At 41.9% G+C, this 115,937-nt stretch overlaps 3 protein-coding genes across 10 annotated transcripts; 2 read left to right on the top strand and 1 right to left on the bottom strand.

Annotated features, from left to right (window-relative positions):
- Positions 1-1,152: 1,152 nt before the first annotated feature.
- On the top strand, positions 1,153-24,661 carry RAB5A (RAB5A, member RAS oncogene family). Its single transcript, XM_039525153.1, has 6 exons — positions 1,153-1,485; positions 11,341-11,593; positions 14,538-14,689; positions 16,389-16,511; positions 19,252-19,345; positions 23,186-24,661. Exons 2-6 carry the CDS (start codon positions 11,431-11,433, stop codon positions 23,299-23,301), a joined length of 648 nt encoding a protein of 215 aa, XP_039381087.1. The 5' UTR covers positions 1,153-1,485; positions 11,341-11,430; the 3' UTR covers positions 23,302-24,661.
- A 96-nt stretch (positions 24,662-24,757) lies between these two features.
- PP2D1 (protein phosphatase 2C like domain containing 1) lies at positions 24,758-50,067 on the bottom strand. Of its 4 annotated transcripts, none has more exons than XM_039525152.1 (3): positions 49,901-50,067; positions 30,533-31,554; positions 24,758-25,850 (listed from the first exon to the last, which is right to left on the bottom strand). In XM_039525152.1, exons 2-3 carry the CDS (start codon positions 31,551-31,553, stop codon positions 24,874-24,876), a joined length of 1,998 nt encoding a protein of 665 aa, XP_039381086.1. In that variant the 5' UTR covers position 31,554; positions 49,901-50,067; the 3' UTR covers positions 24,758-24,873. The 4 variants fall into 4 exon arrangements, with proteins under 4 accessions (XP_039381086.1, XP_039381084.1, XP_039381083.1 ...); XM_039525150.1 differs by lacking the exon at positions 49,901-50,067 and adding an exon at positions 42,664-42,680; XM_039525149.1 differs by lacking the exon at positions 49,901-50,067 and adding an exon at positions 42,470-42,657.
- Positions 50,068-52,708: 2,641 nt separating this feature from the next.
- On the top strand, positions 52,709-114,926 carry KAT2B (lysine acetyltransferase 2B). 5 transcript variants are annotated; one of them, XM_039522113.1, is made up of 18 exons: positions 52,709-52,730; positions 64,839-64,965; positions 74,090-74,235; positions 74,823-74,912; positions 78,459-78,640; positions 80,012-80,203; positions 85,518-85,624; positions 87,501-87,626; positions 91,815-91,951; positions 93,608-93,816; positions 94,667-94,793; positions 98,745-98,855; positions 100,551-100,694; positions 104,037-104,151; positions 104,874-104,910; positions 105,161-105,224; positions 105,322-105,406; positions 112,570-114,925. In XM_039522113.1, exons 3-18 carry the CDS (start codon positions 74,131-74,133, stop codon positions 112,761-112,763), a joined length of 2,025 nt encoding a protein of 674 aa, XP_039378047.1. In that variant the 5' UTR covers positions 52,709-52,730; positions 64,839-64,965; positions 74,090-74,130; the 3' UTR covers positions 112,764-114,925. The 5 variants fall into 5 exon arrangements, with proteins under 5 accessions (XP_039378047.1, XP_039378044.1, XP_039378046.1 ...); XM_039522110.1 differs by lacking the exon at positions 52,709-52,730 and adding an exon at positions 64,441-64,512; XM_039522112.1 differs by lacking the exon at positions 52,709-52,730 and adding an exon at positions 64,441-64,512 and having other exon boundaries at positions 105,166-105,224; positions 112,570-112,666.
- Positions 114,927-115,937: the final 1,011 nt, after the last annotated feature.

Consider the following 115,937-nt stretch of genomic DNA (forward strand, 5'->3'; position numbering starts at 1 on the left):
TTAACACCCCGTGCGCCCCCTTCTCCCCCCCCTCCATTTCCACCCAGGCTGGTGGGGGTGGTAAAACTCTGCAGATAAACTTTTGAACTCTGGGGCTGCACTGACCAGGGACAGAGACTTTGGGGTGATTTTTGGGTTGCTGGACTCTAGAGACTTTTGGGGTATTGGACTTTTGGGACTTTGGGTGATCTTTTGGGTTGCTGGACTTAAGACCCTGAGAGGAAAAGGATACTGCCAAACTTACTTGGGGGTGGGTCTTTTGCTCATGGTTTGTGTTATGAATCCTGTTTGTGGTGTTTCCCCAACATAATACCACATTGTTTCCCTCCTTTATTAAAAGGATTTTGCTACACTCAGACTCCGTGCTTGCGAGAGGGGAAGTATTGATTCTTAGAGGCACCAGGGGGGTGGTATGAAATTGTCCCAGGTCACTGGATGGGGGCTCAAGCTGGTTTTGCATTGCATCATTGAAACGGAACTTCTAGACACTGAAGTGTTGCCAGCTTTGGTGATTGGATCACACGTCCTATGACATTTGAAGATTTCCATAAAGCTCCAGCTCCTGGACTCGGAATTATGGAGAATGTCCACTGTCACATCACATTTTGTTTTGAAGGTACATTTCTAGCCCTCATGGGTTTGGAGAAAAGCTTGAAAACATGACCCTTACAGATGCTAAAACCCAGGCGGTGAATGAAAGCAACCTAAAATCTATTGGTTTGTTGGCTTAAATATTGTGACTTTTTTTTAATCTTGTGATTTTCAGGGATAATGGGAATGTCCATTCATGATTTTTGAGTGTTTGAGGGTGGCAATACCTGTGGCTGCCTCTCAGATGCTGCACCCTATACTGCAGCTCACCAGCCTACAACAGGTCTGGGTCACGTAAGCCTCTCAGCACGCAGGAAAGCACCCCAGTCAAAATCACAACGCTGGCCCTTTAAGAGGCCTTGGGCGTAGTCGGGTTGGTTCGCCTGCATCATTCCAGAGACCGAGGCTGTAGCAGATCACGTGAACGTTTAGCAGCGACCGCCATGCCAGTTACCGAGGCGGAAGCGCCTACAGCAGAGGGGCCACCAGACAAAAAGCGCCTCGCGCCCCGCTATGTATCCCATAATCCTTTGCGCGCGGTGCCGTAAGTGACTTCTTCCACTGGGGCTGCTCGGCTGTCCCTGGGTTGCCTCGGACACAGTGTCGGGAGGGGGAACCACGTGAGGTGCCACCACCAACACAGCGCCGGGCCGCTCCCGGAACTGAATGGAAGATGGGGGCCGTGACGTGGCGGAGGCGGCGGAAGTGCGTGTGTGTGTTTTGGTCCGGCCGGAGGAGGCGGAAGTTGGCGGCGGCCCGGGTGAGATACGGCAGCGCCCCCGCCCCTCACCCCTGCACCCGGCGGAGGAGCCGCCTCCCCTCACAGCCGCGGGAGCTAGAGAAGCCGCTGCGCCTCCCGCACCGCCCGCGCGCCCGGCTGCTCGGCACCGCCAGGTGAGGAGACAGCGGCGGGCGGCACTGGCCGAGCCCCGCCAGCGGGGGGCAGGGGGGTTATAGAGCCGCCCCGGGGAACCCTCACCCGAAGGCGGCTTCTCCTGGCGCCGCCGGGCCCTGGCGCCGAACCCCGGGGCGGGGACCGTGGAACGGCTGGTCTGTGTCTCCCCCGCCTCAAAATGGCGCCCCCGAGTCTCCCACTTCCCCATATTCTGTCTGTGGCTGCGGGGGGATGGAAGGAGGCGGGGGCGGGCCCGTCTCCCCGCGGTCCCTCGCTTTGCTCCCCCGTGTGGGGAGCGGCTGCTCCCCATCCTGCTGTGTGACGCGGCCCGCGGGGGTGCTGCGTCCCCTTCCCCCACAGCTGCTGTTGGGACAGCGAGGGTGCCCTGGAGGGGCGTGGGAACGGGGAAGGGAAACTATCATAGCAGAGCGCACAACCCTCCCCCTGCAGTTGCTCCCCGACCTCGGTCGGGGTGAAAGGGTGGAGAGGGGGTCGTTACACGCTTAACAGCGTGGACACAGCACCTTGGGTTGATGCTATAAAATAGCCCGTCTTCAGGAGGGGAAGTAGACTGGTAAAAAGTTAACATGAAACTTCCGTACGAGAAGGCTGGGCCTAGGAGAGAGAGTTAAAACACACAGCCAGGTTCTGCCATGGTCATCTTGTGCTCTCTCTTCCCTCTCAAAATCTGGACGGAGGAGAGATTGAACGATCACTCGATTAAAATTTAACTATGCCCTCCCGAGTGACATTTGAAGCAGCTCAGAAACATCTTAGACTGTGGGCCCTTTCAGATTTAATGGGTGGGGATAGGTGAACCTTCAAGGAGATTAACAAATGTTTGAACTGCTTCTGTTCTAAATCTCTTGAGTAATGAGTCCCCTTTCTGGATAACTCAAATTTGTTGTTGTCGAATTAAGTGATTGGAGATTTTGGTAATAGGTGACCCTTTACCTATATTGGCGCATCAATCACACAGGAAATAGATATCAAAACAGTCAATAAGTCACATACATCATACATATGTAGTCACACCAGGCTTATTATCTTTAATTGGAAGGATGTAAATTTCATAGACTACCTGTGTGATTTACTTGGTTGGTATGTTTGCTCAATACTTTTCAGTATAAATTGGTTGATGTATGATATGGAAAACTAACACAAACACTGTGGTGAGGAAATTCCATATTAAAGTATACTAATTCTATTAAAGTTGTTAAGATTTTTATTTAAGGTGGATAGGAACAACAAGAAAATAAAGCTGGCAATAATACCTAGAATGATGGGTTGTTAAAAATATTAACATAACCATGTATAATAGGTTTGTAAACCAGAATTAAAGCAGGTGATGGTCATTATCTCAAGGGGTCTATACTCGTATTGTAAATAATGTCATGTTAAGTTATAAGCACTCAGTGAGCGGTAGTTATTCACTCTTGAGCGCTAACTCACTAATACAGATAAACCGTGATCATCTAAATTTCAGATTGTCTGCATTTTGTCCCCAAATCCAGAATTTGTCTAGAAGCATCTTTCTTTATGCAAAATGCTAATTAACAATAAATGTGGTGATCCTTGTGATGTCTGGCTAATCAGTATTGATCCATAATTAATTTTTAAAGAACCATGTAATTTATATAATTAAAATTTTGTGTAATATGAAATATCAGAATATTGTATATGTAAAATGAGAACTTCTTAAATTTATAAATCCATTCTGCATCTACCCCAATTTACATAAATGTGTCCCACTACTATACTAGAGGTGGGAGTATTAGTTTTCTTTAATCTCCTTACTACTTTGTGTTTACTACTTTAGATTGTCATTGTTACTTTGATACATGATCTTTTGTATTGATGGTACTTTTTAGAATAGTAAGTCCTATTCTTGCCAACATTTCAGCTATGCTGGTGAGTAGTCCTGGAGAATTTAGACTACAGGCAAGCATGAAATTAAGGATAAGTGTAAGTGTTGGCAAAACTGATTTAAATGGAATTATTTCAAGTACTGTAACATCCTTTTAAGACCTTTTAGAAAACTTGTTTTCATGTGAAATTGTTATAGTAATTGGTGTCACAGCATAAGTTATTTAAACAATTATCAGAAGCCTTATTCATGTAATGGACTAACTTGACTCAATATTTTATAATACAAGATAAAGCAGCATGTGTGTTTATAGACTGTTTTGGTATTTAAGGAGAATGAGAGCAAACTAAAACCAGGAGTTGGCAAATTACCTGATGGGATTTACAGACGTCCTTTCCTAATATATATCTGATCTTTGTTCCTCTGCTGACATACTGACCTGGAGCTGCTATGGCTTAGTGTGCCCGTAAAAAAACAATCAGACGCTAGAGATGGAAAAGACCTATTAAAGCCTCATGTGTACCTACCATAATTCATGATGGCTCTTTCACAGTATTTTCTCACTGCCTTTTTCTTAAACTATTGGAGTAAGAAAATACAAGATGCTTCATAACCTTTCCCAGGTGGATAACTATATCATGGGTGAAGTGGGGGAACTAAAGAAAATGTTTAGGAAACATTTACTTTCTCTTCTTGTATAGCCCATATATTTCCTTAATGTCTTTTTATTTAAAAGCTTGATTTGAGGTCAAAACATTAAACTTGAGTTTCAGTGTAGACCAAATTTTACAACTCATTTATGATCATCCTCAAAAATCAAGTCTCTGATGGTTAAGTTGAAACAAGATTTGTGAATTTCCAATTCTCCAACTATCTTTACTTCACGTATTTGCCATCCTAAAATGCATCTGCACAATGAAAAGTTTAGTCAGAATACAAATAAATAGCTGATTTTTTTTTTAAACTGTGTATTTATTTGCATTGCTTTTTTGCCTAGTAGCTGTACATCATGTTAACCAATCTGGGACATCATTATCAAGACTGCAGGGTTAGGAATAGCTACAGCTGCTAAAATGAGTGTCTGGAATTGATGGGAAATCATCCTGCAAATTTTTGAATGTGTTCTGTGTGTACTTAAACACGGATTCTTGCCTCTTCCGGTTATCTTCTTCTATCACGCTTTCTCTGGTTCCCAAAACTAGTATTGTACATATGAATTAAGAAAGTGGTGTACAAATGTGGCCTGAATCTCGGGAGAGATCTTGAGGCCATTTTTTAAATCCCTGTTAGGTGCTGATATGGAAATATAGCTCTTTAAAGAGATTTGGTGATGTTTTTCGTTGAGCATATCAAGGAGTTTGATTTTTTTAACCATTCTGAAAAATATTAATAGTTCATAATTGAGTTTGAAAGCGAGCCTGTGAAAAGAATACTGAGTATTTGAACCATCTACTAGAAGAAATGAGGAAATACAAAAACTTAAGGCTTGACCCTTCTGCTTCAGAAAATGTGAGGGTTTCTACCTATGTTTAGGGAGGGTGTCAAGTATCAGAGGGGTAGCCATGTTAGTCTGGATCTGTAAAAGCAGCAAAGAATCTTGTGGCACCTTATAGACTAACAGACCTTTTGGAGCATGAGCTTTCGTGGGTGAATACCCACTTCGTTGGATGCAAGTAGTCTACTTGCATCCGACGAAGTGGCTATTCACCCAAGAAAGCTCATGCTCCAAAACGTCTGTTAGTCTATAAGGTGCCACAAGATTCTTTGCTGCTCTTAGGGAGGTTGGTGATGCTGCTGCTCTGCAATCTGAAAAACAACCAGATATGCATTAAAATTTCTGGCTTTTCAGGCTGAAAGAAGCCTTACAGTCCCCATGGGCTGGTAATAAGTGGGTGGCATGGTTGTAGTGGGTTTTCTTATATGACATTATTAAATGTGTTTGGCATAAGCTGGCAGCTTGGGGAAGTTTTCTTTCTGTCTTCTGGAAAATAATTACTAAATGCTAGAAACATGACAAATGTAACAGCTGAAACCCAATCTGCAATATTAGAAAACATCACTGTTACAGAGATAATTAGGACAAGCCTCCAAGGCTACAGCAACACCTCACATTGCCAGATATTTTCTTTCATGCTCTCTGAAGACTTGTTTTGAAGTTGCAGGGGTTCCTCATGACTTGTAGTAGCATTTTGAGTCTCTTTCAAAGACGTTTATTTGGTGATCCATCTAGCTGACAAAATATTTTTCTCCTATATGAGTGCCCTCCATCCATAGTGTCTGAGCACGTTGGGGGTGGCCTGTCATGAATGAGGGCCACAAAAACCTATTGATTTTAAAATACGTCCAACAGTTCTGCATTTTTTTCAATAGGGTGGACATTCTTCCCAACTCTGATCTGGGGTATTGTCTTGACAGCCTGTTTCAACTAGTACTGAAAAACTGTTGGGAGTCTGACAGGACCTCTGTAAAGAGCAATTATATGTGTAAATGGCCAGTTTGAGTGAAGTAACTACAGGTGGAATAACATCTGAAGCCTTGCCACACCTACAGTTGTGGATCACATCCTTTTCCTGATACACAGGATGTAGCAGAGGGATAGTGAGCAAGTCCTGAGTGATGAAGTAAAGAATGTGGAATAGTTCCATTGAGTAGCAGACTTCCTTTCAGGGATTTTGAGCAAATGACTTGATCCTGAAGAGTAACCTCATGCCTATGGTACAGGATTTGGCTTTTACTTGAGCCTAAAATAATGCTACAGAGTGCAGAATAGCTGGCAGAATTGAGATGTACCGTGTGTGTGTCAGAAGTTTAAAAAAAAATAAATAAAAATTGTACTCTAATTGCCTGACATACTTACTGAATCACAGAATATCAGGGTTGGAAGGGACCCCAGGAAGTCATCTAGTCCAACCCCCTGCTCAAAGCAGGACCAATCCCCAACTAAATCCCCAAATGGCCCCCCTAAAGGATTGAGCTCACAACCCTGGGTTTAGCAGGCCAATACTCAAACCACTGAGCTCCCCCCGCCCCCATGCAAACTAGAGTAATATATTCAAAAGAAAGGTCTTAAAAACTTACTATCTCAATTATTTAAACTTTTCTAAATCAGGAGTAAGAAGCTGATATCTGACACTTTTTAACTTAAGATCAGAAATTAAGATCATGTGTATGCTGACCCCACCCTGTGATTTAACTTGTTTCATAGATAATTTGTCACTTTTTTGCAATATAACTAGGGAGTGATTAAATATGTTAAGTTCATCCATTGTTATGAGTTGCTTTGTAGTCTGTCCAGATACATTACTTGTACATCATTCTGTTGAAACAAAGCAATAGCTATCTATAGCTGATACACAATTCATTTACAATTTTTTAAATTGACTTTAAGGCGAAGAAGAATCCCTAAATTGCTTTTACATTACTAGATCCATTTCTATATCATAAGTAAGACCAAAAGTGCATTTTAGGCTAACAGAACAGCTCATTTTCAGGAAGATTCACTCAAATTAATAATGTGATGCAACATTCTTGATCTGAATGTGTGTTTAATTGTGGTATGCAGTTTATGGTGGTTCTGATATTACTGTGATAGCTTTTTTTTGTTTTTTGCCTAGTGGCGGAAATTGGGTTTCAGTGTGGGTAGGTTCTTTCCCTCCTGAGTTGTTTGTAAGTACACCTCTATCCCGATATAACATGAATTCGGATATAACGTGGTAAAGCAGTGCTCTGGGGGGCGGGGCTGCGCACTCCGGCAGATCAAAGCAAGATCAATATAACGCAGTTTCACCTATAACACAGTAAGATTTTTTGGCTCCCAAGGACAGCTTTATATTGGGGTAGAGGTGTAGTATGTCTATACTGCCTGCTGGAGCAAGCATCCCTGCCCAAATCAACAGCTTCGGGCTTGTGGGGCTAATGCTCCAAAAATAGCTGTGTAGACAATGCACTGAAGTTGTGGCTTAGGCTCTGAAGCCCACCCATTTTTGTAGGCTTCAAAGCCTGTGCTCCAGCCCGAGCCACAACTTCAAAGTGCTGTCTACACAACTATTTTTAGAGTGCTAGCACAAACCCCACTAACATGAGTCTATTGACCTGCAGTGGGAGGCTCACTTCTGCGGGATGCGTAGACATACCTTGTAAGAACACAAGAGGCAATATATTTAATTCTGGGTGGGTTGTGGTATCATAATTTGAAACCCTTTTTGATTCATCATGTGTGACTATGAGTAAGGCTGCCTATGTGTCACGGAAGCCCCTGGGCCAGTACCAGCAGCTTGGGTGTGGGGGAGAGGGTTGGGGTGCAGAGCGGTGTTTATCGGGGGGGGGGGGCTCTCTAGCCTCCACCAACATGTCCCTGCCCCTCTTCCTAGGAGCTGCAGGGATATGCTCATCGGAGCCGGGTAGGGAGCCTGCCAGCCCCTCCAACCTTTCCCCCTTCCAGCACCCACGGCACCTCTTGCCCACAGCTCACCACCCAAGTTTTAGTTAGGGGTATATAATAAAAGTCATGGACAGGTCATGGGTCGTGAATTTTTGTTTACTGCCTGTGACCTGTCCATGACTTTTACTAAAAGTACCCGTGACTAAAACGTATCCTCGACTATGAGAATTGACAGAATATGACAGTTACTACTGTGCAGGCCTATGTATGAAGAATTGGGATGTTCTGGCAGCAGGACCTTTGGTGTGCTATGTTAGGTAGGTGCAGCCCTCTGGGAGGGGGGCAACTTTATGGGAAATGACAACTTCATTATAAAAGGATTCAGATATTGATCTGTAGTACTATATAAAGGACCAGAATCCACATTCTGCTCACAGTCTCACTCTCTGGTCTGGAATCACTGGGGAAGGGATGCTGATGTTCATCAATTGTTGTGTTGGTCAAGGCGCATTGTTATGGAGTCTTGTGTGGTTTCATGGATGTAAGACAGGTGGGATGGTAAAACTAGTGGTGTAGGATTCAGAAGGCATCTGCCAGCAGACTGGGGAAGGGAGATTATTGTTTTAGGTGCTTTTAGCTGCAGTGTGAATTTAAATTCACGAAACAGAAGTTATAAAGTTAGGTGAAGGCTAAACGTGTGTTAGGCATGCTGTGGATTGGTAGTGAACTGGACAGCTCAGAAATGGTAATGAATGTAGAACTTGGCCATTGGTTTGAATCTGGACCAGGTTGGTAATGACTGAAAATGTTGCTGGATTCAAATGTACTTGCTTTACTTTAAAGTAGGGGTTCTCAAACTTCATTGCATCATGACCCCCTTCTGACAACAAAAATTACTACACGACTCTGGGCAGGGGGGCCGAAGCCTGAGGCCCACATGAGGGTCGGGCATTGGCCTCAGCCCTGGGACCAGCAAGTTTAACACCAGCCTTGGTGACACCATAAAAACAGGGTTGCAACCCACTTTGGGGTCCTTACCCACAGTTTGAGAACCACTCCATTAGACAAGTACAGTCTTATTGTCAGACAGTTCAGTGCTGTTTCTTATTATGTTTCCCGTGCATACACTAAGGTTATATCTACACTAAAAAATAAATGCATTTTTAACAGGTTAAATAACATGCCCCACAAGCCTGAGTCTGTTGATTTGGGCTGGGATGCTCACTCTGGCAGGCTGTGTAGACTTATTACTCACAAACAACTCAGGAGGAAAAGAACCTAGGTAGATATGGCAAGCTGTAATATTGTGAATTGACAATAAACACAGGAGTACTGTCCTTTACCTGATGAGAGAATGGAATGGCCAGTGTAGACATCTCTCCCCCATGTGGTCTTCTGACATTCATTTTTAGAATGTAATTGGGAAGGACTAGACCAGGGGTCCCAAACACGCGGCCTGTGGGCCGCATGCAGCCCGCAGGGCTCTTGCATGTGGCCCACCAAGCTCTCCGCGCCACCCCCGTCCCTCTGCCTACCCGCGGGATTGCCCCCTGTGGCGTCGTGAGCTCCGCGCCACTGTTTGAAGCAGCTGGCAGCATGCCCCTTTGGGCTGGGGGGGAGGGGGAGGGGGAAGGAGGCAGAGGGCTCCTGCATTGCCTCCTTCCAGGCACCACCCCCCGCAGCTCCCATTGGCTGGGAACAGGGAACTGCGGCCAATGGGAGCTTCATGGGAGGTACCTAGAGGAGCGGCAAGAGCAGCGCATGCACAGAACCCTGAGCCCCTCCCCCTGGGGCTGCAGGGACATGGTTCTAGCTACTTCCTGGAACGGAGCAGCGCGGGGCCAGGGCAGGCAGGCAGGGAGCACGCCGCTGCCACCCCGGAGCCACTCTAAGTAAGCGGCACCGGGCTGGAGCTCGCACCCTGAACCCCTCCTGCACCCCAACTCCCTGCCCTGAGCTCCCTGCCACATCCCACACCCCTCCTGCACCCCAACTCCCTACCCTGAACCACCTGCCGCACCCCTCACCCTCTTGCACCCCACCCACCAATGCCCTGCCCTGAGCCCCCTGCCGTACCCTGCACACCACCTGCACCCCCTGGGGGCAGCCTTGGGGTGGAGACTTCTGGGAAGGGGTTGGATTGTGGCAGGGAAGAGGTGGGGAAGGCGTGGGGCCTAATGGAAGGGGTGGAGTGTGGGCGGGGTCAGAGGCAGCGAGGGGGGGGTGTCTGTGATGCGGCCCTCGCTTCAATGCACTAGTCCTCATGTGGCCCTCGTGGTCATTTGAGTTTGAGACCCCTGAGCTAGACTTAAGTGTTGCACCACTCTTCCTGCGGGCACTGTTTTCCTGGAAAAACGCTGCTTAATCTAAACTATTAAAGTAGTTAAGAAAAACAGATTTCTGTTCTCAAACTTCCCTATGTTTGTTTTTTTGTTTTGTTTGCTAATAAAAACTTTGAAAGTGAAGCTAGTTATTAAAAAATCTCTGGAGACTAAAGTGTTCTATCAGGAGATCAAATGAAGCATGAGCAGAGGCTGTGCAAGCTACCTCACACTGCTGAACCAGTGTGTTTTAACTTTTGTCTGAAAAGACAGCTTCCAAATTGATTGCGGCTAGTCTAGTCTCTGATCTTTGACCTATCTGTAGATACTACTAACAAAGGGTTCCAGTTGTGGTTTGTGTTATGTGAACACCTGTATGCTACATCCTGGATTAAGACTAACAATTCATTTTACATAAGACACCAGACATTCATCAAATGGTGATGATTTGGGGTTCCGATTGACTTAAAAGTGAAAGGCTCCACCATATCAGATTACCAGTCCCTTAGCTCCTCCAGACATGTATGTTAAATCAGAGAAGCTGTTCAAATCAGGGGTCACATTCACTTTTGAATGTATGCTTTTTCTGTTTGAAGAAATTGCAGTTCATATGCAATATAGGGATAAACTGTAGAAAACTACTGTAAATTGATTAAATTTGAAATGCTGGTGTAATTGAGTTTTCCAGTAATTCTTCATCCTAATTAAGCCCTTCCATTTGTTTTTACTAATTCTGACTTGAGTAGCCAAGAATTGCTTGGCATCAGCTAAATCATGAAAGAGGAACTTTTGATTATTAAGATGTTCTTAACATGACAGAAAATGGAATGGAAATATGCAGGTCTGGATCTGTTGCATTCTTAAATATTAGCCTGAGATACACAATGTGAACTGAAGTCTCATAGGGAACACAGAAAATGCAGGGTAATAGGTCAAGTGACTAGCATTTTTGGTATCCAGTTTGAGACTTTACAGGGGAAGGGGCCTGATTTCAGAAAACCCTGAGTACCCCTTTGCTGCAAATTGGCCTTTTAAGGTTACTCAGGTGTACATCCAAAATCTCTAGTACTTTTTAATATCAATGGCAAAGACTTTCACAATAGTATATAATAACAATGGCTTAGAGATGCGCTGGTAGAATTCACTGGCTTATTTCACCTAAAACAATGAAAATAACTGTGTTCTCAGAAAGCCCTGGGCCCTTAATTGGATGATTACTAGAACTAGTTTCATATAATTATGGTACAGTTGCGACTCTAATAGCATATACCTTTTTGATAAACAGGTTGCTACAAGCAGTAAGAACATCTCGGTTCACGTCCTGAATTCTTTCCTCTCAAGAATTTGAAACAAAGGACTTCTTTCTAAATTGGACATGGCTAATCGAGGAGCAACAAGACCCAATGGGCCAAATGCTGGGAATAAAATATGCCAGTTCAAACTAGTACTTCTGGGAGAGTCTGCAGTTGGCAAATCAAGTTTGGTGCTTCGTTTTGTAAAGGGCCAGTTTCATGAGTTTCAAGAGAGCACCATTGGAGGTGAGAAATAGTGTTACATTTTCTCTTGCTTTGTATTGAGTATATACCCTCTTTGCCAATGACTGTCTTCATAAATGTAATGTGATACCCTATGGTAAGCTATCTGCAGTAGTGATCAAATCCGGGACCTCTATGAGCCTCTACTGCCTGAGCTAAAAGATTAGTGCTGTTACTTCAAGGCTGTTGCAGACTTGTAAACCTACATGTGCTGTTTGATAGGGATAGAGTGGCACAATGTAAGTTTGGGTAGTCAGTTTTTAAAACTGGAGTTGGTGTCTGGTAATTCGTTAAGGCAATATATAGCTATTCTAACAATTCACATATTTAATGCATACAGTTAAGCTGCTTAGCAAAAACAACCTTGGTTGCTGTACAGCAAAACATACAACTTTTTGCAAACTTCTCACCATTCAAACAGCCTGGCTTTGATTGTAAAGGAAGACACTTGCTGTATTTGTATTTTTCACTTTTCTTTAGGATTGTATGTGCTTTCTTCTCCATCCCCACCTGACTTCAATCAAAGCTGACTCTTGGGTACTATGTGGGGAAACAAGGATTTTATAATAGTCTGAGTGGATTTTACTTTTCCCCATGAAACAGTTTTTTCTGCACCACCTACAATGAAGCAGCTGCTTATGCTCTCTGAACTGTACTCTTCCTTTGGCTAAATCTGAACAACTTCTTTCAAGACTGAAGCGATTCTCCACAATCACTTATTTGCACATAGACTGATGTAAGCTGTGCCCTCAGATCCATAACATCTCTGTAGTACACCCTGCCCCTGCTGCTCCACTGTGTGAATCTAATCTACATTTTGATGCTTCTATAGATGAGTTGGGTTTCACACACACATTAAAGACTGACAGAGCTGACAAAAGTAAGACAATTCCAAATTAAATCTTACTACATCCGTTTATTGCTCTGTATTTAGTTATTGTAGGTTCTGTGGGTCTGAGACTGCTTCTTCTGATCTCTTTAAGAGTCCGACATAAGTGGGTTTCTGTTTTCTGTTCCAGAAGTCTGGTATGTTTTTTTTTATTGATGTGTATGTCTGGCATCTAGAATTGCTGATGTGAAAGACATTGTATGTTAAACAATTATCTTAGCTGTTTGCTTTTGATAGTGTAACACAGGTCCCAAGGCCAGTTCTACAGAACCAAATTCCTAGTTCATGTACACAAACACACACCTCCCTCCACCCCCACCCTGTTACACATGAAGAGTTCACTGGTCTTTGAATCTTATAATTGCACTTTTACATTTACCCAGGTTGGTTTCGGTTTTACTCACCTAACAAGAATGAAAGAATATTTGAAAACAGCATTGAAATTAGGAACAAGAAGCCACAGAAGTGCGAATTGAAACATAAACTATACTAAATAGAGGATATTAACATATGCCTCTTTACTGTATTAAGTAGAGGGAGAAAAATATATACTTTACATAGCTCAGCTGGGAATGTTACTGGATGCCAGTTACAGGATTCAAAACCCCATTTTTCTTTGGGGGAAAATAGCCTGTTACTGTGTAGTCTTTGTATGTTTAAATTATAGTTTTGTTGTTGTTGTTTGTGTACAGAAAGGCCTTTAAACAAAGGGGAGCTTATGTGCACTACGAAGCTGAATAATGGCACTCGTAAAAGAAAATGCAGTTAGATGGAGTAGGCACATTGACAGTGTAGTGCTGTTGTGTGGAAGACCTACGTTCAAAAATAACCTTAGAGCTTTCTCTCCACAGTCTACTGAAACAAGTCTACTGTGAGTTAGGAGGAAGTATGACTTCTAAGAAGAATGATAATCTTTAGATAATTAACGTAGTTGTATTAACATTGGACTTATGAGGCAGCAAATTTCATTCACCTGGCTATAGAAGATGCAAGAAGCTTGCCTTTTCATAATGGCTTTGGGTACATCAATGCCACAATAAAAGATGTGCAGCATAGCCACTACTGGCCTGGATCAGTTGACTTGGGCTGGTGGAGCCTGGGCTGCAGGGCTATAAAATTGCAGTGTGGGCTCTGGCTAGAGCCTGAGCTCTGAGATGCTGCAAGGGGGTTGGTCTTAGAGCCCGGGCTCTAGCCTGACTCCAAATGTCTATGCTGCAGTCTTACAGCTCCACGAGCCAGAGTCAGCTACTGTGGGTTTTTTATCATATTGTGGCTCTGCATCCATTCTGACCCCAGCAACAAGACTACTCAATCAGTTCACTTCAGCTTTACAGCCTTTCATGATGGTGACAAACCTGCTTTTTGGCATACCAGTGTCTTCAGTCGCAGTTGAAGTTGATATAGCTCCTCCTGAGAGTGGAAATGATGAAAAGTGATGCTATGGCGGTTCAGAGGTGTTCAGTCATTTACGAAGTGAAAAATTTGTCTAATGCACTTCTTACAAGGGGCTATTTATTTATGAACTGTTCTGTTTGTTTCTAGTTCCCAGGTGCCTAAGACTGAACCATGTTGTATCATACAGTGGTTTCAGAATCAGCTACAGCTGTTTGCTGGAATGTAGAGAATAGTACAAAACTGTATATAGGAATGAACTAATGATGTATAGTGTGATAGAATATATCATTAATGTTGGTCTGTCGTGCCTTCTAGTGCATCAGAGTGAAACACTTTTGGAAGACTGAGTGGTGATGGTTTTGTAAGAACTCCATTTCAGTATTATAAAACTGAAGTTAACTTAATGGATTTTCTTCCTATACCAATTGTCCTTTCATGCCTTAATTACTACAAGGGGATGCAGGTTGTCTTAAGTAATTTCATTTTGTGCTGTTGAAGCAGTATAAGACTGCTCCTAATATCCTCTTCAAACCTATTGTGTTTTGCTAACTGATGATGCATTCTGCTAAGGAAACTCAGATGTGGTATAGCTGTGTGTACATATATGAATGTGTAAAACCAGAACTATAGACCTTTGATTTCAGCTTTTTTATCTTTTTGTAGCTGCTTTTCTAACCCAGACTGTGTGTCTTGATGACACAACAGTAAAATTTGAAATTTGGGATACAGCTGGTCAAGAACGATACCACAGTTTAGCACCAATGTACTACAGAGGAGCACAAGCAGCTATAGTTGTATACGACATTACAAATGAGGTAAGTACAATATATACAGAAGGGGGGAATCTGTGGGCTAATGGATTGAGCATGGGAGTTGAGACCTGATTCCTTTTCCTCATTCTTCCATTAATTGATGTGAATTTGAGCAGGTAATTTAATGTTTTATTTACTATTATTATTACAAGTAACTGAAAACTTCTAACTGAAAAGTTAGCAAAAAACACACTTTTTCTGTTGTGCATTTGACAACACTTTATCATTTTCACTGGTCTGTAAATGGTAAGTCAGTTACTCCAGTTTGTCACTTTCATACGAATAGGAAAATGTGATTTTTTTTTTTTAATTTTTTTTTTAACCACAAATTGACAAGAGGACTTGGCAGGTTTAGCACTTAAAACTGCTTTTATCTTTTACTGAAGAAAAGTGAGGCTTTATAATACTCTCCAGACACCCTCTTTAGAGATGCAATGAGCTCATATCATAATCTCTTCACTTCTGTGTAACCATTGCCAGTTATAGGATGCACAAAGTGTGTTGTGGCCACCCAGGAGCTAGACCAATCACAAATGGAGGAATTAAAGGAGAATATTTTCCCTTCCACTGAATGTTTAAATAAAAATAATTCAGAATGCTATTACCTACAGCAAAAATTACTCGTCTAAGTATGGAAGTGTACCCAATCACAATAGGTTGGACTATATCATATGTACTAATATAACAAAAATCCTCAATACATTAGTAGACTATTGGTGCCTGTTTCTGCAGTGTGAGGTCAGAGGCAAAGTACTTCACATCACCCAAGAAATGAAGCAGTAGGCAACACATTTCACTTTGAGTTGGCTTTACTGTTAGAGTATGGCTCCTAATTTTTACATTTCATTAGCTTAAGAATTCTTTAAAAGAGGTTTTCAAGTTTTTAAGCAATATATCATTTCACTGTGAAAATTAATAGCTACTGAGAGGATAGAATAAATTAATGTAGAAGAGTACTCTTTTGGAGATTTTTGATTTTTTTTTAATTAACTTTTAAAAAAAATTAAAAATAATCATTTGGGTTTTTCTCCTTTCCATTTCCAGGGGCCTCTGATTCCATTTATTCAGAAGCTTTTGGCCTAATGGCCTTGGCTTACTTTCCAACAGAAAGGGCACATTGGAAAACATAAATGTAATGACTTAGATGTTGCTTGTAGCTATAAATAAGAAAATAACTGAAAAATTTGCAAAAAGAAATTTAAGATCTAATCCTGAGGTCTTCACTCAGTTTTTATCCAGTCCTTAGGCAAACTACCCATTATCATCGGTGGGATTTTTCTTGATGACGACTGGGAGAAAATGGGTAAGGACTTCAGGACTTTGGTCCACTGTGGTTGAGTGGCTTGAGACCGTTTCAGCACTTTTAGGGGAGAGAATAGTTTAAAATTGTCACTCTTTCTCTCCCAGTGCTTGCTCTGTTTTCACTCAATCCAAGAGAGTCATTTTTGTCACTTTTTTTCATCCATTTAACATAATTGACAAAGGGGATCTTACTTTTTCAGTAATGTGGTCCCAACTATGCATCTTTGGGAATTAAAGAGGGGAGGGTTCATTAAAAAGGCCTAGTCAGCCAGTTGGAATGTAGCTTTGGAGAATGAATACACCGATAGGTTTCTTGCTCACAGGACAGATAAGATAAATTTGGGTAATAGGGATAAAAGGACAATAGAACTGAGTTTCTTTATTTTTCAATCATTAACAGGAGTCCTTTGCAAGAGCAAAAAATTGGGTCAAAGAACTTCAGCGGCAAGCAAGTCCTAATATTGTAATAGCTTTAGCAGGAAACAAAGCTGATCTAGCTAATAAAAGAGCTGTGGATTTCCAGGTAAGTCATACATATTTTTTTTATTCACAAGAAATAGTGTGTTTTTGTTGGAATGCTAGTCTGTAGCATAAATAGCCTTCTCAAAAGGGATCATACTATCCTCAGAAGGGATCATACTATTTTCTGATGATTAATCCTTCATTGTAGGATTGCACATGTAATAGAATTCTGTTGATAATTGCAAACATGAATTTATAGTATATCTGAAAATATGATATTCTAGTGAGAATTTTTTTGGGGGGAGGGGTATAAATGTGATACAAAGTGACAGCTGTCCAAAAAGAGAGCTTTTCTAATTACATTTTACTTTGAGGTACAGCTAACTTTTTTTCCCCCCAGATATGTCAGATCTATCAGTAAATTAAATTTGTATTCTGAGAAACTGCTTTTTCCTGTATGCCTCCCTAACAGTTATTAGGGACGACTTCACTAACAATAGTTAATCAATCTTAGGGGTAGGTGTGGTTCTGAACACAGGCCATTCTCAGTGAGAGGTTTGGAATTCACTTGTTGACATTCAGGATATGATGCACAGCTGATTTGGCTACTTTATGGCCTGGTCTGAGCAATGTAAGTTGAGTGAGTTAAGTTTTAGCTGACATTTTGACTGTGTTCTTGCTATTTTTTTTTTAACTGATGTACCTGTGCCCAGAGGCTTTTGGTGGCTCACTTAATAAAAAAAAATCTTAATAAAATCAAATCAAAGTACAGAAAAAGCCCCAAAGCCAATCAGTGGCAAACTATGATTGTAGGCTTGCTTATGACCCAATAGAACTCAGGCTTCTATGTTTGTTTTCATATTCTGTAATCTTAGGATCATCTTTGGTCATTAGCTTTCCTTTTTCTCTAACATCATCTTTGCCTGCAAATGTGTTTTGACTTATCTAGAATATTGCTGTGTATGCCAGTACCTTAGTTCCATCTGAGTTCCTTTCCCATGTCTTAATCTCCATATATTGACTCTTTTGATTCCTTTCTCAGTGGCTTTTAAAGTTTCTGCTCTCTAGAATTCAACATATTCATTTTTACCTTCCCTGATTTCTCACTCTATTTCTTGACATTTGCCAATTATTAACTGTTTAATTGTGTTAGAATAACTTTGTAAAGTGTTTAGAAATACTTTTTGTACAAAAGATAGTATGGAAAATGGTGATTGTTACATGTATACTTGGAATTTGTTGTCCCTAGAATTGCATAGGACAGAATTTAATTGCCAGGTTTTTGGACCAAATATAAATAACTTTTTAACAATCAATAGCACTTCAAAAAATATGGCTAAAATGGATACATACGTTCCTCGGGGGCTTGACTTTCAGTTTCTATCTTTGCAGCATACCTTAGGGGTCTGTGTACATGGTGTAACTATATTTGGAATGATAACTTGTATAGATATATCATTGCAAATTTCACTATCTCGTTAATAACTAATGTAGCATAGCATATGATTAGCAAATGATGCTGCTTAGTAATGAAAGTGAGGGCATGGCAGCAAGCTCTCTAATGTAGCCACTCTAAGCCAATGGGCTAAACCAGGGGTTCTCAAACTGGAGATCAGGACCCCTCAGGGGGTCACAAGGTTATTACATGGGGGGGGGTGTCAAGAGCTGTCAGCCCCCACCCCAAACTCTGCTTTGCCTCCAGCATTTATAATGGTGTTAAATATATAAAAAGTGTTTTTAATGTATAAGGGGCATCACACTCAGAGGCTTGCTGTGTGAAAGGGGGTCACCAGTACAAAAGTTTGAGAACCACTGGGCTAAACCATCAGCTTAACTACTCCAGCCCCCGAGAGTGACAATGGCTACGTCAGCAGAAGCAGGCCGCCTCCTCTTCCCCCCCCCCCGCTGACATAGTGCTGTCCACACCGGTGCTTATGTCAGCATAACTTATGTCGCTCAGGGGGGTGGGTTATTCACACCCTTGACATAAATTATGTTAACATAAGCTGTAGTATAGACATGGCCTTAGTGATATAGTTTGCTCTTCACAATTATATTCTCATCTGTCTTCGTGCAGAACTTCTGTGGAATGAATAAAATGTATGTGATTTAAAGGGAGATTTAAGTTCCCAGTTAGAGGCTGGGGTCTGTAATACTGGCCGGTAGGTAGTGGCACTAAAGGAGAGACTTTTAGAATAAATTCAGGCTAACAAAAAAATTAAAAGGTGGTGTTGAATATTATTGTCCTGTCATGTTTCTTATAATAGTGAACTCTTTCTGAGTGACAAATTTGTTTCGATAATCTGTCTTCAAATGCAGATAGATTCAGAGGAGCGCCAGAAATTGCCTCTTTCCCTGTGTGCTATTGAAACACACTTGGGCTGCTAGGAAAACTCAGCTGTCAGCTTAGAACTTAGCTTTCGGAGGTCAATGTTAGTTGCAGGCCCCACCTTTTGGAACTTGTTCCCCCTTACTATCAGAGCCAGAGTTTCAGATCAAGGAATTTATTTTAATTTTTTTATTTGTTTAGGCTTTTGTTTATGGATATTTTAGGCCAACCAAAAAGTGTAAGAATTTCCTAAGATTTGAATTCTGTACGGTTTTTAATTACTGTAGGAGACCTATGTAGACGTTTCTTACAGATGCTGTATAACACCTAGATCATCAGGCTGATGAAGTTTCAGTGAGCATTCTTTCATACAGATTACATGATATGTATTTTATCACTACTAACCAATGGACTTAAGTACTAAGTTGCATAATTAAAAACTAAAATTCTTATTATAATATGTAACTTATAGGAAGCGCAGTCTTATGCAGATGACAACAGTTTATTGTTTATGGAGACATCGGCTAAAACATCAATGAATGTAAATGAAATATTCATGGCAATTGGTAAGTACTTTTAAATAGAAGCTATGTTTTCAGGCAACTGGTTTGTATGTAGTCCTTTTCTGAAGTTCATTCTATCCTAGCCTCTGAGTGGAATATTACCCAACTTTTCCCTCCTTCTTAATTGGATTTCCCTCTCTGTGGCAGTCTTCAGAAAAGATGCTAGAGAAGCAGTCCTTTTTAAGGTTCTAAACATCAGTCACTTAAGAACAGTCTGGCTCCGGCCTTATCCCTGCACCAAGCATATCCCCTCATACTATTAGAGAACAAGAATCCTTGCATCACTTCTGAACCCAAAACTTCTGTTTAGCAAGTTGAACTTGATATCACAGTGTAGTTGTTTAGGGTCAATGGTCCATTTTGTCTGAGCTTCTAACAGAATGAGCAAAGACACACACTTCACTATATATCAAACTATATATATCTTGTGACGCAGGTAAGTAGGAAATGTTTGACTTGCAAAAATTTTGCTTTTAGGGAAAGGCTTGGAATTCTTCTTTTAAAACAATCTAAAGGTGTGCAAGTGAAAAGGATATTGCTACTCTATACCAGTGGTTCTCAAAGCCGGTTCGCTGCTTGTTCAGGGAAAGCCCCTGGCGGGCCGGGCCAGTTTGTTTACCTGCCGTGTCTGCAGGTTCGGCCGATTGCAGCTCCCACTGGCCACGGTTCGCCACTCCAGGCCAGTGTGGGCTGCGGGAAACATCATGGGCAAAGGGATGTGCTGGCCGCCGTTCCCGCAGCCCCTGTTGGCCTGGAGCGGTGAACCACGGCCAATCTGCGGATGCAGCAGGTAAACAAACCGACCCGGCCTGCCAGGGGCTTTCTCTGAACAAGTGGCAGACCGGCTTTGAGAACTGCTCTATACGATTCTACACTCTTTGAGGCCGGAGTTGTGCCGTGTTCATGTAGGGTCTAGAACTTTTTATAGGCTTTACCAGAGATAAATAATGATTATAATTAATATTGAAAAATGATTTTTTTTAAAGGAGCATGGGGAGCAATGTTTTTATAAATACTGAGTTGAAATGTGTAGAACGCTTCAATTTTGTGAACACTTTTCATGGAGACTCTCTAAATCAGGTTCTCACAACAAATTTTTTGGTGGCCTCAAAGTGCAGCCACCAACTCTTGCTGGTGGCTGCTCTGACAATTTTTCCTAAAATACTTCATTAACTTTAGGAAAAACAAATAAAAACAAATTGTAATCTATCTATGTAGGGTTTTTTTGCTTTGCAGACTCAGTAATAAAAATAGTGTGCAGTTGTCTCTCTTCTTTATTGGACCTAAACAAAATAAAAACACAAATAATGTGCTTTGAACGGTCTTGTCTTTTTTTCTTATTGTTCCTTTTGCTTTTTTGTTTTTTTTGTCTTTTGCTAGCTACTAAGTGTGCTGTGAGAAGTGATATTAACAAACACTCAAATACGCCTCTACCCCGCTATAACACGGTAGTGGGGAACCAAAAATCCCTAACCCGTTATAGCTGAAACCCCATTATATCGGGGTAGGGGTGGCAGGGCTCAGGTGGTGATTTAAAGAGCTCCGGGCTTCAGCCGCTGCGGGGAGCCCCAGGCCCTTTAAATTGCCGGCGAGCCCCAGTCACGTTAGCCTTTTACATTTTACAGGCATTGAATGTTAGTGCAGTACTAGTTGCATACTCAAAATGTATGTAAAATTGTGGACACTGCAAAGTAAGCTCATTAAAATCAGAATTGCAGTGGAGGCCTAATATTGCGGGATCTGCAATTTTCACAATACCACAAATGAAGTAGGGCCTTATTTATAATTTTTATCCCTTAAGTATAATTTTGACTGTAAGTGTACTTTGATCTTGTGGTCTCTTTAAAATGAAATAATTACAGATTATAAATAAAATACAAATTTACTAAAGGTCTGCCGATAGTTGTTTAGCCCAAAAGTATACAGATCCCACATCCTGTGGTCATGCTTAAGTTTCATTTTGTGGGGAAAAAAAGGGAAAATCCCCAAGAGATAAGGGGACTTACCACATTTGTTTTATGAAACTTTCAAACTGCTGAAAACTTTAAAATGAAAATAGTGTTTTGAATTTCATCCATGGAAATAAAACTATTATTACTCATGAGAACTATTGAAGCGGGAAGCAAAGCAAGCATGTCTTCAAGATGTGCAGAATGTCCCACTCAGCAATCTAGAGATAATCACAGGAATAGGTGTAAAACTCGAACAAAAAGTATCAAATGGCCACATAGATCGTAAGTGTTGCATTTTCACCATGATAGGTCCATATAGTCTATTTGGCTAAGCGGTATTACACTTCATCATGTAAAATAAATGGAAGCATTGTAATTTCTTAAAACCAAATGTTTCATATATTGTGCTCCCTTCTTTGTTCGTATTAAACAAGGGTACACTTGTGATCTAATACATACTTTTTCCAGGTATAAAAATAAGGAAAATTTAGTAAATATGCTGTGGTGATATTAAAAGAGCGCTTAATGTGCATCAGTTCAGAGTGTTTAAAGGTCTAACAAATATGTGGGGGGAGGAAAAAGTCTGTATCTTTATGATAAATATGCAGGAGTCCTGGATTTTGATGTTAAAAAAAAATGCCAACCTGTATCTCTATGTCCCTATTTAAATTTAAAACCAACTTAACTTTTAATGGGACACTCTTGAATCCTCATACACTGCCTTTCTGCTGTACCTTTTAACTAGGCCTAGAAATGTGGTTGGTTTTTTTTTTGGTTTAATATTAAAATCAGTGGTTCTCAAACTTTTGTACTGGTGGACCCCCCCCCCTTTTATAAATTATAAACTTTTTTATATATTTAACACCATTATAAATGCTGGAGACAAAGCAGGGTTTGGAGCAGAAGCTGATAGCTCGCGACCACCCATGTAATAACCTCTTGACCCCCTCAGGGGTCCCGAACCCCTGATTTAAATAGTACTTTAATCTTTATGGTACCCCCTGAGTATTTTAGTGAAGTATATAAACTTTATTTAACCCAATTTGTGTACAGTTTTCCATAGTACCCGCCACTTTAGTGTCTTTGTCAGCTTAATTTATACACTTTCTCTCTCATGTTCACGCATTCAATCATGAAATTCACCCTGTGCACAGTGCCAGAACAAGGCCTATGCAATTAAGACTTAAAGTGGTGCATGAGACTCGTGATGTCCCCCTATGCAGGGATGCATTTAATCCCACGTGAGAACTGCATTCCAGAGCCGCCTCCTCAAGAATGAGAAAATGGAAAAGCAAAATAACAGAAGTTAAAATACTTGCCAGACAGAAAAGAGGGAGATGTGGCATGTAGCAGGCATTTGCAAAATGGCCTTTTTAGACCTGTTGCTACTTGACTCTGCTAAATTTAAACGGACATTTCCAGAAATGCTGGAGGAAAAAGTTCTCTAAAAGGGCAACGTAGAAAGCTTCATAGGGACCATACAATCACAAATTAAGGCACTGTGGAAGGAACTGGTTCTGTGTGGTCACAGATAAGGTGTGGTTTTTTTTGTTTGGGTTTTTTAAATTTTATATTTCCCATTCATACTGCCCGTTTGAATCCTGTAGGAGAAATTCAGTCTCTTGATTTTCTGCTAACCAACTGTAGTACCCAGAGGCTTGCTATGTGAAAGGGGTCACCAGTACAAAAGTTTGAGAACCACTGTCTTAACCGTACATTTTCTGAATGACATATTCTGAAAGCCTAAGGCAGACAGATTGTGGAGTTACTATTTTGTTGCTACATATCTTAAAAGGAAATATTCGAATAGCTGTCTTGGACTCAATAGGTATTTAAAACTTAATACAATCTTGGCACTAATATTTGCTCATGTTTCTTGTTAATCTTGTAGCTAAAAAGTTGCCAAAGAGTGAACCACAGACTGCAGGAGCCAACTCTGCCAGAGGAAGAGGCGTAGACCTTACTGAACCCACACAACCACCCAAGGCTCAATGTTGTAGTAACTAAACCTTCAGTTGCTTTAAACTGTCTTGAATATTCTTCTGCTTCCTAACTGTTAATAACAATGGAATTGGAGTGTTTAATCTGGTCCAATGCAGCTTCCAAAACAGAAGAGACTAATGACATAGTCAAGTTTCTAATACAGAATTATTTTGTTTTTATCTTAATTTTTAACATGCATGTATCACTGGCTGTCATATTTCAGCAATAGAGGGGAAGTGGAAACTGAATAAACTTGCTTCAGTTGAAAGGTTTTAAAAATCACTTGCCATTAGGGATATAGAAGAATTACATTTATTGATCTAACCAGCTAGTCCTCTATATCCGGGTATTGGTTACTGTTGTAATTGATAGAATTGGGACTCTTCAAACGTTTCCATTTGTGCTTTTAAAAAAAAATCTTTCTAGAAACAGGGTCTACCGATACTTTAAGCTTTTTTTGCAGTATTCATGCAACCAGTTGTTTCTGCAAGTATCTACCATTTAAATATGCATTCCACATTTTCATAATTTAACTGCAAACAATACTTGCAGCGTTTTAAGAATTCTGTGCTTGCAGAAAAATGGATTTTAGTTGTTACACTGTATGTAAATTATAGTCAGCCCAGTGGTTTAAAGAAAATAGTGATTAAAAATCAAGTTTAACTCCATATTTATCTGTTTATAAAGGCACAAACCAATGAATTCAACTTTACAGGATTTTTCTTCACAAACCATAAGAGCTCTCCAAGTAAAACAAAGACAAACTAGGTGTCTGATTTTTTTTGTTGTTTTTGATCATTGCTGGCCATTACACAGTTTCTTATGTTTTTCCCCAAAGGAAAAGAATAGTCAGTGCACTAATAATTATGTACATTCAACTTGATTTTAAATTTGGATATTAATGTACTGTAAATAGGGTACTGCATTGTAGTCTACATTTGTTTAATACTTTCTGTAATATTTAAGAGTTGCTTAAAGGTATACAAAATGTACAGTTACTTAAAGCTAACTTTTCTCTTCCCCTAATCTAAAGGGGTTCTGAGTTCTTCCTTTATGGCTAGAACAGTAATAAATGATGCTCCTGTACCTGTAACATAAGTACTGCTGTCTGTCAGTAATGAACTCTGCAACCTTGTTTTCCAAAGTCCATTTTATTTTGATCTGTCCAGTCTATTGCACTAATTCTTTGTTATTTTCATTATATGAAATTTACCAAGTGTGTCAGAAGACGATTTAATCTATTTAAATGTTGAACTGCTAGCAGAAACTTGTGCAGATTGTAAATTTGCAGTAATTTGGGCGTAGCAAGGAAAATGACAGTTCACCAGTGTTTAGTTTTATATTGAGGTGCTCAGGTTTGAATAAAGTGGTTATAAAACAGGAAGGCATTGTGATTAGTGTCTGTTCTTACCATGAATTCAACAAGAAATCTTTATTGAATTTTAGCAGTTAGTGCTATCACACAGTTACAAAAAAATGACTTTTGCCCCAAAATGGGTTGACCAGGTGAGGGTGACACTTTAAGACTCATGTAACTTGACTTGCCTAAATCTAGGGTATATTGTACACACTCTGGTACTCTGTCCGGTAAGCACATTACACATTTTGAATATAATTAGGTATCTTATCACATCCATTTAGAAGTGCAACCAAAATAGTAATATTATCTCGAGAACCTGCTGCTAATGCAGTTTTTACAAGTTGTTTAGTAATGTAATGTGCTGCACTGTCATAGAACGTTGCTGAATTTATTTCTCCTTTGCTGGCAATTTGTGAATGTGATCTACGATTATTAGACAGATATGCTTTTGTATCATCGTCAAACTGTTTCAATTCTTTAGAACTTTGTTGACTGCCAGAGGCTGATTGGATTATCTGTGTGTGTTGTGAACATGTTCCATGATTATTAGACAGACAAGCTTTGGTATCAGCTTGTTTTACGTGATCCTCTAACTGCTGCACTTCTTCAGAACTCTCTTTGTTAGAGCCTGGCTGCATCCTGTTTTCATTTTGCGAATCTCTTCTGTTACATGAGCATGATTTTTTATTATTTTGTTTCAGACTGCCTTCACGTTGATTCTGGAGGAAAGCTTCTTTATTAAAATACCATAATTGGATTCTGTCTTCTAAGTCTTTAATATCCATTGAACTACATAAATAGTCTTTATAGGGAACTATTGAATACTGATATTTGTGCATAGAAATCTCTTCTTGCTGGGCATACATTTCCAAATAAGAGGTGAACATTCTTAGAGTTAATATAACCACTTCATTTTTATCCAGAACTTCCCAAAGCCCATTAGAAGCTAAAATAAGGAATTGACATGAATCATCTGTAGGGACAGATATGGTATGTGGTACAGGAATAACAGATTTTTTCAACTTTGGATCTCCATGATGTCCAAGGCCACGAGTAGCTCTGATGAGCCCCTCAACTAGTCCTTTTGGTTCATTTGTGCTGATGTTTCCACCATTCTGAAGTATACGGTCTCTTTCCTTTGAATTAGAAGTGCTGTGTTCTTGGGTAAGGCAGTAGCTTTTTCCATTTTTGCATAAGACTGCATGTATATTACCTAAAATAAAATAAGTACATTTTGCATTTCATAGTGCGGCTGATTTTTTTTTTTAACTAAACACTATTAGGTTATTCACAGTAATGAGCCATTTTGACAGGTGAAATCTTCTATTGTCCCTTTCACTTAGCATGCAAATGTGTCAAAAGCTGACATCCACCCTTATGCTGTTCTGCTGGTCACTGGTCTCACAAATCTTTGACTGAAGGAGTATCTGTACTTTCTAAAATGTCACTGTAGCATTCATTTTCAAAACTTTTGATGGGTTGTAATTGAAATTCAAAATATCAGGCTAAGAATGTAATATTGTGTAAATTCCAGCAGCTGATAATGAATTTCAAACATAGTTCAGTGCTTGCAGACAGTGTTGGCCTAAAGGCTTAAACACCTTTCTTAAGTAGCTATTTAAAATGTATACATTTTTTAAATCTTGTATAGTTCCAGAAAGAAAATAAACAGTTTAGCATTTCTTCTGGTTATTAGTTAGTCTTTCACAGTGTAGTCTGTAGTCTTTCACTAACATATGGTCTAAATATTTAGTACTTGTGTCTTCTGTAAAGAAGAGAAACATACATTAATTTTTTACTACTTGGTTTTCATGTAAATTTATAATTTATGCCATGATCAGATACTGCCGTGGAGGTTGTAATCTAAGCAATGGGATAGCTGTAACTGATTATGCATAGTATGTATTGCCATTTACATTAAAATATTATGCTTAGTTTTCCTGTCACCATGCTGTAGACAGAGTAGCTCCTCAATTGCAGTGCATTGCTTATTTAAAAAGTTCATGCTTTTGCAAGATCCAAAAGACTTATGCTGGTATGATCTCTGAAATGGAAAATGCTTAAGTCTCAATACTAGGTACACATGGTAACAAAGCGCAAATTAGGACATGCCAGCTATAACTGGTTGTTCTCTGGAATAAGGTAGTCTTAATTTTTTTCTGAAGTTGCATGATGAGCTGTTGTAACCTCATACGAAAGGCCATTAAATTGACTAATTCCATGCTATATCAACTAATTTGACAATAGCATTAATCTATTCTGAAGATTAAAAGTACAATGCCCCTCTGCAGCCTGAGGTGGAGAACCTTAGTCTGAGCCAGCAGGGGAAAGAAAATGCTTGGGTCCTTCTAAGAATGGCATTTCACCTTTTAGTGGGTTTAGGGAAGAGGGACTCCGTAGTGGATTTCCTGAAGAATGCAGTGGAAGACCACTGACTGTGGCACAGCCAGAGGGTGGTGGGTCTTCAGTTCTTTCCCCTGTCTGGAATGGCATACTGCATATGGCAGCAATGGTTCCTTCCCTCTTGTTTTGAGATAGAGTAGGATCAGGTTTCTGGACCTCGGAAGGAATTTTTCCCTTGCTGCTAGATTGGCCCTGGCAGGTTGAGTTTTTTCAGCTTTCCTGCTGCAGCCTAGGAAGACCCAGAAGTTAGGATAGGTGAGGCTGGGAGGTGTTTATCTAGTTACAGCTTGTTGGGTGTCTAGTGCAGGTATTTGGTCCTGCTTCCAATTATACACCAGAATTGGAAGCAGTATTAGGGGAGCGCATCCCCTAAAGAAGGGAATGGATACATTGTTTGGAGCTCCTGTTATCCTCAACCTACCTATAAAGGGAGGGAAAGGTTCCAGCAACCATGCCTAGGATCAGGTTGAAAGTTTTTTGAGTAGCTCTTTCCCAGATGTCCTGTGTCCTCTGGCAGTGTCTGAGACAATTCTACTCTGAAAAGTGTAAAAAAGGCATCCTCTTATACAACAGTGGTCCCTTTGTGGATTTGGAGACTTAGGTTCTTGCTTACGAGACCTAACTCTTTTTCTTACTGTTTACTTTTTTTTCTTGTTAGCATTGCACAGCCAGTAGTGAGCTGGATTCTATTCTTTGTGTCAACAAAATTGTTTGCTAAATTGAAATCAATTACACCTATGCAAGTCCAATGAAGGCAGGTAAGAGTCCCACTCTGATGAACCAAAGGAAGTTTGCCAAACCAAGAATTGGGGCATGGAGTCTACAGATGTCCCCAAGAGCTGGGTGGCTGATTAACATGGGGGAAATGAAAACAGTTTAGATGGTACCCTGACATCTACAACATTCTCTTTCCCTACTCCACAAATCTGCAGGCATCCCATTTCGGTTGCTCACCATATGCTCCAGAAACTCCAGTTCCCCTTTCATTCATCAAGAAACACTGCATACACAATTCCTAAAACACTCCTATAAAGCCTTTGTGTTCTGACCTCAGCAATTACTGGGTGACTGCAAATGTGTGTATGGCCCAAATATATGTAAATAGTGAAAGTATGAGCATGGTGTTTTTGCACATGCACACTAGAAGCACGTGATTTGGAATCAGACTATTAGCATGATTTGTTAATTATGATTTCTAGGTGTGATATGTTAAATGAGGTTCCCTTAATTGGATACTTCCTCCCCTACCCTCTACCCCAAGGTTTGTATGGGTGGGTTTTATGCTAAAGGAACCTTTCCTGTAACCAGCGGAGTTCTTGGTGATTGTATTAGACTGTACTATACTTACGGGGACACGAGTATGAGAAGCTTCTGGTGGCAGATCATTATATAATGCAGAGATGCTACATTATATAAAAATTTAGTGAGACTGAATGAGTTCTAGCATGATTTTTGCTAACCTCACAGTCCAGACCAACAATCTCTCTTATTGCAGAAAAGGGTTGCTTCTGAGAATTATTACATGGTGGTTTTATGACCCAACTGTCTTGTTTTCAGTTTAGCCTTAAGAGACAACCACATTTTCTTGTCTGCTACTGTAAAATTGAACCTAGCACTCAGCACTTGTAAGATGATGCACCAGCTCTCCCTTGGAATGGGGGAGAGGGGAAGGGCAGGGGGAATCAAGCTTCATCTTAACGGTGTATGAATCTAATGCATTTAAAACAAATGGTTCATTGGGGAGTTAGACTTCATTTTTATTCAGTGTAATTGAATAAAATATCAAATGATGGATTGTGGATTTTTTTTTAATCCTTTTGAAAGGATTGGCCCAAAGTACCTCAAAATAACTCCAAGCCCTATTTCATTACCTATGTTTGACCCGGACGATGTGGTTAATAGAGCCTAAGGTGAAGCTTGGGTTGGGAGTGGGGCATAGGGCAGAGCATTGTAGATATGAGGGGGCTGAAGAATCATCCCAAACTTGCTGAATCTGGACCATGTTACCATCCTATTGAACTATACAGGCTTTCCCTTACTACATGAGGTGACAGATGGGTTCCAACATTTTCCAGGCTAACAGTAACCAATGACCCAAACAAATAGGTCTGAATGGAGTTCCCATTTCTCCCAGATTAAGTGCAATTCATAGTCTCACAGCTGGTTTCCGAGTACTAGTGGGACAGGAGCACTTAAAATGCTCATAATTGTACATGCTGATCTAACCAGCCATTGTCAGATACTTGTTTGGGGCAATGGAGAGTGATGTCTTTAGATGTTCTTAATCAGAAGGCACTAGTGCTACAAAGTCTCAAAATGTAATGGTCAGAGATTATTTCCATGCCAAAAGACACTTTTTTGTTTCTACTTATCCTGGGTCTTTCTACTCAGCTGTAGAATTTGGTTTAGGCTGGGAATGATCCTACTTTTGTTCTGTTTTGAGACCTGTGACACATCTGCAAAGCAGTTGAATACTTTGCTTCAAATCCCACAAGGACCTTGTGTACACTAGTGAATTTTACCTCCAAAATTCCCTATGGAGATTTAATGAACAGAGATAATTAGTGAAAGCTAACAGCGCCTTGTTTAGAATAGGGCTACCATTGTGCATCTGAACTGTGGATAGCAGTAGTGAGAATTTATTGGTAATATTCCCTATTATAATTGCCAATGGACTTAATTGTGGCTATTGCAGCTATAGCCAGGCAAAAGCAGGATTCTATTGAAAACAGAATCCGATCTGAGCAAAGCTTCCACCTAAAATACTCTCAAAGGAGAAAAGAATCTGCATAAATTACCCTTGAACATTACATTTCAAGAGCAGCACTAGCTCTCCTCCCACTGTAACAACAGAATAAAAGAGGAGATTACTCTCACTAGGCTTCCACACAGTACTATAAACAGCAGATCCTTGTCTACACCCATGCACCTGAGCTGTTACTGATGCCAGTGTTTTGTTGGGGTGTGCGGGGGGTAACATTCCCTAGTGTAGACATTGCATATGTGTCTCTGCTTAAGTTTGACCCATATTTGGCTTAAGTTTTCACCAAAGTTAAAATGAATGAGACTTGGAGAAAGGGGAGACTTTGGATTTTTGTGCCATGTCCCACACTAAACCTTCAGTTTTCCTTCCTTAACTGTTTCTTCCACCTTTCTATGCTGGTCACTTTTCCTGCATCCCTCAAAGTCTTGTAATTATACCAGTGATTCTAAATGTTTGCTTAATTTACAGCTGTAAATCAAACATACTATCAGATATATGGATGAACTGTCTTATAGAATAAGCTTGATACTTATTGTCTGACATTAGCATCCATTGCACAGGGTTTCATCTTCTACCCTCCAGAATGTCATATAAAACCTCTTACCACTAAACTTGCCTTAGATTTTTTCCCCCCCATTGTAATTGGGAGAGGGGGGAGTGCACCAAAAAAAAACCCAACACCCCCAGCCCCAAAAAACAACCATTCCATATGTCAATAACTTACATACCAATGTTAGCAATATGCAGTATCCCGGTACTGCTTTCGGATGGATTTGCTGAATTATTAGTGTTGTTTTCAAGCAGCATTGTCTCCTCTTGTTCCTTGATGCTCTTTTCATTACTGATCCTTTCCACTAAACAGGTAACAGCTGTACAGCTACTCCAGCGAACTTTGGAAACCTCATTCCTTCCAAGTCGTAAAAGTCTGTCCATTCTCCAAAAGGACTTTGCATATGCTTTGTGAATCCATTCATAAGTGTTTGGCTTGGTTGTCTTATCACTGTCTGTTTTACCAGAGAAAACCTTTTCCTGATCCCTGTAATTTCCCTTGATTACTGTGACAAAAGAATCTAGGATCTGTTCCTCATTTCTACTCACTTTGTAAGAGGAATCAATCTGAGACAGTTGGTCAAGAAATAAAAGTGGAAGCTCTGCTGAAACTGTCTCAGCAGCAAACACACCATGATAGCCATCGAATAAGCCCAAAAAACACGTATCTAACCTATTTCCAAAATTATCTAGCACAATGAATGTATCTTCCATATCTGCTCGCCATGTTGAATTTTTGTCTTGGCAAATTGCTAATGCTTTTATTAGAGAATTGCTTACTTTCTTGAGGTATCCAGAACTGTCAACAATATTATCAACATTAAAATATGAGGTGCCCTTTGATTTATTCTTAAGTAGCTCTAATGAACAATCAATCTTCTGTTTGTCTCTTTCAGTGTATTTAGAAAGCTTGATCAGTCTTGAAATTACTTTCTGTCGCTGAAGTAAAAGTTTGTTGGTGTCCGTTTCAATCCATGGACGATGATAACCCAGTAGAGCTAGGGCTTTGTGCTCTTTCTTATGATAAAAAAGTTGATGTGGGTCTATTGTTTGTTGACATATTGAACAAAGAACTGGAATATCCCCAGAACCTACTTTCCTGGGCACAAAACCGTCCTTCTCAGCCTGATCTTCCTCATGTCTGTAGAGTTCAAAGTCAGCTGTTTTTGAGGTACTTTGTAAATTTGGTTCCCATGTCATTCTGCAAAAGGAGTTGAATGTTATTAAAATCCCCTTTTAATATCCAATACAACTACAATAATCTAGCCTTCATGCATGCCCTCTTTTAATCTCAAAATTATTAGCATTATTTTATTTTCGTGTATATGTCCAAGAAGCTGGAAGATTTAAGCTGAATGCATGTGGTATATAAAATTACTAACTAAGGTTACAAAGCCAAGCACTCAAGTTAGGAAATGCCAGAATTCAGGGCACAGGCTGAACAGCACTCATACTGCATAAGCAGCTTATTCAGTGTTTTATTTTATCTTTGTCCAATGTATAAGGTCCCACTCCTTGTTTACAGCACACTATTAAAACACTTCTCTGAATACAGAATTATTAATTTCTTCATGGGGTTTTGTATGGGTCTCATCACTTTTGTAGCTGAATGCTTCACAAACTTTATTTCCACAACACCCTGGTAATAGGGCACTATCCCCATTTTACAGATGTGGAAGAGAAGCACAGAGAAATCAAAGTAATTTTGGATGCCTAATTTGAAACTTCTCGCATCAAAGAAATATATGTAAATAGCACTTTCTTCGAGTGATTGCTTATGTGTATTCCACAATAGATGTGCGTGCTTGCCCCATGCACTGGTGTCGGAAGATTTTCCCCTAGCAGTACCCGTAGGGGAGCACCCCTATTGGCCCCTGGAATGGCACCTCCATGGCACGGTATAAGGGGAGCTGCGCGCTCCCCCCACCCTCAGTTCCTTCTTGCTGCCAGTGAAGGTGCTTTGGAACTGCTTTGCTCCAGCTTTGCTGTAGCTTGTCCCCAGAGCTCTTGTTCGTTCAGTGTATGTGACCTGTAGTTAGTAGTTTAGTTTAGTTCAGGGGTCAGCAACCTTTCAGAAGTGCTGGGCCGAGTCTTCATTTATTCACTCTAATTTAAGCTTTCGCATGCCAGTAATACATTTTAATGTTTTTAGAAGGTCTCTTTCTATAAGTCTATAATATATAACTAAACTATTGTTGTATGTAAAGTAAATTAGGTTTTTAAAATGTTTAAGAAGCTTCATTTAAAATTAAAATGCAGAGCTCCCCGGACCGGTGGCCAGGACTTGGGCAGTGTGAGTGCCACTGAAAATCAGCTCACGTGCTGCCTTCGGCACGCATGCCATAGGTTGCCTACCCCTGGTTTAGTTAGTGCGCCCATGCCAGGGCATGCCCCTTGCCCCGGGTTTAAGTTGTGCAACACTTGTAGGTGACGGATGCTAGTGAGTGATCTGCACACAGGCTGTTTACGCTGTTTGGGTGAAACCCATCTCAGCGATAGCTGCAAGATTTGCAAGTTGTTCAAGCCTCGGACTGAGAGAGAGAGACATTAGGCTCCAGGCCATCCTGATGGAGTCAGCATTGACCCTGACTTCAGTGCACCGCTCCGAGTCGGCACCGGGTACCCCCTGTCACCATCTACTAGTTGGCACCGCTCCCTGTCCACGGGACATGCTAAGAAGGGTAAGAAGAGGCCTCCTCCGCTGTGGCACCAGAGCAAGACCAGGGGAGAAGATAGACATGGGGTCGGCAACCTTTCAGAAGTGGTATGCCAAGTCTTCATTTATTCACTCTAATTCAGTTTTGCATGGATTTATACTAATTAGGATTGGATTGAGGTTGGGGATTTTTGTCAATTAGGTACTCCACATCAGTGGCCTTCAATTTATCTGTGCTGAAATCAGAATGAAGGGATCCTGTCTATGAAAGGCTTTGGGTCTAGATCATGGGTCGGCAACCTTTCAGAAGTGGAACGCAAGTATTTTGAGCCAAGGGGCATGAATATTTTTACACCCACCCTGCTCCTAACTCCCTGGTGGTCGAGTCGGTCAACCACAGGGAGCGGCAGGGCCAACCAGCCCCCACTCCAAAAAATAAAGATTCAAGGAAGCTGAATTCATTTGGCAGAAAAATGTATTCCTCCTTGAGCTTCCAGTTACGGGTGGTGAACAATCAGGCTCTCTCCTGGGCTAGTATGAGTTCAATCTGTGGGACTCTCTGCCCAAGTTCAAGGACTCCCTTCAGGAGCATGATAGGAAGGAGTTTGAAGCGTTGGTGGAATAGGGTACAGTGGCTGCCAGGGAAACCCTGCAGGCAGCATCAGATGCGGCGGACATGGCTGCACGGTCCATGGCCTCCACGGGGTCCTTGAGAAGGGCATCATGGCTCCTGCTGTCTGGGCTGTCCAGTGAGGCACAGACCTCCTTTCAGGACCTCCCGTTTGATGGCAAAGCCCTGTTTGCGGAACAGACGGATGTAAAACTGCATGGCCTGAAAGACTCCCACACTACGCTCATGGCTCTTGGCCTCTATGTTCCAGCTCTGGCTAGACCTAAGTTTAAGCTGCAGCAGGCTCCTTCCCAGGCCACCCACTCTAAATACGAGCCCCCATATAAAAAGTTGTGGGACTATAAGAAATGCCTGCAGAGGCAGTGTTGGTTTGCCCCCCAGCCTGGGTCCTCCAAGGACAAACAGGCAGGGAAACGGCAGTTTTGACTGTATGCCCAGGGGCGACCTATCAGTTCACATCAGGGATCCACCTTCAATAAAGCTTCCCTTCTCCAACCAGTTGTGTGTTTTCCTCCCGGAGTGGTCATGGCTGACCTCGGACCGATGGGTCCTCAGCACCATCTCCTGGGGCTACACCCTCCAGTTTACCTCTACCCCACCCCCCCACCCTCCACCCCCATTGCCCCTGGGGGACACCTCTCACGAGGCTCTGCTCAAGGAGGAGGTGAGGCAGCTCCTGGGCTTAGGAGCAGTGGAAGTGGTGCCAGTGGAGTTCAAACGCAAGGGGTACTACTCCCGCTATTTCCTTATCCCAAAGGCCAAACGGAGGGGCTCAGCCCATCCTGGACCTGCGAGCCCTGAACCAGTACATAGTGAAGCTCAAGTTCCGCATGGTCTCCCTGGCCTCCATCATTCCCTGCCTGGATCCTGGGGACTGGTACGCCGCCCTCGATCTGCAGGACGTGTACTTCCACATCCATATATTTGAGGGGCACAGGCACTTCCTCTGTTTCACTACCAATTTACGGTCCTCCCATTTGGCCTGCCTCCACTGCCCCCGGGGTATTTGAAAGTGTATGTATGTGGTGGTGGCCTACTTCAGGCACTGTGGGGTCCAGATTTTCCCCTATCTGGACAACTGGCTGGTCAAGGGCAGCTCCCGGTCACAGGTACAGGATCACGGGGTGCTCCTTCTGTCCACGTGCACCACCTTGGGCCTGTTGGTAAACAACACCAAGTCCACATTAGTCCCAGTTCAATGCACAGAGTTTATTGGGGCAGTCCTGGACGCCATGTCGGCCAGAGCCTCCCTCCCACTGGATGGGTTTGAGACCCTAAAAGGGCTCATCGACACAGTCAGGAGGTTTCCAGTGACAACAGCCAGAGTGTGTCTCCAGCTCTTGGGTCACATGTCGGTGTGCACTTTTGTGGTTCGTCACGCCAGACTCAGAATGAGGCCCCCCCAGCTCTTGTTGGCCTTGTGTTCTCCCAGGCCAGAGACAGGATGGACAAGGTCCTCATTGTGCCCGAACCGGTGATCGCCTCCCTTCGATGGTGGTCCTCCCCAGGGAACATGCTCTGCAGGGTCCCGTTTAGAGGCAGGCCACTGTCAATGGAACTGGTGTCCGACACATCAGACCTGGGGTGGGGAGCCCATGTGGGAGACGTTCAGACCCAAGGGCTGTGGTCGGCATAGGACCTGGCCCTCCACATAAACATCAAGGAGCTCAGGGTGGTCTGGCTGGTGTGTGTGGCCTTCTGTTCACACCTGGAGGGCCATGTGGTCAGGGTTTTCATGGAAAACACTACCTCAATGTTTTACATCAACAGGCAATGCGGGGCCCTATCCTCTTCCCTCTGCCTGGAAGCCCTCAAGCTGTGAGACTTCTGTATAATTCATGACATTTGCCTACAGGCCTACTACCTACTGAGCGCCCAGAATTCGTGGGCAGATCACTTGATCAGGGACTTCTCTCAGCACGAGTGGTCTCTTCACCCATAGGTGGTGCACAGACTTTTCCAACAGTGGGGAACTCCCCAGGTGGACCTGTTTGTGACTCAACAGAACCATCGCTGTCCCCAGTTCTGATCCAGGTGGCCTGGAATGGGGCACTATCTCTGATGCCTTCCTCCTATCCTGGTCAGGCCAGTTGCTCTCTGCCTTCCCCCCATTCCTGCTGATCGGCAAGGTCCTGGAAAAGATAAAGACGGACAGGGCCCGGGTCCTCCTGATTGCCCTGGCGTGGCCCAGGCAGTATTGGTATGAGACCCTCACGAGCCTGGTGGTTGCCCCACCATGGCCGCTACCGTCTCGCTTGGACCTGATCTTCCAGGACCAGGGCTGCCTTCTCCACCCCAACTTAGCAGCACTCCACCCACGGCGTGGCTGCTCAATGGTTAGGCTGGGAGGAAAGGACCTACTTGGAAGGGGTTCACTGTGTCCTCTTGGAAAGCAGGTGACCCTCCACACACTAAGCCTACTTGGCAAAGTGGTCTTGGTTTTCCCGATGGGCAGTTGAGTGGGGCATCTCCCCTGTGGCGGCACTGATCCAGCTCATTTTGGACTACCTCCTTCACCTTAGATCCCAGGGCTTGGCGCCCTCATCTGTCAAGGTACACTTGGCGGCCATATCGGCCTTCCACCCGCCGGTGCAGGGGCACATAGTATTCTCCCATGCCATGACTGGCCAGTTCCTTAAGGGATTGGATCGTCTCTTCCCATACGTTAGGCCGCCGGTCCCACAGTGGGACCTGAACTTGGTGCTGGCCCAGCTGATGGGTCCCCTGTTTGAGCCACTAGCTACGTGCTCCTGGTCGCACCTCTCATGGAAGGTGGCCTTCCTGGTAGCGATCATGTCAGCTAGGTGGGTCTCAGAACTCAGGGCCCTGACCTCTGAGCCTCCATACACAGTGTTCCATAAGGATAAGGTCCAGCTCCGCCCACATCCTTCATTCCTCCTGAAGGTGGTCTCCACCTACCACATGGGTCAGGATATTTTCCGTCTGGTCCTCTGCCCCAAGCCCCATGCATCCAGTGAGAAGTGCCGCCTCCACATGCTGGATGTGAGACGGGCTCTGGCTTTTTACCTGGAGCAGACTAAGCCATTCAGGAAGTCTTCGCAGCTGTTCATCGCCTTGGCCGAATGCATGAGGGGTCGGTCAATCTCCACTCAGTGGCTCTCCAACTGGATCACCTCATGCATCCATACCTGTTATGACCTGGCGGGTATCCCTCCGCTGTCAATTGTGAGGGCACATTCAACTCGAGTGCAGGCCTCGTCGGCTGCCTTTTTGGCCCATGTTCCCATCCAGGACACTTGCAGGGCTGCCACGTGGTCTTCAGTTCATACTTTCACCTCGCACTATGCGATCAGCTCCCAGACCAGGGACGACGCCAGGTTCAGCAGGGCTGTGCTCTGTCCCGAGAATTTGTGAACTCCTACCCACCTCCAACAGATATCGCTTGGAATCACCTATTGTGGAATACACATGAGCAATCACTCAAAGAAGAAAAGATAGTTACCTTTCCATAACTGGTGTTCTTCGAGATGGAATAGACATGTTGCTCATGTCTATTCCACATCCTGCCCTCCTTCCCCTCTGTTGGAGTTGTCTGGCAAGAAGGAACTGAGGATGTAGGGGCGGAGTGCGTAGCGCCCCTTATACCGCTCCATGGAGGCGCCACTCCAAGGGTCGCTAGGGGCGCTCCCCTACGGGTACTGCTAGGGAAAAACTTTGGACACCGGTGCACGTGGCGAGCACGCACACCTATTGTGGAATAGACATGAGCAACACATCTCGAAGAACACCAGTTATGGAAAAGGTAACTGTCTTTTATATGTTCAAAATGCATCTCCCATTGACAATAATTTTAGCTGTAAAAACTCAGCCCTAAGGTCTCAAGTGGAAACATAGTATGTGTTTATGTAATTAAGACTACCATAACGCATATGCACAAAGGGACTGAATTAACATTGCACAGGCGACCTTAATTCTGGCCTTTTCCTAACTTTTGAGTGTTTGACTTTGCAACCTTATGTTCTTTAATATAGTTTTTTTGTGTGTAATTTCCTAGCTTTTAAAAAAAGCAAACTGAAAAAACAACACTGCCATGCTATGGCTTCATATTGACCCCTTCATGGCTCAGAAGCAGGGTTGCAACCTTTAGATCCACAGCACAGACCTCTGTCACTTGAGCTAAGGGAACAACTGATACTAATAGGAGGTTGTCACCCTCTGTGTGAAGCAGCACTAGAAGGGGATGAGATGCATGCTTTTCCAGTGGATTTCACAGATATTTGCTGACAACAGAGGAATGGTGGGACTCTGAGATCTTGGGTTCCATTTCAGTTTCTGCAGGGCAGTATTCTCTAGTAGGCATAGACCCTTCTGACCCTGTGCCTCCCAAACCTAACCCCTTTTGCTGGTCCTTTCTCTCCCTGTCTCTAAATTCCTTGTCCAAGTCTCTACTCTCCATGCTCCTTGTCCCACTCTCCAATCCCCCAGACTCCCCATCCAAGTCCCAATCTTTCCCCAACCCTGTCTCCCAGTTTCCCATCTAAGCAACTTGTTCTAGTCCCCACCTGGCTGTTTGTCCAATCCCAGTCTTCCCCCACACTGGCTCCATGTCTCCTTGCCCAGCCAGTCCCAATTTCCCCATATCCCTGGCTCCTCATATGATCTCAGTCTCCTCCCACTCTTAGCTCCCAGTCAATGCCCTTGCTGAGCCAGTCCCAGTATCATCCTTCCCCCTCCCCTTTGCCGCCGCCACCAATTCCTTATTTTAGTCTGCTCTTTCCATCCCATCTCAGCCCCAGGTCCAGCTCTTGTCCTCTCTTCATTTCAGTCCTACTCCTCCACGCTGCCTGTGGACCAGCAGGGGAAACACTGAAATCACAGGAGAGAGAGTTTCCCTGTTCTCAGCAATTAGGCCTGACACTCCCGGAGCAGCAAGTGCAGAGAAAGTCTTGTTCAACCACTGCAGCTCCAGCATGTAGCATGCTCAGTGCAGATGGAATTGTCAGGGAATTTAGCTATCAACCACTAATAAAGTCTCTATGGAGCATGTGTGAACTGAGATTTTTCCAGGGCCTTATAACGTGACATATTTGGGAGGATTTGCCTAGGGGTGGCATAAAGCACACAACTGGCACCAGGATGAAACACTCAGCCAAATTCCTAATCCCTGCTTTAGAGCATGGGGGCACAAGAGTGTCTCAGTTATAATTTGTTTAATGTGGGCAAAACAATGTGTTTTCCCTAGTCTTATTCTTGGAAACAAACAAAAATTAAAAATAAATAAATTAAAATAAAATTAAATCAGTCTGAAGCATGGAAAAAATCCACTCAAACAGTTAAAGCTGTAAGTGAAAAGAAGGTTTTATAATGGGAAGTGTCAGACAACCTTGTCAATAGGTGGCACTACCAGCTCTGTTTATAATATGTAGTGGCTAAGAAATCATGCAGATGATATTATGAAGCACTTAAACTCTCTCCTGTGCTTATATTACTGTAATGTGATATGATATGTATAAAAATCACAACTCCGTGTATAGCATTGCCTCAATCTATTTATCTAGAGAAACTAGTGTGTGTACATAGTGTTGTCAGAGCGGTACCGGTGTGGTGCTCTGCTTTCTCCTTGTTGATATCACTCGGCTGCGTGCGTGAGTTCCCTCTGTGTGCTGCCCCAGCTCTGCAGGTAGCTGACACAGCAGACCCGACGAGAATCCCCAATGACCACAGAGTCCAGTAAGGTGCAAAGTCACGTCGACTAGGTTTATTGCGATCTCGGACACAATTGCAGTTCCCTGTAGGTTTCTTAGCCTAATTCAGGGCATACTACGAGAAAGTGCCTCTTGGCAATGGACCCGGCTCAGTCAGTGGCGGGACTTTCCACTCCCCCTACGGCCGGACAAAGACACCGCCCCAAGGATGCATTCTTATACACAGATACAAACACGTTACACATCACACCTGACGTATTGAGGTGCAACCTCTCTACGTAGCAAGTTACAACCCTTCTACGTATTAAGGCACCACCTTCTACCTTGTACATGTTGGTTCATACAAAACAACTCTATCCATCATTTTACCCTTTTGCCCCTGTCATTGGGATGGGTCGGCCTGTCCTTTCGTTATCTATGGAATGTTTCAGTATAATATGTTCTAGTACTGTGTTTATACTTCAATATGCTAGGTGAATATATGCTTTTGCAGCATCAGCCCTTTCCGTGCCAGCTTCTGTGAACCAAGCCGGCCTCTGGCTCACAGCTTAACTTTGCTTTATGTTAGCAGAGTCTTGATCATTGCTTTAGTTCAGGCCTCAGGCCTCATACTGGGCCTTTATCAGGGCCTGTACTTACTACACATAGGTCCTCAGATACGACAATGATAGGTATAGTATAAGAACCTAGAAGTGTTGTGTGTGGCACAGCTACCTACAGTATACAGCATTCTATCTAGCAAATACACATATGTGCTGTGTTTGTATGTATGAGTACATATGTATAAATATGAGAGAGAAATTAGTGTTTGTTATAGGTAAGACTGCAAAATAGTTTTCACTATAACTTCTAGTCACAGACAAAATTTCCCAATATACTCTTGCAAAACAGTGAGGAGAGACCCACTAGCAAGGCACTGTCTTTGTCAACATTTTCTTATTCCCTAATGCAGGTCTGCCCTGCTGTAGGAATTCTTCCCCAAAGTGCCTTTCTTGGGGCTGGCCCTTTAAATGTGATAGAGCCAAGCAGCTGCAGGCCTAAGGTGTCTGCTTGGCGATTAGCACTGCTGCCTGTAGTTCCCGGTTGCCGAGCTGGTAATTATCCTACTTGGTTTCTGAAAGACAGGGATATTTTCTGATGGCAGTGGGTTGGTCAAACAAAATTCCTTCCATTGATTTTTTTAGTCAAAGGAGAGTTAAAAAAATATTTTTGCTATTGTAAAAAGCCTGTGATATGTTTAAGATGCCTTATTGAACCTAATGCCTAATTAGTTTGAGGCAGGAAAAATCATTTAAAGAGTTATACGTGGACTCCCCACTTCTGTGGTCAGTAGCATCTGCTACAATACTAGCATCAGTAGCATCTGCTACAATACTAGCAAACCCTTATTAAAACCATTGTAACACCATAGTGTGTATTCTCCCTGCCCAGACAGGTAGCTATTGCTCACAGGCTGCAGGGGCTATTTGTATGAGGGAGGTGATGTCTTGTTGAAATACGTACAGCAAGAGTCTCTTAAAATGCTGTACTGCCTTAACAGTGCAGATGAAATAATTGCACACGTAACCCCTGTTTGCTGGAAGTGGTACTCTGTCCCCCTCTGGTGGTGGCTAGGCCCCTTAGAGATTCATAAGCCTGCTACAGTCTTGGCCGGTGGTTCTCCACCCACGGCCCAATCAGCACAGCTCGATCCATGTGACATCCTCAGGGCCATACAGGTAGTATATATATTGTGTGGATGCAGTGCACGTAGCGGCATATGTGGCTCACAATGGTTAATTGGCTGAGAATCACTGGCCTCGGCTAATAGAGAGGTGTCTTTTAGCTCATGCACAAGCAGCTCATGCATTTAGCTCCAGAATTCCCAGGTTTGATCCCCGCTGCCGACACCCATGTGAGGCTCAGCATTACACACACATGAAAAAAGGTTGCAGATTCTGTGATTATGGTGCTCTCTGCATGGTTTTGTTGCATTCTGCATATTTTAAATTTTGAACTGAAGGATCAAAAAAGTGGTGGCATCAAAAAGGCCTGATGTAAGTGGGTGCATCTCCAGACTAAAGAGGGGGTAGAGTTTTTACAGTCTTGGTTCTGCACAAAAGTTGTCTGGTTTAACTAAAATCAGTTTTTAAATTAATTTACTTAAATCAGTGCTTTCCCACTGGTGGACACTTTTAGGGTTTGTCTACACAGGAAAATTGTACTAATTACACTGGTATAATTAAACGAGGATAGTTACACTGGTATAAATCCTCATGTGGACACTCTTATACCAGAATAAGTGTCCACATGGCACTGGTAGGTGTTATAACATCTTTATGATGTATGAAGATTGACTCATTTTTTCCCCTGCTTGTTTTTTCCACATCAGAGATATAAGGTCTTGACTTCCCTATTTCTGCTAGAGGACGGGAGAACTGCAGGGAAATAGTGACATCACAATATACTGAAACTGAGTCACTGCTTTCTGAGCCCTAAATTGAGTGGGAGAGGAATGAGAAGACTTAAGGTTCCAGCCTATTGCGATATCCCTGTACAACTCCAGTAAGAAAAAAGAAGCCAAGACTTGGTACTGCTGATGTGTTTAAACATAAAAATAAAGCTGAGAAAAACCACACCTTAAAATGGTGAGAAAAAAATATCAGGTCACCTTATTAAAGAGCAGTAAAAGGGCACCAAAAATATAATATTTGCTAAGCAGTTTGCATCTGAGAGCCTATGCATTAAATCTTTGTTAAAATGTTATTACTATAAAATGTAGGCTACTTGGCTTCTGTCGGACTACTCATATGAGCAAAGCTACTTACACATGTAAGTGTTGCAGGCTATCAGGCCAAAGGATTGTGGGCCACAGGCTAATATTGCACAATGTACCACAGTCTCAGTAAATATTTTAGTTCTGGGCATTGGTTTACTGCTATTGCACTCTGAGCTGGTCAATATTAGTCTGTATTTGCTACTGCTACAGTCTGGCTATAATGCAGTCTAGTGAGGTGACATTTGAATCGCATGGTTTTTAATTTGTGTACCTGCCACTAATTAAACTGAGCATCAAAAATCTGATGTGTAATGAAAAGTAAAATGTAAAAATATTACCATTGTGTAACCATTAAGAATACAGTATCCAACTGAAAGAGCCATGTAAACATCTTTCCTTACCCACCTCATTCCTCTCCCTTCTCCAGGATGTGCTCCTTCCTCACGTACCTATCATGGCCATCACCTCAACTTTGGGGGCACAGGACCTTCTTCCTTGAGCTTTCTCTGAAACCCCTTCTGTAGGTGTGGGCACTACAAGGTAATCGCTACTACAAATATTAATAAGATAGATGCAGGTAAGGTGGTTGGCTGACTTACCTTTGCAGTCTAGCATATATAGGAGGAGGAGGAGAAGGAAAAGATGATGTGTCTCTGAGGTCATAGTCTCCCTGAAAATGTCATCACAATATCAGCCAACAACATATTTTTCATCCTCCCAAGGCCCCAGTGTGGGAAATTCTCCCTGAACAAGGATCATCCATACCCCGCATTGTTTTTATCTCCTTCCCTTCCCTCTTGTCTCCCTCTCTCCTCCCTTCTTTCTCAATCATCCCTTCCTTCTCTATCCCCCATTTCTTCCCCAAGCTTGCTCGTCCCTATCTGTCCCTCCTTGCCAATGGTGTGGAAATGCTGCACATGCTATCTCTATGCTATCAGGTCTTCTCCTCTCCTTCTGACTTGTGCTCTGTTCCTTCGGCATGAAATACATGGACAGGTTGGAGGTGGCTCAAAAGGGAATTGCTTGCACTAGAGAATGCTGATGTTCCCACTACCATTACAACCTTCTAGCAGGCATTTCACACAACTGGCAGCCACACAAATGCTTCCAATGGGAACTAGTATTTGCAGCATCCCAGGTACAGCTCTTCCTCTGAGCATTGATAAGCTCTGTGTTTCCCTGCTCCACGGTAGTGCCAGTGTAGACCACAAGGGCAGGCATAGTGGCTGCAGTGGTGCAATTGGTCCCTTAGTGCAATTCCACAGTGCTCTGGCCCTACCCCTCAGTGACAGCTCTGACTGCCCAGAGCATGGCTCTGTCACTTGTCAAGATATCCTCTTATCAGCTGCATGCAGGCCCAAGAGCACTCAAGGCAATATTTATCTGGTCTCAGTGCTACCCAGCCTCTTACCCCAAAACCCCAACTCCAAAAGCAGCATTGAAGACCCACAAGTTTACTGTAAAATAAAACGTATATAAGCTGTATTGAATACTTCTAAAACCTATATAAAAACTCTACCTGAAAGACAAAACTCCCTTGTTAGACAGCATAGCAACCACATCATAAACCTTCTACCAGGGCACTTACGTCATTGGGGGGTGGACTCAGAGACTATGCACAACCTCAAAGCATCTAAAAAAGGGACCATAGCAAAAGGGACATTAGTTAGGGGCTGGACAGGAACACTCCACTGTGTCTTCCCCAAGTGAATCAACATATCTCACCATAATGCTCTAGCACCCTCTGGTCAGCACCCACCCATGATATATCCCAGAGCAATGATACAGCCTCACTGGGCTCCCACTGCAGGACATATGGGAAGGGAGTCAGGGGAATTTGGCTGGCCACATAGACGGGGAGGGCCCAGAAGAACTTGAAAAAAACACAAGAGACAGAAGCTGTTAGTCTAGCTACAAAGCAAAAGAAGAAAATTCAAACATAATTAGACTAATTATAGAATAAATGAATGAACATAATTAAGCTCCTTACTTCCCTCCTTGAGTATAGACACTCAGTGCTGATGGTGCTCAGCATAATATTGCCTGAGACTTCATGCCACTGTCTTTAGGACAGCAAATTCAGTGGTTGCTACTAAGTTTCCATCATCACATTTGCAAGCGTGAGGGTGTAAAAGGGTGTCATCTCAGTTCCTTAGGATGGACATGCAGTTCTTTGTGAAGAGCAGAACTATTCAAAGTGGGCAATGGAACCAACCAAAACCGCTGCAAATATACACTTATGTATTATAGATATTATGCACCTGATTCCGGGAGCTGTGCTAGCCATTGTAGGTTAGATGCAACAACCTACAAACCTGTAATCCTTCCAGTAACAGCTATGCCATGGACATGGTGCACTCAGAATGGCCTCACGGGGGGTCAAGGGGGCTAGCCACATGAGTAAAGTTACATATATGCTTGTGTTTGTAGGATAAGAATTATAGCTAGAAGCGAATGAGTTGGATTCTACTCCTCTCTGCGTTTCATTAATAGAATTGTTCACTAATTTCTGGTTAGTGCCAATTAGTCACACCTATGTAAACCAAGTGAAATGTCACTGAGGGCAGAATTTGAAGACAGTGGGGTTTCACAGATGTTACTTGGGGTATAATTTACCTTGCAGCGTCTTTATTATTGATGATGAATAAGAAGAAGCCCCTGTGGGGTTCCGCAGGGATTGGTTCTTGGCCCTATGCTATTGTTTTTGATTAATGGTCTGGAAGAAAACATACAATCATCACTGATAAGGTTTGCAGATGACATGCAATTTGGGAGAGTGGCATATAATGAGGACAGGTCACTGATACAGAGGGATCCAGATCTTTTGGTAAGCTGGGCACAAGCAAACAATGTGCATTTTAAAAGGGCTAATTGTAAATGTATACATCTCGGATAAAAGAACGCAGGCCATATTTATATGATGGGGGACTCTATCCTAGGAAATGGTGATTCTGAAAAAGATTTGGGTGCCGTAGTGGATAATCAGCTGAACATGAGCTCCCAGTGTGACATTGTGACCAAAAAGGTCTATTGCAATCCTTGGATGCATGACCAGGGGAATCTCAAGTAGAGATAGAGATATTGTTTTGCCTCTGTATTTGGCACTGGTGCGATTGCTGCTGGAATAGTGTGTCCAGCTCTGCTGTCCACAGTTCAAGAAGGATGTTAGTAAAGAGAAAAGAGCCACAAGAACGATTACAGGATTAGAAAACATGCCTTATAGTGATAGACCCAAGAGCTCAATCTATTTAGAGGTGACTTGATTACAGTCAATAAATACCTACATAGGAAACAAATATTTAATAATAGGCTCTTCAGTCTAGCAGAGAAAGGTGTAACACGGTCCAATGGCTGGAAGTTGAAGCTAGACAAATTCAGACTGGAAATAAGGCCCAAAATGTTAATGGTGAGAGTAATTAACCTTTGGAACAATTTATCAAGGGTCCGGGCAGATTCTCCATCACTGACGATTTTAAAATCATGATTGGATGTGTCTCTAAAAGATCTGCTCCATGAATTATTTTGGGGAAGTTCTATGGCCTGTGTTACACATGAGGTCAGAGTATCACAATGGTCCTTTCTTAGTCTTGCCTCAGTACAGGGGACTGGACTAGGTGACCTACTGAGGTACTTCCGGTCCTACATTTCTATGATTCTAGGCTTGGAAAATATGACTCAATTAACTAGTGTGACTTACAGTCCCCAAATTGAGTTTATGGACTTCAGTTAGAAAAGCGATTTTTATACTTATAAATTAAGCACACTTGATACCAGCGTTATCAGTGAGACACACTAAACAGGGAACTTCATAATATCATAGCAATACTGACTTCATCAGAGGTATGACAAGTAACACCAACTGATGATCTAGCCCAATGTTTCCAAGAAGTGAAGCCCCCTTATATTTTACAGATGCCAATGTAGGGGATGGAGACAGGTGGGCATATTTTGGCTGTCACCAATGCGGTTTAATACAAATTTGTGTCAGGCTGATTTATTTATTGAATATTTTAGCAGAGGATTTGAATGAGGATAAGGAATGTAATACCACATTTCCTGTTTTTGTTATTGAATGAAAAATTGTAAAGCTTACCTATTACCGCTAAAAAGAGTTTTCTTTTGCAGCCATTCCTCTCTGTAACACTAAGTAGTACTTCTGCATTTATAGTGAAACTGGTGTTTGCAACTGTTACTATAGTAACTGTCTCCCTAACCACAGGCTGCTACATTTATTGTTTGCATTGTCTATTAAGCAATAAAGTAAAAAGATATGGGTGCTGCAAGATAACCACACTCTTGGGGATAGAAGATGGAAGGACAATAAAAGTGTTCTTTCAAACCATAATACCCAATATCCTATCATATTTTATTTACTTATGACATTGAAATATAACAAATTTTCCTTTCACAAAACTTACATGAATAATGTCATATACAGAATATAAACCATGCTAGACAAAGTAACAACCACTTCATAAAAAGCAGTGTCTCATAACATTTTTCATCTTTGCTTTTATTTTAAATTGAAATAAAATCACTTAAGGCTTTTTAGGACCTTGGAGGATAGACTGAAGCAGTTATTCACATAGGCTGCGATCCTGCAAGTGCTTGAACATGGGCTTAACTTTATGCACGAGTAGTCCCGTTGAAGTCAGTGAGACTACACACGTGTGTAAAATTAAGTGTATATATGTTTACAGGATGAGGCCAGACAATGCACTTTTCAACCTCGATTTGCAGACTGAGCGTAAACTAAAGATGACTGATCTTGAAGAGAAGCTCATATCTGAGGGGGGAAAAAGGCACCTCAACAAAGCCTAAGTCCAAGAGAAATGTGCTCAGGAATGTTAAGAGTCCAATGGAAAAATATTATTTAAAAAAAAATAAACATTTCACTATAGTGTTTGCAACCTACACCGTGCAGTAGAGAACCTTAAAGTGAAATTGACTAATGTAGTTGAGAGGAAAACAAAAAAAGGCAAAAGTAAATGTGCTTAAAAATGACCTTTTAATGATCTAACACGGTGTTTATAACATACAGTAGATAAGAATTATTATTATGTTTAATCCATCAAAGAAATAAAACACTAAAATTATAACAATTGAATTTTTAAAAGGACTAAATTTGTAAGCTAATATGAGGTTCAATTTTCACAAACAACTTTAACTGATGTCCACATTATCTATTGGTATTCTGCATTACGTGGTACTGAATGACTAGGCCACCTGTCTTAAAAAAAAAAAAAAGGCTGTCACCTGCCATCTTAATAGGACACCGTTAACTTGAACATCACATATTTGTCAGAAAATGTTGTATCGCTTATAGTTACAAGTACCACTTATAATTACAAGAATTGAAAGAAGTTGGAATTTTTCCCCGTTGTTTATTTTGTACATTTTGTGCATAGTCAATTTTACTTTACCCTGTGTAATAATCTGTTAGGCCCTGAACCAACAACTATTACCTTCAGTGCACACATCGAGGAATTACAAACCATACTTAAATGTGCACAACCTTAACTCCAACCTTTTAAATTGTGATTTTGTTATTATGCAACTGCCGTTCGTGGTTCCTCATAGCTAAGTCTAAGTTTTGCAATTCAAGCTGGGTTTCCACCACTTTGCTTTCTATGAAGAGTACAGCATATCCTGCCCCAAATCACTATTTGGGTACAGAATGAATATTCTGAGAATTCACAAGTAAATCATTTAATTAGTTTTAAGGTTAAATTTAATTAAAAATAGGTCCATTATGAAATTTAGCACCTAGTGTCAAGCTGCTTGTTTGTTGTTGTTGTTGTTTTTGTATTTGCTTTTTTTGTTTGGTTGGTTGGTTGGGGATATGGAATGATCTTAATAAACAGACTCTTCAAACTTCCCATATAGTTAAAACTGATTGCTATTTCATGCATTGGCTACTTTTGACATTTTATTTTTCAAACAAGTCATAAAAGAAATCCAAACATTTTAAGGTTTGAAAATACACAGTTAAGGCAGCCAAACAACCTTAACTCTGCCCTGTAGTGACACCATGAGGGAGGAAAAAAAACAACCTAATATGCCTTTAACTAGAAGTCCTCTAGAAGTTGTTTTTTGGAATTGCACACTTAGGCTTTGTCTACACTAGCACTTTTGTAGGGAAAAAGCACATCCCTAACCGACATAAATTTCATGGACAAAAGAGCTGGTGTGGACAGTGCTATGTCTGGGGGAGATGCTGTCCCGGTAACATAGTTACTGCCGCTTGTTGTGGGGTTGTTTAATTATGCCAGCAGGAGACCTCTCTCCCATCACCATAGAGCAGCTATACGGGAGACCTTACAGCGGCGCAGCTGCAGAGGTACAGCGGTGCCTCTGTAAGGTTTGTAGTGTAGACGTAACCTTAGTAGGTTGTGTAGGCTGACTTCATTGCACACTTTATCCCTCTTTTCCTCCTACAAGTTCCTGTGTATCACCCCCCCATCCCCTCCCTCATGCCTTGGGTTTTGTGTCCCCACCACTTCCCTCAGGGTCCCAGATTCTCTACCCCCACCCCTGGGGCTCACCCCCATTTTCCCTTCTCTCCATATTCCCCTTTCCCCCTTCTCCCATATACCAGAGTTCCCCAATCTCCCTCTGCTAGGGATTTTGTGTACCCCCATTCCCCCTCCTCCTGTACCAGGGTCATCCATTCTTCCCCCCATGCCGGGGCTGTGTGGCCCACTCCCCCATGCCAGGGTCTCTCTGCCCTCCATTTGTCCCTCCCCCATACCCAGGGGCGGCTCTATACATTTTTCCGCCCCAAGCACGGCGACATGCCGCGGGGGGCGCTCTGCCGAAGCTGTGGGACCAGCGGACCCTCCGCAGACATGCCGCTGAAGGCTGCCTGCCTGCCTGCCACCCTCCCGGCGACCGGCAGAGTGCCCCCTGCCGCGCGGCATGCCGCCCCAAGCACGCGCTTGGCGTGCTGGGGCCTGGAGCCGCCCCTGCCCATACCAGGACCCCCCCGCCCCATTTGCCCCTATGCCAGGGGCTTTGCGCATGCCCCCATCCCATTGTTATGTGTCTTCTTCTTGTCTGAAAGATGAGTCATTCATGGGGCCAACATGTTAGTGTTACCTCTTTTTAACATAAGCAGCTAGTCAAAGTTTGAGGCTCTGCAGATGTTCTAGTTGGGAGTAGAAATCAAGGATGGAGTCTGGTATTTTCTTTGATGCAAGCTTGTTTCTCTACAATGAATGTACAAAGTCCTGCTTCTCTGAATGTAGGAGGAATCAAAAACAGGAGACAGCTTCTTTGATTACAGCAACAAGCCTCTCCAGACTGCACCAGACCCAAAAGCTCTCTGCTCTTGGCTTCTGCCAGTGTCACACCCAGTTTATGGGATCCTGCTTGGCTTGCTCTGCTTCAGTCTCTCCCTGTTTCTCATTTGTACCCCAGATTGTGTTTTTACACACACTCACCTGGTCAGAACAATATCCAATGGACCCTTCCACGCCCCTGGTGCTAGTTTCTGGACAAACTCTAGTAGGCCTTGCTTTAGGTGTGGTCCCTTAACACTATCTATTTTAAGAGAAGATCACATTCACAGGGAGCCAGCACTAGGCATAATCAGACTAAGCAATTGCTTAGTGCCCAGAGCAGCTCAAGGAGGCCCCCTATTAGCTTTTTTAGTACAGCAGAACCTCAAAGATACAAACACCAGAGTTATGGACTGACTAGTTAACCGGACACCATATGAAACCGGAAGTAATCAATCAGGCAGCAACGGAGACATCCCACACCATCACCAAAAAGAAGCAAATATTGTACTGTCCCCACCTCACTCCCAACCCCACGTGCGGGGCAGCCACTTACAGCTAGGTGGTGAAGATGCTGGGGCTGCCAGCCCAAGGCAGCTGGGGTCTGCTTCGCTTTCATCTCACGCCCCCCCTCCCCACCATGAGGGGGGCGTGCTGTTCCCCCCTGCCTCCATATCGGAGGGGGACACGCTGTTTTCATACACACACACACCCTGCCGGGAGGGGGACAAGTTTGCAAAGTCAGTCCAATCCAGAGAAAGAAGCTGCCTGCAAGGAAGCTGCCGGCGCTGAGGAGGGAGCTCAGCTGCTGTTGAAGCCTGGCCTGGAGTATCAGCTGCTGGAGTTGGAGCCCGAACTGTGCTTTGTGCAGAGTTACGGACAACCTCCATTCCCGAGGTGTCCGTAACTCTGAGGTTCAACTCTCTCTCTCTCTCTCTCTCTCTGTGTGTATGTGTGTTGGAGGAATATGGGCTAGCACTGCCTCTGCATTTACACATCAGTTTCAACCCCCTAGCTCAACACAATGATTTAACCTTAGCTCATAAATAAGGCTATGATTTTGTCATGGATATTTTTTGTAAAAGTCATGGACAGGTCTCGGGCAATGAATAAAAATTCATGGAAGCCGTGATCTGTCCCTGACTTTTACTAATAATATCCTTGACAAAATGGGGAGGGAGGAGGGTCCAGCACCCTGCACCACTACATGCAGCGGCAGGAAGCGGCAGCCCCTGCCCCTGCCCAGTGGCTAGGAGTGTGGAGGGACCCTTGACCGGTGGGCTGGGAGCTGCGGGGTCTGCCGGCGGGGGCTTGGCCGCTCCAGGGCATCCCTCACCACCCATGGAGGCTGTGGCGTTCAGGGGATACCCTGCTGGTGGCTGGGGCACTCCGGGGAATTCCCCTACCTCCAGTGGGGTCTGGAGAGCTCCAGGGGATTCCCCTGCCGCTGGCAGGGGGCTGGGGGGGCCACTGGGCTGCTGCCAGAGGGTTCCCCACTGCCCGTGGTGGCTGGGCTGCTGCGCGGCCCCTATGTCAGGGAGGTCTCTGAAAGTCAGGGATTCCAAGACTCCAGCAACCTCTGTGACATACTCCTAGCCTTACTCATAACATTAGACCCTATTGAGAAGAGGGGCAGGGATGAGTTAGGGGTATGGTTATGGTGGAAGGTATTAATGGCTGCCGTTAACCAGCTCTTTGATCTACAGACACTCACAGAGGTGCCTGAGGCTGTGACTCTGCTACACAGATGACAGAATCTCCATGTGTCCCCCATGTTCCCCTTTCTTGTTTTCCCCCAAATCAGTAAGGTTGTACCTACTGATGCCTAGAACATTCCCTGAAATCTTGGAATTGATCCGATGTGGTGTTCAAAAGGTATCATGTTACAGACAGAAATGCTACCGAGTTGAGCGCAAGGCCTTGCAAGCCTGGCTAAATATTAGTTTAATTTAGCCTAGGAGTACAACCACTTATGCGCCAGTCACAATTATGTGGCTATTGCCTGGTGTCATTAGCTAGAGTTAAGCTAACAGAGTTAAGGTCAGGGGTGCTTAGGTAGTTCCAGCCCTTAAAATATTTGCATTTCTTTTAAATTTAAACTTAATCCTCCATTTCCTGGGTTTGTAATGCTTGTTTTGGGGATAATCACAATATTATGCCTCTGATGTTGTTTACTGTTAATTTACAGATATGCACTCACTCTTAACTTTATTTTAATATAGGTTTTGTCTGGTTTCGGAATAGCATATATACAGGGCCGGCTCCAGGCACCAGCAAAGGAAGCAGGTGAGGCGGCCAATGGAAAGGGGCAGCACGTCCAGGTCTTCAGGGGCAATTCAGCGGCGGGTCCTTCAGGGAACAAAGGACTCGCTGCCAAATTGCTACCGAAGGCTGAAGCAGCGAGATTGCGCTGCCGCCAAAGTGCCGCTGATCAGCTTTATCCTTTTTTTTCCCCGCTTCGCCGCTTGGGGTGGCAAAAAAGCTGGAGCCGGCCCTGCATATATGTATCGATTAAGTCTATTTGTGTGGGAGGTTTACTAGTATGTATTGACTATTATTGGAAAGCCATAACGTAGACATAGAGTAGAACTTAGTGTTTTTGGTAGAGCAGTGGTTTTCAACCATTTTGCTTTTGCTGACCGCCTAAAACATTTCAGATGGAGGTGCAAAACCCTTTGGAAATCTTAGACATAGTCTGCAGACCCCAGGTTGAAAACCACTGGAAGGGTGAGAAAGGTTGATTAATAAATAGTGCCTTCTTTCTCTGGAGGGCGTACATTGTTACCTGTCGCTTTAGGAGTTGGGCTGAGAGTGGAGTTTGAGGCGGCGGACTGTCCCGTGGGGCAAGGCCGGCTCCAGGCACCAGCTTATCAAGCAGGTGTTTGGGGCGGCCACTCCAGAGTGGGGTGGCACTTTCAAGGATTCCGCGGCAATTGGGCGAGGGTCCCTCACTCCCGCTCAGAGCGAAGGACCTCCCACTGAATTGCCGCAGATCGCGATCGGGGCTTTCTTGTGGGGGGGGGGGGGCTGCTTGGGGCGGCAAAACCCCTAGAGCCGGCCCTGCCCTGCCGGTAGGGTGTTGGTGAATTGGAAGGGAGCGCTTGAGAGCAGCAGTGTGGCTGCTGGCAGTAGCTCATGCGTGTGGGGGGGGGGGGGATTGCTTCCCTTCCTTTATACTTTTTGCCATGCACGAAAAACACTGCAGCAGCAATCTTAAGTCTCCGCTCCGGCCGGGTTGGGGCTGTATTGTTTTTTTTCTGGGGGGCGGGAACACAACAAAGCCGATATTGCACGCACCCTGCTTGTGCCCGAAGGACGGGGGCTGGACTGAACGGCTGGCGATGCTCCCGGCCGGCAGGGCAAGTCCCCCCCCGCCCCGCTAGCAGGTCGGTGCCTCCCTCCTTGAGCTGGGGGCGCCCTGTGGGCTGGGAGGTGCGGGGCCGGGAGCACAAGGGGCGGCCCTCCCGGCGCTACCGGGCTGCCGCTGCTTCCCGGCTCCAGAGGGGCCGCCCGCGGCGCGGCGCGGCCAGTCCCTCCCCCCGGGGAAGCAGCCGGCGGCGGAGCGGGGAAGGGGAGGGTCTAGCGCTCGGCGCACCGAGCCGGGCACGGAGGGAGCTGCCGGACGGGCGGCTCCTGCCGGGTTCCGGGCCGGCGGCGGCGGCGGCATGGCCGAGGCTGGCGGGGCCGGGGCGGGAGCGGCAGGAGGCGGCGGGGCGGGGCTGCAGCAGGGCTCCCCGGCCGCGGGGGCTGGCTGCCTGCGGACCGGCCCGCGCTGCCTGTGCCGCCGCCGAGAGCCCCGGAGGCGGCGGGGAGCCCGGCTCGGCCCGCGGCGCGGGGAAGAAGGCGCAGCTCCGCTCCGCTCCCCGGGCCAAGAAGCTGGAGAAGCTGGGCGTCTACTCCGCCTGCAAGGTACCGAGCCGGGGAGCGGGCGGCTCCGGCCCCTGCCGCCTGGGGAGCGCGGAAGCGGCTGCGCCCTGGTTGTTTGGCTTCGGTTTGAAACCAGGCGCAACCGGGGAGGCCCCTAAAATGGAGCTGGGGAATGGTGTATGTGGGAGCAACCCGCCCCCCCTTCCGCAGTGCCCCGGGCCCCCCGTCCCAGCCTGCCACCCCCCCAACACCCGCCGGCCAGCTACCTTCTCCCGCGTGCGTCCCCCGCAACACCCCTCCAGGCACCTTCACCCCTTGCATCAACCTCGGAACCCCCCGCCTGCCTTCTCCCGCCTGCCCACTTCTCCCCTGTGCAACCCCCTCCCTGCCACCCTCACCCCCCGGGCACAGACACCCCCCTGCAGCAACCCCCACCTGCCCACTGCTCCCTTGTGCAATTCCCTCCCAGCCACTGCACCCCCTGCAACAAGCCCCCTTTGCCTCTGTGCAATCTCTTCCCTGCCACTGCCACTACACCCCTCTCCACCTCTTTGCCACCTTCACCCCCTGGAAGAGCCCCCATGCGACCCCCCTCTTTGCAGACCCCTCTCCCGTGCCCCTTGCACTTTGTGGGGTGGTGTTGTGACATTTGCATGGAGGATCAGACCGAGAGGAGAGCCCCTCCCTTTCTCCTGAACAGCAGGAAGAGGGAACTTGGCCGTAGGAGAGTGGGGGCGGGCCATCGGAGAATATTGCCCGTTTCTGAAGAATTAGAGGCTAGTGGGGTGGGGGTATCTAAAGGTATGTGTGCGGAAGACGGTGCACGTGTCTGACGGGAAGGCGATTTAGGCCAGCATCCCCTGTCATTACTGCATTATTTGTTTGGTGAAATGCTGCTGCAGCTGCTTGCCTTGTAAACACAGGATTTGGCAGCGGGACAAGCCCCAGCTTTGCCTTGTTATTTTAAGCCCCCCCCCTTGTCCTCCCCCTATGTTTGCAAGACGTGCTGCCCTGGCAGATCCCGATGCCTGCAGTGGCCCCTGCGCAGGGGAGACGGGTGCAGGGCCAGGGTGGGTGTTGGGATCTGCAGCTGCACTCTTGGCCGCCGGGGCCCTGAGCTTGGCAGCAGCGCCTTTGTTTTGACAGGATGACAGCTGAAGGAGGCGGGGACTTCGCCTTGTTGCTTCTGCGGCCTCTGGCTGACAAAAACATTGTATTACTGGATTATCAGTAATGTGAGGAGGTCAGAGCCCAGCAGCCAGTGGTGGAGGAGTTTTCCCAGGGCTCATCCTAAAGTTCCTCTCCTCTCCTGTTCTAGAGAAAAGAGGCCAAGCTATGCACATTCATTTAAACACTGTTAGAGACTGGGTCTTGAAGCTCTTGATTTTATTAATCTTTTCAAAACACTTGTTACCTAGGGAGCAGTGATGGCTGTTTGATGGTTTTAGCTTGGTTCCCAGTGGGGAGCTGTTGGCATCACAAAAGCCTCTGCTAGAATTGGCACTCTCCTCCACAGTCTTGGGAGAGAAGTAAATGAGTGAATGCAGCCTCTTAACTCCCACAAGCTTAGCCCTACTGGTCGTGATTTAGGCATATTGGGGAAGTTGACGCTGCTGTTGCCTTTGCTTCTATGGGGAAATAGGCTACATTAGTCTCTGGGGTCATTAATCCAGCACCTCTGATGAGCACTTAATTCATGTAAATTATTTTCAGTACTGAAAAGCATTATTAGAAGTATTGAGGTGAACATGAAAAAGAAAACTGAGAACACGTGGAGCAGTTATAAAGCAGACGGCCTTATTGCAAGGGTCAAGTAGAATTTAAAAGAGCAGCATGTCTAGTCAAAGCCTCAGTGAGATTGGCTCTAGTTACCTGAGAGATTGCTTCTTCTATAGCCACGGCTGTTCATAACACCTGCGTTTCACCAGCCCAGTGAAAGTGTTGACTGGTAGTAGGAGCAAGAGGCTTCTAAATGCAGGAGACGGAACCTTATGGGGGCTGAAATTGATGATGGAACTCACTCCCATAAGAATGAACACAGAATGACCACTGTCAGAATTAAATGTGAAATGAATTGCTTTGATTTAGCTCTCCCATAACAATTTGTTGACACAACACTCCTCCTACCCACAAACATAAGCAGGCAAACAAATAATACATTTCCTATGAACAAATTAAGCTTTTTCTCCAGTAGACTGGGAGGGAAGGAAGAAAGGGAGAGATTGCTATTTCTAAATATTTGGCAGATGTTCAGGTACCACAGTGATGGGGCTATAAAATAAATAGTATTTGCAGGAGGTTGCAACAGTGAAGAGGTCAACTTTGAATTTTCGTGCTTTATGTCTCAACTTTTGATTCATTTCTGTGTTTGATTTCACAAGCTCTCAGATCACTGAAGTATGTAATTAGTGTTCCCATTCATGCAGTACGCACATGTGAATCCTATAACAAAAGAGTAAATCTATGTATAGTTGTTCACCTTAGAGAGCGCAGGGAATGTGCCTGTCACTCAGCATGTTTGGCATTCTCTAGTCCTTGTATTTTTCTCTTCTCCCACTCCAGCGTGCATCATAGCAGTCAGCAAGATGGAATTTATTAGAATCTTAACCTTTGAGGTGCTGTAAGTAGCAAAGGAAGAGAGAACATTGATTAGGTCTGAAGAGACATGACAACGCAGGAAGGATCAGAGAAAGTGAGAACATTGAATGGAGGAAGACTAGAGCGTGGGCCTATCTGGTAGCAAATGTTGCTTTGCTAGAGATAAGACTTCCACAATGCTCTCTTTCCACTCTTTGCTTCTGTGGAAGTAGGCTGTTCATACCTTACTGCTATTGCTGTCTAATGATGCCCTCTGGCTCATCTTTGAGAGGCACTGGCAAACTCTGCAGGGAGAGTGTCTATGATGTAGTGTGCAGAGCCTTTGGTGGAGAGAAAAAAGGAAAGAGAGGACTATCCCTTAAGGAGGATACAAAGGAGAGGCAGGGCATGAGAAAGACAAAGCACTTTTACTGGAAAACAAGATGATAAAAATAACCATATACTCAGCACTACAAATGTTTTCTACAAAAACGGTCTTCATTAATTTTAATACACTTTTCTATGTGACATGCTTTTTTAAAAAGCAGGCAAACTTTTTGGCCTGAGGTCCACATCGAGTTTCTGAAATTATATGGAGGGCCGGTTAGGGGAGGCTGTCTCCCCCCAAACAGCCAGGCGTGGCATGGCCCGGCCCCCGCCCCCTATCTGCCCCACCCCGCTTCTCACCACCTGACGTCCCCCCTGGGACTTCTGCCCCATCCAACCCCCCCGTTCCGTGACAACCCCCCTGGGACCTCTGCCCCATCCACCCCTCCTATCCTCTGACCACTCCCGGACCTCCTTCCCTTGACTGCCCCCCACCGCCCCATCCAACCCCTCCTCTCATTCCTGACTGCCCTCCGGGACCCTTGCCCCATCCAACCACCCTTTCTCCCTGATTGCGCCCCTGAACCCCTGCACCTGACTGCCCCCTGCCGCCCCATCCAACTCTCCCTTCTTCCTAACTGCCCCTCCCAGGAGCCCATCTCCCATTCAACCCCCCTGTTCCCTGCCCTCTGACCGCCCTGACCCCTATCCACACCCTCGCCCCCTGACCACCACCCTGAACTCCCGTGCCCTCTATCCAACCCCCCCCCATTCCCTGCCCCCTTACTGTGCTGTCTGGGGCACACAGCCGTGCTGCCCAGAGCACCAGGGCAGGCAGTTGCGCTGCCCAGCTGGAGCCAGCCATGCCATCGCGCAGCACAGAGCACCAGGTCAGGCCGCAGCTCTGCAGCTGCACTGCCCGGCAAGAGCTCACAGCCGCCCAGAGCATTGTGCCGGTGGCGCACTGAGCTGAGGCAGCGGGGGACGGGGCTAGCCTCCTGGGCCAGGAGCGCAGGGGCCGGGCAGGAGGGTCCTGCGAGCTGTATGTGGCCCGCGGAACATAGTTTGTCCACCTCGGCTCTAAAATCTCAAGTTAAAGTGCACAATTTACTTTAGGAAGGCAAAATAGTATACAATTAAAATGAATTAAAACCCCCCTTTACATTGGTATGCTTTGTAGTGCACTGAAATGAACACTATTATAAATATGAATTAATTCATAAATATTTATTTTGCCCAGCATGCGATTTGATCATTTGAATGCAAGCTTGGCAATCGTTGGTATGAAAATAGCACTGTGGGACTTACACTCAAATGCATTTAGTGAAGATTGTAGGAGGAAAAATCTTTGGCTTTTTATACATGTTCCTTCATGTGATATAAACCAAGTCTCATTGGGAGCTCTGTCAATGTCTTTAAGTATGTAATATTTTTGTACTCGTACATTTTCTATATATTAAAACAGGATTATTTTTTATTCTTATTTATATATAGTACAGTAATGCCTAGAGGTCACAACTGTGACTGGAGCCCCATGGAGTTTGGCATTGTACAAACACTTGACCATGTATGTACTGTGGGTATTAAAGCAGCACGTTAGTGTAAATGCAGCCTGTAGAGACAGAAAGGGTTTTTCCATTGCTGTAAGAACACCACCTTCTAAAGTGACAGTAGCTAGGTTGACAAAAAGATTTTTCCTGGCGGTGTCTACACTGGGGATTGGATTAGCTTAGCTGTGAGGCTTAGGTGTGTGATTTTGCACACCCCTGAGTGTCGTAGATATGTCACCCTAAATTTTAAGTGCAGACCAGGCCATAGTAGGAAACAGTCCCTGCCCTGAAGAGCTTAGTCTAAATAAATGAGACAGACAAAAGGTGGGAGGGGGAATGAAGCGGTGAAGTGTGTCACAAAGAAATAAGAGCCAGAGTAGAACCCAGCTCCCGTGAGCCCCAGCTCAGTGCTCTATCCGCTGGACCACGTTGTTTCTCATCAGGTTCTAGTTGTGCACTACTTCAGATCCTGCGGTGAGTCCAGTGAGGGTGGACCCCTGGGCTCAGGTGGAGTCCCATTGCATGTGAAAAGAGGAGCTAATGACATATCTATTTAGTGTAATATTTCTGTCTTGGTTAATGTTACCTGCTTGATAGGACTGACTGAGATGACCCTTGACTGTCCTACCTTTTGCTTAGCTTTGTACTCTGGAAGTGTAACTTTTGAAAGCTTGTCTGAATGATAAATTAGTAGGTGAAAAAGGATTAGAGTTGTTCTCTGGACTATGTATAATTCCATAGGCTCAGATGTTTAATGCTTTCTCAATATCAGTTTAAAAGCTGGTGCAAATCTGTCTAACAAGGGTTCTTGAGCCCAATCCAACTTCCATTAAAGTAAATTAAAAAAAATCAGCCACTGACTTAAATGTGCATTGGGGGAGGGAGGAAACAGGTCCATATTAGCCTACAACTACTATAAAAGTAACAGCAAAATAGGAATAAATCAGATTCTAAAATTTGTCTTCGGAAATCTAAGGGCTCTACAGAACTCTTTAGTCAAATGGATCTATTCCCCTCTTCGTATCTGTGTGATTCTTCTCAATGTGATATATTTTCATGGAGAATACTTTAAATTTCAGTAGGAACAATTAGGAATAACTTTTGCAAAGTTATCAAATTTTTGTTTTCGTCTGCATGAAGCTTCTTGTGTAAGAGTTTATCATCGATTTGAGGTTGCTGCTTGCTGGAGAGAGCTGACAGCTAAATTTAAACACCCTAAACAGACTTGTACAATGTTGGATAATGTTGTGTAAGGTTTTTGTTCCACCCCCTGGAATTTAGCAATAAACCTATTACATCCTGCTCCCCCTTTAATTGCTAAATAGGCCAGTCCTCTTCAAAGAGCCAAGTACAATGCGTATCTAAAAGAGCTAATTCTAAGAGTCCTAGGGTCTTTTAATTTACAGCTAATCTAGCTCAGAATTTGTACCTATCTGTGCTCATTTCACCATCTTTAAAATGGGGATGCTATTTCTTAGCAAGTGAGGTATTGTGAAACATCACTCATTAATCTTCTTTAAGCATTTTTAGAACCTTAGATGAGAGGTTGCATGTGCAACCTTAAGTTTGTCATTTCCTGACTTTTGAATGCTTCATTTTGTAATCTTAACATTGTAATTCCACAGTTAAAACAAACAACCATGTAGTTAGTGATAGAGTACCTGAAGCATGCTATTTTCAGACTCATTTTGGACATAGTGTCAGTGTACAAGGTTCTAAAGTTCAGGTCAGCCGTTTCTCTGTTGGACAGCAAATAATATTAAATGTCTAAAGTTGTTTTTGGTTATTCTTGGTTCCTGGACAACATACTTTCCTAGTCTTAATACTTTAATTACACATAATGTAGAGGTATCATGAGGATTCAAATGTTCATATTTTTTACATTGCTTTTACCAAGTAAAGTGCATTGTAATTGCTAAGTTTTGTACTAATCCAGCAGGGCCACCCAGAGGATTCAGGGGATCTGGGGCAAAGCGGAGGAACTGCGGCGCTTGTACTCACCCGGCGGCGGTCCAGGTCTTCGGCAGCATTTCGGCGGTGGGGGGCCCTTCAGTCGCTCCGCGTCTTTGGCAGCAGTGAAGGGCCCCCCGCCGCTGAAATGCCGCTGAAGACCCGGACTGCTGCTGGACCAGGGCTTGCGGGGCCCCTGCGGGGCCCAGGGTCTGGGGCAAATTGCCCCACTTGTACCCCCCATTCCCCGGGCAGCCCTGTAATCCAGTTCTTTCCAGCATGGGTTGGGGATGCTTCTGAGATAGCATACACAATCACCTATTGTGGCCATTTAAGGAACAGTGTTAATGTCCCCTGGGTTGGAAGGATCAGGCTCAAAACCAAAGTTCTTGAAGGCTGTGGTAAGGCAGGGGAAAATGAAAGTATCTTAACTGTTCTTTATTAGAGCCTTGCAGATGGCCTAGAAAAATCAATACAAGAACTGGTTGTACTAGGTCAGATACTCCCCCCAGACACCTCCCCCCAAGACTGCTTTTGAAGCTAAATTAAGTTTTGGAGGAGATAATTTCATACTTTCCTTTCTAACAAAAAGCAGATGAGTGACATGTAAAAAGAAGAAACTGTCATGAGAGAGTCAGAGAAAGAAATGAGTGAACAAAACACGGTGGAAGACTCAAAACAACTCAACGGGATGTAATTTAAGCCACTAAGGAATGCACACTGAGTATTCAGTGTAAAATATTTGCACTGTCAGGGTCCATAATGAAGGCTTAGTTATCAAGAGGACCTTGTTCAGGTTGTGCTGCTGTGTTGTGACCGAGCTTTTATGCTGTATCTGGTGCTTTATGCTGAGTTTTTAAATGTTAATGTTTGTTTGTTTGAGAGAGAGATCTCTGGAATATTGGAACAAAAGAATTGAACATCTGTTTCAAAAGATCTGGCTAGGTTAGGAAGTACAACTGAGGGCAGAAAAAAATCTGCCACTGAACACATTTTATGTTCTGTGGGAGGGCTGATATTTAAATCTGGCAGTTTAACTGAGCTGTTATCACTATTCATACATCTGTTTGTTTGCATCTTTGGTGTTAATTATTGTGTGATGCTAAAGTTTGTGTAGTTACTCGCTGTTTGTAGATATAAGGATTTGGAGTAAACATTGTGTTGTGTGCTTATGTGAAATGTTCACTGATGCTCATAAGAAATCGTCTTAGAATTCTTTAGCCCAGCTTTTCGTACTATTTTTATTAGATATGATTGACACAACTATAAGCGTAATATTTGAGTAGTTTTTTTTATAGCTTTAAACATTGCCTTTTGTTAGAGACACGCTTGGGTCTGAGTGGAAAAAAAACAGTTCTGACAGACACAGAGGGATAAAATGGTTGGATCAAATCCAAGTCCCTTTTAAAAAAATATTCTGGTTTCTGTTTTTCAGAGCTTCTATATTACCTTTTTCTTTTGAATTTTCCTTAATGATGCTTTGTTATAGTCCAGGTTCTTTCTTTCTTTCTTTCTTTCTTTCTTTCTTTCTTTCTTTCACAAATAACTTGCATTAGTACAATGCTAAGGTTCCACATTTACAGTTATAAATTAGGAATTGCGAAAATTAGCAGTTTCATGGCAACGCTGACTTTTTCACAAAGCATGTATGGGCAATCTGGGTGGCATCAGGTTTTGTCTTTCTCCGCATCCTAAGAAAAAATATGGTATCAAACAATCTCAAAGGGTATGTCTACACTGCAATAAAAGACTCGCGGCCCAGCTGTGGCTGGCTCAAGTCAGCTGAGTTGGACTACAGGGCTGTACAATTGCAGTCTAGGTGTTTGGACTCAGGCTGTGGCCCAGCCTCAGAGACTCCGCAAGGGGGAAGGATCTCAGAGCCCAAGGCCCAGCTCGAGCCCATTGTCTACACTGCAGTTTTATAGTCCAAGCCCAGAGAGCCTGAGTCACCTGATCCGGGCTCTGAGACTTGGTGTTGTAGTGTAGACGTACTCAAAAAGATACTCTTTGTTGTAAACCTTTCCAGGGTTTACAACAGAGTATCCTTGGTTCACAGGCATCACTCAAACCTCTGCCTTTTCTTCCTAGTAACTAAACATAAACAGGTTCTACAGCCATTGAGTGACTAAAACAAAAATAGGACCCGTGCTTGTCAGTATGTGAAAAATATGAGTGCTTCTCCAGATAAGCTGGATATCTGTGGTCTTCTAGATACTGGTGTATATTTGGGTATTTTTCTTAGCCTTGTCTACACTTACCGGGAGTTTGACGTGTTGTGATCGATGCATTGGTGGTTGATTTAGCGGGTCTAGTGAAGACCCCGCTAAATCGACCGCAGATTGCTCTCCCGTCGACTCTTGTACTCCACCTGAACGAGAAGTGCAAGGGGAGTTGATGGGAGAGCGTCTCCAGTCAACATTGTGTAGTGTGGACCCTGCAATGGGTAGATCTAAGTATGTCAACTTCAGCTATGTTATTTGTGTAGCTGAAGTTGTGTAACTTAAATCGATCGCCTCCCTAGTGTAGACCCGGCCTTAGAATGCTAGAGAAAACAGCACAGAAGTATAGCCTAAAATTCACTAGAATTAACATAAATCCCTCCAGACCTCTGCTTATTTGAAAAAAAAAATCTTGGAAAAAATTGTTCCTATAAGTCCCTCCCATAGATCCCCAACTCCAAAACTGACCCTCCTTTTTGCCACATACAGACTCCTCTCCTGGGAGCAGAGTTGCCAACTTTCTAATATCTGAAAACCGGACACCCCTGCCCTATCCCCTGCCCTGCCTCTTCTAATGCCCTGCCCCAGCCCCAACTCTTTCCTCCGAGACCCCACCCCTGCTCACTTCTCTCCCTCTGTTGCTCGCTTTCCCCTCCCTCTCTGCCACCTACAGAGCCAGGCTGGGAGAAGCTGATGCGGAGCCTGTCCAATTGGGACATGGCGGTCAGGTTTTTAGCTCAGAAAAGGAGCGAGGGGCTGGGGTGGGGGCAATAGGGGCATGGTGGGGAAGAAAGGGGGGTTGGTCCCCAGAGCAAGGGGATGAGGCAGGGGCAATGAGGGCACAGGCTGGTGGGGTGAATAGGATCCCCCCTGGGAAGCGGTGCTGGAATCTACTTCTCCACCGAAAGCTTGAGCTGCGGGTCCGAGAGCCAGTTCTCTCCATCAGCAGCTGGGAAGCTCCTCCAGGCAGCAGCTGCTGCTCTTCCCGCCCTCTCAGCAGGGAGGCTGATTTGTGATTACTCCAATAACTGGACTTTTAATGTCTGGTCAGCAGTACTGACTGGACGCTGCCAGGTCCAGAAGCGGCAGAAGTTCTCTGAAATTGGAGGGGCCACCGGCGCCCGAACTGTGGCCTGGCCCCCGTGCTGCCCCTTCCCGTGAGGCCGCACCCCCGTGCCACCCCTTCCTTCAAGGCTGCACTCCCCGCTCACTCCTCTCCACCCCTTCCCCACTGTCGCTCACCCTTATGACTGGTAAAAAGTGGGAGAGCTATGCTTTTAAGTGATGGAGCCATGGCCCCTTGGCCCCCTGTTCTGGCACCCCTGCTAGGTCCCCTTTTCGACTGGGCTCCTGGCAACCCTACCTGGGAGCTTAGTGGCTCCCTCCCCTACCTGCATACACCTCTCAGCTGCAGATAGCCGCTCATGTTTCTGCCAACCATTTCATGCCCAGACAGTAGCATGTGTGTGTGTAAGGGGACGGAGCAGCATACTTCCTCTTTCCAAGGGTGGTGTGTTGGTATATGCTTCCTGGGAATCTCTAGGGGCAATTCTATGTCAGCCTGTTGACTTCAGCTGCTGCATGGACCTTTTGCATCCCTTCTAATGTGCTTGCCTACATCGGGTGCAAACTATGGCATGCATATGGTGTCACAGGGATAGACTGGTGGTGCCATGAGTCCTTCCAAATATATCCAGTGAATGGAAATTGCTCAGATGTTATGGAGAGTAACATGTTGTATGTTGTCCAGCAAAGAGGCAGCATCTGGTATTGCAATATTTAGTGCACAGGTTACATGATTTGAAACGATGGAGTTGAAGAACTACTTCAACACAGTTGATTAATATTTTCAGTTCTGGTACCTGAAAAGCTGCAGCCTCTATTGCCTCTGTTGGGCACTGGTACCTTAGCTATAAGGCAATTCAAAACAAAAGACAATGAAGATTTTGTGGAATAAGCTACATTAAATATTTATTTTTCATACCTTTTCTGAACATAATGACACACACAAGATAGACATGAACACCACAAACTGAGATACTACACTTATTTTTAAGTTACTGTCAAGTATTCAGCTGCATTTTTGCAGTAATTTCATTACTAAGAACCTAGAACAGCAAATTATTGTTTATCTTGTTACAGTGAAGTACACAAATGTTTCTAAATGTAGAGCAGATAGGAGATGCTTTTCTTGTAGGTAGGTCTTCAGATTCGAATATGACTTCAGTTAGGAAAATCCAGAAGTTCTTTAATTGCTTTGATGCTGGAACTCAGAAGAAAAAAATACCTTCAGCGCTGCTTTTGTACCAGGTACTTTGCTTCTGAAGTGCCAGCATTCCAGTGGAACATTGCCACTTCAACCCCTGAATGTGTGGAATCTGGCTACCAGAGGCCCCACAGCCTACCTTATTATGTTACCAGTCCTGTTAGTTAAGATTTACTGGGCATCTTTTGCCATCAATATTTGGATCTAAACCTTCCAAGATAAGCAGCAGCATTTCCTTAGTAAAGGCCAGTGCCTCTGGAATTCCCTCGTTTTGGTGGTTTGCTCAGACCTTTGGTTTTGACGCCTCTATTGCATGATGTATTGTTTATTTTGTTTTGCTTCACATGTCTGTTGTATGGTTCCTGGTCAGCGGTATAGAAGACAGGGCAGTGATGTGGATGCTACCAGATGGGTGACCTATTTATTTTATTGTTTTAATTGTAAAAGTGTCTAGATGATATAGCAATAGGAGCCAGCACATCAAATAGATGAATGCTGCTTTTGCACAAAAGTTGGAGTGAGGACCTGCTGTAGAGAAGTTAGCCTGTGGTTTGGAGTGCTTGCCTGTTTTCTCAGCTGGTATCTTCTGACCAGCTGGTAGCAGTAATGGGCTGCCACAGATCATTGTGAATTCTCTGCTTTTAAGTAATAAGTGCGACTTTTTTTTTGTGCATTTCTAGAAAATATGAAATACATTAGTTGTGTGGTAGATATATTAACTGTCTATTTTTATTTCAGGCTGAGGAATCTTGCAAATGTAATGGCTGGAAAAACCCTAACCCACCTCCTACTCCTCCCAGGGCAGATTTGCAGCAGACAATTGTCAGTCTTACTGAACCATGTCGCAGCTGTAGTCATTCACTAGGTAAGTATTTAGCTTCTCCTGGATTTGCAATCCATGTTCTTAGACCCTAGGTCATAATATGACATGCTCTGTTATTCCCAGACAAAAACTATGTTAAGATGGAGTTATGGTTGGGTTATGGAGTTATGGTTATGTACGCATCAGGAATTTAGAGTAAAATACAGTAGATATGTTGAAGTAATCTTAAAAACAAGTGCTACAAACCAGGAAATCCAGAATAAAGGTGAAACTTTAAAGAAATCTAGATATTTTAAGGTATGGATATGTACAATTAGTTCACCAAACAACTTTAACTTTGCCCTGTAGTTATTTATTTAGCCTGTGCATAGTCGTCTAGCCAAGCGATAGCATCTTCAGTGGTGTGATGCAGTTCGTGTAGGCCACCACTGAACCTAGTCAGCAGGCATTCATCGACAGTGTGCCTCATCGTCTGTGTTGTGCTGCAGCTGCACAAAGGGCTGTCACAAAGGCCCCAGCAATACTTGTTGGCTGCACTGAGACCTTTTCTGGTCTGGAACCTGTTCAACAGGGACCACTGGCGATGGGGCAGATCAAAACCAGGCACGCAGATTGTGGGGTTGGCGACGAGGGACTCATTGGGGATTATAATAGATTCCATTCCTCTTGCCAGAGTGTTTCCACTCTAACATCCTAGCATGGCGGATAAGACCATAATGGGCGATGTGACGGTAAACGTACAGCTGGTGGTTTAAAAAGGTCATTGTGCAGCAGCAGGCTTGAGTTGGCGCATACTTTCTCCAGTAACTTGCCAGTGGCAACCTCTTGCCTGATAGGAGGAGGAGCAGTATTGCTCAAAACTGGAAGCCAGGGGGTGGAGTCGGACGCAGGGTGCCGGAGATGATACGCATGGCGGCATGTAACCGCATATCCACCAGTTTGGTGTGTGACGATAGACTCCAAACTGGTGTGCAGGACTCCGTCACCAAATATGAGGTGGCAAGAGCTGATGTCCACAAAGTTGGAGCATGAGCACCCCATGACGAACCTGCCAGTTTGCTAAGAAGATTGTTGTGCATCTTAACTTTAGCTGCTGTCTTCTTCAGACGGACATGGTAACTCAGTGTGCGGTCTAAGGTCACACCTTCTGACCATTCAAATAAACATTCATTTCTCGGGTTGTGCTGGCATGGTGAAGTTTGAACAAACTGGAAACTGTTTTTATGACCCTTGGCTGGAGGCGCCAAGTCTTACAGTAGTCAGCTAACTTTATCATGTCCTGGTTTAAGGTGGCATCAAACTTGTGAAACATCTGGGCCTGGACACCGCAACATATGTCATCTGCGTAAATAAACTTTTGTGACTCCGTTGTTGGCAGGTCATTGATGTAAAGGTTGAACAGGGTTGGTGAAAGCACAGAGCCCTGGGGTAACCCATTGCTCTGTCATCTCCAAGCACTCGTCTCCTCCCCCATATGGACTCTGAACTGCCTATCGTGGAGGAACAGTTCAACGACGCCTGTGACCCAAAGGAGCAAGACCATACCGTATCGTACGCCACTGTTAGAGTGATGAAAACAGCGCCTGTTTTCAAGTTTCTCTTGAAGCCATTTTCAACAAATGTGGTCAGCACAAGTACTTGGTTGCATGTGCTACGGCCTTGGCGAAAGCCAGCTTGGTAAGGGTTCAAAATTCTCTCCACGTCGGGTAATATGCACTGTAGGACCAAGCACTCCAGAGTTTGAAGCACACCGACAATAATGATATGGGACCATAGCTTGATGCTTGACTTGAGTCCTTTCTGGGCTTTAGGAGGCCAATGACTTTTGTGGTACGCCATATCTTCGGTAGCCTACCTTCACTGATGACCTATAGTGAGACTATGCAATAATCATGAGACTAAGATTAAGGCATTTTAGTGTTTGTAGTCCTAGATTAGTTTTTTAAAGACAGATTTAGACCCTGCCACTTCCATCCTCCGTTGTCAATATTGTGGCTGATATCTGGTGTTGTGGTTCTTCTGAAACTACAGCCTCATTTGGGGTCTGTCTATGCTATACTTTCACCTCTGTCAAGTGACCTAGTTACAGCATGGTTGTCTCACAACATGGTTATTTTTGTAGTATAGATGAGACTGTGATTGTCTCTGGACAGTGCTAAAGGTAAGAGTCCATGTACACTACAAAATGGAACTATGCTTGTACCATGTTGCGCGAAACTGTGTTGGAACCAGTCTTCCTGTATGGTTAAAGTTATTATATAAACAACCTCTGCGCTACAGAAAGGACAGTTTAAGTCCATTGTGAAACATGGTTGTATCCCAGCCAGGTTACAACATAATGATTCTTTACCAGTGTGGTCAGAAAAAACCCACCATGTGTCAGGGACAGTTTTAAACTTTGCGGCTACCTAAGCTAAAGCATGATTACTTAACATGATTACTTGTTTGTTAGATGATTGTTCACTACAGTATTGCTGTAGAGGATTTATTTACTTCTCTGCTCTCCTTTTTGTGTGTTCTGTTGTTGTTTAACCTATTTCTGGGTATTTCTTTATTCATTGTTATCATTTATGTTCAAAATATCTTCTTTCATGCAAGAGAGGAATAACAAATGTATAGCAGCACGAGTTCAGTATGTTTAGCAAGGCAGTTCATTTAACTTCTCAATGTGTAGCATACTTTTGCTGCCTCTGGGATATGCAGTTAGATTAATCTATGTTATGAAACCCTTTCACACTGTGCCCTTGGATACTGAAGGCATTTCTTCACTGCTGCCTAATCCTGTTAGGTGCTGAGCCCTTAACGCTGCATCATCGGTAGGATTTGAAGGTGCTCACCTCCTTTCAGAAGAGCTCAGCACTTCTGAGGATCTGACTCTTGATGAAAATCTTCGGTCACTCATTAACTTCGGTAATCAGGAATAGCAGTACATTGTTATTTTGAATAAACGTTATGGACCAAATCTGGTGCAGTGTTTCTATTTCATTACTGCCACAGTGAAAGAAGATGAAGCCCTGTCATCTTCCCAGCTTCAACTAACAAGGATGATGCTTTGTTCGGAATATCGAGTGCCACCTACCACTCAGTTGTACCTAATGTGGAAAAGTGAACATTGTTCAGAAATACTTCTCAAGACATTTTTCCTATTATTCTCACCCTGATCAGCATGTTTCCCTCTTGAATTCTTTTAAAACCTGAAAGGTCATGAGGGATCCCTATTTCAGCTGCTTCCCTGCTTCCCCAGCACTACATTCTCTATTTCTAAGTGACTTCTGAAAAATAACCACAGACGCTTTCCGGATTACGCAAACCCAATTTACGGAAATCCGGACGTATGGAAAAAGTTCCGTAAGTTCCATAAGGTGTGGGCTTTGGGTTTTTTTTGGCGTAATTGTCGGAGATACGTTCCTGACTATACGCATAATTCGACTTATGGAAGGCGCTCCAGAACAGAACGCTTGCGTAAGTCGGGGAGCTTCTGTATGCAGAAATTTCTCTACTATTCTAGGAAATGTGGTGTTGGCTTTTTGTGCTTATTTTTTTCCAGCAATGTTGCGTAGGCATCAATGCACAGGTAGGCTCTTCCCCACTCAGGACTTGTCTATATTCAGTTTCACTGGCTTAATTAAAGGATTAGTTAATCAGATGCAAAAGACTGTGGATGCTTATATCAGCTTAAATTAGGCTTATTTCTGTTTATTTTATGGGTTTGTCTACATGCACTTTCACAGAAATAACTACAGTGACATAAATTCACACTTTTTGTTATTTTGGTGAAAGTCCATGTGTGGATCTTCTTATTTTAGATTGTTCCTTAAATGGATTTAGCATAATCTGAACTAAGAGTGTCGTGTTGTGATAATTGGGCCTACAAATTTACCCTAATTAAACACTCAATTGTAAAAAGTATATGAAAGTTCTTAAGATGTTACGATAACCTATAATAACAAATGTTGATGGAAAGTAGGTGAAGTCACTTTCAATAGTGAACATAGGCGCCAACTCCGTGGGTGCTCCAGGGCTCCTCACCCATCGGCAGCCAAGCTCCCCCCTCCTCACCTCCTTCTGTCCCCCCCCCCCCCAGCATGCCGCATCTCCCAGCGCTTCCCACCCCCCCGCTGCCTAACAGTTGTTTGGCGGTGCTTAGGACTTTCCAGGAGGGCGGGGGAGGAGCGGGGATGCGGCATGCTCAGGGGAGGAGGCGGAGAAGAGGCAGGGCAGGGGCGGGGACTTGGGGAAGGGGGTGGAATGGGGGCGGGAAGGGGGTGGGGCTGGGGTGGAAAAAGGCAGGGTGGGTCAGGGATTTTGGGGAAGGGGTGGAATAAGGGTGGGGCGAGGGCAGTGCAGGGGCTGGAAGAGGCGGGCCAGCAGCGGGTCCAGGGGTAGGTGGGGGGGGTTGAGCACCCACCGGGTGAAGGGGAAGTCGGCGCCTATGATAGTGAATATTATAAACAGGTGCAATAGAACCAAACAGACTAAATTAGTCTAAACAAAAGGGCCTACTGATATGGTTCAATAACTGTATTAAAATCATGCTTGGTAAAAACAGAAGATGTAGAACCAGAGAAGATTGGTGTGCCGGATATTAGGCCTAATTGGTGGATAAAATAAAGAGGGGATGGGCTATTTCACCCATCTCTCTTTGTGGACCCTTAAAGAAAGAGGCTGGGCGTGGGGTGTGGGGGGAATGAGAAAAACAGACATTGGCTACTGGAGTGAGCTTCACTATCAGATCTGCCGTGCCCCGCCATCTCCTGGACCTTCTTTGTCCTAATCCTAAGCGATGACTTGACCAGATCAGGCCAGAGAGAGGGATCCAGATGACCTCATTACCCCTATCAGCTCCAGCTGAATCCCAAATGCCACCTGAGATGAAACGGGATTGGACTTTAACGACAGCAGCAATGTCTCCAACTCATCTGAATTAACTACTACTTTTTCCCCCAAAAGTCAGTTACCACCATCTTTAATATCATCTAACAGAGACTGCCAAATAGGTTTTTTTTTTTCTTTTTAAGACTCTCTCCAGCTAAAGGGAAAGGCAACAAGGTATGTTGTTAAAATTAAAGCCATATTTAATACTGCACATTTTAAATGCTTTAACTGTTTTTCTTCTTTCTTTATCTGTAATAAAAGGTTTAAAATAATCCTTAATGATGTGTTTGCCTTGGTACTAAGAAGGCAGAGGTCTCTATATACCAAATTCTGAACCTCGTTTAGTGCTGTTTAATGTTGGACAGTGAGTGGATTGTGTTAACACCTTTAGCCCATTTATTCCATATAAATTAATACAACAATCCACATACAGATTTACACTGAAATAACAAGGCTTGACTTTAAACTGATTTAGTTAAATTGGTGCAAACACCTGTGTGGACATTCTGAAACAGAAATAACAGTTCTTCTCATCTACCAAAGGAAAGTCAGAGTAACTTTCATCACCACCTCTGGTTTTGCTACTAGACATTCTTACGATATTGATCCATATTTCTTTTCTGTTAGATTGCTGAAGAAAGCATTTGCAGTTTCTGTCAAGCTACTATAGGCATTGTGTTTGTATGAATGCCTAGGAGCTTGAGTGTATTGCTCTTTTTAGGGTGATAGAGCCAGAAACGATTGCTAAAGCTTTACTTCATTTAAAAGACCCTTCTCACTTACACCAGTGTAAATCAGGTGTAATTCCACTGAAATCAAGTGAGTCACACTGGTGTGAAACCAATTGTAAATGAGAGGAGAATCAGATTCTTAGATTTCAATTTGTCAAGTACACATAGGGTTAAAGTGGGAAACTTCATGGAAGAATCTGTAATGTCTTAAACCCTGCTGTGTATATTTTATTGCGTGTGAGTGCCTGTGATTTATTCTTGGGTATATTAAAAGGCTAGAGAGTAACAAATTGGGATCCTAGTTAGACAATTCATTTGTTTGTTCTGTTTTCTCAGTAATAATAATAATAATACTGAACCCTCTATTAAATACAACATTTAGAACTTCTCTGAGGCTGTAGATAAAAAGTGCTTATGTTATGCGAGGCACTTCTTCTAAATTCTACTGTGGTATATTCCTTACAAAACAGACTCTCTGCAGCATCAGAACAGCTGCAGTTGTTTTTAATTAAGAACACACCGAATCTGGAATAATTTGGATTTCTCCATTGGGGTCCTCAACTCAGTCTTTTGATCTAGCCACTTGTGAACCAAATTACTGTATTATGCATGAGTGTTATCTTTTTACTGTGTGGGGATAGTCACAGTTCCCTGATGCATCTTGCTTGGCTGGTAGACTCTCTCCTTTATGGCAACTGATGTTTTTGGGTTAGTCAGCACTGGCTGCTGCAGAAGGTTGTAAGCAGTGACGCTTTTGTGGAGAATTGCCTTCTTGCTGGTACTGATTGGATAGTGCAAGTGATGGGGATTACACCGCTCTGGGTCAGAGTTACTCCATATTTGGTACTAGTGGAGGGAAGGAAGCATTTCTGTATAGATGGGCTTTAGTATTTGCCCTTTAGAGGTGGGGGACCAAAACGTAATTTTAAACAGTCCACTAGGCTCATATGATGATTTAGAAAAGTATTCACACCAATAATGCAGAAATGACAATCTGTGGTAAACACAAACTGTTCATACGTTTGAAGCAATTTGCTGTTGGGTTCACCACATGGCGGTTAGTTCGACTCTGTGTTGACATATGACCACACACAAGTCAAGATAATATATACGATGGTGATAGCAGTTATACAGGAAGTGGATGTAGCTGGCTTGTAATGCTGATACACTCTAGTTGTTGGTTGATTCCAAGGTGCGTGTGTGTGTGTATGTGTTTTTTACAATGCCATCCATTTTTAATGTGCTGCTGATCTAGAAGTGAAAATTGATTACTTTAGCAAAATCAGAACTGACAGCTGGAAGTATTAAACTTTCATATCTTGTTGGAGGACAAAATTGGAATCATTTTACTCTGCCTGGAACTCAAAATATTTTAAATTAAAGAAGATAGCTTATGATGATTATCTCACTATCCGCTGGAGAATGTTAGGGACATAAGAGATCATATTGCAGACACTCCTTTAAGGAGAAAGGAGTGGATGCACTCTTAAATATCTTGCACCAAAGTCTGCTTTCAGTTGCATCTATGCAAATCCACTGAAGTCAATGGATTTGCAAAGAAATGATTAAACTTTCCAAAACAAAACATCACCTCTGAGCTGACAAAAAATAAGGAATTTCAACTCAAAGGGCATTTCCTCCTTTGAAATCATAAGTGCTTGAGAACGGGAGTGTATGATGGAAATACCTTCTCAGTCCTAACCATATTTCACTCCTAGGATAAGATGAATAATTTTACAGCAAGTTTCTTCATATTAAGAGGTTTAACGTTTATTTTGTTAAAACTTTTAAATCTGTTTTTTTCCACTTCTAAAGAATACTATGGTAAAGCATTGCATAGGAAGAGGTGCAAATGGTCCCGATTCTGCAAGTGCTTATGCATGTGGGTTATGCCATGGAGTTCAGTGGGACTACTTCAGTGAGTAGAATTACTGAGGTGCTTAAGTTTTTGCAGTATTGGGCTCTCAAGTTGTAAGCTCCTGAGAGCAGGGACTGCAATTTCCTTTGACTAGTACAATGCCAGTCACATTGGCATCCTTAACAAATAGTAACATTCTTTTTTCACAAAAATAAAAGTCCAGAATTAACATTACAGATGAAGGGCAGACTGAATATTTAGAATGATATAAGATGTGAACAGTCTCCTTTGAGGAGATGACTACAAAGGCAGTAGTAGTCATGCAGACAGTTTGGCATGTTTCAGGAGTCTGTTCACTTCATGTTTTGTCAAAAGATCATTTTTGATAAAAGGGGAGGGGAAATCATTAAACACCGGGGAACCAGTCCAGTCCAGAAGTCACTGGGCTGTTTTTGAGCTTTCATTCATCATGTGCCTAGAAATAGGTGAGAAGATTTGAGAGAGAGGCCACTTGAAACTTTAGTAATTTAAATCTCTTCAGTCTTTCTGGATTAGTTTTACTAATCTAATGGAATGGAAGCTACTGGCTTTTATCATGCTTATCATTGTTTTGTCTTTGTTCATTGAAAATGCATCTTTCAAATCCTTATCATGGATATAACCCTGAAGACCCTAGCCAGTTTCTAGGGGCTAGGAGAGACCTGTAGAAGACATTGCACTAGTTGTGGGGAGGGATGAGGAGGGACTCTTGGCTTAGAGCCAGTTAAGACCACTTACCATTTTTTGTGAACCAAAATGTTTTCTTTTCTTCAGGTTTAACTTCTCTGTCTTCCTGGAGGTGCTTTTGAGGCCAAGTTTTGAGACCACCTTTCAGTGGATTTCCCTCTTAGCACCTACAAAACTGCAGCCTCAAAAAAAAAAAAAAAATCACAAGTGCAAAATTATGCTTGCATTTTGCAGGTGCTAAAAGGAAAGGCTGGCTTTTGTAAATCTGGGCCTGAATTTGAAAAACACTTCCCTAAAGCTTCTGCTTGGAAGCGCATGTAGAACATGCAGCAGGAGGAGCATTGTAAATGTGACCCACACTGTGAATCATTGGAACTTGATACTGTATAAGTAATCATGAAACATACTTACCAGTGCCTAGTTTAAAGCAAGAAATTTTCATTTGTGAGCATGAATTTTTCTCTCATTGCTGGTTAAATTGCCACTGTGGGGATTGAACCTGGGATCTCTGGGTTAAAAATAATGAGCCACTACTACTTGGCTCTAGGATCAGATCCATTAGGTTGGAGGCAGTAGCATACTCGTAATCTCTTTACATAACCTAGACACTAAAGCGAGAGGGAGCACTAAGCTGTGTTAGTGTGGGTGACATAAATAGTGGAAGCACAATCTGCTGGTAGAGTAAGTCAGTAGCAGACAGGATTTGTGGGTTCTGTTCTCAGCATGGCCACAGACTTGTGTGAGTTTGTACAAGTCACTTATCTCTGTGCCATAGTGTATCATCTGTAAACTGTTATAAAAATTGTCCATATGGAGCCTGTGCCTTGAGGTTCTTCTGATGAAAGGTGCTGTTTAAGTGGTAATGGTGGTCGTGGTTGCAAGGTTCGTCCTTTGTGTTGTCTTGTCTTATTGACCATAGAATGCCATCCTACCACCTAGCTTTTTTCCACAATTTTTGGATTTTTATTTTGTTTAGCTGCTCATGTTTCTCACCTGGAGAATGTGTCTGAAGAAGAAATGAATAGGCTGTTGGGGATAGTGTTGGATGTGGAATATCTCTTCACCTGTGTCCACAAAGAAGAAGATGCAGATACAAAACAAGTTTACTTCTACCTGTTCAAGGTAAGATGAAGATGTTTCTCAAAATTCAACATCATGCAATTGTATTTCTGCAACTTTAGATACACATGTAGCATCTTGTCATATCTTTCATTCTTTTGTACTTACATTAATTTTATTGTCCTAATGGACCATTATATTTGTATTGACTTAGACAATTTGTAGGTTAAGCTCTCCTTTTTCCAAGATAGTAATAAGGTTTTTAATTTTGGACTAGATTCTGCTACCCTTATGTTGCACAGTACCTAACTTCTGAAGTCTTCCCAGTGATTTCAGAGTCTGGTCCCAAGTCAGCACCCATTTGGTATGTATTTTCTTTCCAGCCATCAACAGCATCTTCCGAAATTACAAGTCAGAAGAAGAGCCAGTTGACAATGAAGCTACTTTAGCTGTATACACATGGTGCATTTCAGAGGGTGAAGCAATTAACTTTGAAGTTAATTTAGCTGTAAACTTAATTTATTACATGTACTAGCAAATATTTCAATAATAATAATTAATATGTTGTACCAGTACAAATTTCACTGACTGTCAAATGTTTATATAAAGATGTTAACCATTTAAAAATAAAATTGTTTGTTTTTTGATAGCTTTTGCGGAAATGCATCTTACAGATGGGAAAACCTGTGGTAGAAGGGTCTTTGGAAAGCCCCCCCTTCGAGAAGCCCAGTATTGAACAGGTAAAACAGAACATGATAATTTCTGTGAACAAGGACCCTGCTGAAGTGGATTTGGGCAATGTGTGAATATTAGTTCCCTGTATCATTTTGAACAAAGGTGAATCTGAAGTTTTCATGAAGATGATTTCCTCTCCAGCCCCTGGGAAGGGCACTGTGGTTCAGTTATTGAATTATTTTCCAGAGTGGTAGCCATGTCAGTCTATATCAGCAAAAGCAGCGAGGCCTCTCTTGTGGCACCTTGAAGACTAACACATTTATTTGGGTATAAGCTTTCGTGGGCTAAAACCTACTTCATCAGAAGCATGGAGTGAAAAATACAAGCAGCAGTGTATATATTTACAGCACATGAAAAGATGGGAGTTGCCTTACCAAGCGGGGGGTCATTGCTAATGAGGCCAATTCAATTAAGTTGGAAGTGGCCTATTCTCAACAGTTGACAAGAAGGGATGAATATCAAAAGAGGGAAAAAGAACAGGAGTACTTGTGGCACCTTAAAGTACTCCTGTTCTTTTTGCGGATACAGACTAACACGGCTGCTACTCTGAAAAGAGGGAAAATTACTTTTGTGGTTCTAATGAGGCCAATGCAATCAAGGTGGATGTCGGCCATTTCCAACAGTTGACAAGAAGGTGTGAGTATCAGCAGAGGGAAAATTACTTTTTGTAGTGACCCATCCACTCCCAGTCTTTATGAATTTGCAAACTAGACACCATCAAATTAGGCCTGAATAAAGACTGGGAGTGGATGGTTTGGGTGAGGCAGAGTGAGGGCATGGTTCAGGGAAGGGGTGGAGCAGGGATGGCAAGACGTGGAGTGAGGTTGAGGCCTTGGGGGAAGGGGCAGAGTAGTGGCAGGACTTCGGGGTGAAGCGGTGGTGGAGCATCCACCAAGAAAAATTAAAGTCAGCAGCTGTGGTTTAAATAGTAGACTTTCTTAGGGCTGGTCTACACTGGAGATCTTTGTTTATTTTGGTACACTTGGCAAAGCCTCATTTGAGGTTGAGGAATATAGCACTGGGGTGAAATCCTGGCGCTATTGAAATCAGTGGGAGTTTTGCGATTGACTTCAGTGGGGCCAGGATTTCACCCCAGCATTACAAAGCAGAAACAACTGAAAGAAAACCAACAGTAGTTGGTGCCTTTTTTTAATACATCTATAGATAGATAACATACACAGAAACTGAGGTTTTGATTCAGCAAGATGCATAAGCATGTGTTTATCCACAAACACAGGAGCAGTTCTGTTAACTTCAATGAGACTGCTTGAATACTGTGCTGTTTCAGGGCCTGAATATCTTTCAAGCAATCTGTGGCTTAATGGGAAGTATATTCTTTTATTAAATAGCCTATTTTAAACTGGCACACTGTGTAGATGTTTCTTTGAGTTTAGCTTATCATAATTCAGTAAAATAACACTCTTCACAGCGGCATTCCTTGTTTTTTAGGAATAATTAGAGTATACATAATGTTATGTAATAAATTTCTTATTTCAAAAAATAATTAGTGTACGTAATGTTATATACTCCTAATCCCTAAAATATACATTTTGTACAGAACTTTTTTTTAGTAGTAAAGCATTTTAAGTTTTCCTTTTGGTTAATTGGGTTAAGAAATCGCTACAGGTTGATATGAGGGGGTAATTCTCTTTACAGTTTATTCAGAAAGGATTTCATGTCAAATGAACAATATTTTCTGGTAAATTCTGGATTGCTATAAAATAAAACAATCTAAATCACACATTAAATTTGCTAAGGCAGCAGTGCTACTTTTTGTTTGTAAGAGTATAAATTGTGGCAGTTTATTTTAATGACACATTTTAATTATCTTTAATTGAGTGTTTATTAAAGGGGTAATATAAAGAGTGCAGTGAAGTGATGTGCATACGCAGTACGGGCAATTCACGAAGAAATAACACACTGTATAAACAGGAGTAAGAGAGAAGTACTCCAAGCTCCTCCCACAATTCAAAAGTAGCTGGAAGTTTTTGCTTACATGATCAGGAATTAAATATTGTTAACGATATTTCTCTTTAAATCTTCATCTGTAGTCCTCAGCACTAATGCTCATCGGCACTGCTAGTGAGGTGTGTCATTAGTGGGTCGGGGAGTGATGGGGACATGCATGCCACCCTTTTCTCCTCCGTGTGGGTGAGGCGGAGGGGAAAGGGGGAACTTAGGCTCCCACTGGTGCCTCTCTTCCCTCTTGGGGGCAAGGGGAGTGGCTTGGCTCTAACAGAGTGTGAATTCTGAGCCTGTCCCACCCTCCCCTGCCACCATTGGATGATTGGGATGAGGGCAGACCCCTGCAGAGATGGGGAAGAGGGCAGAAACCCTCCTCAGCAGAGGGCAGAAACCATTTTCATGGGGATGATTGCAGGAATCTTACATCTCTCCTAGAGCTATTGCTTTAGTCTGTCTGCTGACACCAGAAAGCAGAACTGAAATGGATTGCCGTAAAAGGATGTCTTTTCAATCATAAGGAATAGAAACTTTTTTTCTTAAGTGAAAACTTAAATTTTGCAGAAACAGGAAAGTGTTGGTATGACTCACCAATGATTGGGTTGGTCTGACCCTGTGAGTTTAATGAATCCACGACTACATGGCACACATACAGAATTGGAGGATACAACCCAGAGACTTTGTTTCTGAAATGCAGACTTCCACCACATCAGCTAACACGTTGATGTATATACTCTTTGCAGACTAATGCCACAAGATAGTGACACAACCACAAATATTTAATCAGATCTGAATTCCTTCCAGCAGAAAACAGTGTTACACATACATATTACTATTATTTGACATTTGTATTGTGATAACACCTAGAGGCCTGAGCCAGGGCAAGGCTCCCTTGTGCTAGGTGCCGTACAAACATATAGTTAATAACAGCCCTTGCCGCAAAGAATTTAAAATCTAAAGGACAAGACCTAACAGGTCGTTGAAGCAAACAGTAAGTGGGCTGAGAGTGGACAACTCAGTGGCAGACAGATTGTGCCAAAACATTCTGCTAAGTTGGCATGCAGTTCTGGCAAGTCAGTAACAGTAATCACAGGTGGTCATCTGCCTAGTCCTTCTCAGATGGCAACATCCTAGCTAGTATGTTACATGCTTTTCTCAGTCCCAGGCCTAAATCTCAGAGCAGTTAATTTCTAACAAGTGAATGTCAATTTACAAAGAGTACAGCATGGTCATCAACAAAACTGCACATGTGGGGCATCCAAGAAAAAGCGCATGACCTTTCCCTGGTAAAAGATCTATATCATGTGAAGTAAGAGATTTATGTAGCGGTGTATGCCCCTTATTATAGGCCAGTCGCTAGAGGGAAATAGAATCAAACACACTTGAGCAGGCATGACTTTCCATTTAGCAGAACCAATACTTCAGTTACACCTCTGGCAGGAGCAAATATTTCAAATGACCCTATGTGTATTTTCTCTGTGTTGTAATACAAGTTCTGTTATATATATATAAAAAGCTAGTAGTGCTCACAGGAGAAAAGATTATGCCTAAATTGTTAAATAATCATCACTTTCATCCTCTGTTTTAAGGGAGTGAATAATTTTGTACAGTACAAATTTAGCCACCTACCATCAAAGGAAAGGCAAACGATAGTTGAACTGGCTAAAATGTTTCTAAACCGCATCAATTACTGGCATCTGGAGACACCTTTGCAGCGAAGATTGAGATCTCCTAATGAAGACATTGCTGGCTATAAAGTGAACTATACACGGTAACTATGCTTCGCTTCAGTTTTCCCTTTCAGAATATAGGCCCTGATTCTGTAGCTAGATGCACCAACAGAGATTTCTTACAACCATTGTTTTTTCCTGTAGACCTACTGACTTCAATGCTATCATAAGAGGCCCATGCTGTCACTTCTATTTACAGAATTGGGGCCGTATTTAATAAATACTCTTAATCTGATTGGATGCTTAGTGGAATGTCGGGCTTCATTTCATGCACTATAAGTTCATAAAGCTTGTTGTTTAAAAACCTTTTTAAAAATTTAGAAATCTCAAAGCCTCCGTTTCAAACTAAAGTATGAGAAATGTGCAAATTAATACCATCTTTAAAGATTTGAGAGCCAACTGGTTACCTGGCATTATTAGATTCCTTAAAATGAAAATTCATGTGTATATTTTCACTACTTCCATCAGAATTCTAAAGAATGACTTATTGGAAAAAACTAATATATTTTAATGTCAGTAAACTTATTTTTCTTAAAAAGTAGTATAGTTGCTTTTTGGATTAACAGCAGAGGTGCTACTTAGTTTTCTATAATAACAAATGCTCCAAGGAGGGGGCTAGAAAGGACTGCAGTTCAAGATCAACAGAGCTCTCCATCCTGACACTGATCATCTTAATTTTCTCACTTTTACAAAACTTCAGGTCCATCAGCTGTATTAAAGAGGAAAGGCAAAAAGTGTTCAGATAAAAAATGAATACTCCTAAGTAAATAAGAATCATTGATACCATAATAGACCATCATATTGGTAGTCCTTATTCCCCTATCTGTGATGACACACATTAGTGTGTGTAAATGAGCGGGTATGATATCACATCAGACTTAAATCTTGATTATAAAATTAACGGTTACACTGCTCTACATAGTCAACTTTACTGTTGCTTAACTCCTTCAGTGCCACAATCCATCCCCTGGAGAGATGTAACACAAAATGCTGTATTTTTATATTGGTCTGCTAATAGAGTATAACAAAATCCTTTATGGAATGAATCTCTTGTAAGTTAATGGAAAAAAGGAGAATATTAGGATGAGATTTAGTGAGAGAAAGTGACTTGGAGAAAGGGAGGGATGGAAAGTTTAGATAGATTTGGTTAGTCCTAATACCAAAGTGACATTCCTCCTGCACATATGCTATGATAGGGTATGTCTGATATGCTCCCTCATTCAGCAGCAAGAGTGTTTTACAGGGTCTGAAGGTTAGAGAGAGTTACCCAATTTTCAGAGAAATGGCAGACCATGCAAGTGCTACTTTGCTATATGTGCAGGGGACCTAACCTGGATTTGTATAGTTATTTAATCTTCTTTTGTTGCTAGTGGTTCCCAGGTGGAGGTAATTATCTGGCTTTTTTGTTGTAGGTGGCTGTGTTACTGCAATGTTCCCCAGTTCTGTGACAGTCTACCTCGATACGAAACCACACAGGTTTTTGGGAGAACTCTGCTACGCTCTGTCTTTACTGTTATGAGACGGCAACTCCTGGAGCAGGCTAGACAGGAAAAAGACAAGCTTCCTCAAGAGAAACGAACACTAATCCTCACCCATTTTCCAAAGTAAGGAGTAACTGCTCATCTTCCTTTGAGATTGTTAACTAGCAATATGGAATTTTGTCTTGAGATGTAAAAATGCTTGTTAGAACAACTAACTGGTTACATCTGCAACAGAAAGACAATTTACTCCGATGTTCAATGACACACATGTTACACCAGGCCTCTGCTGTCACTTGCACTACATGTAGTCATTTAGTACATTCCTACCTTCTAGTTATATTTAATACAGTGGCTGTATCCCTTTGAGCTGGAGTTTTGTTTTATACGTGGGGCTGTTTTTGTTGCCAGAGGGGTTATTCTCACTTTATACTGGAATTTATGATTGGACACTGTTTCTGTTTCTTTTTCCTTTTCTTTAGGCCACATAAGTATCAAAGGGCAATTTTACACTACTGCGCTACGTTGGTGCAGCTGCATCGTGTCTGGTGAAGATGTGCTATGGCGACGGGAGAGTGCTCCCCTGTCGGCATAATTACCCCACCTCCATGTGAGTTGGAAGCTATGTTGGCAGGAGAGCATCTCCCACTGACATAGCATGGTGTCGACAGCGCTTTAAGTCGATGTAACTTGCGTTGCTCAAGGGGGGTGTCGTTTTCATAACCCTGAGCGATACAAGTTAAATTGACTTAAGCGGTAGTGTAGACCAGCCCTAAGTAGTACAATAGATTCGTTCTCTATTAGTTTGTTTAGCTCTGCATCTTTCTATGCTCTCTCAGACAGAAATTGGTCAAATAAAAGATACTGGCTCATCTACCTTGTCTCTCTCAGCAAAGAGCTGTCAAATGCTAGCATGGATTAACACTAACAGGAGTAAAGAGCAATATAAACCCTCCTAGGTTAGTAAGGGCCAGATTGTGATACCCCTTACTCATATTGAATATTACCTTTCATTACACTGAAGTCAGCGGAACTGCTTGTGGAGTTAAGGTATTTCTCAGGAAGGGAAAGAGGATCACAATCTGGCCCCTAAAGTAAGATGGTATTATGCTAAATAGAGAGCAGATCTCTGGATCAAGAAGGTGCCATGTTTACACAGTTATGGTTCTAACCCAAACTGTACTAGGCTTGGTGGAAATTTAATTTGAAAAGCACTTTTATCCCTGTAACATCTTGATTTTTCTAAGAAAAGCATATACAAAGATGTGTGAGAAGTATGAATGGAATAGTAAACCTTTTATACACTGTACTCCTGCTCTGAATTATTTTTCTACTCTTTCTCCCTCTGCTACCTAGACTTAGTTCCTTCTGCAAGCTACAGTTTAGAATACTGAGCGAATTCTTATTTTCAAAGCAAAGTTCTCAGCAGTCAAACCCTGTATGGTCACTTGTCCTTTGTTCACCGGTGTCTCCACATGTGGTGGGTAAGCACATGTGCCTTAAAAGCAATCTTTGAGGGATTTGTAATGTGATATAGTTATAATTATAACATAAGTGTTCAAGGGCCACCAGGGGTTTTTCGTGTGACCACAGCCTCCTGGGTGGTGATGAGGGGGAGGGGGAGGGCTGCCAGTAGGGGTTGGGTCCTGTCCCCCTCTGGAGCCACAAATGCTGGAGGAACAGGCAGGCGGTGGGGCTTGGGCTTCAGATCTGGCGTGGTGGGCGGCAGGCTCCAGCCGTGTGGCAGGGGGCTCCATCCCCTGGCCACGGGCTGCTGCTGTGAAAAGTGATATTAACAAAATACAAATATCACTTTCACGCAAACAGACTTACTAGCTAGCAAGTCTTAAAAAAATAAGCAACCAAAAAAGCAAAAGAAACAACAACAAAAAGGGACAAGAACATGCAAAACACATTTTTTTGTTTTTATTCTGGTTAGGTCCAATAAAGAACAGAGAAAACTGTACATTATTTTTATTATTGTCTGCGAAAAAGCCCTACATAAATAAATTGCAATGATTTGGACATGTATCTGTGCATATTTCTTTGTTTTTCCTTTGTTAATTAAGTATTTTAGGAAAAATTGTCAGAGTGGCCACCAGCTGCACTCTGAGGCCACCAAAAAATTTCTTGTGAGAATCCCAGGGCTTGGGCTGTGGGGCTATAAAATGGCAGTGTAGACATTCAGGCTTGGGCTGAAGTCCAGGCTCTGAGACCCTGTGAGGGGGTGAGTCTCAGAGCCTTGGGCCCCAGCCCAAATGTCTACACTGCTATTTTTAGCTCTGCAGCCTGAGCCCCACGAGCAAGAGTCTGCTGACTCAGGCTCTGAGACTCAGCGCCATGGGTTTCTTATTGCAGTGTAGATGTACCCAGAGGTTATTGTTTTCTTAACCAAGATAAAATTGTAGTATTTAAAAAAAAATTAGGAGGGTTAATTCAGAAGTATTTTCTGTGGTACAAGTTTAAAGTCCTTTTGACACAATGTAAGTATACACATGTTATATCTGTGGGTGTCTAGGCAATGAGGGGAGTACAAGGACAATTGTGTACTGGGCACGTACATACAATATTTCTGACACCTATAAACAGCCTGAACTAGACTTTAACTTGTTGCTATGCTCACTGTCAGTGTGACTGAAAATGGTTGGGGGGAGAGGGGTGTCTCAACTGCTTAAAACGTTATATAGCCATTTTCAATTATAGTGGATATCAGTTAACTCTCCATGTGGTGTATATGTGTATAAATGTACGATGTATAAAATTCAGTCCTGCAAACCCTTTTTGAGTAGTCCTTACTCATAGATTTATCACTTTGTTTTTTGTTTATTTTTTTTAAAGCCAGAAGCGCTCATTAGATTGTCTACCCTGCCCTCCTGTATAGCACAGGCCATTAAATTTCTCCCAGTTATCCTTAGATTGAACCCCATAATTCGTGTTTGACCAAAGCACATTGTCCGGAAAGGCATCCAGTCTGGATTTGAAGACATCAAGAGATGGTGAATCCATCACAGCTCTTGGGGCTTTGTTCCAATGGTTATTCACCCACATTGTTAAAAATGTGGGCCTTATTTCTAATGGGAATTTGTCTGGCTTCAGCGTCCAGCCATTGGTTCTTGTTGTGTTAAAGAGCCTTATGTACCTGCTAGTTAAACCCAATCCAGGCATTAAAACACCACAAACAAGTCACTTCTCAATCTTCTTCCCAGAAGTCCTGGGTTCTGTTTCTGGCTCTGCTCCTGACTTCCTGTGTGATCTTGGGCCAGTCACTTTCCCTCTCTGGGCCTCTGTGTCTCTTCCCCCCGCCCCTTTATCTCTCTTGTCTATTTAGCTTATAAACTCTTGGGAGCAGGGACTGTTTCTTATTATGTGTATGTGCAGCACCTAGCGCAGTGGATCCTGATATCACTTGGGGCCTCCAGATGCTAATGTAATACAAATAATAGTTATACATTAGAATTATTATTAATGTTTGTTATTATTACTGAAAAAAGGAAGGACCATAATAAGGATTAAAACTGGACTGAGGTTTCAGGAGGGATAAGTAGCCGTTAATACTCAGTGCTTCTATAGCAGCTGTTGATCTGGAACTTGCAAAGGTAATTAGTCTCATTATCCACCTATTTTACAGTGGAGAAACTGAGCCACAGATATGGGAAAGGAGATGGGAAAGCAGAGCTGGGAACTGAATTGGCCATGAAGATCTAGGTTCTTATTTCAGTGAGATATCACTTGGGAACTGAGTGGTGTTTGTGTGTGCGTGTCTGTGTCCACTGCCTAGTGTCTGGGACTGTGTACATATGTATATCTATATATATGTGGCGGGGGGGGGGGGATGGGGAAGGTGGTTTGGGTTTTAAACTAATACAATCAGATGGTCTTCCAGCATTAAAACCTATTAACAGTCTAGCTGCATTTACCCCCAAAGACCTTCTGAAATCTTGTACTTGCTGTGGTTATAGGGGGTTATAGGGAGATGAGAGTAGTTGAGGTTGAAGAAGGAAAGACATGGACTAACAATCACATCTTCAGCCTTTTTTCTTAGTGCCCTTAGCAGCACTTTACATAGTCAATATCACTGAATCTCCTGCAAAGTCAGTTTCACTATTGTTTTGTGAGGTCTCTCACACCGGGATATGGCAGAGAAAAATATTTACAAACAAAAAATGAGGTGGTAAAACCACAAAATGTGGCAGGGGGACCTTGGGACAGCACCTGCAACTTCTTTAAATCCTCTTTTGAAACTGCCTAGGTTACTGGTTTGACCTTTAAAACCTCAGGGAAATTCAACCCTGGATCCTGAGTCAGTTTAACTGATTTCTCACTCAAATGATCACATTTGATTTCAGTTGGACAATTCACATAAATAATGATTTGTCTAGAGAGTAAAATGGTGTGGTGTTAAGCTTCTGGCCTCTAAAAACCCTTCCGTGTTCCTCAGGATATGACTGCACTGCAGGGGGCGTTGTTGTTCCTAGGATGGGGGTGCGCGTGCGCGCGCACACACACACTCTCTCTCTAAAAGTCACAATGTGGCCATGGAGGCATGGGTAGCAGCTCAAGCCAGCCACCTGAGTACAGTGCTGTCTGAGATCCTTGCTACATAATCTGGTGTCTAGCCTGTGCCATTGTCGTCTCACTGCCATTTTTAGCACGCTAGTTCAGTCAAAACTTCTGCAGGTATGTGTAAAAGAGCTAGGAATTACACGGCCCAGCTTCAATGTAGACCTATCTAGAGGGTGTGCAGCTGTCTGAGCTATGAAAGGGAATTGATGTAGTGGTCCTATGAAATCATGCTGGATGTTCTGATGTGTAACACGGCGTGTTATGCTTGTGAGACATTTAATAAAAGAGTGTAAAGTAAATTCATTTTTTCTAAACATACAGACTAATTTTTAAAATGTCATATAAGCACTAGGTGCAATTACACAGTTACATGGAAGTGTTTTCATAAAACCGATGTAAGTGGCTAGTGCTATTGGGATTTTTGTGCATGAACATGAAAGTAAGAATGCAAACTCATGCTAAATACTAGATTTTTCAGAATTAATAAGAAATAAATTTCTTGCAGTTGCATAAGACCAACACACTCTTGCTTATCAACACACAGCTGTCCTATTAATGCCCTCACTTGTGCTAGCTATGTAAATGTAGTATGCCACCTGTGATCGAAAAAAGTTTTAGTAGAGGAAACATTAGCATCTAGTTAAGGTATATAACCTCAGGTTTTACATGTTCATCATGGGTATTTTATTAAAAAAATATTTAAAAAACCATCCATCAATGTTCAGTTGTAGAATCACCAGCTTCTCCAGTTTCTTCATTCTGTATTCAAAAGATTTTAATGAGAGTTTTAAATGATTATTCTGAAGGAAGGCCTATCTTCCTTTGGGTAGTAGTAATTCTTTGGTGTTTAATATTGCCTCTGTATTTCTACATCTAGGTTTCTATCCATGCTAGAGGAAGAGGTGTATAGTCAGAATTCTCCTATTTGGGATCAGGATTTCATGGTTTCCTCTTCTCGAACTGGCCAGCTAGGAATCCAAACAGGTAATCTGAATTTAGGACAGGGTCAGGGAGAGACTGTATAAAGAACACAATACAGCTGCAAAATCTTCCACTGAGAGAAAATGGTGTAATTGTAAGCAGGCAGTACTGGAAATGCAGATTTATATGGCAGCTTCTGCTGAAACCGGTAGCCTGAATATCAGTCCATGTCCAGATGTACACAGGAAGCAGTCTCTCTGGTTCCTCGTGGAATGATGAAATACTCTCCTCTGCAAAGGCATACAACTGGTATCTTACCTCAGAACATTTTATATCTTGTTGCTGTAATACGTACTTTAGCTGTCTTGTTTTTTTAGAGCTCCCTCAAGCATTGCCTGGTGTCCATTGACACATCCTGCCCTATACTAGCTGTTCATCAGCTCAGTTCAGAGAAATGCTTTCTCCTAGTCACAGCTCCCCAGAAGTCTACTCATGGCAATATCAAAGAAGCAGCACTTATAAGTTTCCAGGGGAATCTGGAAAAGATGTATCTGTTTGTAGAATATTTAAAATCCATTCATACTGCTCAGTAGTCGGTCTATCTACTAGACTACCGAAGTTAGGGTTGGGGATATAGAAGCATCTGATGTAGATTTTCCTGACTGTCAACTGGGGAAGCATTGTGTGTGTCTGATAATGGGACTCTTACTACAGATTAGGGACCCTTCTATTGGGACAGGCATGTAACTTTGAGTAATTCCTAGTTTCTAACTAGTATCCAATCATATATGGGCATTGCGAGGTTGGGGTGGAAGACACATGTTGAAAAATATATCTATAAAAATAGGCAAACTGTTAAAGTGCCAAGTAAAATTAGACTAAGCTGTCCCCCATCCCCACCTAATCCATCCTGTTTATGAACGGTATAAGAGAGCACTACATGTATCTTGTTATAGAGGCCATTTCATCAGCTAATCTTCAGTAAACTTCAAATTTTGACCTATACTCCTCAGGTGTCAAAGTAGCCAGGTTCTTCCCATGTGAATGCTTCAGAAAACAATTAAAAGGGGGCCTGTTGCTTTTGAGGACATAACAGTAAGGGTTTACAAAGAGAGAGACTGCATGTGCCCAGTTTCCAAGGAACCTCCTTGTCAGAAAATGATTAGTGGCACTAAACAAATCTGAGCATGTGGCATTAAATATATTTTAGAAGGGGTGGAGAAGTGTGGGGGTTTTGTTTTGAAAAATAATTGTATAGTGTTAAGTGGTGCCACAAGAGTCATTTTCATTGGATTTGGTTTGGGTAGCATGTTCATAGACTCATAGCAATGTAGGGCTGGAAGGGATGTCAACAAGTCATCAAGTCCAGCCCCATGCGCTGAGGCAAGACCAAGTAGTATAAGAGGAGTGCACTTCAGTGAAATCATACATCTTTTCCTAGAAGACCCTTGAGAACTAGCTGCTAATCGTTTCTTGACGTGGCAGAATGCCAGCTAGCTAGGTAGGTATGTTGAGGAAGCCCATTTTTACTAGCATATGCACAACACTGCAGAGGAATAAAGCCTGACATTGGCAGTGGAATAAAATTAGCTCTGTAATACAATGGAAAGGTATTAGAGCTATATTTGTTACCTGGAAGCTTTTAGAAAATATAGTTCGTAAATCCCCATCTGCTCACCACGGAATGTGTCTTGCTGTGCCGTATCAAATTTTAAAATACAATAAAAGAAATCAGAATAAAAAACCCTTTCTAAAAATATATACAAATAGCATTCTTTACCCTGGTTTTTGATTGCACTACCTAACATGGAATGCTGTTGAAAACCCATTGGATACTCGCTACCAGTGTAACTCTTTGAAGTTGTTTGTTTGTTCTTCCAGTTAGTGTTGTGGTAAATTCTAACGTCTTGAACATTCTTTCTCTTTTATATTGTTGCAGTTATCAGTCCTCCCCCTGTGGCAAGGTCTGTTTCGTATAGTGCAAGTCCTTCATCTCTAGAACAACCCAACAGCGGAAGTATGAGTCCTGCTTGCAAAGTTTCTTCTTGCCATGATCCAGCTCTAGGTAACTTGAAAGGAAGTTGATCTTGTCTTCTGTTCAGCCTAATTATCACAACATGGTTTTATGTTGTGTCAAATCTATAGTTTTCTTTGTTTTTAATAGCTGTGGCATAGCTGAAATCTCAGATCTTGTTCCTTGGGGGATGGGAGAAAACAAGTCAACTTTAAAGAATTGGTGTCCTTTCTAATGTAGAAAAATTATAGCATAGCATTCACCACATGTTGAACTCTGGGGCATATATCTACTCTAATGGAAAGCAAAATGATGCCCAATTTAGTTCAAGCTCTCAGTTATTTACTAGACCATTGTTTTGTTTACAGATATGATTTAAAACTCCCATGTTAATCCAGAAGAAAAAAATCAAAGGTGACCCCAAAATCTTTTTTGAAAAGATCACATGCGTAATGTTCCAAGTAGTAGGAAGCAGAGGGATATTGGCACATAACTGTTTATGAACTTGCTTTTTTCTTGTAGTTTAAAGTCCTTTGAAGTCACGTTACTGGCTTCCATTCCACTGCTGTGCTCCAGCATGTATCAGCGTAAGCTATTTGGGTTACAAAATGAGACAATTAAAAAAACAACCACCAAAAATATTTGCAACGCAATAAAAAAAATCTTAACCCAGACCCCTTCCCTTCATATGTTGTCTTTGTGCTCCAGAGTGTTTACTTGAAAGCTGTAACATCTCAGTGTGATGTTTATTGGGGCATCATAGCAGAGAGGTCACAGTCCTCTGGCTTCCAAACACAAATAAAAGATAAATTTATAATTAGTCATATAGTGGATAATCTCTGCTCCATGCTATTTGGGAGATTCAGCATTTAACTCATTTTTAAAAACAGTCTTCAGTCTGCCTTTACTACATTACATCTCAGTCTATAATTAACACCAGCGTTGTTTCTATTGTATTTTGATTGGGAGTTTTAATATCTTGGTTTCTTAAAGTTACATATGGTTGAAATATGATATATATACTGTCAGACCAGCTGCACTTTTGTTCCCACAATGAGTTAAAAAACATCAATAGTGGATATTTAGTTCTAAGATATCACAACATGTAAGACAGAACTAGCTTCAGTTTTATATCAAGTTTTGGATAAAATTACTTGAGTTAATTTTTTAAAGGGAAATGGATTTAGTGAACTTTTGATGTTTTGAGGAAAATGGCAAAAATTTGTAGTATTGGTAGGGCCCTACCAAAGTCACAATCCATTTTGGTCAATTTCACGGTCATAGGATTTTAAAAATCATAAATGTCGTGATTTCAGCTATTTAAATCTGAAATTTCATAGTGTTGTAATTGTAGGGGTCCTGACCCAAAAAGGAGTGGGGTGTGTGTGTGTGTGCCACAGGGTTATTGTAGGGATGGTTGTGTTACTGCTACCCTTACTTCTGCACTGTGGTGGTGCAGCCTTCAGAGCAGGGCAGCTGGAGAGCGACGGCTACTGGCCAGGAGCCAGCTCTGAAGGCAGAGCTGCTGCCAGCAGCAGAGCAGAATTAAGGATGGCATGGTATGGTATTGCCACCCTTACTGCACTGCTATGTGCAGAGCTGGGCCCTCAGTCAGCATTTGCCACTCTCTGGCCGCCCAACTCTGCAGGCTGCAGTGCAGAAGTAAGGATGACATGATATAGTATTGCCACCCTTACTTCTGTGCTGCTGCTGGCGGAGCGCTGCCTTCAGAGCTGGGCACCCAGTTAACAGCCGTTGCTGTCTGGCTGCCCAGCTCTGAAGACAGCGCAGAAGTGAGTGTGGCAATACTATTACCCCCCTAAAATAACCTTCTAACCTCCCTTTTGGGCCAGGACCCCCAATTTGAGAAATGCTGGTCTCCCCCGTGAAATCTGTACAGTGTTGGCAGGGCTGGCTCTAGCAAGTGCAGGGCCCGATTTGAACTCACCCGGCGGCGTTCCGGGTCTTTGGCGGCCCTTCAGCAGCAGGTCCTTCACTCGCTCTGGGTCTTCGGTGGTACTCAAGGACCCGCTGCCGAAATGCCACCAAAGACCCGGAGCGCCGCTGGGTGAGTAAAAATTAAAAAGGTGCTGGTGCGGGGCCCTCTTAGGTATGGGGCCCGATTCCAGAGAATCGGGCGAATCGGCCTAAAGCCGGCCCTGAGTATAGGGTGAAAGGACACAAAACACCAGATTTCATGGGGGGAGACCAGATTTCACGGTCCTTGATGCGTTTTTCATGGCCATGAATTTGGTAGGGCCCTAACTATTGGCTCCTCAGCATGAGCAGCGTTTCAGAACTTTTCTGTGATTGTGCTAATTCACCATTCACTTTATTGGGGTTTCTTGTCATCCCCAAATGCACATAACAGTGTTAGTGCAAGTCTGTGAGGTTGATGTGATTTCAAGATGATGGCAATACAAATCTCTGAAGAGGATATTGTGATGATGAGAGGCAAAATGGTTTTAATGTGAATTTATGGAGATAAAATAGTGCAAGCAAATGTATGTATGTCCTCAAGTCAGTGCTGACATTCCAGCATAAAGGCAATGTTTACGTCTGATAATTTGATATAAACAAACATACCAGTGACATTTTTTTCTATTTCTAGGTTTAAAAAAAATGAAATTATATATAAGCACCAAAATCTGGGACTAATGTTAGAATGCAGACCAACTAAAGCAAGAACATGGTCTAAGTTGATGATTCATAACCTAGTCCCATAGTGCTTAGACACACAACATGCTGCCAACAACAATAGGAGAAGATTAAAGTGCAGATAAAGGCAAACAAGCAATTATTAAACTGACATCGTTGGGGTATCCTCTCAAGGACTTTCATATTTAAGCAGTTAATACTGCAAATCAAAATATGTTTATTTTTTAAATGCCAGCCTTGCAAATGCAGCATGGGACCTGAAAGCTAAGCTCTTTTCTTCCTGTCTGCTACACAAGTAATAGATTATGCAGCTGGAATTTAGCTGCCAGATTTGTGGATGGTACATAAGTGAGAAAAGAATCCAGCTCTGTCTTAAATAGCTATATTGTCTCTAGTGCAGACTAGAGTGAAAATTTGTTTTGATCAGTAAAGCAATGCAGTGAGGAGCTAGGTTGAGTTAGAGAAGGTGCCATTTTTAGTCACTCCTCATACCATAATTACATGTTAAATAGTAGTGGGAAGAGATTTAATCATTATGGGACAGGTTTGCAGAGAGAGAATTGTTTTCAGTGCTGTGTGCTTTTATTTGTAAAAGTGGCATCCTGAGGTGAGTATTCCTCAGAGCCATAACTAGGCATTTTAGCGCTGGGGTGAGCAAGCATATTTGTGGCTCCTAGTGGTGATGCGCAAGGGAACATATGGGGTCATGTGCACCCTCCCCCCGATTTCTGCCATCTATTTAACGCACAGGTTTTCAAACTGTGGGGCATGCCCAGTTTGAAAACCGTCGGCTCCTTCCAGGAGCTAGTGGATTGGACACTGGATCCTGCCAGGAGCCTGTGTTGGAAGCTGGCCGGCCTGCTCAGGCTCCTGGCTCTCTGCGGTGTGGGTGCCGGGGTGCTGGTTGGCTGCCAAGCAGCCTGCCCTGCCCTGCTCCCTGGCTGCCAGCAGCAGAGCCAGGAGCGAGCACTTGGGTAGTGGTACCTGTAGTGTGCCCTGCAGATTCAAACTCTCATCTGCACCTTGGCAGTACATTGCTGTGCTATCTCTGTTGATAATTTTTCTGCATTTATAGAGCTTTCTTTCATCCTAAACTTTTCAGCTTTTAATAAATAAATGTTTCTTTTCTCAGGTACCCCCCTCTAACCAACTTTGTCTTTAATTTTTTAAATCTTGGGAACATGAGCTGCCTGCATTAGTTCAGTGGTAGCTCAGTTGCAACTTAAGTGTATAGTGTGGTTTTTTAGCAAGACTTGTAGTGATTTCCTAGGGCTCTGAGTAATGGATTCATGCCTAGTACGGACTTGTTAACATAAAGATTGATCACATGTCAGTACTGTGAATTGTAAAATTCACTTCTGGCATTGCTGAAAAATCACCTCAAATCCTAGTTCATTTACAGACATCAATTACATTAGGAAAGTGATTAACTGCCGACTTGTGCTTGCTCTGATCCACTGCAGCATTCACTAGGCTAATTTCTTCCTGCTTTTGTCTTATAAATGGAATATGTTCTGTGTCTGGGGCAACCTGTTTGGCCTTTAAATTATCCTTTCTTTTTGTTCTGATTTGACTGTGTAGGAGAGAAGAGAAAGAACACTGAACCTTATTCTCAGGAAGATTCAAAAAGGCCCAGAGTTGTAGGAGATATTCCTATTGAATTGATCAATGAAGTGATGTCAACAATTACCGATCCAGCTGCGATGCTGGGGCCAGAGGTGAGAAATGTAGACCTGGCAGTATTGATGGTTCACTTTTGTAACCATTACAATGCAAATAGGATAATATAAACTACTAGAATTTAAGGATCCATTATAATTATCGTGCCTTGTTTCTCTTTACTTAAAATGAAGGAAAATATTTGGTCTGTTTCTCAAGTGAAAGGCATTTGACAGAACAATAAATAGTCAAAAAAAATCTTCTGTTATATAATATCTACCATTTACAAAGACACTTTGATACCGGTGGTAGCAAAGAAATGCTTCAGCTACTCAGATTGCTCACAGCTTGTTTCACAAGGTACTTTACTACAGGGCAGTTCTATAATACTTCGTTGTTAATTGCAGATGTTTCATATTTTCTCTTGTTACTTTAAGACATGGGTGAAGTTGGTACAAATCTTGTAGCAGAATATTAGATTCAGATTTGAAACTTCTGCCAATCACAGCAGGGCCGATTTTTCTTTAGTGAATATGTAGATGTGCTGAGGCTTAAAAATGAAACAACTTATTTGCTTTTTCTCCTATAGCTTTTTCCTTAACTGAGGGGGGGCCACGGGAGACTGAATTGCATTCTACCCATTTTCTACATTAGCATACACACCACAACATTGCACACATTTTTGGTTTGCATTGCCAGCTCTTCCTTCTCTTCACTCTCCTCCTGATTATGTTTTGCCAGTCTTTCGTATTTGCCAAGTTTCAGCCAGAGGCTGCAGAAGATTTGGAGCTTTTACAAGGTTCTTACCCAAATTTTGAAATCTGATTAATGGGTATGTTCATTGTGAATGTTGGGACAATCAGGACGCAGGGCCTGGCAGTGACTGGATGCTCAGCAGCTAAACTTTGCTCTGGAAAGCAAACAATGCCTGGAAGTCTGGTCAAGTGCAAAATAAAAGTTACTGTGGGCACCACTATAATTGGTGACAATCCTATTTCTGTAGTGTGATAGTTCCAACTAACTATGCAAACAAGTATGTGGCTTTTCCCAGACGGCATTAGAAATATTTTAGTATCCAACAACTATCTTTAACCTTTTTTTCTTTTTTATCACATTCTAAAGGATAGGTGGTTGGGAGTACCTCAGGCTTGTTTACTATGAGTAACTGTGATGAGCTTTCATTACCTGTTCATTTAATTCACCATGATAAAGGTAAAAATTTAAATACAAAATATAGCCACAATTTTAATAGGACCCACAAAAAGTATTTTTTCCAGTATTGCTAGAGTAGCAATTAACAGATACTATTTTCAGACTTCCACAGTAGATGCCAATGTAAAAGCAAAAACATTTGGGCATGGTAAGGTGTTATACAAGTAGAAGTTGCTAAACAAATTGGCTGTATTAATGTCCACTCTATTCAGATATAGACACGCAAGTGCCAGATTTTAGAAGCAAAATTAGAAGGAAATGAAATGTTGTTTTCAAATTCTTAAGATAGCTGTGTAATCATGGAAAGTAATAAAATCAAAACTCTGTCAGGCTTATTTGGCAGAGTCACTTTTTATTTAATACACAGAGGCAGCTCTGTTTGTAAAAGGATGAATGGGAGATTTAGAACATTTCATGATTGTCCTGTTGATAGATGTGAAATTAAGACAATATCTCCTCAGACTCTCTCAAATGTATTTTTGTTCCCCTCTTGCATGACACAGACTAACTTTCTGTCAGCACATTCAGCCCGGGATGAAGCAGCAAGACTAGAGGAGCGCCGGGGAGTGATTGAATTTCATGTAGTTGGAAATTCCCTGAACCAGAAGCCAAACAAAAAGATTATGATGTGGCTAGTTGGCTTACAGAATGTATTCTCCCATCAGCTACCCAGAATGCCAAAGGAGTACATTACACGCCTGGTCTTTGATCCGTTAGTATCTTCTTTCTGATGTATGAGAGTCTGTAATGTGCGGTAGATAGACAGGAAAGGATCAATTTACAGGACAAAAAGGACAGAAAGCATGTCTGTTCTATGCTTGCTTTATTATTTCAAACAGAGATTGAGCCTGGCAAATATATCAGTTGCTACTTTCCAAATTTACTGAATATAGATATCATCAGAAGGTGTGAGAAATCTGGAAATAATCTTTATTTTTGCTGTCATATAAATTAAAGATTAAAAGCACTGGTTATTGGCTAGTGTGGGGAATGGATGCAGTGCAGATTTTCCCAGACCTTGCAATAAAATTCGTGAAGCTTGCCATAAACAGCTAGGAAGGGTTTACTGATGACAGTCTTGTCCTTTTAACTGCTAGCACATGGTGTAAGTGCTGCTGAAATGGATATTTTGTCTGGTTTTTGCATGCTTTTGAGAATAGGTGCTTAGAAATACCTATAATAATTGACTGCCTGATGACCTATGCTGGAAATTGATCACTTAAGCTATGTAGAATGCACACAGGGAATCAGGCATCTGGTAGTAAAGGCTAACAGAGCTTCAGGACATTCAGTCTCTTATTTAGCCAGGGTAAAGTCATGATAAGAAATGCAACATAACTGTATAACTTATAGTGACAAAGGCAAGAAAACTCTTTGAGGCTTTTTACAGTAGAGGCAGAACATGATGTTAGTTAAATCAGCAACTGTTCTATAAATACAAGCAATTGGTTTAACGAAGACATTTATAATTGCTTTTGGAAAGCAAAGAATAAATTTCTGAGGGAAAGATGGCACCTGTGCTATGCCCATGAATTAAGGCTGTCATTATTTTATGCATTCAGAAAACACAAGACCCTTGCATTAATAAAAGATGGTCGTGTGATTGGTGGTATCTGTTTCCGGATGTTCCCATCTCAAGGATTTACGGAGATTGTTTTCTGTGCTGTGACTTCTAATGAACAAGTCAAGGTAAAGAGAATGTTAGAAGTGGATTTATTGTACAGTTGATTAAGTCTATTTGAGTTCTGTGGGGCCAGAACTCACTAATGGATCATAGTCATAATCACCGTCTTCTCACTTCCCTTTCCTGTTCAGGAATACTTGGCGATATATTTAACACACAAAGCAATTCAACTGCCTAAAAATGTTATAGATCTGAGGGCCACCCCCTTCAGAATAATTAAAAACATCTTCCATCAACACACTAATCTGTTGGCTCCCATTATTGGGCTCTTTACTCTGTAGTCTTCACTGACTGGCCTTATATCAGCTTATTTTAACATTCATAGTTGAATGAAAATGGGCATTCTGCTTGTGAGGCAGTAATGCTATGAACCACAGCCTTAAATCACTTCAATTAACAATACAATTTTTAAAAGTGGGCATATTCTTGCATCTGGCTGTATAACTCTACTAGTGTGTACTTGAAGGGTATTTAAATGTTAGGCCATGTCTACACTATGGGCATTATAGAGGCACAGCTAGGATGCCATAACTATGCTGCTGTGGCACCCATAGTGTAGATGCTTCCTAGTGCGATAGAAGGGGAGTTTCCATTGCCATAGAAACTCCACCTCCCCAAACGATGGTAGCTAGATTGATGGAAGCATTCTTCTATCGACCTAGCTATGTCTGTACCAGGGGTTAAGTCAACACAGCTATGGAGCTCAGGAGTGATTTTTGATGCCCCCGATCACCGAAGCTATATTGACCTAAAATGCTTGAAGAATGAACCTCTCTGCTTAAAGAATGAAAAAGTACAGAACCAGATTTCCTTTTAACAGAGGATTTCAGGTGAATCAAAATTATGGCTCTTTGATTTCAACCTCTTGCCTTTAGATGGTGCTGTAGCTGTATATTCAGTCAACTGTGGTTATAGATGAGAATGAAACTAATTTGGAGTTCACATCACAGAGTTGGCAGAAGTTATGTGCTGCATTCAGGCTCTTGGAAACAAAGAGCCAGGGTGGAGGAATAGCAGAGTGGGAGTTGAATGCTTTTACGGCCTTAAGTATCTTCCCTCAGTTTTGGATTCATTAAACTCCAGATTTAGAGAGAGAGATTCACTCTCTTAGCTGGCGGTCTGTCACAAGGGCATTCATCCAGCATTTCAGCAGATTTGAACAATAAAATATAACAGTCCAGACATGTATATTTCTAAGACTAAATAATTAGAAAAATATGTGTTCACTGTGTAATGGCTTTTGCTGTTTTAGTACAAAGTTGTGCTGACACACTTTGTGTAACAGTTCTGCTGGGGTATCCTTTAAAAAAATAAACAATCAAATAAAACTAACAAAGGCCATCTGTCAAAAGTAGCTGCTTAAACAATACATGCATGAGCACTTTGGTGCACAAGTACCAATTTTACACTCCTGGCTGCCTGTTAACATACATATACATTTGAGATAACTACATCTGAAAACTGGGCTTCCCGTGTTCCTTTCTGTGGAAGGTGGCCACCACCAGCAGCTAACTCAGAAAATGTTTACAAATGGATCTTAGGAAGTGCTTTTCAGCAAGAAGAGGCTATCTTTATAAACTCTCAGATAGCTGGACTAAGTAAAATGGAGGACATTTTTTTTTAATTTAGCTTTTGAAAGTTGAAACAGTTTTGAAGTAGCTGCATGTGACATCCATGTACAAAATGTGTATTGTAGCTTGCATGTCGTAATTTCTCTGTATGAATATTCAGCTGCAGAAGTTTTTATGAGAATGAATAAAATTTGAATAAATGAAGAAATAAATTTATATAAAATAAGATAGCTAAATTAAAAATCATCTCTAGGACAAAATGTTCCAGGTATATGTAATTGCCACCGTCATTATCAGAATTACTTTAAAAAAATTCCTTAAAGCCTCAGATGTGACTTTTTGTTGGCTGTCAGAAAAAATAATTTACAATTCTTGCAATGGGTCACTAAACTTGTGACCAGAGAATCATGGGCACTGAAAATGTCATAGTGTATGTCTACACTGCATTTAAAAATCCATGGCTGGCCCATGCCAGCTGGCTTGGGTGAAGGGGCTGTTTAATTGTGGTGTAAATGTTCAGGCTCAAGCTTCAGCCTGAGCTCTAGGACCCAGCAAGGTGAGAGGGTCCCAGAGCTTGGGCTGCAGACAGAGTCTGAATGTCTGCACTGTGGTTAAACAACACCTTAGCCTGAGCCTTGCAAGCCGGAGTCAGCTGGCATGGGCTTGTTGCGGGTGTCTAATTTCAGTGTAGACATACCCATAGTCTCTAACTTACTGTTTGGATTGCTCTGCTACAGAGAAATAAGCTTGACTAGCACTTACATCTCAAGTTTTTAGGTAAAAATGATTTTTCATTACATTTTTATCATGGTTTCTCCTATTTAAATTAAACCCTTGTGAATTTAGAATTTGAACACTGAAAATCCCTTTATGGTGAGCACATTGGAGAATTCTAAAGAACTTTTGGGACCCCTCAACAGTCTGTCAGTTGTCAAATTATGTATTTGATACCTGTCGTACTCTTGGAAGGGTGAAACAAGTATCTTAGTAGTTTACTTAAATTTCAGAAATATGCAATTTAGGACATAATCTGAGGTTGTAATTTTAAATGTGAAGTCTGTAAAAGGGCCCCAAACTTTTAAAAGGTAGCCACTGAGAATAAGTTGATGCACAGGTATTACACCCCACAGTGACAGGCTTTTCAAGCATGTGTCATTATTAAGTATTCTGTATTTATTTATTTATTCCTGATATAATTTTGTTGCCATTTGCCAGAGGCTATTAAAGATAGTGAATCGTAAGTAATGTACTTTCCATTTTGTAATTTATTGCTCTATCTTGTGTCAAAGCATAAGAAGTCTCCCAATCTTCCAATGAAATAAGGAGACCCCAGATATGTTTCCCAGACATTTTTTAAAATACTCCAGTTTTTTATCCATTGCCTCAATAATTGCAACATAAGCAGGAATGATAAATTCAGTTACATTGTGTGCAGTTAGCATAAAATACTCTGTCTCATTAGTGGGTTTAGTGTGTATCAATTCCTTTTCATCACAGGCGAAAAATAATAGGACATTTTGGAAATGTAAATGAGCATATTTATTTTCTGTAGGATTATTCACTTTTAGCTACATTATTGCATAATTCTCTTCTATTTTTGAATGAGACTGGGAATTGTTTTATTTGGAGTCAGGGGACATCTTTATTCATTATTTATTAATTTATATTGTGGTAGTCCCTAGAGACCCCAATCAGAGATCAGGCCTCCACTGGGCCAGGTGCTTTGCACATATAATAAAAAGATGGCACCTGCCCCAAAGAGCCTACAATCTTAGCATGTGATGAAAAACAGGTGGGTAAAACGAACATGCAGAGGGGTAAGAGGACAAGGTAACAACGAAACAATCATGATTACCGTAATAAAGAGCATTCTTAGTACATCAACTGCCTAGCCATTACAAAGTGTTTTGTAAGTGACATGACCAAAGTAAGTCTTAAGGAAGAATCTGTTTCTCAGATACCTCATTGTAGCATCTGAACACCTTTAGCTTTGTTAGTCCCCAAGGTTGTGACTCTGTATACTTGATATTTAACTTAAATACAATATATAGAGAGATATTCACCTTGAATTACAACTACCTGAAAAAATTACCTCTAGCTCAACACTCTACTCCCCAAGAGAGTTGAGGTTGTTTCTTTTAGATCAAAAGTGAACCAATAACTAGAAGCTATGACATTCTGTGTCTTCCATTGGGTCCCATATGTGACCTTCCAAGTATTTTAAATAGTTCAGTCTTTGCTAATCCTCTCTAAATTACGAACCTTGAGTACAGCTCTGGAGAAATACTCCCTTCAAAGAACAGCCCTCCCTCCATAGCTTCTAATACATGTAACAGCAAAAAGGTTTTCCTCATGAGATGAATTTCCTTAACTATTTCCACATAGGGTTATGGAACTCACCTAATGAATCATCTGAAAGAGTATCACATCAAACATAACATTCTCAACTTCCTCACGTATGCAGATGAATATGCAATTGGCTACTTCAAGAAACAAGTAAGTCAACCCAAGAAAAGTCTTCAGCCACTGTAAGACATTGAAATGTAGAAACACTACGGCCATGTCTACAGTTACAAGCTTACAGCAACAGAGCTGTAAGAGGATTTGGGTAGCTGCGTTATGCTGACTGCAGAGAGCTCTCCCATTGACATCATAAAACCAGCTCAACAAGTGGTGGCAGCTGTGTTGGCGGGAGAGCTTCTGCTGCCGACATAACCCTGTGCACACGAGCACTTACTCTGGCAAAACTTGTGGCACTCTGCAGTGGTTTTTTTGCATCCCCTGAGTAACAAACATTTTGCCAACATAAGTGCTAGTATAGGTGTGGCCTAAGTAAAATGTATTAGCAGCTGTGTAAAATGTGTAGTGTCTTTTTTATTTTAATGTACAAAATATGTTCTGTGTTAGCCAAAGTTAAGGTACTATCTTTATAGAACAGTGTATTTTGAAGGAAAAATTTGAATATATTTGCAGATTACATAATACTCTCAATTAAGTGTTAACCAAGTTCAGCTGTGACATTTTTTTAAGATAAATTCAGACTTTCTGATTTCCTAATTGTATGTTAAAAAGCTGTTACCAGTTCCATGCTCTTAATAAACCACTATTTTTAGAAGGAGTTTGAGGTAGGACAGATGTATGTGGGAATACAGTATTCTTACCACACTGAACAGAAATAGATTTAGCGCCTACTTTGTATCTCTTTTGTGCTCACAAATCATACTGAAATCAGTGAGTTATGCCAGCAGAAAATTTTAGTCTAGTGTAAGGTGACTGTGTGTTTTAATCTTACTTTGATCCTTCTTTAAAATAGATACTAAATAAGAAGTCAGTTCAGCACTGAAGCACCAGTCCTGTTTTGGGTCTGCTACCATGGACCCACACACAGTTCTGTTAACTTCAGTGTGAATCCATGTGAGTGTGAGGGTCTGTGATAACAGATTCAAATTCAGAATTGGGGCCCTATATTGGCAAATTTAAACAAAAAAAGTCAGATTCCGCTAGTCTAAGAAAATCCATAAGGAAGTGGCCAAAGGGGAGGAGAACTTCCCCCTCGTTGTTTCATCAGAGAATTGTGGGGGTTGCCCACCTATAGTATGTGTGGGTGTGGTGGGGTGTTCTGTCCCCAGTACATGCAGATTTTATGAGATCTGTATGCTGTAATCTCTGGAACTTTCTTTGGTTTTATATTTTGTTTTTTATTTTTTTTTGCACTTGATTTTTAAGGGGGGGGAAGAGGTTAGCTGATTGGTTTTGTTCTTTTGGGGCACAATGCAGCAGCCTTACTTAGGGAAAACTTTCATTGACTTCAGCAGAAGCCTTGCCTGACTAGTGACTGCAGGATTGAGACCCTTTAATGTAATGTTGAAATAGAGCTGAAAGTTGCCTTCATACTCATCTATAAACATCTTACTTTGAATATAAAACTGTCTCCCTGTCTCCCCCACATCATAACTGGTTACATTTTGGAGTTTAGTTTCTACTCCTGATATGGGCCATGATCCTGCACGTGAGTAAATGACTACTCGTGTGTAAAGCTACTTATCTTCTAACTAGGGCCATGGTCTGTAGCTCTTTCTTTATATTTTCGACAATGTAATGAATCTACTTGAAAAACCAATTATGAATTACAATCAATGTGAATGTAAAAAGAAAATTGCATTGTATCAATTTGAGTTTATCATTTCTTAGGGTTTCTCCAAAGATATTAAAGTACCAAAAGCAAAATATGTTGGCTATATCAAGGATTATGAAGGAGCCACTCTAATGGGATGTGAATTAAATCCAAGGATTCCCTACACTGAATTTTCTGTCATCATTAAAAAACAAAAAGAGGTAAATAATGAAATATTGTTTAATATTAACAGCAGCAGAGAGTCCTGTGGCACCTTATAGACTAACAGACGTATTGGAGCATGAGCTTTCGTGGGTGAATACCCACTTCGTCGGATGCATGCATGCACCCAGACTAACATGGCTACCCCTCTGATAGTTTAATATTAACACAGTTTTAAAAAACCCTACACATTTAAAATGGCTTATATAAATATTTCTAGAACACTTTAGTCAGCACTCAGACATCTATCCCCTTTCATGCCCATATCTGGTATTCAAAATATCACACAAGCCATTTTTTAAATTAATTAAAACCTATATTTTATTCTGGCCTTAAAATTATCATAAATTTACCATCTCTCAGGCATAAATTCTCCTTTCCTACAGTTAACATTGAAAAAATTATTGATATATTACTGATGTCACAAAATGAAATTACTCATTCTAGGTGAGCAGGTGTGTGAAATGTTGTGAGGTTGCTTTAATTATTTTTCAAATGTTTTACGTAATCATTATTGCAGCATTCATTAATGGTAACTTTGAGTGGAAAGTTCTTACTTATATCCTTTAACTAGTTCACAATTTTTTCATACAAAGATCCTGGTCCAACAAAACATTTTAACATTAAAGTGACAGTTAAGCACTTGCTTAAATGCTTTTCTGAAATGTGGTCCAGCTGGGTAGCTGATGAAACAGAAATGTTCACAAATACGTTTCTTTAAAAAGCACAATGCTACTGGATCCTTCTGTGATGGAGTCAGATCTTGTGATTTCAATTTTATTTTGTAAAATAGCCTTTGTGTCAAGTAGCCATTTCTTTTTAAAAGGAGAACATCCTGACTGAACAACAGCCTGCTGTTTGACAGAAGCTGTTTCCCATATTAGCCTTCCAAGTTCCAGTTGCTATTAATTGCATTACCTCAAAGGCAGAATTATTTTAAAAGCTGAATGGAAGATGCAGTCTGTTCTTAGAGAACAGAGAGTCAAAACAACTGATTCTAGCCTTAATTTTTTTTTAAATCTCTCCTGATGCCTGTGTGTATTAAATCTCACACACATTCTGTCTCACTTCCTTTTACTTTCTACAGTTGATGCCAAGTAAAACAACTTTTTGTAAAAAATTCAGTCTTCCTGAGCACATTGGTTTCTAAATGATGTCCGAGAATCTAAAATTGACTAAAGTTTCATATGTACTTAATAGCTAATTTGGGGATTCTTCAAGTACTAAAGCTTGTAATATAGCTATAATAGATCAAAATGAATGGAAATTTAAGATCTAAATCATGAAAACATCATAGTTTTTTCCTTACCGTTGTTTCTTCCTTTATGTGTGTATTTAAGTTTAAGGAAAGATAATGTGAATAACTGTAGTCATCCCATCTGGTTGTGGTAGTATATTTCGTGACATTGAACTACCTGTATCTATTTAGATTTCTCTCATGTTTTGCCCTTCTGAGCAAAAAGTTCTTCTGCGCAGTAGCTAACTTTCAGAATCTCAGGGCAGCTTGAATTTGACATATATGCGGTGTCTTGCAAAGCACATTTTTGAGCTAATCAGGCAGCCAGATGAAATTTCTGATTTCTTCTCAATTTAGGTGTCTGTAGGTTATATGCTTTTTTTTCTGCCCTCAGAAAATTGAGCCCAAGGATAAAATTTTCAAAATCTCCTAAATACCATTTTCAAAAGTGACCTGATCTGCACACAGATTTTGTACTGATTTCTGATAGAGGTGTGATCTTTTCCCCCCCCCCAGAGTAGTTATGCTTGAACATCTCTGGTGTGAGTGCAGTTACAATGGTATAAAGACGCCTCATGCCAGAATAGTTTATTCCCCTTCCTACATGGGAATAAACTATTCCAGTATAAGCACCTTCATACTGGTATAATTGTAGCCATACTACAGGAGTTGTACTACTTTATCTATACCAGTATTGTTAAAGCATACAACTTTTGTGTGTAGACAAGCCGTTAATCACCCTTAAGCCTATTTTCAAAGGTGACTTAGACACTTGCGTCATTTAAGTTCTTTTGAAAATTTTACCCCAGCTCTGGTTGCTTAGTTGTTTTGTGTGTTTTTCACTACTCACCTTTGTTTAAAATGTTTCAAAGGAAGTTGAAGTGTCTCAGTTTGAAATAGTTTGAAATGCTCCATATCCAGATTTTTCTAGTTCTATCAGCTTGTACAGAATTTAAGCATCCATTTAAAGAATTGGGTTATACTCCTGTGGCTGCAAAGAAGAAAGTTCTGAATGTGAACCAACACACTGCTGTCTGGCGTAGTCTGTAAATAAACGAAAAACAATAGTTCTGGGAGGTATGAAAAATCCCAAATCACCTTGATGACTTGTTGTCTTTGAAGTCTAATTAACATGACTTAAATGTCAACATTAACTATTCCACCATTCATTTCTTCTGTAACATCCAGTAATTCTGGGATTGTGGGTGGAGTGTGAGGATATCACCACTTCCTTCTAACTTGGTTTTGCAACATGCAGGTGGTCTAAGCCTCTGGTGTAGCCCGTACTGTAGTTCTTTGCCATTTTATCAGGTGTGTCAAAAATTTGAATTTTTTTGAGAGAAAAGTAGTGAAGGATGAGTCTTTAGAAATCCCGGGGGAAGGGAGGGTGGTGCTGGTGGTTTTGTTTTGGAAGAAAATTCTCTCCCCCCATTATTAAAGGAAAACTATTGTAATGTAAAAGATATTGTGATTTCCAACTAATTAAAAAGATAAGTAAATAACCAATATTAAGTGTCATAAATGTATAAAAGACCAATTAAACAGGAAGCAGTCATCTTGACAATGACGTGTTTGAGAGAAAAAGCGTAGCTAAGCATTTTAATGTACATCAAGAGCAGAAAACCAAATTACTTAGAACTGAGGTAACCAAAGGGAAAATAATAGAATTTATCTTCCAATTGGGTCAGTTTCTGACTTTTTATGCATTCAGATTTTGAACTGAATTTGTATCTCAATCTATATAATCAATCTGGACTTCCTTGCGGGGAGGGGAGGACATGAATAAAATGGCAGCTCTCATTAACATAGAAGCACCTTCCACAGTTTGAGATTTTGAAATGGAACAGGTTTTTCTAAAATCTGGAGTATAAACAGTATTCTCATTTAGTAAAACATTTGTTGACGGGGTCAATCCTGTGTTCTTTATGCACTCAAAATGCTCACTGATTTCAATGGGACTCTGTGAGATCAGGGTCCTGTTATGTTTCTCACGGCCACAGTTTTCTTTAATGTCCTACCACTTTGCCTTTGAGCCAGTCAACTACTTTCCTTGACTATCAAAACTAAAACTGTCTCCCCCGCCTTTTCTGCAATATTATTACAGATCATTAAAAAGCTGATCGAAAGAAAACAAGCGCAGATTCGAAAAGTCTATCCTGGCCTTTCCTGCTTCAAAGATGGAGTACGACAGATTCCTATAGAAAGCATTCCTGGAATTAGTATGTACCAACCTCTCTTTATTAATGCGGAGCTACATCAAAACAGCCAAGGCCCAAGATTAGAGAAATTTGAGTTTGCCAAGTATTGTCTTTTTAATAGGATTCAATTATCTAGGTTTGTTAATCTGATATAAGACAGGCTGGATCTGTTTCTAGTACCATTATTCACTTCTGGCTTAGAAACTTCCCTAAGGTATTCTAGTGTAATGCTTCTCTACAGACATTTATTTAATTCTGCCCCCTTTGTTTTGCTTCACAGTGCAGATGGCATTTTCCCTCTGAGTCCATCTTACGTCTACAATCCTAGACCGCAGTACAGTTCTGTGTTAAAAAGATACTTATTTGAATCAGGGCACAACAAAGCTACAACCAATTATTTTTTCAGTTGTCTGTGTAATATATTTTATGTCCATAGGAAATTATTGTGTTGAATCATTTTTACATCTATTTTCTTTACATAGAAGAGGCTGGATGTAATGATAAAAGATGGTAAAGAATTTTTAAAAAGCAGTGCATTCCTTGTAGAGCATGTTACAGTATACTCGAGTATGGTATGTAGGAAATTAGATGGGGTGGGAGCTAGAGTGCTGTAGTTTTATTAGGATTAGTCTTTAGAAAGCTTTTTATTGAGGGAGTACTATAATTTTATTAACTTTTTAGATTCATATTAACTTTCAACCTGAAGTAGTTCTTATGTAATGTTTATTTTTGTTGGTGTGCAGGAGAGACTGGCTGGAAACCAAGTGGAAAAGAGAGAGGGTAAGTACTGCTTGGACAAAGGGAATCCTTTGAGAACAAACGTCTCTAAACTGAGTAACTTTGAAATATTTCTTTCCATCTATCACAAAACTGAGATAAGGAATCTGCTGTAGAATAGCTCTTGGGTCTTATTTTTCCATTAATGATAAAATGTTTTAAATTTGCGAGTTGCTCTGATGTAAGGTGTAGCATTGTAGAAAATGAACATAAGAGATAAAGCTTATCTTCTTTGTTAATATTTTCTTTCAAGTAAAGAACCCAAAGATCCAGATCAGCTTTACAGCACATTAAAAACCATCCTGCAGCAGGTGAAGGTGGGTATTAGTTTTAGTTTACCTACTTTAAAGATTTTGAAATGATTTCCAATATGGAGTTTCCATATTAGATACCTTACTTTTTTCTTTACCAAAGAGCCATCAAAGCGCTTGGCCCTTCATGGAACCTGTGAAGAGAACAGAAGCTCCTGGATATTATGAAGTTATAAGGTTTCCCATGGGTAATGCCATTAACATTTTTAAAGTATAAACTTAAAGATCTCTCTAGCTGGAGACATGTGAGACAAGTATAATCATCAAGATTTATTGTTACAAACATTTTCTAATGTATAGCTTGCAGTGCGATAGTTTGCAACTCAGCAGTGGCAAAAATATATTGCTAGCTGTTGAAATGTATGAATAGCTTGTAACCTCAGTGAAGCATCTATATTATGTACTCCTGTAAGAAAACACAAAATATTACAGTACCTGAGAGGATCCCAGCAACCTCTTAACCGGGTCTATCCCAGCACCTTTTAGCTTACTGTATGGGTTAAGAAACCTGTGAAGATATGATCTCACATGAAGGGTAATTTGCCATTGCATATTTTGTTGTATATTTCTATCTAACTTGTTAAAAAACCCGGAGACAAAATTTCCAGACTCACCTAAGTGACTCAGAAGGCTAGTCCTTTTGCCTGGCTGTGCTGGAAGACAGACAGGAAGCAATGGGTGTGGTTCCATTAGGCCAAAACTTTGAAATATCTGGGAGTACCCGGCAGTAAATTGTACAGTGCACTCATTCTTTCCTTAGTCGCTTCCACATAATATCCAGTCTGGTCCCAGGCATCATGCTGCTGGGACCTCTCCACTCTCCCCTCACCTGAGGTGAAAGGGAGTTATGAAAGGAGGGAGGTCAAGACATGCAAGACAAAGGAGCCTCAAACCCCCTTCAGGGATGCTTTCCTTCAAACCCTTTTCTAGTCCATTTTATCCAGTAACTGTGTCCCTTCCATACTGATTACCTGCACTGGACATCTGCTGCAAGTTTTATGTACCAGGTTGCAACATTATAACTACCTCCTGTGCCCCAGACCTGCTGTGGGGAAGGCAAAAAACCCAACCCACCATAAAAGAGGGCTTCTCTGCGACTGGCTGGGTATAAATATCCCCCTCCCCCCCTGCACTTTCTGGTCAGCAGGAAGGGCAACAGAGTGATGGTCTCTTGACTTGGCCCCAACTATGTCCTGCCCTCCTGTCCACCCCTCCTCCTCACTCATTTAACTTGTAATTTAAATCAAGTGCTTGTTTCAGTTTAAGCTCAGCACATGTGCTAATTATCATAACCAGTCTTACAACATTTTTATTTTGAGATCTTGAAAATCAGTGTGTGCATTTGTTGTGGCCCAGCTATCGTTCATGCTTCTATTGCAACACAACTGTTAATGAGAAAAAAATTGAATTTTTACTCTGCCTTTGGCTGCTATGCTGTAAATCCTAGATAGTGATTTACAACTAAGCAAATTCAGTTGATTCCAACTGAATCAAACCCTGCATTCAATGCCTTACCAATCGTTCCTCCCTCTCTTACTGCTTCCAGTCCTGGCATTTTCTCTTGTGATCGGAGAACAGAACACAACTTCATTGAGACCACTTGGTATCTCTGTGAATCAGTCTGTAGGGCATAGAAAGCCCTCTGTTTGGCTACACCGAAAGGACAGGAAACGCTGGATGTGGTTTAATTTAGGCTGCAACTTTATTATTAAGTGGCTAGGTGCACCCAGCAAATAAAAGTGTATAGTGCAGGTAACTCTATGACCATTTTAATATCTACATAGGGTGGGGGAGGAGGGCTTCCGTCAGACCCCCCCCACCTTTCATACTGGTCCCCAGCCAGCTGGCTGCTCGGTCCTTACCATCCTCCCACCTCGAATGAGGGTTAAAGTGGGCTATAAGGGTTGGAGGTGTTGGCTCCCTGCCATGCCAATCATGGGCTTCTTCCCTTCTGCTCCACCCCCGTTTCCGCTCCTTTAACAAACACCTCCTTCAAATCCTTTTGAAAACCATAGATCTGATCACTGTATTCCCTCCCTGCAGAGTATGTGCCCTGGACATTCGCCCCAAGCTTACAGAATGAATTGCAACATCACAGCCTAACTCCTGTTCTATGCTCGCTTCAACCCTAAGCCTCCCCTCTCCCCAAAAAATGTGCTGTGGGGAAAGTGAACCCTCCCCCCCCCCAACACACACACTCTGTCTTGGCCAATCTGGAGGTGAGGAAAAAATTCTTTCCCAGCCCTCCCCTGCCCACAATAGATCCTAACCAAACTTGGTATTTCACCACTTTTATGGCTGGGAGGGTGGGTGCTGCTCTGCCTGATCCAGATAAAAGAGAGCTTTTCCTGGTAGGCTTGCATCTATGTACTCTTCCCCCCTCTTCTGGTCACCTGCGGGGGATGAGTCAGCGTGCCCAGGCTAACCTGCTCTGAATCTGCAGCAGCGTCCATGCCTCTGCCCTTAAAAAGGTATAGTGCTTCCCCCAGAAAGCCAGACAATGCCCCTGCCACCACAGGCTTAAGGTGTGGTGTGGTCATTCTAAAGAGTAGAGATGGCAATACCTAGCTTTTCTGTGGGGTCCTCAATTAGTTACTAGGAGCATACCCACCAATCTGCCTTAATGATTATTGTACGTAACTAATCCTTGCCATATAGGAAGTATATGTGTTTCAATAAAATAATAATCACCTTCCAGTATCCTCTTAAAGCAAAGGTATTTCATTTTCTCTTCTCTACCAGTGAACAAAAAGAATGCCATATTGCCATATGGCTGAATATTAAGAACCTGCTTTGTGCACAGAGTTTAGGCTACCATTTACTCAGACAGTTTTATGATTATAAAGAACACTTACTGCCTGGATTGGCAAGCCCCAAATATAAATATTATCCTTCATTTTTTAAAATGTTCCATGCTGTGGCTAAAATAAACAAACAATCTGTGTCAGCCTTCATTTTAAGGTGAAGATAAGTTTATCTTCTCAACTAGATCATCCAACACCAAACAACCGAAAGCTCAGAGTTTTTGATTTGTGAGCCTGCACATTGTATTGTCCTCCTCCTGACTGCCAATATCTGACACTTTAAAAAAAATCATGTGATCGAACATATCAACAATGATAAAAGATAAACAGCCCTCAGCTTTGTGTTTTTCTTGTGTGGGATGAATGTGTTTTGCCAGATTTCTCCGTCCTTGCGTTATCAAACATAAAACACCCATAATAATGTTTTATTTTTAAAAAGTTCCTGTGCAGCCTAAATTGCAACACATTTTATGGGTGTATAGCCATAGGTTTTCTGACTACATCCAAAGGCAGATTTTCTCTGAAAGTAGTCCCAAAGATAGATAACTAGCCTGGGTTTATCTGGTTTCCACTGATATTCCGAGTGCTTTTGCAGCTACTTATTTTTCTAAACTTTATCATGTCTAAATGGTGCCTTCTTAGTTCATGTGATTTTTTTTTTCCTGTTCACCTATGGTAGTCCAGGGTGCATGATTAAATGGAAGACACTTCTAGTTTTCCTGGCCATAGCTAGGCTTTGATGATAACTTCCCTGTCAGATGAATGGGAAGAGTCTACACAACTGTTGGAGCTAGATTATGCTGTTTAATTTCATAAGACAAGAACGTTATGGTTAAACTGGTACAACCTGTTAATCTTTTTCTATATGCATCCTTTGTAGAATTAATACCATTTATGTTTTTCCCCAAATCAGTCTGAATCCTAAAGGTACAAATCATCCCCATGTGAGCTGAGCATGAAATTAGCTTGAGGCCTACATTTCACAGTGCTATGGCCGGGCCTGCACACACAAGTTGCGCTGATTCAACTAAATCAGTTTAGACAGATTTAGCTACATCAATGCCAAGGCCATGTGTTAGATCCTCTTAAATTGGCTTAAGAGTGTCATATGTAGTCTTAGGCCAGGTCCACACAAAAAAGTTAAGTCGACCTAACTACGTCACTCGGGTGTGAAAAATACACACCCCTGAGCAATGTAGTTAAGTCAACCTAACTCCCAGTGTAGACAGCGCTAGGTCAACTGAAGTATTCTTTCGTTCACCCAGCTGCTACCTCTCGGGAATGTGGATTAACAACAGTGACAGGAGAACCCCACTGTTTGCTGATGTGAGTGGCTACACAGCACTGCTGCAGCTGTTCTTCTGTAATGGTTTAAGTGTAGACATAACCTAAGCTAATGTCAGCAAGCAATCAACTTTAGCTAAATCGATAGAGGGTACTCTTAATCTGATTTAAGAGTGCCCTCAGAAGGGGATTACATTAATCTAACTAAATCGGTTTCTAAACACATTTACTGATAAATCAGTTCAACTTTTGTCTGACAAGGTCTGAGTCTCCAGGGTGGGAAAGGCTTGACTTGTATGCAGCTGGTGTATACTAGATTCCTAGTTTTTGTGAACTCAAGGTTCAGTGCTGCCAATATTCCATGTAAGAAACATGGTGTTCCCTTCATTTCTCCAAAGACGTGTACTTCATTCAAGGCCCAGAAAAGAGCCCTAACACTGCTCCAAACTTCTGTGGTGGTAACACATTGCTTTCATGCTTCAGTTCCCTTCCCACCCTCACGTACCCGTTTACATGCTGAAATGTCCTCAGTTTGGTGTAACGAACATAGTTGGCATACTTTTGTGTTACATTTTTGCATATTCCTACTTATTGTGCACAGTATCTGCTTGTAAATTTGGGGTCACTGGTAGAATTGACTTGCATAAAATGTTTTATTACTTTTGACCGTGGCTTTGGCTTCTAGAATCAATGACTTACACATTCTAGTGGCTGTTTTTCTCTTTTTTCTTACGCTACATTTGCCACTAAGAAAGTGGTTTTTCCTTATGTGAGTTCCTTTCCAGTAGTAGAAAGCTGAGGTCTGACATCATCCTACTGGTATTTTCCCCACTGCCAATAACATTCATGGTCTTCCTTCACAAACTAGATTTAAGGGCCGTTGGGGATCTAGCTGGAACTTTAAAATGCTATGCAGCTCTGTTTTGACATAGGCAGAACTGTGGCAAAATAGCAATTTGACAGAAATCTGAAAGGTACACCTAATTTGTGTAGGGGGTGTGTGTGTGTATTGTTCACACGTGTCTACATTAATTTTTTCTACAATCTAAATACGTTTGTGCCATTGATTTAATAATGCATTTTGTAAAAATTAAAATAGAGATTCAGCAGAGATTCTTTTGCAGCCAGGAAGTCTGTGTCAGGAATTTTTATTCCTCTCTCTCTTTTCTCCTTGATTTATGTTTTATTTAGGTGGATATGTCATTATATTCAACTAAATAAAACATACAGAACAAGGAGTTTACAAATCAAGTTTAGCAACATTTTGAAACTTCTCCCTAAACCGATGTGTGCTTTAGTTATTTGTGGATTGCTCCAGAAAGAGACATGAAATAGCTCAGTGGTTGCTTTGTGTTTGTTACACGCAGACTGTACAAATGCTGTTATACCTAATTGGGAGGAAAAAACCCTCTGAGGAATTGGGATGAAAACGTTGACTGTATACTCAGATAAAGAACCAGTGTTTTAATGACTTTACCCATTTTTAATATATGGAAGATGTCCATTAATTAATGATTTTTGATCAGATTTACTCATTTAATGAAGAAAACAATGGTAAAAACGGAGACGAAAGTGGATTACTGTCAGAGAGACAAATAGTTTACTTACCTGTATGGTTGATTTACATCCTGCTAAAGTCAGTAGGAGCCTGCCTTTGTGAGAACTGAGTTGGGATCTCAAGAATTGGCCCCCAAAATGAGCACAGGACAGAAAGCCCACAGTTGTTAGGTGCTAGATAAATGCAGTGTTTCAGATTGTTGGAGGTACAAAATGACAGAAAGTGGATAAGCCTTTGCCTTTATAGTAGCTGTTACTAAGTTTTTTGCCTCATTGCTATTCATAGGTGGAAGCATGAGTGTCTGTTAGCTGTTTTCTATTGTAGAATGCTGTGCAACAAGACTAGCAAATGGCAGAATTATGCAGCTAAGATTTCCAGGCTATTTGTGGGTACTCAGCGTACCTATTCTTCTTTTCTGAAAAAATTTCATGTTAGTCGTAATTTATGGAGGGCTTGTCTCTTGTCTGGGGAATCATCTTTTTTGGCAGATCAATGGCAGAAGGATGGGTGAAAAAAGCTCATAGTATCTTTATTTCTGCAGGGTCTGATTCTATCACTCCACTGTAACGGAGTCACGAATGTCATTTTTGGAGCTGTGCATTCTTCTTTAGGGATCTCATGGCTTTACAGTGAATGTGCCAGTATCTCCGCTGCGAGCAGTGGATTGTGTGTTCTCCTTGGCAATGAGTTAAGATTTTTCTGGTGCACTGATTAAATATTTTATTAAAATATATATTTTTTTTCTTTCATGTTTCTAGAGCCTGGGCTCCAGCACTGCTATGATATAGCTGTGAACTGGAAAAGCATTCTGGCTATGTGGTTATGCCAATGCACATAGAAAGCATGTCATTACCTCAGGATTTTTATATCCAGTACTAGCACCTCCAAAATAGAAACAAGGTTTTAACAAGACCTAGTGTAGAACTATGGATTGTAAGGTCTAGATGTGTGTTGAGTTCATTGATGTGTTTTGTGAGCAAAAATAGTGGAGGACTTTCATCACTTTGTTTCAAAGCTGCTGAACAATAGACAGTAAAACACACTTGCTTAGATTGCTGAAAAACAGAAATCTTGTTTCATAAAAACCCTGTATATTTTACTTGGTTTTCCTCTTAATTAAAATAGTGTTAGTGATTTACTCTGTGCATAGTATATTACTTTCATGCACTTTTACTTACCACATGTAATAGAGAGATGTGCATTCTTTGCTGTATTCAAACTGAATGGCATATGTTGATTAACCTGATGCTGTTTTTGTTAATGCAGATAGCTAGAAATTACATGACAGTTTGAACTTTTTATTCACATACTCTAGGGCCTCATCCTTCAAGGTGGTGAGCTCAACTTCTGAGGTTGAGGAGACTCACCGCCTTATAGGATCAGAGCCTTATAGAGACAAACAAAAGTATCAGGAGAACAGCAAGTATGCCTTAACCTTTAAATTGAGACATTTTAGGTGCTGCAGAATTGCATTCATTGTTAGCGGCAAAGATGCTTATGTGACATAGGGCTTGATCCTGCACTACTGTTCAGTTTTGCTATTGACTTCAGTGAGAGCAGGATCAGGCCCTAAGGGAATAAAAGTAATTAAGAATTAGTAATTTTCCATTTAAAAAAATGAGTTGATGGCAAAGATTGTGTATCCGAAGCACTCTGTCTTTAGTATTATAGGAATCAGATTGCTAATCTTTTTTTTCCTGTACAGATCTGAAAACCATGAGTGAACGACTCAAGAATAGGTACTACGTGTCTAAGAAATTATTCATGGCAGACTTGCAGCGGGTCTTTACAAATTGCAGAGAGTACAACCCCCCTGAGAGTGAATACTACAAATGTGCCAATATATTGGAGAAATTCTTCTACACAAAAATTAAAGAAGCTGGATTAATTGACAAGTGACAGTTGTTTTTCAACGAATCAGTATGCCTAACTTATAGGCACAGTATGCTATTCACCTTCATGTAGATTTGGGACTTAATACATGTATGTTCAAAAAAACCTATGTGTATTTTAACTAGCACTTTTAAAAACCCTTTCAGTTTTGCAAACGTATTATACTGAAGTTACAGAAAATGTTTATTTTATTAAAATGAAGCTTTATAATGTATTTAACATTACTTTAAAACTTCTTTTGCATACATATTTGCAGTATGGTCAAGAATAGGCTTTTTATTGGATATCTCCAAAACTTTCATATGGGAATTTGCACATGTTTGGGGATTTGAAATCAGAAATTCCCATACAATGAATGTTTTAGCTTATCTAATGCAGTATATATTTGAAGAAGTTTTATTTTTTTTCCAGTAAAAACAAAACATTAAGGGAAAATTACAATTTAAGAGGCACTGAAATATGTTTTGTCTCTACGTTTCATTGTAGAGTCCTTTATATATATATATATTATTTTTTAAAAGAAACAGTCAGCTAGTTGAGACACTATGAGAGAAAAGCAACTTATTCTGGAAAGGAAGTGCTTTGAATCTTTAGGAAAAAATCCTACATAGATGCAAACTTTTCTATGGATTTTGTTTTTGATAAATATCTACTTGCAAATAACTTGTGATTTCATAACCACTATTTAAAAAAAAATCATATTGACTTTGCTTATGCAGGACATAAGTTCCCCAAATAACTCAAAAAGTGTGGTAGGCATATACTATAGTTACATACTTTACTTTAGTAGGGATGTTTTTGATGTACTTCAGTGAATCGTTCCATTTCCTGGTCATTTAATTGATACTTCTTTAGTTCTGGACACAGATCATGAAGACTGTTCCTTAAGTACATACAAAAATGTTACCATATCACAGCCTCTAGTTTATGTATTTGCCTATGTGGTAAACTAGATTTTCTACCAAGTTCTACTGTAAACATTTTATTAATTATGGTGATTAGAATATTTAGACCCAGAAGTATATTTAAAAAGTTACACAGCTCATGTTAATACATCTTTAGGTATCAAATCAAGCACTTCTGTGTACTACTGCTTACACTACATATAGGAGGTACTCTGACCTTACTAATAGAGAGAGAGACATTAATACAGGCCAAAAAAGAAATTGTCACTTGACATTAATTTTATAATTTAAATTTATAAACTGGTTTTGTGAAGCCTCAGCTTTAACTTGGTGTTTTTATATGTACAGGTATTACATGGTAAAGTTGAGTAGTTATCAGGTTGAAAATAACTGAGTTGTGACGAAACATATTCTTGCAAAATACCTGTGCAGTGTTAAATCACAATTCTATTCAACAAGTAGATGAAATTAGTTGGAAGTAGCTATTGTGGTACTAAAGGTATTCAAAATGTTAACATTAGAATTGCCTCAATGCTTAATATCTGAAACCAGTCTGAATTACATTTAGATTTGTAACTATAAAGGTACAATACTAGAACTGTATTAAAGTATCCATTACTGACTATAAATTATATTGTAAACTGGGCCTACAGATGCACCTGGTTGAGCTTGGTATCCTGTGAAAGTTTGTTATTTTCTGAGTAGATTTTCTTACTGTCTTTAAATCAGATTGTCTCTTCTATATTGAAAGCATTTGTTTTCTAATTTAAAAATTAATATTTTCATAGATATTGTGCAATAAAGCTACAGTAGGATGTGTGGTTTTGCAAATGCTTTAACAGCTGATAAATTTTACATTTGTAAAATTAATATATTGTACTGGTACAGAATAGTTTTAAATTATATATACACACACACACACACACACACACACACACACACATAAAACCTAATTATTTTGGTCTCTTATTTCAATAGATGACTGCTTTGAAGACAATATTTTATTAGTTCTCAAATTTAAAAAAAACACACTGAAGCGGTTTATATTTTCTTGTATTGAACAGAGATTTACAAGGCCCAGCTATGCAATTCGTTTATCTACCAAGTTGCACTGTGGTAGCTGCTCTAAAGTTAACACTGCAGGCCAATGAATTAATTTGAAGTGTAAAATCTGCAGAGTTGGGCCCTGCTTCATGAAGAGCGATGAAAATTCCAATAAGTCTGCAAATACAGTATATGCACTATTCAAGCTGAAACATTCATGCTATAAGTGCCTGTAATGGTTTGAATAAATCTTTATTGGCTTTAGCTGTTTAGTGAAGTTGACAGTCTATATTATTTTTACTTGGGTATCTGCTCTTGTGTGGTTCATGATATTTTTGCCCTCGCAAGAGCCATTTGCTGTCTTCATTAGCTCCTGGCTTTTGATGTGTGTCCAGTTAAATCCCTTGTCTAGATACTAGAGTACCTAGTTTTTGGATTTTAATTCTCTTCCACTTGGACACCACCTGTGAAGCAGCAGATGGTGGTAGGTACAATCCTTCTGCTGTGCTCTGTGCAAGCTGCAGATTATGGATAAACACAGGCATAACTTCCAAAAGAGTGTGAAAGCAAAACAATCACACTGTTGAGAGTTGAAACTAATTAGCCTTGCCCCTATGTGACATTTGGTCTGCCACTGTGTGTAAGTTGTAGCTCTTTCAGCCCTTTAGGTTATGCCTATACTGCCATTAAAAACCCACAGCTGGCCTGTGCCAGCTGACTCAGGCTAAGGGTGTGTTTAATGGTGGTGTAGACATTCAGGCTGGGTCCCAGAACATGGGCTCCAACTCAAACCTAAACATCTACACTGCACTTAATTTAGTAGATTAGCCAGTGAGCAAGCAGGTGCCTTTCAGGACTAGCCTAACCAATCATCTGGGTAATTTTGGAAATGATGCAACAGAGCAAAGAGTAAGGCCAAGTTCAGACTCTTGCCTGCAGTGAATCCTACCTGCTCCATGCATAGGAATGGAAAACTTGTACATGATTTCCTTTCTGCTAGCAGCATCTCCCTCAATTCTGGACAGCTGGGTTGCTTTCCCCTGTCTGCAGCTCACAGAGACAGATCAGTGTTTTGGAATGGCATGGTCTGGTCACCCCTCCCCCCCCCCCACTCCTGCTTTTAGCCACATGAGTTATTACCAAGCTGCAAAATTTGCATAACATCCTTAACAAATATTCCAGAGATAACAAAATGACTCTATGCATTAGACCAAGGAAGACAGTCACATGA

Source organism: Mauremys reevesii, linkage group 2 (genome assembly GCF_016161935.1).
Source record: "Mauremys reevesii isolate NIE-2019 linkage group 2, ASM1616193v1, whole genome shotgun sequence".
Classification (NCBI taxonomy): domain Eukaryota; kingdom Metazoa; phylum Chordata; order Testudines; family Geoemydidae; genus Mauremys; species Mauremys reevesii.

Excerpts from the sequence above, each read along its gene's own strand:
- PP2D1 (XM_039525149.1), bottom strand. Across the intron at positions 25,851-30,532 it reads ACTGCATATTGCTAACATTG|GTAATATACATGCAGTCTTA; the intron begins GTATGTAAGTTA and ends ATTTTATTTTAG.
- KAT2B (XM_039522110.1), top strand. The coding sequence starts at position 64,456 with ATGGTTCCTGGTCAGCGGTATAGAAGACAGGGCAGTGATGTGGATGCT. Across the intron at positions 74,913-78,458 it reads AGAAGCCCAGTATTGAACAG|GGAGTGAATAATTTTGTACA; the intron begins GTAAAACAGAAC and ends CTCTGTTTTAAG. Across the intron at positions 87,627-91,814 it reads TTGCCATGATCCAGCTCTAG|GAGAGAAGAGAAAGAACACT; the intron begins GTAACTTGAAAG and ends TTGACTGTGTAG.
- RAB5A (XM_039525153.1), top strand. The coding sequence starts at position 11,431 with ATGGCTAATCGAGGAGCAACAAGACCCAATGGGCCAAATGCTGGGAAT. Across the intron at positions 16,512-19,251 it reads AAAGAGCTGTGGATTTCCAG|GAAGCGCAGTCTTATGCAGA; the intron begins GTAAGTCATACA and ends TGTAACTTATAG. Across the intron at positions 19,346-23,185 it reads TGAAATATTCATGGCAATTG|CTAAAAAGTTGCCAAAGAGT; the intron begins GTAAGTACTTTT and ends TTAATCTTGTAG.